The 144,179-nt window shown below is 41.9% G+C and overlaps 1 protein-coding gene across 1 annotated transcript; it reads right to left on the bottom strand.

Annotated features, from left to right (window-relative positions):
- Window positions 1-19,678: 19,678 nt before the first annotated feature.
- On the bottom strand, window positions 19,679-114,305 carry ALDH1A2 (aldehyde dehydrogenase 1 family member A2). The gene is made up of 14 exons (XM_032341452.1): window positions 113,968-114,305; window positions 113,471-113,660; window positions 74,083-74,187; window positions 73,759-73,899; window positions 70,770-70,899; window positions 58,689-58,750; window positions 56,510-56,638; window positions 56,270-56,383; window positions 33,778-33,880; window positions 31,892-32,076; window positions 30,375-30,539; window positions 29,330-29,487; window positions 28,937-29,011; window positions 19,679-21,541 (listed from the first exon to the last, which is right to left on the bottom strand). The coding sequence occupies exons 2-14, from the start codon at window positions 113,585-113,587 to the stop codon at window positions 21,469-21,471; spliced, it is 1,557 nt and encodes a 518-aa protein (XP_032197343.1). The 5' UTR covers window positions 113,588-113,660; window positions 113,968-114,305; the 3' UTR covers window positions 19,679-21,468.
- Window positions 114,306-144,179: the final 29,874 nt, after the last annotated feature.

Genomic DNA, 144,179 nt, shown 5'->3' on the forward strand with positions numbered 1-144,179 from the left:
CTTCCACCTCCTTGGACATGCCTATCCCACTCTGATAAGTCTCTCTCGACTAACGGTGTGGATTAGAGTTAAGCGCTCGCCTCTCTTCACAGAAACTTCCGGATGGACAGTGGGTCTGATCAGATGGACAACCAACACATCTCTGCAGATCCAAGCTCCAAGGTTGAAAGCTGAGCATCTTTGTTCCCAAAGGCTTCTTTCTGGAGGCAATGAGCACTGGCTCCCACAGAGAGGCGTGTTTTTCTTTAATATTTCTATGTCACCTCTGGCTACTTCTGGACCTGTCTACAGATGGCACCCTGGGAAGGGGCGCCCCAGGCATAGTTCATCCGGTGTTTGGATGAGCTTTTGAAACTTTTCCTAAAAGGTTCCTTGGCTCTCTGTAGTGTTACATTTATTGCCACCCCGATCTAGTATAAAGGTGTAATAGTTAGAAACTTGATCACTGTTCCATAATGATACTTTTGGCCTTTACTCTAGCTCAAGTAACTATTTTCTGAAATGAACACCAGAATGCACACTCTGTCAATAAGTCAAGGCATTTGAAGATGGTTCTGCTACAAAATATCTAAGGTGTGTGCAGCAACTACAAAAATATATGTTCTCCTAAGCAATGTTTTACCCTGACTCTCCCAACTCCACAAAAACAAAAAATAATATTCTAAACATTTTTCATTTTTTTTAAGTTAATTTGAAAGTGGCCATTTAATTTTAGTAGCAAGTTAAGTCCTCTCTAAAACTCCTGGGCATTCTGCTTAAGCTCTGAGTCTCAGCTTCCCCCTCTGTAATTCGGGGTTAATGATGACACCTGCCTCACAGAGTCTTGGGGACCAAACAGGATAATATGTGAAAGTGCTCTGAAATGCAAATGTGAGTTGTGAGTGATTTATTTCCTTGGCGCATCGATTGTGAACATGAAAATCACCATAATCACCATTTGCCTCTGTCTGCAAGTGAAATATTCATGCCCTGAGTCAGGCTCTTACTGGAGCTATACCTTTCCTAAGGAAGTCTGGTGACACACGTTTAAGGAAGAGACGTTTACATTCTACAGGCACAGAAATGAAGCTGAGTATGAGTGTTTTCTTGCCTTAGAGAATTTGATTTTGTATTATTAGAGCAGTAAGTCTTAGGAACCAGTGTAAAACTCACTCACTGCATTGCTTGGACAAGCCATTGAATTTGTCTGGCCTTCCTTTCCTTAAGTGTTGAATGACTATAGGCTAAACGTAGACCTTTCCCAACTCCACTATGGGACGAGGTTAGGTGACTTGGTAAATCCACAGAGTGAAAGTGGGGGAGCTGAGGTGTGCACCCAGGCTGTCTGGGTTCAGAGTCTGGGATTTAAACCACATTCGATGCTGAGATAAATTAGGTATACCTGAATTGGTACTCATTGAACTTACTCGTTTAAACTAATCTATGAATGCATTCTTTTTTTTTTTTTTAAAGATTTTATTTATTTATTTGACAGAGAGAAATCACAAGTAGATGGAGAGGCAGGCAGGCAGAGAGAGAGAGGGAAGCAGGCTCCCTGCTGAGCAGAGAGCCCGATGCGGGACTCGATCCCAGGACGCCGAGATCATGACCTGAGCCGAAGGCAGCGGCTTAACCCACTGAGCCACCCAGGCGCCCCTATGAATGCATTCTTAAAAGAAATGGAAACTTTCCTGATAAAGCTAAAGTGCCCTGGGACAACCCCATTGCTATGCCAAGCCCTTGACTAGAGGTAACCACTGATAGATATTTGGAGTAAACTGAATGTGCACCATGGACAAACATGGCATGTTTGTGTGTGTGTCTTAATCTATGTGGCATCAGGTTTCATGTATTGCTCTTCTACAGTTCTCTTCACTTCACATTATGTTTAGAAACATGTTGTTTTCCCTCTTCCTGGTAAATGGAAAGGAGTCAGTATGTGTAGTTTATTCTATGGTAGAGCTACACAAACTTATAACTAGTATTGATGGCATCCTGTCGTTTTGAGTCTGCAGAGTCGTGATTACTAGTGAGAATGAGAATCTTTTCACATATAAGCTGAAATGGCCTCTTATATTTATTCTCCTATGAATTAATTATCCATATCATTTGTCCAGTTTTCGATTGGCTTGTCTTTTTCTTATTGATTTCTAGGAGCTCTTTACATATTCTGGTTATGGATACTTTGTCTGTTACATATATTGCAAATACTTTCTCCTAGTCTGTTTTTAAAAAATTTTTTAATTTTTTAACTAAAAATTAAAAAAAAATCCTATCTATTGAATGCCATGTCCTATGCTTTGACATGCATTGTCACTAATTTTTGTAATACTGCAATTTATGTGTTACTCTCTCCCTCAGTAGAACAACATGAGATGGCAAAAGATAAGCATCATGCCACAAGTCACACATAAATGGCAGCCCTGGAGTTTGAAGCCTGCCTAAGTCCAGACCAGTCTTATTACCACTCTTGACTTTGTCTATTTCAACAGCTCCATGGGGCCAAATGCAAGAATTATTTTTTTAAACACTTGGTCATTCTTATACAACAAATACAAATTTTTGAGTTCAGCTAGTTAAGTTCCCCTATTTTCCATTAATGTTACTTGGTGCAACGATTATGCTAGCAGGCCCCGGAAGTAGAAATCCAACCACAAAGGCTTTGAAGGTAGGAGCCTGCTGCAGTGCCTGGCTTGTGGGGATGCTCAGCTGAGTGAAATGTTCTGACCGTAGCAGGCAGAATCCTACTTGCCTGGTGTTGCTGCCATGGAAGGACCTGTGGGAACATATTTCCACTGGTGCATCCCCACTGTGGACCCTGGGCTGAGATCTGTGTGAGAAGATCCCAATTCCTTTAAAGCTTCTGCCTTCGGCTCAGGTCATGATCTCAGGGTCCTGGGATCAAGATCTGCACCGGGCTCCCTGCTCAGCGGGGAGTCTGCTTCCTCCTCTCTCTCTACCTATGATCTCTGTCCGTCAAATTAATAAAAAAAAAATCTTAAAAAAAATAAAAAAGATCCCACTTCCTTTCTGCTCCCTACTCCTCCTGAATTCCAGCAGAGCAGCTGTTACTCCACTTGCCAGCCTGGCACACTTGGCAAGCCTTTATCAAAATCAGTGTCTTCAGGTCACAGAGCAAAGGGGAAGTAAACTGTGTTTTGAGTTTCTCTTCAAGAGCCTTTCTTCCAGAACATGCCCCCCACCCCACCTCCTTACAAGGTCCGTTCGCATTTCAGAAAGTGGTGCAGCTGTCGTTTTTATTGGCTCTTGTGGATTCCTGGTCACGTTCCCCTACCTCTCCAAATCAGTCTTGAAGGCCCTGCAGGCACCTTCTGCTTTGCTTATATACACTTAGGATCCGTCCTTGCTTGAAGGACAGATGTGCTTCCCTTGAGGCTGAGTCCGGGCACTCTGGATTTTCTCTTCTTGCTTATATCTGCACTTTTTTTCCCCCCTAGAAGCCAACATGCTAGAGAGAGTCTTTATGAGGTTAAGTAAGATTCTGGGCTTTGGACACACCTCTGAATGCCAGATACGTGCTAGGCTACATGATGAATCATGGTGGTCTTTCTCGCCCCTCCCCTATATTCATCCTTCTAAAATCCTCTTTGGAAGCAGGAAAGAATGAAGAAAACTCAGATGTCAACTTCTCTGCAAAATCTCCCTCCCCAACTCGGCCTAGCCCCTGCTCACCTATCAAAACTGCCTTCCTCTACCTTCGCACTGCGGCTTTCCTCCTTCCCAGTACGCATAGCTGTTCTCCTAGGACGTTAGAGGGAGGGGTTCGTTTCTGTCTCCCACCTTAGACGGCAAGCTGCGGAGGACCAGCTCCCCTCACTCACTAGGTATTCCCAGCACCTAGCACACTGGCAGGGAGCAGTCATCCTTTTGCAAAAATGAAGGAAAGGCAGAAGGAAAAGGGAATTCGAGGAAATGGGGTTGGGCTCTGGAGAGAAGCAGCAGGGGCCAGCGGAGCTGATGGGTTAGTTGGGGTTGCTGGTGGAAGCAGCGGGGGGTGGGTAGGGGTGGTGGACGTGTGCAGCTGGCCCGAGGTTGGGGGGGGTGACAGCCTATCAGTCCTACAGATGCTCCGCCCCCAGTGCCTGGCTGAAGACTGGACTCCAAGTTCTGCCACACTTGCGATTTCTTCTCAGATCTCAGTGCCATCAAGGAACCGGCATTGGCCAGGCATCTCACAGCTGGCAGAGCCGCAGCAGGAGGGGAGCTGTGCCGGCCGAGGCAGCGGGCCCGGGGCGAGGAGTCAGCTGCCGGCCCGGAGCGGGGCCCAGGTGCCTGGCCTTCGAGTCAGGGCCCTTGGGCCTCGTGGGGCTGCCCCTCGGGCTCCGACACAGGAACCACGACCCCGGGACTGCAGAAGAATTCTGAATGCTCACACACAAAGCCCTACTCACGGCCAGCTCTGGGGCAGGCCAAACTGAACTGGATGCTGAGAAACAGGAAACAACCACGCCATGAAGTAAACTGATCCGAGTGTTGAAAAGATAATTTGTCCAGAAACAGACCCCTGGTGAAGCTTCACGGTGTTATTTATTAGTTAAGGGCAGAAGTCTGTGCAAATGATGGTTTCTGGGACCATTACTGGGAGATCTGGAAGGCCATGACTGACTCAAATGTCAGGAACGAAGGTGCTTTTCGTCTCTAGGATTTCCAGCTCCTTTTCTGGGATTTCCAGCTCCTTTTCAGATATGAAATCAATCCTGTTTGAGAAACCATCCCCGTGCTTAAATTTGGGGTGCCACAAAAAAAAAAGGGAGAGAAGGGAAAGAGGTAGTACCCACAGCGGTGCTTGCATCTTCCTGGGCACCCAGGAGAAGCGGGTCTTACTGGTCAAGCTTCCCTGTAGGGCAGCACCGGGGTCCCCACAGTCATGTGAGAGAGCCCCTGAAGCTGCAGCTGGATTTTGGGCCCGAGAGAGGGGGAAGCCCTTCCTGGCCTGATTTCATGGCAGGAGAGAACTCAGCTCTCCTGTCCACAGGAGACGCATCAGGGCCCTCCAGTCCCTGGCGGCAATGACCGCGAGCAAGATGAGGATATCAGCAGACACGGGCTGGGGCCTCCAGACATGCCAGGCAAAGAACAAACAGCATGGACTCTCCGAGTCATTGCCCTATTGCTCTATGAGCAGTGATGTTCTGCCAGCTCTAGGCCTCAGTTCCTCAGGGGTAAGGAGAAGCTGGAACAGAAGCCCCTCCCCCCCAACGCCTGTCTTGGGACTATGTGTTAACAGTGTTGGTGGCATCTTTGGAGAGATACCGAGAAACCGATAACGGGTCTGCTTCTGGAAAGAGGGCTGGGGACGGGACAAGACTTTGGAAGGAAATCTTCCAATACATAAATACACTTTTTCTCCTTCTTCTTCTTCAACTTTTGAATTTTAAACGTAACACATGCAAACAGCTGTTCAGTAATAACTAAATTAATTCACATTTAAAATGAGATGAACCCGACATACAGACTTCCAGGCTGAACCTCGGTCCAACTGCATCAGAATAGCCAGAGAGGAAACTATGGGGCAATGCCTTTAATCAATTCTCTGCAGCGACTCTGATGTCAGGTTCAAGGACACCTGTCCCTGATGATGCCTCTTCTCTCCTCACCCACAGCTGCTATGCTACAGACAAGAAAGCTAAGCTCTGAGAGTGGCAGGGAGGGGGCCAAGTGACAACTGCTCTTCAGAGGCAGAAGAGCAAGTAAAACCAGGTCTCCAAACCATAACACCCTTACCCTCACCCGGCTGCAGGACCCCACGTCTTCCCCCCTCATTTCCACTCCACTCCCCAAGAAAGAACTCTTCTTGTCTCAGACCCCTCGCCCACCAAACCCTGCTTCCTTTAAGCTCATCTGGTAAACTGAGTGATGATGTGTTTAGTGGGTACTAATGGGCTAATGTGTTCTATTAAAAGACGCTGCTTGAACCCTTTTGGAAACATTTGCAATTAATGGCCATGTTTTACTTCTGTAAACTAATATGGGGGATTCAGTATAACAAGTTTCCAAAAATTCTATCCCAGGTGGCAGAGGAGAAAAAGCATCGGGCTGAAGTCCTGAAATCTGGGTTGTGAGGTTTACTATGTGGAAGTCATTTCTCTTTTTTGGCTCATTTTCTACATCTGTGAAACGAAAATATCAGACTGAATAATCTCAAAGGTCCCCTTGAACTCTTCAAATCCCATTATATAACCTTGTCTAAATCTTCCTTCTCTGGCAAAATCTGCATTTTCAACAACAGGCACTGGAAAACACTACTGTCCCTTTGGAGAACGGTTCCCAGTGACAAGGAATATTTTGCTGTTCTGAGCACCAGGAGCGTGGCTGTAGCCATTTCAGGAACAGGTGGGGTGGCAAAGAGAACCATTCAGTACAAATTCTGTCTTGGTCATAAGAGAGAAGAAGAGCTTGGGGTTCACGAAAAGAAATGAAAGTGAACACAAATTAAAGACGGAAGACAGTCTGCTGGAGTTGGAGAGGACGCAGCACGGGGAGGTGTTTGTAAACACCAACATGCCTGGTCTCTAGTGATTTCTGCTCCTGCCGAGGGAGGAGAGCCAGGTCTGTGTCGGAGACAGGGATGGTGAAGAAGAGATTTTTCATTTTTCATTCCCTCGCAGGTCCTCCTCTAACAGCTGGGATAAGATGCCTTGATCTAAGGCTTCTGCTAAAATGCAAGCGTCCCGAGAGATAATAGTCTCACCAGCCATCTACCCCTGAGAGCATATGGATTTGTCAAATATTTTCATGAGTAGGATTTTTCTTTATTGTGGTAAAATACGCATGACAACAACGGACCGTGTTAACCATGTCTTAGGGAATTGTCCTGGGGCATTAAGTACATTCCTTATTGTGTTATCGACACCACCATCCATCTTCAGAACATTTCACCCTTTCCAACAGAAACTTTGAACCTGTTAAATAATAATGCACCATTTCCTCCTTCCCCTGCCCCAGCCACCCTCACGCTATGGATCTGACCTTCGAGATGTCTCATAGAAGGGGAAGCAAGCAATATTTGTTTTTTGGGGCTTTGCTTCTGTCACCTAGTGTAAGGTCCTTCAGTTTTATCCACATTGGAACAGGTGTCAGAATATCTTTCCTTTCTGAGGCTGGATAATGTACTATCGGATGGATATATTACACCTGTGAACACGGGCATACAAATAAGTGTTCAAGTCCCTGCCATGAACAGATCGGTAACTAAGGGTGGGAGGAATGTCTCCAGCAGGTTGAGGTTCTGAGGACCAACTCTGTACTTCCGGGCTTTCCCCAGGCTTTCCATGGAATGAGTCCTCTCCAGATCTGTTCACACCTTGGCATCTACCCCAGCAGTTGGAAGTCTATCCACCAGTAAACACTCCCTAGTGGGTGGCTCTGTTCAACATCCCCGAACTCTCCTTCCTGACCACAGAGAGCCTGGCCCAGCCCAGTTTGGTGGCTGTGGGGACCTTCCTGCCTCCTCAGCTGAGAACATAGATGTCTGACTCAAACTCATGTAGAGCACATCTTCCAAAATCTTAATGACCTTCAAAATAGGAAAGAATTTAATTGGAGGGTATGGGAACTTCTCTCCTAGAGTAGGGCTTTAAAGGTTACCAAAACATTTCTGAACAATGTGTTGAATAGACAAGACTAAAACTGTGGTTTAGTTTCCTGAAAAGAATTCCTGACAAGCTAATTTGTTACGAAGTCCTTGATATCGCTGAGGGTAAGTGGAAAAAAAATAAAGGACAAGTGTTTCCAATATGTATGTGGCTTTGCGCATTAGTTTTATTTGTTATCTTTGAGCGAGCTATGAAAAAAAAAAAAAAAAACCCAAATCAGAATCCTGGGTCATCATGGCCCTTGGGGTTGAGTGAGTTTCCAGGGTGGTTTTATTTTCCCTAGGTTTTTTAAGGTTATCGATTCTTCTTGTGGGCGAGCCTTATAACTAGTTTGTAAGAATAACAGTTTCTTGTGGGAAAAAAACAGAACGAACAGGCAGCCGAAGAAAGTGTTCTGGGCATTTTTCAGTTTTGTTCTCTGCAGTCCTTTAGGCTTAGCTGATTTTACAAAGGCCCTTGCTTGGGGGAGGGGTCTTGTTCTCAACCTCTTGGCCAGAGCCGCCCCCCAGTCCTCCAAAAGGGCTCAGGTGCAGAGTCACACTGTGTACCTTTTTGGGGGAAAGGTGATGCCTTCCCACAATGTTACCCTTCTAGAGGTGTTAACATCACTTCCTGAGAACCTTGGCTACAGTTTAAACATTCAAACAGACAGGTGATGATTCCCTCCCCCGCACCTAGGCACCCCCCCCCCCGACAAGTTTCCTTGGGTCCCGTAGCAATGATAACCACAATAATAATATTGTAATAAAAACCTCAACATAACAAACACTTATTCAGCACAAGGTGGCAAAAGCTTCTTCTAAGTTAGTGCTTGCCTCCTTCACCAACTTGTCCCAACTTGCTACTTGTTCTTGCTACAAATGGGAACCTCGACAACATCTTCTGTGTTAGGAAATCTGTAGATCTCAGTGGTAAGGCAGGCAGAGCAGAACTGACTGGGCACAGAACCGTGATTTTCAATGATTATTTTCTGCCAACCCTCTCAGCATTCCCCAAAGCTCCTGATTCTAATTCCACCACTTAAAGCTACTGTAGTACAGGTGCCTCCCTGCCCAGCTTCTACAGAGGAACTCAAAGCCAAGGACGTGCTAGACCAAACCCAAGGGACTGTGAAATTTACCATGTCCACGGGACTATAGCTCTCCTGAATACTGATCTATAGATTCATTTTTATTAATTGCTACCATTATTAACTACCATTGCTACATTATTAAGCATTTTACACATTTTCCTATTCCACTCTCACAGCAACTGTATGAGGTAGGTAATCTTATTACCCCATTTTCCAGGTGAGGAAACTAAGGTTAATTCATTTTCCAAGGGCACACGGCTAGCGAGCAGCAAAATACTTTAGAATTCTCTTCCTTTGTCCATTGGAGAAGCTCTTCATGCTACTAACAGAACTGTTACTAATCGTGACTAACTCCATTCCTGGAATTAGAGTGCATCAGATCTGAATTTAAGAGTAGACATGTGATGGGTGGACACCTGTATCACATACACAACCATGGTTCCCAGCCTCTGTCTGACAAGCTCCTGTCCCCACCTCCCCTTGGCAGGCCCGGCATGGCATTTCTTTAGCACACACCATTGAGGGCTGGGAGGGCTCATGGCTGCAGGCTCTGAGAGTGCTGTGGGCATTCCACCTCCCTCTGGGCCACTAAAGAGCATGAGCCAATGGTACTAACAAGGGGCATCTGGAATTTGTCCAATTTTACTCGCATCCTGTGTTGTTTGTAAATGAACCTAACTGGGGCAATGGAGACTGGAATCTCAGCTGTTCAACAAACAGTCCCTTCCCTTGGGTTTGCCAACCCATGGGGTCTTGGTCATTGTTACTTGGCCACCTTCATGGGAATCTTTGAGAGTTTCTCACTCTAGGTCACCAGCCAAGAGGAACTGGGAAACGTTCTACATCATCATACATCAGATATAGGTGCTTGGAACTGGAAAGAGAGAGGTCTCTTTCCAGAGGTCCTGGAATCACTGCATTTGGCTCCCGATGGGATAGGGACGGGAGCAGTCTCTATTCTTTGCAGCTCAGGAGTGTTTGGGGTTGGAGAATTTCTTTATGCTGCTCAGCATATAAAATATGAAGCCTACTACATATCTCTGAAAACAAACTGGGGAAAACACACTGGAAAAGAGATGAGGCAACTCAAGTCCACTTTGTAAGTATCAACTGCTTCAGGAGAAGGAGAAGGAAAGACAGAGACCTGCTCTTGAGGAACAAACCCAAAAAGCAAGGAGCTACTACCTTGAAACCATTAAGAGGTGCTCCTGCTCCAACGGAAAGGGGACGCAGGCCAGGCTGGTTTCAGGTTCCTCCTTGCTACATAGATAAATGGCCAAAGGAAACATTATCTAAGCAGTTTCACATCAAAGGCTACATGGCAAGCTGGTCTTCCTTTTAATCTGGCCAATAACCAAGTGAGAATGAGACAATGTGCGTGTTTAAAAGAGGGCTCATGCGGTTCTGGAGCGGACTTTCCCATGCTCTCATTCCCAGCCGTCTCTGCCGAGGGGTGGTTGTTGTGCAAGACACTCGGCGCGGCACCGAGCCCGTGGACCTCATCATCACCCCACGCAGTGTCTGAACAATGTGTTGAATACACAGCACCGAAACCGGGAGAACGGTCGGAGTCGCATTCACCCCCTTGGCTCCCAGCCAGCTCGAGGGAGGCACGAGTGGCCTGCCTCCAGGCCAGGAGTCCTATCTGAGAGTCAGGGTCTACCTGATGGCCTCAGAGCCGGGTGAGAGAGGACAGGTTCCGGGGTCCTAGTAACTGATCAGCAAAGCAAGAGTCACTCTATTATGATTTTTTGTAGGTCAGAGCTGCGTGTGTGGCATGATGTCTCGGAGCAGCTGAAGAAACAGATAGTCCATGAGGTTTTGATCTGCTCACCACACTGCGGGGTAGGCGGGCCGGAATGATCATCTCATGGATCCCACAAGGAAGGGGCGGGCCCCTCCCCAAGGGAAGTGACTTACCCAAAGACACACAGCGCACAAAGGCACTCCAAGTGATTAGTGCTGATCCCTTCTCTGGCCCTTGGAGGCGATGTGCTTTCCACTCTTGCCGCACCACAAGTCAGCTGGGTCTGTCACTCCGGATGACCACCAAGAGGACAGGGAAAAGGGTCTCCAGGACCCTTCCACAAGGAGGAAGAGAGAGCAGAGCAGTGGGCCCCCAGTTGGGAGTTACAGCATTGGCCTCTGCCCTGTGCTCCCTTATCCATGCCAGCGCCTAGTGTGAGAAATGTTCTGGGGGAAGGGAAGAGTAGGGGGTGCACTTCTTAGGTCACTGGTCGGCAGCACTGGCTCTTCCCTGACAAGCTCACGGCGACCCCTGTGAACAGTGACAGGGCTTTGCGGAATGTGTATTTTCCAGTGTCGTTCTGGCCGCCTCTGTTTCCCACCTTTATTTTCTTCTTTTCTCCTTCCGTTTTTAATCCATGCCATGTTGTTATTTCTGTTATTCCTGTTACAGTTTAAGCATTGTGATTAACTTAAAATATTTGGGGGATGTTAGCCAACAACAATTAAAAAAGCAACCTAGAAAAACTAAGAAGTGACTTGTATAAATACATGTAACTGGCAACGAGCATTTCCATTCTGCCCCCACAGAGAATGCAGCCAACAGGGCAATCAAAGGCCCTAAAGATTTCCCCAGCAGTCCTGCTGTCCCTCCTCTCTGCACCTTCCCCAATCCTACCCAATCCTACCCATGTTTTGATGCTTATTCCAAGGCCAGTTTCCTCCTCCTGACCTCTGCCAGCTAATGAAACTCTAGTTTCTTCTAACTGAAGGTGTCGTGTATTGATGGGGAGCTCAAGTCCTCTCTCTTTCCATGGGGCTCTGGAAATTCAAAATCCGCTAATGCAGGGCTCCTCCAGCGATCCCTGTCCTCTCAGCCTCTCAGCTGCCTGCCCTTCTTGAGCTCTCTGCCCTGGATTTCTGGGGGGTACCTCTGACAGGCTTTCCTCCCAGTTCTCTGCCCACCACGTCTATTTTTTTCACTCAGTTCCTCCTCCTCAGGACAGGAGGGATTTGCATTCTCTGTACAGACAGCCCTTGCTCTTATGGTCGTGTCCCTGTCCAGGCACCTGAGGCAGGTTTCAATTTCTTAACTCCATCTGCCAGATATCTGTCTGGGTCTGTCCAGATATCCCTCCATCACCCCCAAAATTACATGTCCAAAGCCAGAAGTCAAGATTTCTCCCTAGAACTCTGTTCCCTGTGTTCAGCTTCTCCGTTCCACTTCCTTCTCAGCCAGGCTCGAAGATGTACTCATTTACGTTTCATTTGTTCATATTCAGTCATTGGGTTCTGGTGACATCCCCACTGGTTCCCTCTTCTCCAGCCTATGACCAGGCAGGGTCACACCAAACTCATCCTGTCATCAGTCTGCTTCTCCTGTTGTGACAGAAGCTGGACTGAGTCCTGAAGGAAGAACCAAGCAGCACTTGGAAACTTTGGAGGATCAGAGGTTTATTTAACACTGGTGGGGTCGGAGAAGAGTGATCTCCAAAGGTCTGAGCCCCGAGCACAAGCAGGGAGGGTAATTGACACCCTTTTACTTCTGCATACTTGGTACCTTTGGTGCGTGTGGGAAACAGGTAGGGAAGAAGAACCTGTAAGGGCTTTGAGACAGGGACTGGAAATTCCCTTGCTGGTTTGGTCAACTATCTTAGAGCACAGTTTTTTGCTTATCATCCCCCCCGCCTTTGATGCCCCTTCAAACACCTAGTTCAAAGGGCATCATTGTCATCTACTATGGGCCAACAGCCCTGCAAGGCTAATATCTGGATGGCGGTGTTTTCTATGAACTTTGCAATCCATCCTAAGGTTCCTTCCTAAGGTTGCCCAATAAGCAGTAACAGTAACAAGTTTCTGGGAGAAAGCCCAATCAGAAAGGGCAGTAGCGTAAAGTCTGACTCATTAGGTGAGGAGTATCTCACCGATGATAGCCAGGGACCACGACAAACAGACATTCATCAGTGGGTGGGGTCTCGCCAGAGGTGGAGCCGAAGTGGGTCCATAGGGTCTGGTTGGGCTTTCCACTGGTGTGATTCATACTACTGGTGAGCCATCTTTACTCTACAGTGGTGGGCCCGTGGGTTCACACCTGAGACCTTGAGGGCAGTAGGGGTAGTTAGTACAACTAACTAAGTAACTAACTAGTGTGGTGCCCAGTCCACTGTGGTTTGAGGGGGTCCTTTCTAAAGCTTCTTGGAGATGCACCTTAAGAGTTTTTCCCAAGGATTGGAGGTGTTGGGACTCGTCTAAGTCTCCAATCTGTTCGAGGTCTCCTCTAAGCCTCCTTATTATAGGGGTGGCTGGCCATAGAGCCTTTGAGGTGAATTGTAGTGAGGTAGGTATACAGCCGTGAGAAGACTAATAATTTCCAATTTGCTCCATGAGCATGTTGGGCTAGGGAAGCATATTTAGAGTTGGTATAAATATTAATTCTTAAGACTCTGGCAATTGCCAAGCATGAGTAAACACTATAGCATACCCAGATTTTTATTTCCTTTTTCATAAAACTACTACCATCAGTAAACCAATTGTCATCTGTATTTTTGATTGGGGAATCTTTTAAATTGGTTGACTAGAATAAACAAGATCAATGACCTCCAACAGTTATGCTCTATAGAAGCACAATGTTCAGGTCCTGGTGCATGGGTAGCTGGGTTTAAAGTTTGACAGCTTTTGGGTGTTATTTTAAGCATTGCCTGGTATTTAATAAGTCTGCCTCCCATCTATTGGGGCCTTTGATCTCTTGTCTGGCTTAGGTAAACATTATTCAAAGACAATCAGAACTAAATTTAACATCCACAAAGGTGTATTACTGAAACATATTTTTTTCTCTGTAATAACCCTCATTTCCAGAGATAGCCAAATAAGATCAATTTGTTTGAAAATTTGTTTGAAAAAATTGTTTGAAATTTTTGTTTGAAAAAATTGTTTGAAAATTGAAAAAAATTGTTTGAAAAACAAGTCCAGTTTTAACAGACAGCATCATTATTTATATAAGCTCAGCAAGAATGATTGACCATATAGATCTTTTAAAATCTGCTTTGCTGGAACTTCCATAAGGAATCTCTAGGTCAAACATTTAGTAGCCTCTCCAGGCCAGAAGCCAAGCCAAGTACTTGCCATCAGACATGCCTGCAATGCCTGTAGCTTTAGGTGGCTTCGTCTTCATGATGTCCCCAATATATCTTGAGGTTCCTTCAACTGCCAGGGAGTGACATTCTTTACTCACCTGGTGAGGCTGCTGGGAACTCTGTAAGCAAAGTATCAAGCCAATATTTCCAAGGGACTTTATGGTTCCACATTTCATAAAGTCAAACTTAGTTCATTAAAACTGTTTGGTCGTATCTGAGTCTACATGTTTCTCAAATAAGACATTCCAGTCAAAGCCTTGGTAAAATAACCAATGTTTTCAATGGTGTTCTGTTACAAGGAGAACAAATTCTTTTTTTAAAAAAGATTTTATTTATTTATTTGACAGAGAGAGAGATCACAAGTAGGCTGAGAAGCAGGCAAAGAGAGGGGGGTGGGTGGGAAGCAGGATCCCTGCTGAACAGAGAACCCGATGCTCGATCCCAGGACTCTGAGATCATGACTGAGCCCAAGGCAGAGGCTTAACCCACTGAGCCACCCAGATGCCCCACAAGGAGAACAGATTCTTATTGAACTTACACAAAAAACTATGATTGCCACGGAAGAAAGAATACTTATTACTGAGACCTTTTGAATTTTAGAGGGTTCAGGTAGAGAGAAAAGTTAAATGCTTCAATTTGTTTACAGATGAATACTTCATCACATTTTTTTAAAGTCACAGATATCTTAGGAGAACTTTTCCTTAATTTGGTAGAGTAAACATTAGAGACCAGCAATGTTTCAAACCAGAGTCACAACTCTATAATCATCCTTCCAGCTCATTAAGACCCATGTTGCTGATTCTTTTTGAATGAAACTTTTGGTTAGTTCTGGAAATTTTTACTCATTTCGGTTTTGATCTTAAAGATACTGAATACCTGTTTTTGTCCTAAGTCCTGAACTTCCTTGAAGATGAAACTCATTTTGCAAGACAATAAGAACAATTATAAATGACAGAAACTCAAAAATAGACATTGCCAATGATCCAGCATGAGAGTTCACCATGATACAACTGACGAGGAAGCTTAGTGATTCTGTAACACACAACGCTTCAATAGTCGGAACAACGAGTGATGCTCTTGTATTAGTACATTAAACTTTAGGAACTGCACTCTACCTCCAGCATAGTTCTAGCACCCACCCAAATATAACCCAAGTCTTGTCATTTGTTTAACAGTACTTCCATAGTGACTTAGCATACCAAATAAAAGGCCTCATAAGTTAAGAAGACTTAACTTCTAATTTAAATCTTGGGAAATTTGTTAAAACCTTATAAAGTTTTAAAGCAAATGCCCAAGTAGAATTAGGGATGTTAAAGACCTGATAAAGGCAAAACATAGAAACTGGTATTTGGGACGGCAGAGATAACAACTATTTATATTTTCTTATCAAGAGCAGACCAACATCTGGAGAATACTTTGTCTTTTTGAACAGAGAGAAAGCAAAATGTCAATCTTACAGCAATGTACTTTGAAGCCCATTCATTTAACTCTTAGTCTGTCCAGACCACATCTGAAATTCTGTTCCAAAGTTTTCCCTCCACAAACCTTCTACGTCTTTCCTTTGCATTTAGATTTTGTCCCAAGCCATTTCTTTCCAAAGAACCATCTCATTTAGGACAAAATTACCTTCTTTTACCTTCAACAGAAATACGTTTCCATTCCTTATATCTTTTTTAAGTATCTCCTACTTTTGCGCATACAGAATTGTTTCCCTTATTTCCATCAGCCTCAGTTACAGTCAGCAAAGTTTTGCATTTTTGCACTCTTAGAAACCTTAGTTGCCAGTAAAAACTTAGTAACCACTTGTGAACTGTTACACCAGAATTCTTTAGATGGCAAATTTAGGAATCAGTTAAGCACAAAACATGTTTACCAACAGATTTAAATATCCTTACTTTCCCTGCAATAAGAAGTCAAAAGCACAAACCCATGTCTAGTTGTCAGTGATTTAGCACTTCTTCTTACTTGGAAAAGACCAAGATGCCCAACAAATACCATTTACATCCAAGCAAATCTTTAACTTTTCAGGTCATCAGAGACTTTGAAAGCTATCTTAACAATTACCCATGAACATTTTGATGAGACAATTAACCACCATTTTTGTCATCTTTTTGCTGACAAATTGCAACAGAGATAACATGAGGTTATTTGACCTTCAGTAAACCTTGACAGAATAAAAGTTTTACATTTATTGCTGATAACTTAAAAGACATGACGGCTTAATTAAACCCACAAATTTAACTTGGTTTAAATACTGAATTGTGTTCCACCTGGATCCTCCCCATGGCCAATTTTCACCTGAGACACCTGGGGAAATCTGGAGTGGGCGGTGTTAGGTCCAGGGGGTGCCCTTCCTGCTCCTTGACAGTGAAGGGAGGAGCCACGGTGCCTGAGGCACCCAGGATGGTCTAGAAGCCGGTAATGCAGGCTGTGCCCAAGGTGGTGCAGAAACTGGAGTAGGGGGGATGGGGAGGCAGAAGAGACCAAGTGCTGCCAGAGGGCAGAGAAAGGGTTCCTGGTTCAGGAGCTCATCAGTTCCAACAGAGGAGCAAACTCCGTGTTTTCCCGCCAACAAGGGGTGGGGGGGATAGGCAGTCCCTGTCGGGCCAGAGAGACAGGGAATTTCCCAGAAACAGAGGGAGTTTCAGCAGCTGCTTGGGAATATTCCTTAAAGTTCCTGTCTTGAAGGACACCTGGGACCATGACCTGAGTGGAAGGCGGATGCTGAACTGACTGAGCCCCCCACAGCCCCCCACCCTGTCTCTTAAACATAAGGATGAGAGCTCCTGTTATTTTACATTCTGTTTCTGTCTGGATCAGGTTTCCTTGGGCTGTCAGAGCTGCTAAATCAGCATCTCCCCACAAAGGCCACTTGCTTAGAAGAAGCAGGAGCACTGTCTTCCTGCAGCTCAGCTTTAGGACCCGGGTCCGGAGGACTGCGGTCCCGTGCTTCCTGATGGGCGCATCCTTGTCCAGAGCTCATCCCCGCTGCTGTCCCTGATGCCCCGGGGCGGGGCGTCCCCAATAGGCTTTGGTTCCTTACAGCCCTTGGGCTTTTTTACTTGGGTTACAAACTGGTCCTTCCCATTAGCACAGAATCGGACCCCTGGAGGCAGAGTTTGGGTTATCTGAAGCCAAGAATCAGCATATGGGAATTGGTCAGAGCATCTGGGAGTCCCGACCATAATTTTGTAAATGACCTGGACAGTGGTTGGGTCTTAGGGCCCCTCGGAGGGCCAGTTGGCCCATTCCAGTTCACGTAGTCTGCCAAAACGTTCTAGGAGACGTTTTTGATCCACAGTCTCCTGAGAATCCCTTCTTAAAATTTTTGAGCAAACAGTCTAAGACCCTAGGTTTTCTCTGCCCCAATCCCGTGGTTGTTTCCCATGTGCAGTGGCGCAGAGACAGACAAAGGGTGGGTGCCCCTCCCAAGGAGAGACCAGTCTGATGCCTGCCTGTCCGCCCTCCCGGAGGAGACTTGGGTGCCTTTTAGCCGAAGCGAGTCCCAGACTGGGACCCAGACTAGCGCCCCGAAGGGGCTCACCATAGACCCTATAAGGTCCCCACGGAAGCAGGTTAGGGCCCACTCGGACTCCGTAGTCTCAAGACCGTGGGGCCACAGAATCAATCTGCCTGACAAGCCAGGTCAAACTGCACATTCACTCACGCGTTCACTCCAGAACTTATTACAGTTCCTCCCCCCATTCCCACCCCCGGAGGCCGCACCTGTGAGACTTCTAGGAGGTCTGTGAGAGGTGCTAAGTCTTCCCTTCCACTCTGACAGGTGGGCCTGACTGGCTCCTGGGGCCCCAGGACTTACCAGGATCCAACGCGGGGACCTGGTCCTCACCTGTCAAGTCTCATTTGAGTCTGGAAGGACCAGCAGAGCTGGTGGGTCCCAGCCCACCTGGCAGGAGACTGCGGAAGATTGGGTAGGGCGCACCTTCTCGGTTCTGACCCCTTCCGTCACTGTCCCACCATTGCCCCCAAACCAGTGGCAACAGGCCAGCGCAGTTGGGTTTCCGGGTCAGGGAACCAAATGTTAGGGACTGGGTCCTGACGGAAGAACAAAGCGGTGCTGGATGACTCTGGAGGATGGGAGGTTTGTTTAACACAGGAAGGCTCGGAGGAGAGTGATCTCCAAAGGTCTGACCCCTAGCACAGGCAGGAAGGGTAACTGACACGCTCCTACTTCCGCATACTTGGTACTTCTGGAGCTCACAGGAAGCGGGGTAGGGAAGAACCCGGAAGGGCTTTGAGACAGAGACTGGCGTTCCTTTGCTGGTTTGGTGGACCATCTTAGAGTAGTTTTCCCCTTACCCCTGCCATCCACTTGGCTCCAGAACAGTAGGCTCTAAATGTTGCTTTGTTATTCTCCCATCCCCAAACCACTGGGGACCCACCCCCATTTTCTGTAACAGTACCAGGGAGCTCTGGCTGACCCCCGGGGCCATCGGCACTCTGAACACTTGCCCACACGCGCAGTGCCCACCCAATCTCATGATCACATGACAATGCCGCCCCCCCCCTCCCCCAATCTCTGGGCCTCTGCAGATAATGGTTTCCCCAGAGTGCCGGCTTCCTGCTCCCTTGCCTGTGGGAAATACATTCTGTCCTCAAGCCCAGTTCAAAATTCACCTCCTCTTTTAGCCTCTCTGATTGTCCTCTTTTCTTGGGCATCTTCCTATTTTATTGTGCAGTCCGGTGTATTCACTGTTTCTTTCTGTTCCTTAATCCCTCTAATATTCTTGTCCTTTATTATCTAAAGTGTTGTGATGAAGCATGAGATTACCAATATGAAGGCACTGAGGGTGTTTTGGAGGAAAAGGTACAATGGAAATCTCAGGGGTTAACAGTAAAAAAAAGACCCCAAATATATGGTGCCGATGGCAAATGATGGACTGTCTCTGGGTTAGTTTCATTAGTGACATCTGTAATGCTGCCATTGCCTTTATGTCGGTACCATAAAGGGATGAGGTTTGAGGGACTTTATGCTTTGAAGAACCATCAAATTATGTCTATTTTATGCTGGGTTCCTCTTTTCTATAAGCTCTACAATACCACCTGCCAGAGGACTTTTCAATGGTTACTGTATGCCCATCTCATTCTTGCTTTCTTCCTGGTGGCTCAAGCTAATGGACAGGAGGTAAAATCACAGGGAGCCCACATCTTCTGTTTCAGAGTACATCCCAGAGCCCTGAGGACTATATGCCCCAGGTTCACTTTGTTCCTCCAAGGGATGAAATAGCAGCCAGAGAGCAGTACGTCTCGCCTCAAGTCGGATTCCCTTTGTGGCCAGCTCGTTAGTTTTTGTCTCGTCTCCCTGGACCAGGACTCAGGTGGAGATTCCAAGCATTGGAAGCAGGGCATGTGCAGGTCTAGAGGGGAGAGACCGCTCCCCAGAAGCTCAACTCTGAAAATGTGGAGAGAGCAAACAAGCTCTGCCTGCTACTATAGTCACGACTTACAGCTTCCTTTTTGCAGCTGCAAAAAGAGGGCATCAGGTTGTCAGCTTTTGACTTCATCTCCCCATGGTAAATAAAAGTAAAGCTACTGCCAAGTGCCATCATCAATGCGAGTTCTGTTGTGTAGCCCACAACTCAGATGAGGCCCTAAACGCTTCTTTATGTTTTAGCTTTCATGGAGGCTATTTTGAATTAAAACAGTCGTTTCATCAGTTTCCTACATGATTCTACTTGTTGGTTGCATAAAACCGCATGTGTACTCAAATTTTAAGCAGTGTCAGAAAACAAGGGTGTTGTTTACTGTGTTCTATAAAAATGCTTTCCCAGACTTCTGCTCAGTAACCAGAGAAAACCACACAGCTGAAAAACCCAGCAGCTGAGAGAAGGACCCAAGTGTGCTCAGTATGACGCGAAGATTTATAAACACAGCCACGTAATCCCAAGGAGTACACAATATAAATGCTTTATTGCTAGCACAGAGGTTTCTTTTTAAGTAAATTAAAAGAAATAAATCTTCATTTTCACATTCTATATTGCAGTTGAAAGGTAACTAGCTGGTTAATGGATATGTTCACTTGGACACACGCTAGAGGAGGAGAGCATGACATTCACATGGGAGAACTCAGAAGCGTGGCGTCTCTCGAGGCATCGGGCCACTGAGTGCACGGTCGTTCGTAAATAACAGCGGACGGAGATTTCCCTTAAACATCATGAATAGACGAGACTCATAAATAGAAAACCGGTGTGGTTAGAAAGCAGGAACCCATTACATACAGAAGGCTATATACGCGTTGCCCATATTCCATGTACTCTAGGTTATGGTTGGTACTTTTAAATAAATGATCTTCATCTAGGTTACAGGCTGGGTTGGATTCAGCGACTGGAAAGAGTGAAGGAGGAAAGGAAGCCGACGCTGTCCATCAGCTGCTGGATGCACTGGAAAGCAGAAGGAGAAGTGTTTGGCCGGAGGGGAGGGAGAGGGGCTGTTTTGTGCCTCCCCCCCTCAGGAGGCTTGTCGGGAGGGAAACCCATGTGTGGACGCGCCACTGGGCGTGGCGGTGGGGTGCTGGTGGAGGACGGCAAGCGTGGCACGCTGCAACTCTGCAAATGGCAACGGAACCTCCAGGCTGGGCCGGATTTTCCAAGGTTACTGCCAGTGCATTCAGGGCAATGATAGGCCAAAGTAACACCCAGAGCACTGGCAGGATCGGGTCTGGTGCAGTGTGTGTGTGTGTGGGGGGGGGGGGGGCAGAAGCGGCTGCCGAGTCCAACTGCAGAGATAATTCACTTCCTACGAATTGTCAGCCAGTACTAGAAGTGAACTTATTTCTCCAAGGCCCCCAGCATTACCTGGTACCAAATTCTTGAGCTGACTCAATTCGTTTTGGGGTTGATTATTAAGAGCTTTGGAAAGAGATTTTATCAGTCTATGAAAAACAACCCCCTTCCCGCCCCTGCTGCCTTATTCCAGAATCACCCAGAAGATAGAACACACACGCACACCCACACACCCTAAAACCACACGGCAAGCTCAGAAGCTGTGAACTACATGTGATCTCTGGGTCTGCATCTTTCCTGATCTTTCTCACTCGTGTCTTTTATGGATGTACGAAAGCCAGACTGGGTCAGGAACATCCCGAGCTCTCAGTTCTCGGTACATCTGCAGTGTACCAGCTCCTGGCAGTCTCAGTCTGGTCTGGTTCTAACTAAAACCATTTCATGTTTTGCTTTGAAGAAGTGGATAACATGAAATGGTAATTTGGCTGCAAACCCTTGGAAAATTGTTCCCGGCCCAAACATCTGCCCCAAATGAGCTCAGCTGAGATCTCCTTGGAGGGGTGGGAAGGGGGAGTGGTGGTGAGCAGGGAGAGCCTGGAAGGGGGAAAATGGAGACAATGGAAAGATGACCTTTCCTCAGGAGGAAAGTTCCTTGTGACGAAAGACATCAGCCCATCGCTCCGGAAAGAGAGACTGGATGTTGCCGACAGCGACTCCTCCTGCCTGCTCCCCCCTTCCCCACTATTTGGTATCGTTAAGGTGATCCCTTACGGGGTGCCAGGAGACTGTACGCACATGCTCTGCTTTCCTTATGCAGTGACTGGCCTGGCCTACATGTCATTGTTTACATCTTTAAATAAGGACGGAGTATGGACTTTGGATTCCTGAGAGCCGGGCCCCCCAGGGAGAGCAGAGAGGGAGGGTCCTTCGGGCTGCCTCCACCTTCCTCCTCAGCCTTCTTAGGAGTTCTTCTGAGGGATCTTTACAGTCACGGTCTTCACCTCGGAGTACTCTCGCAAGCCGAACTCCCCCCTGGAAGGCAGAAGTAGGCAGTGTCAGACACCTGAGGCCGAGGCAGCCTGGCCTGAGTGATAGCAAGGGCCCCGAGAAGGAGCCGTTTAGCACCTGCTAACAGCAGGCCATGGGGTTCCCATGAGGAAATGTCTAGTGAGTGGACAGCCCAGCCCTCCTCTGAGAGGCAGAGAGGGCTGCTACCATGTCACGAGCAGTGACCGTTTCTTAAAGTCAAGGGCTGACCTGTCCTCACAACATGGCGCAGGAAGGGGCAGCAGCGTTCCCAACGCTGAGACGCAGGCACGCGCGTTAGCTTGAGCCCGCGGTCACACAGACCCCGGACCATGCCCCTGGGGGTACACTGCGGACAGCAGAGGCCCAGGTCCAGGCCCCCGCTGTTGTGTCTCTACCACTGGCAGTAATGGCTCTAGAGGACAATGGTGTGCTTTCCTCCTCTAAAAACCCACTCCTGCCACGAGACACCCCCTGATGTTTCTTTGTTCTAGTCACTCTTCCTGGCCACCTAGTCCACTTTAGCTGAAAGAAAAACCAGAGATTTCTAAGCTGGGATCCCCTCCCGTTTGTCCTAAATTCCTTTCCACTGGTCCTTAGACTTAACACATGGAAGTGGGGACCCAAAGACCTGGACAGGGAAGAGCATGGATCACCAGCAATGCCTCAAAAACCATCCTGATGCGGGCTGCCCACAGCCCCACAGAGTCAGGGGAAAGAGGGAGGAAATCCAAGTAACTGACCGCAAAGGAAGTGGCCCCCGAGACTCTGGTTAAATGTTTATGGGGTGGAAGCTGGGTCCCCTGTCTCTGCAGGAGCCAGGAGATGCCGCCTTCCTAGCCCTCTGGACAGGCAGCGCTGGTCTCCAACCCTCAGGGGGCCGGGCTGCAGCCAAGCCTGGTGGCTGCCATGCTCCTTTCTTTCTTCTCTCTGTACTCTCTCCTCAGGTCACCTCAATTTCATTGCCCTTGCCCCCTTTTCTTTATTTCATTGTAAAGTCAAGCACATTTTCCCAATTTTCTCTTTTAAAAATTGAACCCCCCCCCCCCAATTCTTTTTAAAGTCACTGGTCCATGAGGCTTTTCCTGGCTATCTCAGTAGGAGGAGCGCCTCCTGCCTCTGTGTTCACAGAGCACCTGGGCACCACTTATCACAACACTGTCTCTCAGGAGGGGAGAAGGGCTGCCTGAGTGGCTGTCTCCACCGGAGGACTCAGAGCTTACTGGTCCTGCCTCATGCCCTCCAGCAAACCTCGTGTAGAGCCCACAGCTTCAGGCTCAGGCGGCCCTTATGGGAGGGAAAGAAGGAGGGAGGGCTTTCACCCGCCCTCCCCCTCCCTGGGTCCACCCAGTAGACACACCACCTCTCTCAGGAAAAAATAAAAGGACACTTGGAGATGTATTTGAGTAAGAAAATATTAATAAAGGCTGTCTTTCAAAACGGGCAAGTATGGGGCACCTGGGTGGCACAGTTGGTTAAGCAGCCAACTCTTGGTTTTGGATAGGTCATGAGCTCAAGCCCAGCGCTGGGGTCTACACTTAGTGTGGAGTCTGCTGGAGAATTTCTCTCCCTCTCCTCTTCCCCGCTGAATCCAAAATTAAATCCATCTTTTAAAAAGACCAAAACAATCATGTGTAAAATCTAACTGGGCTTTACAATCAAGACCTTCTGTGAGCCATTCATTCCGCTACCTTCCAGGAACCCTATGCTCTGCACAAACTTCCAATCACTTGGCCAGCAGCAGCTCTGAGCACCAAGGTCACCTAGGTTGTCATAACCATGCCCTCCCCGCCAAGACATCAGAGGCAGCCAAGGAGAGAGCAGGGTATGTGTGCTCTTCTCTTATCTGCGTTGGCCATCTTGCTTACGGGAATGAGAATCAATCCGGGACGGCCCCACTCAGTAGAAGTTTCCCTCATTAGCTCCCTCCAGTCCCTGAGTCTTTATTACCAGCTTAGCTCTGGCTCTTTCTGGACTTTTTCCTTCCCTTGGGCAATTCTGAAAGTGTCTCTTCATCACGGACATCATCTGCCTCCTGTTTGAAGTGCGGCTCCTCCCTTCTGGTTTCCTGGCTTGCACACGCACATGGCGCAGACCCTGAACCATCTCCTCCCACTCAGATCTCTAAGTCGGGTTGAGGAGTGTTAAGGAAGCCTTTCAGAGTCAGGAGTGTGGTGGTGTGGTTGCTTTTGAGTGTGAGTATTGGGTCCCGCAATCTCTGGGTGCGTGACGTGGAAAATCACCCTGCGCTGGGGGCGCTCCACCCCTGCGTTCTGTGCAGTCACCAGCCACCACGGTCGGCACACTGCCTGCTCCGAGAATGAAGAGTGGCCTCGCATCTGCCGTAAAAGCAATGCTGGAGTTGGGGTCAGCAGGCCGGGCATCCCACTCAGCTCTGCCAGTACCTGGCACGGTGACTCCAGGCGAGCCTACTCCTGGGGCCCGGGCATCTCTCAGACATCAGGAAACCTAAGACCGTCCTTGGAGCTTGCTTACGTTGTGGACTCCTGACCATCCCCACCAAAGACTCTGCCTCAGTAGGTCTGGAGAGGAGCCCCACCAACGACTCTGCCTCAGTAGGTCTGGAGAGGAGCCTGGAGATGGTGATGCAGGTGGTTGTTTGGGTCACCCTTTGAGAAGCGCTGCTGGGATGTCTCTGAGGGCCCCCTGTTTAGATTCTCCTGCTAATTCACCACCTCATTCTGGGGGCTTTCTCTCCAATCTAGCTTAGTCCAGTTAAATCCCACAGTTACAGGAGAACCACACTACGGCGCAAACGCAGACACGCCTCTCCTGCTGCCCCCCAATCTCTCCATATGGTCGCCTGTTGGGCTCCACAGAGTGTCAGGGCGAAGGCACATTCGGATGCCTGTGTTCCTGCTTCTGAGCCAGACTGGGTTATATTCTCTGCCACCAACCAAACCCAGCAGACCCGGGGCAAGTTAAGGTGCCTCCAGCCAGTCCCTGCAGAAAAATCACTCCTAAAACAAAGAGGGATTACTGTGTAGGATGTATATTTATTTCCCTGCTCTTTTCTTTGCCTTACAGCAACATTTCACGGAGCAGGGACTCCAGACCACCTGCACCAGAACCATTCCAGAAACCTGTTAACAATGCAGATCCTCTGCCTTAGCCCAGATTTACTACAGCCAAATCTCCGAGAGTGGGTCCCCAGACAGGCACGCTTGGCAAGCCCTTCTGTCTGACCGCAGGTGACTTTCTGTGCATGTGCATGCTCTGTACGTGCACACGGGCACACACACACGCATGCATGGGCACATGTGTGGGAATGCACACACACACACACAGGCACACATGCATGTCTGTATGTGCACATGGGCACACACACATGCATGCCCGGGCACACAAGCACACACCGATGCTCTGCACGGACACACACACGCTCTGCACATATATATGAGCACACAGGCACGGATGCATGTGCATGCAAACTGGGAAGCCCTTATTTAAAATATTCCAATAATGTTTCTCATCTTCAAAGCCTGTGCCCTCAGTTTTTAAAATGAGGTTTTTTAGAACCTCAGAACATGAGGTTCTTTCTATGTGCTCCCTTTGTGACATTTATGTTATTGCTTGTCTCAGAGAGGCTTAAAAGAGGTAAGGGAGGGGATGGGAGGAGTGAAATGTGGAGAACCGGCTGCAGGGCCAGACTAAAGTGAGCTGCCCCCACCTCTGACCCTGGGAATCAGGCCAGCCCATCGGGCAACCTGTAGAGGGCAGCCCTCCACAGCGCTCTGTGGGGGAGAACTCCAGGGCTCCCAAAGAGCCAGTTTCCAGAAAGTGCTGCTTCTCTTCTCTGTGCCTCTTAGAGGTGGGAAAAGGGACCAGAGCCACATGGAGTTTGTAAGGCCAGGAGATAAACAGTCCTGTCCAGAGGTGGGCAGGGGAGTTTTTGGGATTGCAGTAAGTGCGAACGAAGAGTGGGGGACCAGGATAGGGCAGGTGATTTTATTTGAAGTCTTGTGACCACTCCAGGTCATTTGAGGAAGAAAAAAACATGTTTGGAGAGCAAGTAGGGACAAATTATTCAATGATTTAGACAAAATGAAGTGAGTCTCATCAAAGAGCCCTGTTGCCTAATTATTTTTAAACTGCACTGAGAAGGCCAAGTCAGTACAGCACCAACGTGATAAGTGGAGAAAGACTGCTTTTCGGTCTCTTGGGCCACTGTTCTCCATGTGGTTCTGACACAGCCTAACTGTCTCCTGGACCATCTCTCCAGGCAAGGGGAAGGTTGCTAATGCAGATAGACTGGACCTGGATAATGTCACAAGCCCAAACCCTGTCCATGCTGAGGACCCAGGGCGAACCTGGGACGAGCTCCATCCAGCGGCAATTATTTACTGTATTTTATGCCTATGATTCACCCTCTTAATGATCTGTAACAAAACAGTGGGAGCAACATTCCCAGAGCCAGGGATTGTCCCAACATTTCAGAGACCAGGAAGGCCCAAACACAGAAGCAGGACACAGATTATCAAGTTAAATGCGTCCTGAAAGGTGGGAGCAGGAAGTGAAGGTCATATGTGAGTTAGGAAGAGACAGCTCTAAGTACACGAAACCTTTATAAAAGCTGGAAAGTACTAATAACTGAGCAAAGGGGATCCAGAGTGATTCTGGGTTCTGGCTGTAAAGCAAGTGGGAAGCACTGAAGGCCAGAAGCAAGACCCAAGCAAGAGCAACTTCCCCATGGCGTTCCCAGCGACAGAATGGAAGTTGATGATTCGGGCTGAAATTCAGGCAACATTCTGCCATACTTCCAAAGAAATAAGGAAAAAGAAGGATCACCTATGTAACACTCATCTGCTTGACCTCTACATTTCTGGAGGTTTGCCAGACACTGCTGGGTAGCTGGAACACTGAATCCTACCGTTTTATCCTCAGGGCAACCCTTTGGGGTAGGTACTATAATTATTCCCATTGTGGAGATGAGGCTTAGAGAGATTAATGAGGCTTATTCCCATTTTAGAGAAACAGAGGCTTAGTGGGATTAAGTAATTGGTCCAAGGTTGCATAGGTATTAAGTGGTAGGATCACGATATGTATCTGAAGCCGTGTGACTCTAGAAACTCTGCTCTTAACCTCACTGCTATGCTTAATTTGAAAGGTTAATGGCTAAGAGCTAGAAATTACCCCCTGATGTATCTGAAGCATGTAAATCCTCTATGCTGGTCTTACAGGTTCCCTGTACTTTGTCCCAAACACCATCCTTATTTCTCCCACAATGCCTCTACGCCCTCTTTCTCCACTCCTACCTAGCTTTGCCCACCAACCTGTAAATTATTCCCCTTTCTCCATCTACCCAAATGTTCCTCTCCTTTAAAGACCAGTTCAGATCCCTATATTCGATCCTATCCAAAGGCTTCCCAGGCTTCTACAGCTCACGATGATCTCCCCCACCCCTGCACTCCTCTATGAATCAGTCTTCTCTGGAATTCTTCTACTTCTTTCAATGTTGTATATTTCATGTATCTAGCAAAATCTCAAGTGCTTTGATGAGCCATATATCATCCCCTACGAGCCAAGCACTCAATACTTCCCAGCAGACTGATTATGACCCGGCACTGGCTCACAAATGGACACATTCAATAACGGCAGAGGGAATGGACATAAGAATATTTCCTCTTGGGCATCACAGGATTTAAGAAACATGGAGCCAGCCCCCTTCAAGAGGAAGGAAAGTGGTTTATTTAGTTTGTTTTGTTTTGTTTTAAGAGAGAGTGAGTATGAGCAGGGGCAAGAGGCAGGGGTGGGAGAGGGAAGCAAGAGGAGAGGAAGAGAGAATCTCAAGCAGACTCCACGCTCAGTGAGGACCCCAATGCGGTGCTTGATCTCATGACCCTGAGATTATGACATGAACTGAAATCAAGAGTTGAACACTTAATTGACTGAACCATCCAGAAGCCCCAGGGGGAAAATGTTTTCGTTTTTGTTTGTTTGTTTTTTGTTTATTAGGGGAGTGTGTGTCAGCTCAGGAAGACCCCGGTTACCATCCACACTCTGAATGCTGCTCAATCCCATTTATATATGAAGGCTGTAAATAACATCTCCCTGACTATAGTTTTCCTCTGCTACATTCCCTTTTTCCAGGTCCTTCGCCTCTTAAGAGGACTCTGCCTAGCTCCAATTCTGTCCCTTCTGAGTCTTGCCCCAGGCCCCGCAGTTTCCTTGGCTGGATATCATCGGAAACACTGAAACTGACATTCAAATCTCACATCTGCCACTTACTGGCTCTGTGACCTGGGCAAGCTGCTTAGCTGGTCTAAGCCCCAGTTCCCCACCTGAACCAAGTGGGATGTGAAGGGGAAATGTATCTATCCCACTGAATCATTGTGAAACTCAAATGAGACAATGTTGGGAAAAAAGCTGATGTAAAGTCATATACAGAGTGGGCGTTCAATGAATGATTCCTATCACTGTTATTGTAAAGCCGTCGTGATGGGTTTTCTTCCTCTAGTCTTTGCCAGGACATCCTCTACCTGCCAGAAATCTCAACCTTAAAACCTCAGCTATCTCCGCAGCTCCCATGGAACGTCTAAGCCCTGTGAGGTTGGTTTAAAACAACCTTTTCACCTGCGTCTTCAGCAAGCTCCCTCCAGTCATTCTATGTCCAAACCTTGCCGTCCTAGTCTCAGAGAACCTACAGGGGCCGAGGAGGTGATTTAGGGAGGGGCTTGGACTTGTGTGAAAATGAAGGGCTACCAATATTTAGGCCCCAGAAACAACAGGAACGGGATTAAGGCAAGTTCTAGAGCTCACAGCTGCAGCAATTTTGCTATGGGGGAATGAAAATAAGCAAGAAATCTGTATTTTACAGAAAGCCTCTTCCTTTTTTGAATGTCAGTTAAGGATTTTAAAATGTTGTGAGGCAAAATGAAACATTTCTGCTGGCCAGATTTGCCGTTGGGCTGGCAGTTGGTGACCTCTGCTTCAAACACCCCAAACTCCCTGATGTTCTCTATTTGTTGTGCCTTCATGCCTTTGTTCCTGCTCTTCCCTCCACATGCAAGCACCGCCCCTAACACAGTGGAAAGTTATTTGCTCTGGGAAGTCTTCTCTGATCCCCATCAGGCAAAATTGGTGGACTGTTTCCTCAGTACTTGCAAGATGTTTGGCACACTTCTATCAAGAAAGTAGCCCTGATTTCATGAAATGGAGGGTACATTAATTTTTATCCACCCCCACGTAAGGGAAGGGAGTTGTGTTTTATCCGTCTTTGTGACACGTAGCACAGAGCTTCGTTTGCAGAAGTATGTGCTCAACAACGTGTTTGTGGAATGAATGGGTGAGTCAGAGAGTTAAACAGTCGTGTGCATACTCCTCTAGGCTAGTATCTGCCATCCCAGTTTCTCTGTGGCCCCAGCAACTTTGGACACTTACATTTCTCTTCCATTTCCAGACATCTTGAATCCCCCAAAGGGGCTCTGGGCATTTAAGGCATTGTAACAATTGATCCTAAGAGAAGAAAACACAGTACCGTGAGTATGAATTCTGCTTGCACTGAAGTAGTCCCATCATCATAGTAGTTCTTTAAAAGTTTCATTTTCTAATTCCCTTTCTTGCATATGAAATATTTATCACTTAAAATTAACTTTGATCTCCTGGCCTAGCCAGTAAGAAGTGCATATCCTTTCTCAGGGAAGGCTGCTTGCCTTCTGTCTTCCCATTCCCCCCGGAGGTAAGCTTCTGTCCCCTGTGTTCGAGATTATGAGGCCCCTACACCGCCAGTGGTGTGCGTTATGGCCAGAAGCCCGAGGCTGATTCTTATCTTACCAAACAGTCCCAGCCTGCATTGCCGAAGACACTGTGAGGGCCTTGTTGATGTCATTAGTGAAGACGGCTGCGACGAGTCCAAAGTCTGAGTTATTGGCTCTTTCAATAACTTCATCCATAGTCTTAAACCTCAGAATTTCCTGAACGGGGCCAAAGATCTGCAACAAAATGGTTTGAGCCATCATGGGGTGGGTGCTCTGCCACCCTTGACCTGCTCTGCATATTTCAAAGTTTACTCCACCTTCATTATTTAAATGACACTGACGTTTAGCAGCACAGAACTGTAAAATCGCCCAGACTCTGCCTGAGTTGTTTAACTTTAGAGTTCATGTAGCGCCCCCTACCCTCCACCCTCCTATGGGACCTCCAATTCCGCTGTTGGCACCAGGGCTGCTTTCTCTGTGATTTCCTCAGCCATTGCTGCCGAACTCAGAGCCACCCCTCTGGAGACACTGGCTGATGTGCTCTGGTCCCTCGCCCACACAAATGTGAGGTGGCTTGGATGCTTTCTCCTTCCCGGTGAACAGCTTAGGAACCCATGTTTAAAGGAACTAGCCCATGGGCAGTGTATTACTAAGGCCAATGTTCGGCTCTTATGATTGTCCTCTTGGCTAATATAATTGCAGTCGAGAATCATGTCACCTGCCTCCATCTAGCTTACTTGCTTTCTGATTTAACATTTTTTTGAAAACGGGATTTGCACATCACTGTCACAGAATGTCTATCAAATATAAAGAGACCAAACCAGAATATCATCTACAAGAAATGTTCTGGGGGCGCCTGGGTGGCTCAGTGGGTTAAGCCTCTGCCTTCAGCTCAGGTCATGATCTCAGGGTCCTGTGATCAAGCACCACATCGGGCTCTCTGCTCAGCGGGGAGCCTGCTTCCCCCTTCTCTCTCTGCCTGCCTCTCTGCTACTTGTGATCTCTCTTTCTCCCTGTCAAGTAAATAAATATAAATCTTAAAAAAAAAGAAAAAAGAAAAAAAGAAATGCTCTGGAAGCCATCCCAAGAAAGGCAAGGCTTCCATTAGAACTCCATGTTACCTCCTCCTTGGCAATGCGCATGTCGTCGGTGACGTTCGAAAACACCGTGGGCTCGATGAAAAACCCCTTCCGGCCCAGCCCTTTGCCTCCACATTCCAGCTTGGCACCCTCGGCCACGCCACTCTGGATGAGTTCCAGGATCTTGTTGTATTGTTTCTTATCAATCTACAAAAGAAATTTCCCATGACTCTGTGTAAAGTCCTCTATGAAAAGAGAAAGAAGTGTGTACTCAAGAATCTTTTGTGATTTTTTTCAAACCATTATATCTAGTCATGTCATAGGGAACTGCTGCCATTTAGCCTTTGTCCTCTGAAGAAATGGTGACTTTGCATGCTTTAACCCAATATATTGAAAATTCCATTAAAGGCCCTACACTGAGGATAGGGCCAAAAAAATCAGCAGTATTAGGCAATGTTCCTAAATGATGGAGGAACTGGCTAACTGATTATTTGCAGTTTCTACATGGGGGGAAAGCTGACTGCTCTAACCAAATGAACAGTTCCCCAAGTTGTACTGATACTAAAAAGATGAAAACAATGGGTAAGCTCTATGTTGCTTCAAATCCTACTGGAGTGTATTTTTAACGGAGCTCCTATTACACCTTTAGAGGAAGGGGTTAAGTATAAAGAGCAAGGACTAGCTTCCTACTCCATAAAATACGGTTAGTCTGGCCTCCCCCAAGTTGTAGTCATCGCTCCATTATGATGGCAAATACAAAAATCTAAATTCCACTTGAGTTTGAATTACTCGGCTGGAACATCAGTCATCTTTCAAATGGTCCCCAAACCTCAGAGATGCTGTTTCTTACCGGGAAGACCCATACACTAGAGATTCAGATGCAACCTGATCCCAATATCCTTTAAAAATTCCCAGACTCTGTCTAGTTTGGGATTCAACCAGAATTCTATCCAGAAACAAACCTTGATGATTGTGAAGAGCCTGCAGAGCCAAACAGTGTGGACTGCAAGGCCTTCTGTGGCCCTCTCCAGCACACCGCACGAAGCATGCAGAGTAAGAACTAACCACACAGCAGAGGGCCAAGTAGCTCTCTAACTCCTATGCATATGCGGGTCCTAAGTAGGTCAGGCTGGTGGAGATTCCTTAGCCACAGATGAATTGATAAAGGGTTTCTGAGAAAGAGAGATACCCTTTTTCCTTGCCCGTGGCATTTGTAGGGATGCCTTGAAGGCCAGTGGTTAGGACTGGGACTGGGTTCTTAGGTCAACCTCCTTCTGGTCACATGCAAGTCTTTCTTCAGAGCTAAAAGACTCCCAATTATCCTCAAAGTCCAAAGTATCCTTGAGGCAACTTTAATCCCTTAATGTTTCAGAGTTGACATTTAGAAAAGGAAAGGGAAGCATGAGGAATAAGCAATGTCTCACCAGCTACAATTCCAGCCACGAAGATGAGGCGGAAGGGAAAGGAGGGGGCGGGAGAAGGAAGTTGTCTCTGGGGCCCCAATAGAGAGTCTGGGGCTCGCCAGGGATTAAGAAAGGGAATGTTTATGATTTCCCTACCTGCGGTCCCTGCTCCGTGGTGGGATCGAAGGGACTCCCCACGATGCGCCTCTTGGCCCGCTCCACACTCCTTCTCACGAACTCCTCATAGATGGACTCCTCCACAAAGATGCGAGACCCTGCGGTGCAGCACTGACCTTGGTTGAAGAACACGCCCTGGTGGGCCTGCTCCACAGCGTAGTCCACTGCAAGAGAGAGAGTGGTGTCCTCAGTTTGGTTCACCCACGGAGGGCCCGTCCATGCAGCCCCCTCCCCTCCCTCTGCCAGAACCCCAGGAGTAATGCCCCTCTCAGCCCACAACGTAATGGTGAGGAGGCAGCACGGGGGAAAGCACTGGATTGAGGAGACACCTTAGTTCAAGTTCTAACTAGATCCTGATGTGACTGGCTACGTGACCTTGAACTTGGATGACTTCACTTCTTTGAGTCTGTTTCTTCTTCTGTAGGAAGAGGGACTGGACCACACCATCTAGAACAGGAGTGTCAAGCTCCAAGGGCAAGGGCCTGGGCGAATAATGTAGTGGCATGAATCCGCCAGCTAGCAAAACGGTCTGATGGAGACTCAGAAGGAAAGCCACTGCATTTGGCTGTTGCTATGCATGAATGTAAGCCACTGGTTGCCAGATTCCCAATTTTAAGAAAAAACAGAAATCAGGATTTTTCATGTACAGTGTTCATATTTTAAAGTGCTATGTGACATTTCGACAGGTAAACATATGTATGCCCTGCACTGGGTCTAGGGACTGCTAACTTGCAACCACTGATCTATAGAGAACCTTGTAGCTGTATGTTTAATTAGCATTATGGGGAATGAAATTGTAAAAGAAACGGATCTTCCTGAAAGACACCCAAATATCCTCTGCATTTACTGTAACTGTATAGCAGCACATAACTTTCATCTCAGAGCTTACACTTCAAGATACACTAGCGAATCTGGTGTGTGCTAATTGCTAAATGACAGAGTGAATCAATAGTCACTTATCAGTCCATCAGTCCTGTCAATGGAGGAACTACTCCTCACGAGAAACTTAGGTTTGACAGTTCTGATCCCTCTTGACAACCAGCATGAAGCTGATGCTGAACTCTTCATGGATTCCAAAGCTGGGGCTGGATGGCAAGCAATCTGCTTTCTGCTTTCTGACCTCCCAGTGGTGAAAGGGACAGCAGCTCAGTCTGGTGGGATGAGAGGGAGAAAAAGAGGGACCAGAAGAGATTTTGAATTTTGATTTCCTGGCAAGCTTTTCAAACCATAAAGACCATCCCTGTGCAGAATGGCTGAGAGGGCATCCTGCCTGAAGATTTGGGGTTTCCTAAATTACTGCTCTACACCGCCAGAAGGTCCTACCTCCAAGGCGTAAGCACCTGACTGAATGTGTGTCGTCATTCTGGCTGAAAGTCACGGACACCGCAGGGGATGGGGGCACTAATCAGACAAGGGGTTGTGGGTTTTGGAAAATGTGGCAAGACTAGTGAACTGGAAAATTTTTTTTCATGGACTACAAAGCCACCAGACACAGTTGAGGAGTTTCAGATTTCTAGAATCTAGGCAGAAGATATTTGTGGTGTTGGGAGGCTTAGACCATTGCCCTTCCCACCATGCAGCACGAAGCAGGCCTTCTCCTCTGCTACCCTGCCCTGTGGTACCACAGAGTCAAAGGGGCTCAGGAGTGTCTAGAAAACAAACTCTGCTCAGCTGTCAACCGGCAAGCCCTCTTCCCCAGTACTAAACCAGCTGCCCCTTGGGAGGAAGGGTCCAGGTTCTTCTACTTGAAGCTTCTTCTTAGCCTCACAGATCTTTTCCTTAGTGTCCTGTCAAAAGTGGAGATACAACAGAGAGCACCAAGAGGCAGTGTACAGGGACAGGGAAAAGATCTGTTGTTGACTTACAATCAGCATCAGCAAAAATAATATTGGGACTTTTCCCTCCAAGTTCCAGAGTTACTCGCTTCAAGTTACTTCTTCCAGCTGCTTCTTGGATAAGCTTTCCAACCTGAAAGAAAGGAAATGGAAGGAGGTTTTGCACACCTAGCAGCTAAGATGGCCCGTGGTCAAAGCCAACTGTAGGCAACGGTGAGAGGCAGCAAGGATGGATCTTGCAAGGCAAACCAGCCCCATGGATGATGCAGGAGTGGCTCCTGTGGTCAGCTTGGGTGGACAAGATACAAGTCAGCTGGGACACAATTTAATGTCTATGCCGAAGTGAGCTGGAAGACTGCTTTAGTTTTGCAAAGGGAAGAGCACTGAAAAGGGGGGTTAATCTGGAATCTTAACCATTGAAAAGTTTCTCTAAAGGCAACTGGCAAGCAAAATGTGACTAGAGGTTTTCCACCACTGTTATGTGGCTTTTAGCTTTGGACTTTGCTCTTCCCCTTACACCCACACCCCCCCCCTCCCCACACACACACAACACAAGCCAACTGGCTCCACATGAAAGACGTGATGAATGTAAAACAAACTTCATGGATTTACAAAACTGCCAGGTATGACTTTAATCACTTGGTTCAAAGAAAATATGGATGTTACACCTTTGCCTCTACTTAGTTCTATAAGCAAGAGGAGTCCAGACAGCTGAGATCTGTCTGTATGTGTACAATGCCTATTGACTTAGAATCCAAGCACACAAGAGGCTGGGCTGGAGATGGCATTTACCAATGTGTAAACTCGCATTTGTAAGGAAATTGGAAGTGTCAAAATGGAAACAGGGATGTACCACCTATAACCTCCCTTCGAGGAAGAACACATTGATTGCCTTGGTGAGTAGAAATGCTGCCAACTCCTTCAGAGTCGGCCTCAGATGAAGAGTGTTTCCTTGTTTAATAGATTCCCTACCCTGGGTGGCCTATCCACTGGTGGCAGGTATATAAAGACCCTCACTTTCAGCTCACACAGCACAGCTCCAAAGGACCATCTGTGGTCCGCCATGCTGCCTGTTGTTGGCGGAAGCTACCAGGCCTGCATTGCAGTTCAGTTTCCTCTTGTGCCCCCTCCCCTTCAGCAGGGATCCCCCATACATAATCTGCATGGCAAACTCCATCTCAGCAACTGCTTCTGAAGAACTGAGCTGTCGCAGGTGCTACTCTGCTATAGGGTAGAGGTCCCCTTACAGAAAAGGCCAAGTCCCCTTAGAGCCCACATCGGCAGTTTGCTCTCATTGAGATGAAAAATGCAACCTTTGCCTGGAATCCTACTGAAAATAAAACATTTGAAAAGCTTGGAGAAGAGACGTGCTACATTTCAGCCCCTCCTGAACCTTGCTGAGATCCTCAAGTTGGGCTAGTAACTCCTCAAGGCTTCGTAGTCATGGTTGAAAGAAAAGGCTCCGGAGCCTGAAGTTCTACTGATTTTATCACTTACCAACTGTTTGACCTGGGGAAATTTATTTAACTTCTCTGAGCCTCAGTTCCCTCCTCTGTAAATGGGGCTAAAAATAGTATCTACCTCAGAATGCAGTTGTCCTGAAGATTAAGTGAGGGTACTTGGCACTTACAACCCAGCCTGGTACACAGTAAGTACCCACACATGGTAACTATACGTGGGTGGCAGAAGCTGGGGCCCTTCTTCTTCCTCGTTCAATGCAGAGAAATAAAGCTGACTGTAAAAGGAGTTACTGCTGGGGCGCCTGGGTGGCTCAGTGGGTTAAAGCCTCGGCCTTCAGCTCAGGTCATGATCCCAGGGTCCTGGGATAGAGCCCTGCATCGGGCTCTCTGCTCAACAGGGAGCCTGTTTCCCCAGCTCTCTCTCTGCCTGCCTTTCTGCCTACTTGCATTCTCTGTCAAATAAATAAATAAAATCTTAAAAAAAAAAAAAAAAAAAAGAAAAGAAAAAGGAGTTACTGCTGCTAGACTTTCCACACAGGTCTCCCCCACGTCCCCCAAACTGCCTGTGCATATCAACTGCTTCAGGAAAATACTGGGGAAATGTTCTGACTTCCCTCAGTCTCCAATATTACTCATTCACTGCATTCACTGGATTAAATGCTTTTAAGTTTTTATTATTATTCTCCCTCATGGCAAAAAAAAAAAAAAAAAAAGTAGAAGATATACTTTCATTCTGAGGAAACCTGTGGCAGAAAGACAGTGATGTTTCTGAAAGAGCTAGAATTTCTAGAAACTAGAGAGTTTCTTAGTTTGCAGGACCATGCTAGTTTCCAAGGGGTAGAAAAATACTAACACGTAGCCCTAAAGATTACTGGGCAGGCATTAGTCCCCCAACCAGATGGCCCCTCTCCTGCCTTGCCAGCTTCTCTCGTCTGTCTTCTACCTCAAGGTACACTCCTTGGGAAGACAAGCTAATAAAGATCTTGTTCCCAGGCAGACATCCTCCCTTCTCTCTCTTCTTTAGGGAGAAAATACACATATATGACGGAAAGGAGAATCTGGCTCCCTGTTCTGGCAAGAGAACAGCAGTCAGGTGAAAATTATGACTGAAGCCTGAGATCTTGAGTGAGAGTTTCGGGAAAACTGCACGCAAGGGCAGTTGGGAGAGCAGCACTGTGGGGAGTCCCTGACCAGGTGGTCCCCCGAGACCACCGATTCTAAGGAATTCTAGGGTTCTTGGCTCTCTCTGCCCTGATGGAATCCGTATGAACTGAGGGTGACTCATCTTAAAGTCCAGGAAGATAAACAGGCAACTGCTTTCTCAAAAAAAGGCAATCACTGGAATTCACGAACTTATTGTTAGTTATAATTTTTAAAAAACTAACATTTACTGAGTCATTCTGTGCCAGACATGTGCATATTTGAGCTCATCTAGATCTCTTAAAAACCCTTCACAGCAGGTACTATCTCATTTTAAACGTGACCAAACTTAAGAGCTGGAGGTCAACTGGTCACTGGCAGGTGGGGGGCAGAGGCTGTCACATCCCAGGGAGATGAACGCCAGGGCACAAGCGGGGGGGAGTCACTCCCTCAATGCCCCTCCCTTCCTCTCCTCCTGCTCCACTTCCTGCCTGTCTTTCTGTATATACTGAGCACCTACAGTGTGCCACATGCCATTAAAACCTTGTCCCTGAACTCCAAATTGATTTCAAAGTGACTGGGAATGTCACCTTTTGTAGATACAAATGATGGTCACATACCATCAGTGGCAAAACTAGCATTCCGATTTCTGATCAACATTGAGAAACAAACATAAAGCACAGAGAAACTGCAGGTTTCACACACAGTAAGATGCTGAATAAATGTTTGGGGTTCATAACGACAATGATGGCCCAGCTGGCATCAGGTTTTTGTTAGCCCTACTCCCTGCCATTAATCAAAAAAGTTCTAGGGGTTGGTGTGTTTTGCCACTGGGAAAGTTGTCCAGTGATTATTTTCATGGCTATGGTAACTATACAAAAACCTCACTCAGTCTATGGTCATCAGAGAATACCTAAGAATAATTTTTCCTGTGTCAGTGGTTTGCCAGCCTTTCCTTAGAAACCAAATTCATGCTAAACACTGCAAGGCAAATCTCAGATGAATAATGCCTTTCCTCTTCATCTTTGGAAGAAGGTCAAGTTGCAGCTCAGCCTCAAGAAACAACTGGATGTGTGAGGCCACGGGAGAGCCATCCATCTGGAGGGACCTCAGCACCCGACACTGAGAAGAACCCAGTTTTCACTGATCCCCTTCGTTCAACACACATTCCTGGTTCTCCTACTTAGTGCCAGGTGCAATGCGGGGCATAGGCCTGTACCAGGAGAAGACTGGCAGCTAAGAGGACTGCATTATAAACCGAGCAGGCACTCAGGAAGTGAAGCTTTGAGAAGCTTAGAGAAAAAGCTGGGTCAGATTCAACATTAGATCCGAGCCGATGGAATTAGGGTTCTGCAATACTTTGTTACAAGCTAGAGTCTGAGGGTTCTGGTCCTTATGCACAGACCTGGGCTTTGGAGAATGTACTACTGCTCATGAATTCTCTCTGTGAGAGGACTGAGGTTAAATGACCCCAGATGGGAGGCCCTCCTCATGATCACTCCCAAGAAGGGAAAGGAGATGGTGGAGAGAAGAGATACAACTCCGAGGCAGGAGATCCTTAATAGGGCAAAGTAATGCTTAAAAACAAAGAGTTCAAGTGAGAACTGACTCCATGTCGGCTTACAGAATATGATAGGTCCTGTGCGAATGAGACTAAAATACAGAGGCTTCCAGAATTCAAGTCTAAGGGGTTAGACAATTTCAGAAAGAATGAAATACAGGCACCACGCCAAGGCCTGGGATTGACTGGCCCTCCCCAGACGGGAAAGCAGTGAGTGGTGTTCTCTGGGGACTCGGGCCCCTGGTCAGAAGGCGGGAGAGCCTGGAGACACAAACGGAGCTTCAAGACACACAAGCTCTGGGAGAGGTTAAGAGTCAAGTCAATAGGATGCATGAAACGAAGTCCCATTCCCATAAAATAGGCAGCGTCTCCTGTCCTGTGGCCGACAACCTGGCGAATCAGGAGCATACTGTGGGCTTGGGACTGCAGTGGGGCCTGCAGGAGTCCGGAGACCGAGGACTCCCAACTGCGGCTTGGCTCCTAGCTCCTACTGCAATGTGGGAAAGCCGCTCTGGGGCCTTGAACCTCCGGTTCTTCACAGACACAATGAAGGCACAGGCCAAGCAGTTAATGTCCGTGGTACTCGAGCTGGCTGGAAGAGTTTAAAAAGACACATAGACGTCCTGGAGCCCCTGCTCGTTCTGAGAGTCTGTTCACAGTTCTGCATTCTTCTTGCTTATGGAGCAGAAGTAGCTTTCACACAAGTACCCAGCTGCACTGAACGATGGGACAACCTGAATTTTTTTTTCCAGTTTCCTGCACAGAGCACAAGTGACACCGTTCCTGCCCTGTGGTTTCTTAACGTTGCAACCCCTGTAGTCCGCTGGATCTGTGTATCCCAAAGAGGCGCAAGGGGCGAAGTAGGGGGTCCCCCACACGTAATGGGACTGGCCTAGCTCTCGGCAGGAGTGCTGGCACACATCAACTCTGATACCCACCCTTGTTTTGAATAGGCTTCCAGACTGATATTAGGGGTATTCCTGGAAGAGCCACAATGGACAGGAGCATGTTCACGGCAGCACAGCCAGCGAAGGAAAGGCAGTTTGGTGCTTTGCAAGGGAAAGGGTTTGTTATATGGGACAAAGTAACACATGAAAGGCCTTCTGTGCACTCTTTGCGCTTTCCCATGTTGCTTCCTGAACAGAGTTTCTGAAGTTAGGTAAACTTTTCTTTTTATTAATTACTGAATTGTCCATATTAGATAAGTGCTTTCTCAGAAATATTACTTGTTATTAATAATCACATGTATTAATAAGGGTGGATTCTTTCTCAGAGATATGCCGTGTTTAAAAAAAAACAAAACAGAAACAGCTCAGTAAACTGGTTGGAGATGCCTGATTTTTGGAATACATTTTCATTTCTTAAACCCCAAACAGATTGACCCTATGCTTTTTACCTCCTCTCCTTTCTTATTTTTCATTGTGCTTACTGGCTAACCATGATGGAAATAAAAATGCTGAAAATATGCATAATTGGCTATTTCTTGTCTTTCTGAAATATCTAGAAATAATAGCTCAAATCAGTCTGTTCAGATTTCCACCAGAAAGTAAAAGGACCAAGATATTTAAGCAGCTCCTTTAATTTCAGTGTAACAGCAATTTCCAAACTTTGTCCAACTCAGCTTATGAAAGCCAATATGGTCGCTAACCACCAGTTCCCCCATCTCACGCCGGCCTTTCCAGCCACATGAAACTACTTCCCTTTCTTTGTACAAGCTGTTTCATCTGCCTAAAATGCCCTTCTTCCCCTTGCTTGCTGATAAACTCATTTTTCCAGACCTGCTTCTGCTACTTCTGCTGTAAAGCTAGCTTTCCAGACCCACCTTCCCCAAAAGTCTGATCCTCTGATCCAAAACAACTCTCACCCTGTTCTTGTCTAAGAGTTGTCTTCTAGACCAAATTTGTGAGCAGAGAGATGCTCTATCTGACACTCATATGGAAGATTGGTTGGGTATCTGCACCAGAACATGACACCTGTTCTCAGGGTCTCTAGAAATCAGAGACTAGGAGGGCTTTAGGGACACAAGTGAGCAACTGGAATATAGGATGCCTATGTCCAAGGTAGCTCTATTCTGCTACAACTCACAGAATAATCTTGGGTTTCCCTGTACTTATCTTTGGCTTAATTTTCATCTTTTTAATGAAGGGGGGATGACTTCATCTACTACTGGCTGAACAGTTTCTGGGACTTAAAAATTTTTTCTATGTCTAGGCTCTCCCTCCAGAGATTCTGATTATTTCACTCCAATTATTTTTAAAAGTTCCCCAGAGCATGCTTTTTTAAAAATGGATTTATTTATTTGAGAGAAAGAGAGAGAGCGCACATGAGCAAAAGTGGGGAGAGGGAGAGAGAATCTCTATCAGACTCTTCCCTGGGCACAGAGCCCAATATGGGGCTCGATCTCATGACACTGAGATCAGGACCTGAGCCCAAACCAAAAGTCATATGGTTAACTGACTGTGCCACCTAGGTGCCCCTGTCCCAGAACATTCTAATGTGCTGTTAGGGTTGAGAACCAAGAGATTCAAGAATCTTTAAGGGCATTTCTCCCACACTTGTCTCTTACCTTGCATCATTCATTTCTTCTCCTTTCTAGTTGTGCAACCTTCCTTTTTGCTAAGCACATACTGTGCGCTGTTTGTTGTCACAAGCATTGTTTAATCTCCATGTTTCAGTGAGGCGAAACTGCCCCCATTTCACAGTTGGAAAAAAAAAAAAAGTGACTCTGGGAGGTCCAGAAATGATTTGCTGATGGGCACCTGTGAAGAGGCGGAGCCAGCCCTGGACTCTGAACGCCCATTCCACGCCTCCAGTCCTTCCTGCCCATTACAGTTTCTCTCTGTGGCTCCTGCTTCTCTTATCCAGCTGCCCTCTTGGGGGTTAGGTCCCCTCTGCTAGGATGAGAATCCCAACCCCGCTAACAGACAGGCCAGATCAGCTGTCTGGTACACTTAGCCATCTATTAACTATACGGGACTCTCCCTTTCTATTTCAGATAAATAAAAAAGGCAAGATTTTGTTTCTTGGTTTGTTGTGATAGGAAGACACCTGGAGTACTCAAGTCAATGGTAAGACATTTCCCACTCACCAGGTGAGCTGAATAAAGGCCTGGGCATCTTGGGACCTGCTCATTATCATCCCCAGCTCCCAGGAGGGGGACCCACTGCAGAATAAATAAACAATCTTGGCTAGCAGGCAGAGGCCACAGTAGACTTTTTCTTAATTCTCCAGTACTTGAGTTTTGACTTAAGTATTAAGAAAAGGAAAAAAAAAAGAGAATTTAAAACCTGTATATCCAGAGGCACTGACCCATCGAACTGGTATTTTTGGTTCAAGTTTTTAGATGGTTTGTTTGCTCGTGGACTCATACACCCTTAGGAAGAGGCCCATTAACTTTTTTAAAAAAGAGTGAAAACTCCAGCAGGCTGCTTCCCCCACCAACAGAGAGGTGGTGAGGCTATGAGAGAGTGAGAGTGAGAGAGAGAGCGAGCGAGCGAGCGCTGCCCCAATTTCTGCCTCCAGCAGCAGCAAGGGCGACAGCACCGTGCGACATGACATTCCTCCCACTTAGGAAGTGCGAGGAGAGCCCCGGCTGCGTGAATGAGACGCAGAGCTAATACAGCTGTTAGCTACAAACATTTGCTTGGCACGAATCCGTCTGGACTCTCCTGTAGTTTGCTTTGATGGTCTCTCTACTATCTTGTTGACTAATGATGAAATCATGGTTTGTTCATCTAATTGAATAAAGAAAACACCACACCAAGCAAAGTGCAAACTGCCTTCCTGTCCTTGCTTGAGGTTGTTTATTGACTCTGTGTTTATAAGAGCCCTTTTATATTCACTTATTAAATATTTACATGCATCGCTTATGTACTTAGCTGTATAAGGAGAAATTAATCCGGTCTTTAATCTGAGGAACTGTTTGTTTTTCAAAGCCCTTTTGCTAAAGTAAAATGGAAAGCAGCCACCTCAAATAAGCTTCTTGTTACTGCTGCAGACATTCTGTGATGTCCCAGTGAGTCCCCTCTCCCTAGGGCAAGCAGATCAGGAGCCATGTTCTAATCTGTATTGAAGTGACATGTTTCCTCTGGAAGAATCTATACAGTTTCCCAAGGAGCTACAAAGTTAAACAACAATAGATGAATAAAGAAGTTAAAAAAAAAAAAACTGATGAAAACAAGCTGAAAGGGAGTTTGAGAATTACGCGATCATTTGATTTGCCCGTGAACATTCTCTACCCACCACCATTAATATGTGTAATTGTAAATTGGCCTTCATATTCTAGACAGGTGCTTCTCCCTCAGGTCTTCTATGGTCTATCAGTGATATCATTCTGAAGAAACTAGGAGATATTCCAGAGGCCCGAGGACTGGTTCTCCTGCAAGTGAATGCCAGTCTCTCTAGGGAGAGAAAGAGCAAATAGAGACTGAGTTGGAAGAATTCAGGGAAATTTGCTCCATGCCCACTGCAATGGGCTGGCTGACTGCTCTGAGTACTCCTAAGGGCAAAACTCCTCACAGGGCCACCTTCCACCTCATTCTTGTTCTCAAATTCTCATCTCATCTCATATCTCTCTCTCTCTCTCTCTCTCTGTTCCCTCCATTGAAGATCTGCATCTATGAAAATTTCATATTTAGTTTTCAGTGATCTCCTGTTAAGATAAAGAATTTCCTATGTTATATAAAGTTACAGTAATGAAAGAAAATAGTGTGGTACTGGTGAAGGGACAGACACATGAGCAGTGGAACAAAACAGAACTAGAAAAAGACCCATACAAATAAGGACAGCTGCTTCCTGGGAAAGGCACAAAGCCAATTCAGCAGGAAAAAACTGTCTTTTCAAGAAATGGTGCTGGAACTCTTATTATTGACTTAAAAAAAAAAGAAAAGGAAAGAAGACTGGAGCACTTGGTTGGCTCAGTGGGTTGAGCCTCTCTGCCTTTGGCTCAGGTCATGATCTCAGGGTCCTGGGATTGAGCCCCGCATTGGCCTCTGCTCAGCAGGGAGCCTGCGTCCCCCTCCTCCTCTGCCTGCCTCTCTGCTAACTTGTGATCTCTCTCTTTCTCTGTTAAATAAATAAATAAGTAAAATCTTTAAAAATAAATAATTTTTTAAAAAAAGAATTTAGTTCTTCGCCTTACAACATGCACAAAAATTAACTAAAAACAGATCGAAGACCTAAATGTTAAACATGAAACTATAAAATTTCTACAAGGGAGCATAAGAGAATATATTTGTGGTGTTAAGTTAGGTGAAAATTCCTTAGGCATGAAACTAAAAGCCTGATCCATAAAATTAAAAAATTAATGAATCAAATTGGATGTCATGAAAATTAAGAACTTCTGTTCTGCAAAAGACACCGTTAAGAGAACTAAAAGATAAGTCAAAGACTAAGAGAAAATATTTGCAAAGCACAATGGACTTGTATCCAGAATACACAAAGAACTTTAAAAATTCATCAATAAAACAACAAAACAGTAAAAAATGGATAAAGATTAAAACACACTTCATCAAAGAAGACATACAGATGACCAACACACACATGAAAAGATGCTCACTATCACTCATTAAGAGGGAAACACAAATCAAATCCAAAATGGGATATCACTTCACACCTGTCAGAATGGCTAGCATCAAAAATACTAGACACAGCAAGTGTTGGCAAGGACATGGAGAAATGGGAACCCTTAGGCACTCTTGGTGGGAATATAAATTGGTGCAATCATTATGAAAAACAGTTTGGAGGTTCCTAAAAAAATTAAAGATAGAACTACCATATGATCCAACAATCCCACTTCTGGGTGCTTATCTGAAGAAAACAAAAACACTAACTGGAAAACATGTACCTGCACCCTCACTGCAGCCTTCTTTACTATAGCTAAGATATGGAAAAATCCTATGTGTCTATCAGTGGATGATTAGATAAAGAAATTGTGCATATATGTGAATAATGGAATATTATTCAGCCATAAAAATACCAAACTCTTGCTCTCTCTGACAACATGGATGAACTTCAAGGGCATTATGTTAAGTGAAATAAATCAGAGAGAGACAAATACTATATGAGTTCTCTTATATGTAGAATCTAAAATAATTATATTTTATATGTATGTGTATATATATATATATATATACATACAAACATATAATGCTTGCCATCAAAAGAAATATCAGATATGTGGGAATGTACATATATATACACATAACATATGAGTGTGGTGTGTATGTATATGTATACATATATGTAGATGTAGATGTAGATGTTTGTATATATACCAAGTTCATAGATACAGAGACCAGATGGGTGACTGCCAGAAGCAGGGGGTGGGGAGTGGGAGAAAAGTGTGAATTGCTTTTGTTTTAGTTTAAATAAACTGAATTCTTAAAATGGGGGCTAACATATAATGAGTAAGTACTGGAAACAGCCTGTCTTTCAGGTTTTCCATCCGCAAAGCAGGTGCTTTACTCTATGGCAGGACCACAGCTGTCAATATGTCTGCACTCAGCGTTTCAGCTCCTCTGCTTCAGAAATTAACAATATAGGGAGGAGTGCCAGAATCCCAAAGTAAAACATGTGCAATGGAAACACCACATAAAATCAACTACCTATATATAATGCACACACATACACAGGTGATAGGATCCTAAGAATAAAGGGAAAGACCCTCAACTGATACACTGAGATCTATAAAATATTTAAATAAAATTTAAAAAAAAATTGAAGGAACCCACTTCCAATTATGTCACATGGTATGCTACATTGATCTATCTCATGACAAGGTTTGAACTGATTATTACCTAATTTCAAACACCGTTAAGGATAACATGTACAATGTCTGATTTCAACCCACAGTCCAGAAGACTCACTTGTAAGCTAGTAATGGGGCTACCATATTAACAGGATCTTCTGCAGGTGCTGTCTAGTTTAATGTTCACAACCACTTCGTAAAGTAGTTGTCACTCTCCCCATTTCATAGAAAACAGACTCAGAAAGCTAATGAACAGGTGGAATTTGGTACTAATTATATATTTATGGAATAAATTTGTAGCAAAATGTTTTTAAATGGGCTTCTATAATTTTAAAAAACTTAAAATGTGGTGCATAGTCAAAAGTTCCCAAGCTATATATATATATATTACCCTGAAGATACAAATGTAGTGAAAAGAAGGGCCATCTGTACCCCAATGTTCATAGCAGCAATGGCCACAATCACCAAATGGTGGAAAGAGCCAAGATGCCCTTCAACAGATGAACGGATAAAGAAGATACAGTCCATATATACAATGGAATATTATGCCTCCATCAGAAAGGATGAACTTTTGTAGCAACATGGACGGGACTGAGGAGATTATGCTAAGTGAAATAAATCAAGCAGAGAAAGTCAATTATCATATGGTTTCACTTACTGGTGAAGCATAAGGAATAACATGGAGGACGTTAGGAGAAGGAAAGAATTAAGTGAATTGGGGGAAATCAGAAGGGGAGATGAACCGTGAGAGACTGTGGACTCTGAGAAACAAACTGAGGTTTTGGAGTGGTGGGCGGTGGGGGGATGGGTGAAACTGGTGGTGGGTATTAAGGAGGCCATGTATTGCATGGAGCACTGGGTATGGTGCATAAACAACGGATCTTGGAACACTGAAAAAATAAAATTAAATTAAAAAAATTTTTTTAATCCCCACTATATTGAGATAATACTACACATTTATTAGAATGGCTAAAATTAAAAAGACCAATCATACCAAATGCTGGAGAAGATGTAGGGGAGCTGGAAATGTTATACATTGCTGGAAGGAATGTAAGATGGTACTGCCACTTTGGAAAACTGTTTGGCAGTTTCTTAATCTACCATATGATCCAGCCATTCCATTTCTAGGTAATACACACACACACACACACACACACAGAGATGTACAAAAACTTGCACATGAAGTGTTCATGGGAAATTTTATTGATAATAGTTCCAAACTAGAAACCACCTAAATGTCCACGAGCAGCTGAATGTATGAACAAATTGTGATATATCCATAAAATTGAATATGGCTCAGCAATAAGGAGGAATGATTACCAAGATACACAACAAGGATGGATTTCAAAATTAATGTGTGAGTAAGAACAACCAGACAGAACAGTACATACAGCGTGTTTCTATTTACATGAAATTCAAAAAAATGCAAATTATCTACAATGGGAAAAAGCAGATCAGTGCCTGGGAATGGGAAGGGTGTGGAGGGAGAGAGGAGAGAGATAGCAAAGGGCTAGCAGGAAACTTCCAAGGGTGATGGATGTATTTGCTATCTGAACGTAGTAAGGGTTTCATGGGTAGATACATACATCAAGACATATCAAATTGCAAAATTTACTATATATCAATTACACCACAATAAAGCTGTCAATAAAGACATACTAAACAATGAAAGGGTTACTTTATCAGAGTAATTATGCCATTTATCTTTTTGTTTTCCTTTCTGGACTGTTATTGGGGAAATTATATTGAATTTACTTGGCTATTTAAAATACGATTTGATGGTTTTAATTAAAGTAAAATGCATTAGGAATAAATCAATTAAATTTTAAGACAATTTGAGCTTGACAGGGAGAGAGAAGTAGTGATGAGATAAAAAAGAAACTTAAGGGAGAGCCAAGGTAGTGAAAATACAGAACAGATCAGAGGCCAAAGAACTAGAAAGAGGCAACATTTGAGATAATCAGACTCAGTAAGAACGAAGCACCACACTCACTAGAGAAGTAGACCAGTTCTCATTAACCTGCACGGATGGTAGAACAGAACCACTGTGCCAAGGGCTCGCAGGGCAGATAACAGAAAGGAGGGTGCTCCGACAGCAGAAGCAGCATGCGCAAGGGGCAAGGTCACAGAACAGGAAGGCATGGCACATGCAGGGCTTTGCAGGTGGTCTGGGAAGGCTGGAGATAGGGGAAGGTGCGGGGCCAGGTCATGAACTGACCTGTCCATGAACTGGAGGAATCTGGACATCCAGGTGGAGGTGTCCACTCTGCAGTTAGAAAGCAGAAGTCTAAGCTCAAAAAAGAGGTCAGTAATTAGAGTGAACTATTCCAAGGAAATATTCTAAATGACATACTATCTTGATTCCCTCATTGGATTATTTCATATTGATAAATGAAACATTAAAGGGACTGATTATGTTACTCCAGGTGAAAAATCTTTTGTACTGAAGGTCTGATAGGAAAGAAGAGTTGGAGCTTGTCAGTCATAACTATTGGTTTCTGAACTTGCCATTAACTACCTTTAATTAGTTAATGCTAAGTTCAGAAACCAATAGTTATCAGTGAATGACTGAAATGAACCTATACCCTCCCTGAGGAATAGAGCTTTTATGCAGAAAAGGGCAAAAGAAATGGCTTATAAGAAGAAAATCTGATCAGCTAAGCCTGGAGTGTAAAGTCTTTAATGAATCCATGAGTTGATTCTCTGGGCTTCATTGAACCACCTCTGCAGGGGTTACATAGGATAATTCCATGACCTTGGAGCTGTGCTAAGCCCGGAGAACCCTCTGCAGAACAGGTCTGAAGCACAGAAGAACTAGTGAAGATAGGGAGGAGGAAACTCATGAAGAACTTGGGGGATCTTCAACTCTCGGTGCTAGGGGAACCCCAAGGTCATTTGTCAAACAAGAAATGACATAAGGGCATCTTAACTGGGGCCCAGCACATAGTAGAGAGTCCCAATGTTAACCGAATGAAAGGGGGCTCTGAGTTCTAAGATTATCAAAGTCCTTTCTCTTGGGGAGCTGGCAAGCCCATGCAGGCCTTTCGGGGCTCCAGGGCTGCTCCAGGATCTAGGGAGGGGAGGAAGAAGAGTGTCATTAGCTACACACAGACGAAGTGGCAGAGGACTTGTTGTGGCAGAGGACTTGCTATGGCGCTTGTTCCTGAGGTGTAGCATGTGGAAATAAGAGAAGGCTTAGCTCTTTACAGGGGCACTATGTGAGTGTCAGCTTCTTCGGAGAAATATAATCACAGCAGAACTGGCAATGAGTACCCCTGTGTTCCGCCAGGGTTTTCCTGATAACCAATGTTGCATAGTTCTGTAGTATGTGTGAGCTTTTGGAAAGGTTTGTAGACTTCTAAATAAAATATGGGCCCTTTGTACAAATCAAAACCACAGTAGATACCACCTCACACCAGTCAGAATGGCTAAAATTAACAAGACAGGAAACAACAGGTGTTGGCGAGGATGCGGAGAAAAGGGAATCCTACTACACTGTTGGTGGGAATGCAAGCTGGTGCAGCCACTCTGGAAAACAGCATAGAGGTTCCTCAAAAAGTTGAAACAGAGCTACCTTAAGACCCAGCAACTGCACTACTGGGTATTTATTTACCCCAAAGATACAAATGTAGTGATCTGAAAGGGCACCTGCACCCTAGTGTCTATAGCAGCAATGTCCACAATAGCCAAACTATGGAAAGAACATAGATGTCCATCAACAGATGAATGGATAAAGAAGATGTATATACAATGGAATACTATGCAGCCATCAAAAAACAAAAAATCTTGACATTTGCATGACATGGATGGAACTAGAGGGTATTGTGCTAAGTGAAATAAGTCAATCAGAAAAAGACAATGATCATATGATCTCACTGATATGAGAAATTTAAGAGACAGGATGGGGGGCCATGGGGGAAAAAAAGGAAAAAAATGAAACAAGATGGGACTAGGGAGAGACAAACCATAAGAGACTCTTAATCTCAGGAAACAGAGGGTTGCTGGAGGGAAGAGGAAGAGAGGGAAGGGATAGGGTGGCTGGGATAGGCTACACACTGGGGAGGGTATGTGCTATGTTGAGTGCTGTGACCTATGTAAGTCTGATGATTCACAGATCTGTATCCCTGAAGCAAATAATACATTATATGTTAGTAAAAAAAAATTATTTTATTTATAAAATAAAATATGGGCCCTTTTTGTTGTTTCTCTTTGAGAAATTATGAAGTCTGTTTGGATATGATGGCTGTGCTAAACTGATTCTGAATTCACCTTTTCCCCTTCTGGTGCTTAGAAGAGATACAATCCCTGGAATGAACTTACAGACAGAGTGACACTGTGACATCTATCAGTTCACACAAATGTTCTCTCTGGCACAGGTTAACAAACTCAGAGTTGTAGCTGTTTTCTTAACCAGGCCTCGGAACACGTTCTGAAGTATGACCCAACTAGTCCAACTATGTATAAACCAGTGATTCCTACAAGTTAGTGAATGTAAGATTCCCTAGAAAAACTTACTAAAATGAGAATTCCTGGGCCTTGTCTCCAGTGGTTCTGACTTAGAGGCTCTTGGGTGGTACCCAGGAATCTGTATTACACAAGCCCTTCCATCATCAGCTGCGACCCCCTCCCCAATTCCCACAGGAGAGGGAGTCCTTGAAGAACTACTGGAGAACATGGCAACCACGTTACACTTTGCTGCAAAGAAATTCTCCCTGAGCTGGGATTTGGTTCCAGCAAACACAGGTTGTGGGAACGGCCCTCGCTCTCGGCTACAACGGAATCATACACAAGTTCCTTAATAGGTACCAAGTGTCCTCTTCAAGCACGCTCTCTAAATCGAGTACACTATGCCACTTAAAAAAAGAGGGGAAGATTTACAATCAGTTTATCCAAGCAAGTACCTGGGCAATCTTTCAAAAAAGTAAAACAGAACAACAAAAATACCCCCACATTTATTAGAAGACAAAAATATTTGTAAATTATTTATAAAACCCCTAAAACAAATGGAAAGTAAAACCACCAGAGGACAGCAGGAGTTAGGAGTTACTCATAGCCCCTCTTACTAAAGGAAGAAACGAGGGGTCAGAAAGACTAAATAATTTGCCAAAGGAAACAGAGCAGGAAATTTGGAACTTGACCCCAGGTTGGTTAAATCCAGCTCCTTCTATTCTACCCACTTTCCCAAGGATAAATTCTTCTATAAATTTTATTTAAAAACAAATAGGGGAGGTGAATCATGAGAGGCTATGGACTCTGAAAAACAATCTGAGGGGTTTGAAGGGGCGGGGGGTGGGAGATTGGGGTACCAGGTAGTGGGTATTATAGAGGGCACGGATTGCGTGGAGCACTGGGTGTGGTGAAAAAATAGTGATACGGTTTTTCTGAAAAATAAATAAATTGATAGCTGTAATAAAAAAAAAACAAATAGAAAACAATGACAGCTAATATTTACTGGTACTTTACTAAGAATCAGGCCCCGTCCTAAAAACGTTAATTATGTTAGATTATGTCTTCACAATCCATGAATTAGATACTTTCATCCCTTATTTTCAGGTAGGCATTCGAGGGCTAGAAGGATAAAATAATCACATGTACTGTGAACAAATCCACACCACTATTAAAGAGGCTGAAATTATGCCTAGTTTTCTGATATGGATCTAACATATCTTATTTAATCTTGATTACTTTTAGTGTGACTTGAAGACTGTGCTTGGAATTTCTTACCGAAAAAATGATCTCGTTCTTTTGTTTTGTTTTACCCCCTTTGGTTTTTTTAAAGAGGCAAAGTATGGAGTTATGATGCAGTGTTCTTTCAAGCTTTCATTTAGCAAAAAAGGAGGACTTTAATTCCCTTTAAGAGGCTCTCAATAAAGGACTGAAAGAAATTAACTCAAGCTGAACGACATTAAAGCTCTAAAATTCTTAAGGTAAAGAGTCTATGAGGAGGTCTTTGTGATAATGAGACTGATTGGACTGATTACTGATGGTTTGGCTCACTGATTAACTTTGGGTTATGAGAAGCCACTGGATAGAGATAGAGATTAATCCGGCCTGAAGAAAGGGGAGAATAACATACTCTAAGGAGTAGAAAGATGATTTATGAGGAATAGGTACAGGATTAAACCTAATATTTTACCTAACTCTGGCACATCTTTGCGTCCTTTGAATGTGAACTACTCCCACTAGAATGCTGGGATTCCATGTTTCGCAGTCACTGAACATCTGCTATCCAGTGTCGGTTCCCTCTACCAAGTGTTCAGGGCACTAGGAAATCAAACACATACCAACTTCTTGATACGTCCTATCTGGCATGATTTAGGTTCTTAGGGCTATTCCCCTCACCCCATCTCTATAAGGCTTTTCACTTCCAAAGAGACTGTTAAGGATACACACTGATTTAGCATAAAATCTACTGTTCTGGAACTTCAATGCCTGTGAAACGTAGAGCTGTCTGAAATGACAGAAAAATGAAAACTGCCTTTGCTTTTGAGGGGCAAACACTGAAACCCAATGTCATATTTTACAACCCAGAAAAACACGGATCGAGCTTTTTGAAAGTCCTGGTCCTTAATATCAGGCTTGGGAAACGATTCTGAGAATGGAATGGATTCCCATATTTGTTGCTTATCTGCCAGTATCAAGCAACACATTACTCACAAGGGTCCTCGCATCTGGGGTTACTGTCCTCCAAGGCCTTTGTGTCCACTGGTCCCCATATCGCCACAATTTCATTCTCCCCCAAGACAAAAAAGGGAGACAGGCCTACGTTTCCACCAGTTGTGAATATGAACCATGGAATTAAGATGTAGAATTATCTTTTTCTTAAATATTGTTGTCTCTGAGTGAAGTAGCTTTTCATTTAAACTTAAAATATCTTGAACTAATGACATCGTGATAGTGTTGTATGGTGGCCGATGGTAGGTACACTTGTGCTGAGCCTAGCATAATCATCGCCTCTAGCTCTGAGATCTAGCCCCCCCCGCACCCGCCCAATGCAGTCCTTCCTCCTTCATGGGGCTAACAAATATTTATAATGCATGTTGACTACACATCAGATACTACTTGAGGTAGTGAGAAGAATGCCCAAGATAGACTCCAAAGAGAATGCCTCCCTAAAACCTCCGTATATGGTCAGAAATTAAATAAATTTATAAGCTTACTGATAACGATCTATCCAATCTGAGGCAATGAGGACAAGGACAAACTATGGGAATTAGAGATCTGCCTAATCAGAAGATGCCACAAAGACTTCTGCTTCTGGTCATGATGGAATAATGGCCCTGAAATTGGCCCTGAATTGGCCCCAATGTAAACAACTAGAAAAGTAGGTGAAACAGCTTTCTTCAAACTGGTCAGCAGGCAGTACGGGACTGGGATCCTAGAAGACAGAAATGAATAAGGGAAGCCTTTTTTGGCAAAAGACTTTCTCGATTGCAGCATGGGATGGGAAGATCAAAGTAGAACAGGGTGGTCTCACTAAACTGAGGAAAAAGACTGGAGTTCACAGAGGCTGTGTTGGCTTAAAGGTGAGGGGCTTAGTACCAGACGGAGAGAAGGAGGTCTGGAAATTGGCAAGGGGTTCCCCTTGAGTCTCTGGCTGAATGCTAAGCTGGGAATACACAGGATGAGAGTTCACGAGACTGGACAAAGAACAACGACCAGCCTGAACGACTGGGTCACCCGTCAATATAACTTGCCAATACGCGACTTTGTGACTTCAAAAAACCTATGGGACTGACACGTAAACGAAGAGATTTCCATGGCGCTCCTACACAAGAAATCAGTCTTGTGCAGAAGCATTCACCCTGATTTAGTACAGACAGATAATGTAACACCAAAGTTCCCAGAGTTTTTAGGAGGAAAGCAAAGTATTTAGAAAATCAATTTGAAACTTTAGCTGAAAGGATAGACAAGAATAGCTGAAAGGTTTTGAAAACCAAATAAAAGGGTACCTTGCCTGCCATCTTGAAACATCTTTTTTAAAAGACTGATTTATTCATTGTAGAGCAAAAGAGAGAGACAGAGAGCACGAGAGCAGAACGAGGGGCAGGGGAAAGAGAGAGGGGAAACAGACTCCCCACTGAGTGGGGAGCCCAAAGTGGGGCTGGATCCCAGGACACTGAGAGCATGACCTGAGCAGAACCCAAGAGTTGGACACTTAACCAACTGAGCCACTTGAGAGCCCCTACTGCAACATTTTTTAAAACCTAGTAATTGAAGCAATCTGGCATTAGTGAAAGAAGAGATAAATAAAATTTTGAGTCCTAAAACAAAAACATGTTTATATGGAAATTTATCATATAATGTTAATGTTGTATTCAAATTAGCTGCAAAAGGATAGATTAGATTATTTAATAGTGTTGTACTAACTGAACACTCATTTATAAAAAAATAAACTTAGTCAATATCATTGATCATCAGGGAACTATAAATCAAAACCACAGTGAGATACCACCTCACACCAGTCAGAATGGCTAAAATTAACAACAGGGGAAGCAACAGGTGTTGGCGAGAATGAAGAGGAAGGGGAGTCCTCTTATACTGTTGGTGGGAATGCAAGTTGGTACAGCCACTCTGGAAAATAGTATGAAGATTCCTCAAAAGGTTAAAAATAGAGCTACCCTTGGGGCGCCTGGGTGGTTCAGTGGGTTAAAGCCTCTGCCTTTGGCTCAGGTCATGATCCCAGGGTCTTGGGATCGAGCCCCGCACTGGGCTCTCTGCTGGACAGGGAGCTAGCTTCCTCCTCTCCCTGTTTGCTTCTTGGCCTACTTGTGATCTCTGTCCGTCAAATAAATAAATAAGCCTTTAAAATAAAAAATAGAGCTACCCTTGACCCAGCAATTTCACTACTAGGTATTTACCCACAGAGTACAAAAATACTGATTTGAAGGGATATGCGCATCCCTACATGATTATCTACATTGGCATTATCTACAATAGCCAAACTATGGAAACAGCCCAGGTGTTTTAATTGAACTATGATTCAGAGATCCAAGAATATGCTATTCAACTATGAAATAAATGAAGAAGATCTGTAAGTACTGACATATAAGGTGCTATATCTCGTTTTATATATTATGATCTCGTTTTTATTAAAAAAGATGTTGTATGGCAGGAAGCCCTTAACTGGCTCAATCTGAACCACTGACTGGTTAATTTAATTAACTGATTTATTTTTGAGGAGGGAGCATGTATACAAATGTGGGAGAAGCAGAGAGAGGGGAGAGAGAGGAGAGAGAGGGAGGGAGAGAGAAAATCTTAAGCAGGCTCCATACCTAGCACGGAGCCGGATGCAGGACTTGATCTCACGACCCTAAGATCATGACCTGAGCCAAAGTCAAGAGTTGAAGGCTTAGGGGTGCCTGAGTGGCTCAGTGGGCTAAAGCCTCTGCCTTCAGCTCAGGTCATGATCTCAGGGTCCTGGGATCCAGCCCCGAGTCAGGCTCTCTGCTCAGCCTGGAGCCTGCTTCCCCCTCTCTGTCTGCCTGCTTCTCTGCCTACTTACGAATTCTCTCTCTGTCAAATAAATAAATAAAATCTTTAAAAAAAAAACAAAAGAGTCAAAGGCTTAGAAATCAAGAGTCAAATGTTTAACCAACTGAACCACGCAGGTGCCCCATGACTGGTTAATTTTGGAAAAAAAGGTTAAAGCAAGGAAAGATCCTTAAATATTTCATTTTAATTTAAAAAATATGTACATTCATTCTCTAGTCTTCGGATGTAGAACCAAGGACTTTTCCTTAATTATGGGTTTACCTTTCCTTTCTGATGAAACTATTCCCCTAAAATACTGTTTAAGATTTCTGGTTTCAGTTTCTTTAAAGCGGAGTGAAGACTTAAAAATATTTGCAAAGCCAGCCAGGTGCACATTCTATCTAGCTTTATGCTTTCCCCCAAGTTCTTATAATTGTCTTGCCCACTCCTCGTTGATTGCAGTTTTTTTAGGCATCTAGCCCTTAGCAAATCTTTTCAAAGCACCGGACTCAGTTTAAATAGGAGCTATAATTTCCTTTCAGACCCATGTTTTGGTTTATATATTTCATTAAAACTGCAAATTACTGTAACAAGTACAACTAGAATAAGAGGTTTGGAAACAAGATTAACTCTTTACAAACATAAAACTCAAGAATCTCTAACTATAAATTAACACTCAGGTTTATTAACCAATCTCTTATGAAACTTTTTAACATGAGTCAATTTAAGTATTGTTAATTGTATCCACTGATATAGTCAAGCCCTTCTAGCCCAAGTGGTCGGGTGTGGGAGTCCCCAGCCTCTGGGTGGCTACAGAGACTTACAAAGGGGCTGAACTGCATGGACACGTACTGCAGATGCAAACTACATGCCAGATTTCAAAGACTTTGTATTGAAAAGAGAATGTAAAATTCTGGGACAATGACTTGTTCCATTGATCCTGAGTTGAAATATTATTTTGGAAATACTAGACTAAATAACAGACATTGTTAAAATTACTTCCACTTGTTTTGAAACTTTTTAAATGGGGCTAATAGCGAATTTTAAGTTACAAGTGTTGCTCATTGTATTTCTGGGATGCAGCTCTGTTCTAGATGTGCAAACATCCTTTGTTCAACAGGGAGGTCATCTGTGAAGTTCTACTTGAAACAATAAATCAGACCTTCTTTTTATCATCTCTGTTACTTGAATCCAAGACATTTAGAGTAGCCTTTCAGAATACATCTTTTTAAGCGGACTTACAATTTTTTATCAAGGGTCAATAAACAATGGCCCATGAGCCAAACTTGGCCTACTGTCTATCTTACTATGTCCTGCAAACTAAAAACTGTTATTGTGTTTTTAAATGATGGTGGGGGGGCAGGAGAATCAAAAGATGATGAATATTTGGGGATGTGAAAAAATTATGTGAAATTCAAATTTCAGTATCTATAAACAAAGTCCGATGGGCCTGTGGCCAGGCTCTGCTAACACCTTCCCCCAGGCGGCAGCCTCCTAGCTCACGAGGGTAGAGCGGAGTAGTCGCAGCAGAAATGAGAGTACTGCAAGGTCTCCAGCATTAACTCTCCGGCCTTTCCCGGAGAAGTCTGCTGACCCCCGCTCTTTCTCATCCCTTAAAGCTCAAGGGCATAGTTAGATGCCAGCTGCATCTACAGGATCTGGTGAAAGAGTGAGGAGAGAGAGCTGTGTTTCCATTTTCATCCCCACTACAGATGAGTCTGGATTTCCAGCTTCTTAATCTGCTTCTGCCATTAATGTCCTTGACTCAGAAAAGTGTTTTGAACCCCAGCTTCTGGGATTGATTTTGTTTGTTTGTTTTTTTGCCTCTGGGAAGTGTTCCTTTTATTTCAAAACATAATAGGGTGGGGTTTTTTGGTCTTTTTCCCCCCCCAGGATAGGTTTTCCACAGATGGTATCACGATAAACACTCCGAGACCCACACCACTAAAGGACAACGCACAACTTGACTTCCACTGTCACAAGGGTTCTAGCTATGGCACCCATGCCGCCCCCTCTGAGGGCCTGGCCCTCATTTCTCTTTCAGTGTCCCGCCTCTAGCGATAACACATCCTGCTTTCTTTCCAACCCTCTACTCACTCGCAGGACCGTTCCTCCCCCCACGGCTTCTTGGGTACCTACCTCCGTTGACCCTGTGAACGCAATCTTGTCTATGCCAACGTGAGACGCTATTGCTGCCCCAGCCGTTGGCCCGTATCCTGGCAAAATATTGATGACTCCCGGCGGAAAGCCAGCCTAACAAAACAGAATTGGAGGAAATGTGGCTTGTGAAAGCTGATGAAGCACATTAAATCGGATATGCCCCAGTAGGCCCCAGCCACAAGGGGAGTGGGAGTCACTCCTAAAGGCGGTTTCCCTTACCTCCTTGATGAGGGCTCCCATGTAGAGCGCGCTGAGCGGCGTTTGTTCTGCAGGCTTAATAACTACTGTATTGCCACAGCAAAGAGCCGGAGCAATTTTCCAAGCAAACATCAGCAGGGGGAAGTTCCACTGAAAGGAAAAAACTCAAGGTTGATAAATGAAAAAATATTCCTCTACCACTTTGTTTTCAAGCTGGGACTGCTCGGATTCCTCAGATGACTCCTCAACATAAATCTTGTCCCACCACAGAGCATAGATGTTTGGAGATTTTAATTCCTTCATGAAGAAGAGAATGGGACTGGCCTTGAAAATCTCGCCTTTTTTCTCGGTTCAGCAAATTACTGTATCCCAGTGACCCACCAAAAGAAATCTCCGGGTGAAAGGGAGTCTCTGTTTTTTGCTTTGTTTTGGTTGGGTTTTTCATTGTTGTCATTTTCTTTGTTTTTAAAACTAGACTTTTGTTCCAGGAAGTTCTTGGGCACGAAAACTTGTTCTTGCATTTGTGTTTTTACACCAGGAACTGCAGACAGGCTGGAGAGAACTCTTCAGTGTGGACAAGCTGGAGAAAACTCTGGATGTTAAATCCATGTGTACTGGGAGGAAATCCCTTTCCTTCATATGCACAGACGGTCACAAAGCACAAGAGGACGACAAAGAAACCGCTTCGACTGATGATATGCAAAACTGTTCACTTGTCTCCTTTCCATTGCAAAATAAACACATGGGATGCTAAGAAATATTGGGGAGTATCTGAATTCAAGGCCTAAGATGGTTTCAACTGATTCTGAAAAGGATGTTGGGCTCGTATTGTCACATAAGCACAGGGATGAACCTGAGTACCATCAGGTGTCATTGATAATTTCATTAAGAAAGAAAGCAGAAATCCGGGTCCCCTGGCTCCAGCCCTTGACCCAATGTGTTTCTGCCTGAAGCATCTCAGCGGCCACCCGTGAAAGATTCTTACTGGCCCTGGCAAGCTTGCAAAAATATACAAGTGTCTTGCCTTCACCAAACACCCAATTTCTTTTCCCCTTAGTTGTTTATAAACTTGGGAGTCCACAGTGATGTTTTAATTCCATCTACAGTATATAAATCTTGGAGTGCGGTAATTGAGCCGGAGCTGGCTGACAAGTGGCTCTTGTCCTGTCGGTGAAAGCTGGAGCTCCAAGCTTGCCTCCGGGGAAGGGCAAGAAGAGGAGGGTTGAGTTCCCGCAGTGAAGGGGACAGACCTCACCCGGGGCCTGATCCATGGCAGATTTTCCTAGGTGGGTTAGGAGCAGCAGAACTTAACCCAACCTCTCATTTTCTGTCTCATTCTCTAGTAAGTTTCACAGAAACCTGCAGCTTGTTGATCACTTAAAAAAATACTAATACCTCTCAAAAATCTTTGTATCCACCCTCCCGCCCCCAAAGCCAAAGATGACTTCCTCCTATATTTTGGAAAGAGAACACTTCTTGTCTCTACTGTTTAAGAGTTGAATTTGAGCCTCCCCCGAAATCCCTGCCAGAATGATTAGCTAGTACTGTTGGAAGATTCGATGATGTTTTATACAGTGCCAAGGCTGTGTATGAGAGAGAGAGGGGAAAAAAAAGACAATGTTTAATGTTCCAATCCAAACACTAAGCACTACATCTATTTCCCTTTACAAGACATACAACAGCCCGGCATGGTTTCAATTATGACCGTGACGTTAATTGTACTGCTGTGTCTTCTGTAGAGTCTTCTATCTAGATTCTTGTGAAAAGAAACAGTGGGAAAGAATGGGATTAAAAAACCATATAAAACAATATGCCTGGAAAGATGGTGAGTCACAGTTCTAAAAAATAAACAAGCAAATATAACAAAGCATTAATTTTCCATAAGCAGAACGGACATCCATAACCAAGGGCAGGTTATTAATACACTGGGCTTTGCTTTGCTTATTTTAATCATGAGAATTCCATGGCTTGAGAACTCAACTCCTGGTAACGGAGACGAAACCCTATTAACCTGTTCAAATAAGCATTTGCGGGGAGGCTGTTAAAGATACGTCAACAACATGATCTCAGTTTGTCCCCCACTCTCCACCCCCACCCCCCCTTAATGGAAAGCATACCTCACCGAGGTCCAGGTTTTATGTATCTTTAAGAGAACTGGTTCAAATGAAAACAAATAGGAGGCGTGAGGAGATTCACTCACCGGGATGATCTGTCCACACACGCCAATGGGTTCGTGTCTGGTAAAGGTAAAATAATCTCCATCTGAAAGAAATGCCCACGGTCACTACCAGAGAATTTGGATGAGAACAAAAAAATGTAGAGGGAGAATTTGGGGGTGATGGAAAAACCAGAAGTAAAGTTAAGAAAACATCCTACTGAACCGCGTAGGAAAGCTGGTAGAAGAGCTTATCACTTGGCACAGGGTGTCTCCAGATAGGGCTCCTGAACACCCAGAGTACTGATGAGGGGCCCTCAAAGGTGAAATGAAGGACAAGTTTATGACACGAGAAGCAGTCTTGCAGGGAGGTGGGGGCAGGGGACAGGTGATGGGAGGAGGGGAGATGGGAACTGGAAAAACATAAATACTAAGTTTTACATTAAGGACTAAAATGATACTTCAATGTATCTCAACATTTTAAATAACTTTCTGAAGTATTAAAAAAATATGAAGTAAATGCTGCTGGGTAAATTTTACATGGTAGGGAACTAGAAAAGGTGAGTCGTACAGTAAGATCTTTTTTATAGCTGAATCCAGGTGACAAAACATGCTTTCTGGCCACTGGGGGAACAGAGACATATCTGGGACTCTTTCAAGAAGGCAAAAGTCCTCTTTAAAAAAGATTCCATCAAAAACCCCAAAGTTTCCACTCAAATTAGCCATGAAAATAAGGACTACTTAATAATCTTATCTTCTCTATAAGAGGAATAGGCAATTGGAATAATTACCCAGGAAATTCAAACCAAAATTTTCTTTCGGAAAATACCATTATGTTTACCTGATTTTATTTTTTAATTTTTTTATACATGCATTATTTATTGAAACAGCCTATCATTAATGAATAGGTTGTTTCCAGTCTTTTGCTAATACAATGTTGCAATGAAATATTTCATTTTTAGATACCTGTGCATATATATATTTTATCTATTCCTTGAGGTGGAATTGCTGAATGAAAGCATACGTTCATACTGAATAGTAATAAATATTTTTGACCTGACGTCCCTAGGTATTGTATCAACTTGTACAGCCATCAACAATGTGTGATAGATTGTGTCAATAGCACTATTATTTTTTTATTTATTTAGACTTTGTTAGTTAACATATAGCGCAATATTGGTTTCTCGAGTAGAATTCAGTGATCCATCACTTATTCACAACACCTGGTGCTGATCACAAGTTCCTCTTTAATCCCCACCACCCAGCTAGCCCATCCCCCCACCACCCCGTCCATCAGCCCTGAGTTTGTTCTCCGTCATTAAGAGTCACTTATAGCTTATTTCCCTGTCTTGTTTTTTTCTTTTCCCCCTTCCCATATGTTCATGTTTTCTTTCTTAAATTCCACATATGAGTGAGATCATATGGTATCTTTCTCTGACTGATGTATTTTGCTTAGCATAATACTTCCTAGCTCCATCTGCATTGCTGCAAATGGCAAGATTTCATTCTTTTTGATGGCCGAATAATATTCCTATATATGATATGGTAATATTTATATCATGTTTTATTTGAATTATTTTAAATGGCTAATTGACATAACCAAAGAATGGTTTGTTCTTAGCATATGGCCCTACAATGCCAGTACTGGACAAAGTCTTTGCTTTTCCCTCAACTGCCAACTGGCCACTTCACACATATCTGTTTTCTATCTCAAAAGCTATCCCCCAGGAAAAGTGAAGACCCTAGCTAATTCTCCTGAAGAACATTATTCTTAAGGATGAGGATGAAGTAGGGGCAGGAGGACTGTGTGGGTTGGGGGAAGAGAAAGGATTTGATTGTTTATCACTGTCTCTCAACACAATGAAGTCAGTCCTCTTTATCACACAGAACTGTTTTAATTAAATTCAAATCTAGGCATTATAAAATAACTAAAGGTCTCTCTCTCTCCTGGACCTCTTCCCAGAATTCACAGCTATCTGTTACTGTGCATCTTTTCAAAGAACTTTCTTTTTCCACACACAAGGGTATGCTGCATTCTTTTATTTCTCCCCAGCTATTAAAAAAAATGTAAATGTAGTCATATTATTCAGTCTTCTGTATTTTTTCTTGCTTTTTTTTTCATATATACCTTACTTATTTTTTAAGCTGCTGGATGCTAGTTCACTGGCTTAACAAATATTTGTAACTACTATGAACTATCCTGAGGGACAGAGAGCTTGTCTTCCATTTAGGCAATTATAAATAGCGCTTTAGACATGATCATTTCACATTATTTTTGCGTATCTGTGGAATTTCATAATCAAAGTGTAAGTGCATTTCACATTTTGATAAATACTGCCAAATCATCCTTCAAAAAATTTACACAATTTATAATTCTAACGACAACATAGTATTCTTTCTCCCATCTTTTAACCCTGGGACTTTTCAAACGTTTTAAGTTCAGTCAACCTGACAGGTGGAAAATGACTTGTTTTGATTTATGTTTCATGTTATATGGCATGAATATCTTCTCATGTTTACTGGCTATTTTCAATTGTTTTATTCAGATTCATATCTTTTTCTCTTTTTCTACTGGGTTATTCAACTTTTTAGTCATTTGAAGAACTCTATGCATATAAGTAAGGATAGGTCTTTGTCACGTGTATATGCAAAGTTTTTTCCTAATTTGGCTGCTCATCTCCAAATTTTGTTTTATGACAATGCTTTAAATGAAAGAAATTAGAAAACAGGTAGCATTCAACAACTGTAGGAAGGAAATTATTTTAGCATATATCCCTATTAAAACAAAAGTAGCCCAGATGTGGAAACTGTCCATAGGACGACAAGGAGAAGTCTGAGTAATACTTCAAAAATGAAATTAACTCTCTTAGCTTTGTATGCAGACAACTAAAGACTTTTCATAGATACCATTCTTTACAAAAGTACAGATTCCTCTCTTTTTTCAACTTACAATCTCAGAAAAGGTTGTTGCTGTTGTTGTTGTTTTAACTATCAGTACCTTTTACTCCTTCACTTTGTGTGTATGTGCGGAAGATATAAATGGGATGTCAGGCTCTTCTTTCTGGAAGGTTTTTCATAAGGAGCAGTAACCCTGATCACAAGGCTAGATGGTTTCATTTGCACAGAAATCCTTCCCAACTCAACTGTAACTGGGCTAAGGTGTCGGCTGCGGGTGCATCATCACAGACGACAGAATCAGAGTATCGTGTCAAGAAGGGGTGCAAATGGGCTGAGAAAAGGATGGGGATCTGAACTGAAGAAGACCGCGGGAGTTTACTGTGGCAGCACACGTGGGAAGCTGGAGCAGGTCCAGTGAAGCGTGTCCCCCTCTGTTCTAATGGCTCAAGAACTTAGTTATATTACATACATAATTTTATAGGTTCCTGAAGAAATGAAAGAGAAAAAAAATGTAGGCAACATCTTATGAGGCTGACCTCATAAGGAACAGAACTGACTCTATAATTGTGTCTCAAGAGAAACAGTTATGGGGAATGAGCACTTCCTTGGATGAACTGTCCACAGATCTGACACTTAGCTAAAGCCTGGCAAAAAGAACAGACTGAAGAACCTTCTATCTCTACAGCTCCTCTAAGTGGGAAATAAAGAAATAAAGGATACTTTGGTGCTTGAACACTTCCCCCAAAGAATGTTGTGAGAAAGAGATAAAGGGGCTTGAGCTCAGTCTGTATTCTCATCTGGTTAGTGGAACATGATCCTGGACACCCCGAGTCTGACCAAGAGTGCCCGGCAAAGATGAGAGCTATGCCTTCTACGCATAGCCGTGGCTAGGGCTAATGGCACCACAGAGGTCCTTCAAGCTATGCTGACCCTACCCTGAATCCCATCCAGCTGCCCCACTAACGTTACCCAAATGTCAGTCACTCAAGAGACAACTTCATCATGTTCACCACGTCCAAGTACATCACTTTCTCTGTTACTTAATAATTTGTTAAATCATCTTTTAGAAATACATAAAGAGCTACTTGTTAGCATCACCTTAAAAAAACTCTATGGAACAAGCAGTTTCATAAGCTAACAATATTTTCTTCAAGCCTAATAATCAAAATGAAGAATGTTCACTATTTACAGTGTAGAATAATCTAGCATGCTCCAGTGTCAAGTGAAGAGTGTACTGTGCTTCTCAAATTGAAATATGAATATGAAGCACCAGGAAGGCTTGTTAAAATGAAGGTTTTGGAACCAGCGAGTCTGAAGCAGGATCTGAGAGTCTGCATTTCTTCATGCTCCCAGGTGATATGTTGCTTCTGATCTAGGGACCACACTCCAAGTAGTGAGATGCAGAGGAACCGAAAGAACAAAGAGGGTCCCTGGGTATCATGAGAACCTAAAGCAGCTTTACAGCTGCTGACTTCCTGTCTGTTTATTTTACTGTCTGCCTCTCTGATGACTCTACTGATGTGTCCCAAAAGAGTGTAAGTGTAGGAGAATCTGATGAACCTTTTAAATATTTTACAAATACTAAAAAAGAACAAAAATGTGTCTTTCCATAGAGCTTAACAAAGGATTTTTACATTCTTATTTCATGCTCAAAACAATTCTATTTAAAAAATCGGGCAACAGTTATTATCAGTATTTTGTAAGTAGAGAAAAAAATGGCACAGAAAGGTTAAGTCTAGAGTGATCTAACCCGGTTAAATTGTGGCTTCTGGACTTGAATCTGGGTCATCAGACTTCAAGTTCACTGCTCTTCGAAATATTACCGAAGACTCTTCTGGGAATAGAGGGTTGGATCTGGGTGGATATCACAAACCACAGAATCAGAGTATGATGTCTAAGAGTGCCAAGGAAGGAAAAAGTGTTAACTGTTTTGTGAAGAGTGAAGATAATTGTTTGAGGATCTGTTGTGTGGACACAGAGAACTCACATAAACTTCAGTATCTAAGAAATGAAGGAAACACTGCAGAGCAACACCTCCTCCCCTCAGACGGGACACCCGGAACTGAGGGCTTCTCTCCTCTTCATGGAAGCAGAGTCAACCCCAAGGGGTAACAGAGAGTTCCTTCTCTCTCTCTTATATACCTAGATGCTACATAATGAGCACTCTTCTCTGCCTAAGTGAAACAGCCAATTTTCACACCTTTTATGTTAATAATTCTATGTATATATGGCAAGATGACTTAAAAGGTATTCCCTTCATTGCTCTAGCATTGTGCTATAGAGGGCTTCAGACAGATATAGAAAAAAAATCTTGGGGACCCTGGGTGTCTCAGTCAGCTCAGCATCTGACTCCTGATTTCGGCTCAGGTCATGATCTCAAGGTTGTGAGACTGAGCCCTGTGTTGGGCTCCATGCCCAGCATGGAGCCCGCTTAATGTCCTCTTTCTCCCTCTGCACCACCAACCCCCAAGAAGAAAAAAAAGAAAGAAAAAGGAAAAAATCTCCACCCAAAGTCAGATACTCTGTTTTAAGGTTATGCTGATCTTAGTGCTTCTTAGGAAATAAGAGATATTACAGGGAAAGTTCAGACTCAGCAAGAAAGGACTGTATTTGAGGAGAATATCAGAAAAATGTTCTGGATTCCAAATTCTGAGCCAACAAGTTAGATCATAACTATGGTGGAGAAAACTAAAGAAAAGGTAAGATACCAAAGCAGAAATACAAAATCACACCTGTGGGAATTTTATCTCTCAGCCTCTTTTCTTTTTCACTCAAAAAACAAAAAACAAAAAACAAAAAAATACAGGGCAAAAGATACTGCTCTTGAAAGGAATTTTAGATCTACCCAGATCCAACTGCTCTGATGTCTTTTACATTTGAATTTTTACAACTCATGAAGAATATAAAAAATCTTACAATTAAATACATGATTATACCATGAATCTGGTTGACCTCTGGAGTAATTTTATTGAGCCATTTCTAGAATTATATTAAGAAAAGTCTTATCCCCTAGAAATGAGTAACAGAGTAACCCTTTTCTGTATCTGGGATGTATCAAGCCACTGTTCTATGTTCTTGATGGGAACCTGTCAAACTACACAGGAGAGACAGCAGTTACTTAATAGAACAACTTCATTATTTGAATTATTCCTTCAGTGTTATCCTTGCTTCTTAAGGCAGATTTTATCATTGCTTGGAATACTTCTTTTTTTTTTTTTTAACAGAATTTTTATTCTCATAGGAATACCAGCCAATACCAAGTTCAAGTCTCTACATGAACTTGAGTATGTTTAGACAATATGTCAATAAAATCAGAAAAATCTGTAATGTGCCAGAAATTGAGGGGAAATAATTCTAACATGGACCTACAGAAATAGCTTCCAATTATAATACTAAGCGTATTTCAAGAACTACAGCAAGTTTTATATACTCACTAAAAATGAGTTTATTAAGTAGCATAAAAATCTGTAACACAATTCAGTGAAGGGAATCTCTAGGCTGTGTTTTGAGGAGTTAGTAACCCTTGTGATGACCCCAGTGTTCAACAATTAGACCAGCTATACTGAGCTATTCCATTATGTCCCCTAGCAAATACCTATGTATTCCGACACTGAGCAGACCTCACTGAACACTGACAGCTGTAATGATAAACTCTTACATGCCTATGCAAACACTGAGACTTGATGTGTGCTAACGCTGTTCCTCCCCGGACTCTGCTAGGAGCTTCCCAGAGGTGAGGTACATGTTCCGGAGTCAAGAAGACCTCCTAGCTCCACCACTACTCTTATCACATGCGCTTGGAAAAAAAGTGACTTCTCCACCTCAGATTCCTTGTCTGAAAAATGAGTAGACTGGCCTTGGGACCCCTCAGGTCTTCCTTCATCCTAACTTCTCAAAGAGGTGTGAAGCAGGCTTCACAACCTCCTGTCACCAGCAATTCAGGTCCTACGAAGGATCCAGGTCAAGTAAACAGCTCCTCATTCTCGGTATGAGTGAACAGAAGACCTCACCATGCCCACTCTCTGTCAACAACACTAAGCTAGACTGAGCTCTCGAAGACAATGCCTTGTGATTTGAGCCAATGTCTGCATGTTTTTAGCTTATTCTTTAGTTCAAAAGGTAAATCTGAAAGGGGGTATAGTGGAAAAATAATTACATATGACCTGGGTAGATTGTTTAGCCTTTGCTATATGCTAATGTATCATAAAGCCATTTTCATGTCAGAATTCGGCTTAAAGCATGGATATTTTCCCTGCTTATATATCACACAATCAATAGAATCACTTGTTACATAGAAAAATCTTAAGTCAAGGAAATCGATTAACCTCCATTTCTCCCTCAGTAAACTGAAAACAAGCTTGGATCCTTCCTCCATCACAAGGAGTCTGTGGACGTGAAAAGTGGCAGAAGATTTTGATATAGATTAAAAACAATCAAAATGGGGAAAATAATATTCCCCCTGCAGGGCTGCTATGAGGTTAGAGATAATTTAATGGGCACAAAGTGATCAATAAATCACAGTAATGGTTATTATTTATCAGCATAATTAGGAGGTGCCGTAGTAAAAGGGTCAAAGCTTAGGATTTATGCTCAGGAAGAACAGCTCCACTGAATAGCATGGCAGGAAATAAAAACCCGTGTTGTCAAGAGAACAACACTGAAAGCCTTGTGAATCACACCAATACTGCATAACTCCATGACAGTGTCCCACTGTGGGCCTTGCAGGAGAGGGAATGGGGAGGGCTGGGAGAAGTTCTCAATTCAGAGGGAGAAGCAGCTCTCTAGTAGAAGGCTCAAAGTGCTCATGCTGTAACCTGTTTCTCTTCTTCTCAAATATAAATATAAAGGGAGGCTACGGTTCAACCAGAAGGGAAAGAAGCACGTCCTTGCTCTAACAACTGATTATAGAATCAAAGTGCTTTCTTTTTTTTTTTTTTAAAGATTTTATTTATTTGTCAGAGAGAGACAGAGTGCACAAACAGGCAGAGTAGCAGGCAGAGGCAGAAGCAGGCTCCCCGCTGAGCAAGGAGTTCGATGTGGGACTCGATCCCAGGACTCTGGGATCATGACCCGAGCAGAAGGCAGCAGCTTAACCAGCTGAGCCACCCAGGCATCCTGTGAATCAAAGTGCTTTCTGTAAAATGCAGCTTTGACCAATCAAGGCATTTGTTTATTTAAAAGACTTCAGTGACTCACTACCTACCACTTTGGAATACAGCTTGTAGCATGCTTTACCCTGAGCCCCACCACCTTTTCCACCTGGCTATCTGGTCAGACCCACTGTCACACAGTACTGTCCTCCCTCCACGCTCTGCATAGGCTACTGTCACCACTCGTGATGGTCCAACCTCCCTTCTTCACTGAGCTGCCCTTCAGGGCTCATGCTGTACATAGCCCTGCCTGTTCCAGGAAGCCTTAAGACCCAGTGATACCTCTCCTGCGGCATCCCATCAGACTTCATGCTTCTACAGCTGAATAAGCCACACTGTATTGCAACTGCAATTGCAAAAATTGTCTACCTTGTTTTCTTTACTGTTCTTTGACCATCTTACTTACTCACCTTTGTATATCCAGCACTTTACATCATGGCCAGGACACATAGTAGGTGCTCAAAAACAAACAAAACACAACAAAACAAAAAACCCGTCGAGTGAATGAATGCATGAAGGAAAGAGTGAATGACTGAGAAGCTTAAGTTGGTGCCTGGGAGAAGAGATGAAGAAAGAGTTCTTCCATTACAGGGCAGATCACCCTGCCTCCCTAAATGGGAAGGAGTGAAAGTGACAACAGCATAATTCTTCCTACTGTCTTTGGGTCTTGTCCTTCAGTGTCAGAGATACTAGGCTGGATGAACCATAGGATGTCCTTCAATGAAAACAAAGTAATCTTATATTTTGCAAAACAAACAACAACAACAACAACAAACAACAACAACAACAAAAAACTTTCTGGTTTACTTTTTATGGGTCACCAAATAGAACTGTGCTTTCCATCCCCCTATTTCCTCTGAAGCAACAGTTTGGTATTTGCTGATTCAGCGTCCAAGCCAACTTTACAGAACATAACTACCCTGAATAATAAGAATCAAAAGTCTATTAATCTAAAAATCTGCAGAGGATTAAAGATTTCACCAGGGTAACTGGCCTCTTCATCTTCCTGTCCTGCTGGACCAAGTCTCCGTAAGAAGAGGGTCTACAATGGCTTAGGCAGAAAGAGACTTGGGCTTGAATCTCAGGCCTGCCACTTACTGGCCATGTAACCTTGTTCAAGACACTAAACTCTTGCTCTCTCATTTTCCTATCTGTAAAATGGGTATAATACCTTTTAAAACTCAACCTGCTCCACAGGATCACACTCAGAATCACACAGGTCCTGTGTGTAAAAGAACATTTTACACAATCAAGTACTGTGCAGATATAAACTACATTATTCCTTTGTATTATAATTCCAAATGTAAAAGCAGGGTATTTCACAAAGAAATGTATGTAACACAATAAAGACAGCAAGGTTAAAGACTAATAACCTTCCTATATTCCTGATTTCGGTGGGAAAAGCAAAGAATGCAGGGACAAAATGAAGCTCATGTTAAGTTACGGAGTTACAAAGGACGAACACGAATGGACTGATTAAACACATTTGAGAATAAGTAAGTGACTAATAACTGCTCCCCTTCCCTGGTTTTCCCGTATCTTCCCTTCCCCCGGTTCAGTCCAGCTAGATTCCCTAAGCCCTGAGCTAGCTGGAGGGGCAGAGGAGCTGAATTCTTAGCAGCCTACAGTCGAGAGCCGCTGTACCTACACCTGGAACAGAGAGCAGAGCGGCCAAGTTCACGTCTGCCTCCAGCCTTCCCTCACCTCCCGGAGGCACCACAGCGAGATCTCTTCCATCTCAAATCCCCACTAGCCTCCCGACTCTCTGGAGCCTCCCTCACCTGGTATCCCTCTAAATGCACTTTAAGAAAAATTAGGGAAACTAAACATGAGTTAGGGTTTAAGAGAATGCCTCCCTTTTCTCCTTCGTGGGCTGAACACCATTTTGTGTGTAAACGTACTATGACAGCCTTTTCGAAGTCCTGTATTTCTAACTCCTACATCAATGTCCTTACGATCTCCAAAGAGCATCAGATTAAAGCAGTGATGCCTATGCACCAAACACCTCTTTCCACATCAAGTAAAATAAAGCATCAAGCATCAGAGACTCCAGGAAATCTTTACCTAACAAGAGTGTTCTCTAAGAAAGCAAAAAACACCAAGACATTGTTAGGCCAAATAGAGATGTATGTGTTCAGCCTTCTGTCTCACCTTACTTCTTAAGATGTTTGTAAATCATAAAAGATATTTAAATGCCCAAAACGTATTTTGTTTTAGTAGTGAATTGGTGGGGGGAGGTAGGGAGAACAAAAAACCAAGGGCCTTTGGTCTCGGTCTTGTTTATTTACCTTTCTGCATTGACCCAGGAGAGAACAACCTAAAAAGGCTGACATGTGTTCTGTTTTTAACAAAGCTTTTCGTTCTCAGGACCCCCAACAGGCTTGCTCAGTAACCCTGCTCCACTCGGGCCATTCCCAAATCCAGCCCTTGGGGTTAGAGAGCAGGGGTTCTGTAAAATACTCAGAGCCAGGACTGCATGGAGAGCCTGACATTCCTGAGGAGCAACCTTCTCCAACCCGAGTGTGCCGAACAAGGAAAACCTCGGCATGGCAAGGAAGAGCGCCTAGGACAGCAAACCCATTTTCTAACGACTACCATTCCCTGGGCTGCCACCATTCATGGAGGTAATTTTAAAATAGACCTTTGCAGTCTCACCTTTGTCCCCTCTCCATGCTCACGGCGACTTCCCATCTCAACCCATGCCTGAGTGAAGGGTCATAGTAGACCTTTGCCTGGTGCTGGTGTCTGGATCCTCTCCTCGCTGCTCAAGGCCGAAAAGCCCCACCAGGCAGCCACGGGCTACTGGTGAGCAGCGGAATCTCAGGTCCCAGCCCAGATCTCTTCCAGCAGAAACTGTGCTTGGGGAAGGTCCCAAGCAATACATACATACGCCAAAGTTTGAGAAGCACCGCTCTAAGCCCTCCATCCACACGGCCAGCCAACCTCCCCTTTTTCTGGCCAAGCAACACTTTGCCTAGGAAGGCCCAGCCCTCCTTTGCATGCCTCCGACTGTACACGTGGAAATCGGGCTGTTTTCCAGAGCACAAAGGTAGAGTGCCTGGCTAAGCACTTAGCTGTCCCCAGGAGCCATGCCAGGAACACTTGTTTCCTTTCCTTACATGTGTTTGCTGCTACCGGCATCTTCCTATCTACTTCAGCTGCTCCCTTTCCTCTCATGGTATCTTCTTCCCAGAATCTAACATGACCATAAAGCGAAGTGATTCGCCAGACCCTAATGTCAGAATTTCAGCTCTACAACTTAACTTGCCGGCGAGTCAGGAAAATTGCTTATCTTCACTAGGCCTCGGTTTCTTCCTCTGTCAGTGAGGATGCTAATAAGACTACCTTCCCCTTGGCGTTGCTAAGATCTCAGCCTGGTATTAGCTGTCACTGGCACCCGCTGCATGGGCTGGACCCTGTCCACTGATGAACTCAGTCTGGACACCTCCCTTCCCCTTTAGAGGACTACAGCACTGCAGACCAAGCCACACGACCCGGCAGCTCAGTCACTCTCCCATAGACGTCTTTGTTTCTTCTGTGGGTTTTAGCTCCTAACCTGGATCTTAAAAGAAAGAATGGTTACAGATTGTGAAAGGAATTCATGCTCATTATAGAAAATACAGGCAAGTATAAAAAAGAGAAATAAATTATCCACCATCTCACCCCTAAGAGACTGTTGTTAACATTTTAGAGTACTTTCTTCCAAACCCATAGATTCCACATTTCAGGAGGGAAAGAACCAAGTCTTAATGTTCGTAGAACTGTCCCTGACTTCCCCATGTCCAACACCCCTCTCCCTGCACCCCCAGCGCTCAAAATTGTGACTGCCATGTCCACCTGCACCTTAGCTGAGTGCCGGGTGGGTGGGAGCGGCTTGCCACTGCACTTATGTGTAGACTGTCCACACACAGGAACAGGGATGCTGGCAGAGTTAGTGATGTGGTCTGTTCGGTTCTTCAGTTCAAGCTGCTGTGAGTGTGCCCTACCTCCTATGGGACAGCTGTTCGTGTTTGATGGTGAAAGTGTATTTCTGGTGAAGCCTCATGTTTCCTTTTCAATGTACTCAGATTTCACATACCTACAGGAATGGTCATCCCGTGAATTTTATCAGCCCAGCCTGCGTAATACCGAAGGGTTTTGATGACCCCCTGCAAATCCACATAAAAAGCTTGCAGGAACGGTTTGCCACCATTTAGGGATTCCATGGTCTGTAGGAAAAGAAATGGAGACAGTTTTCTAGTGATACACTAAATAATTTTTGGAGCAGAAGAAAAAAAGGAAGAGAGAAGATATGAATATGAATAATGTTGTATACGTGGCCAACCCCGACTTCCCAAATAAACAGATTTTTAGCACAGCTAATATAATTTAGCTTCTAGTAAAAACCACAATGAATATGCATGCACACGTTCTCGTGCCTGGTCGCTCCAGGAACCACTATCCCAATAATACATAAACACAACATTTCTTCAACTGTTGATAGAGAATATTCTGCCTGTCAAACCAGCGTCTGTTATTTAATGATTGGAGCTGCGTGGGGACTTTTTAGAGTCTACACCAGTAATCTGAATCCATAAAGACAAGTGGGGACGTGGGCTTTTACACGACTGATGAGAATATAAAACGTTTTCCACCGCTGCCAAGATCCCTGCTGAGAAATGAAATATCCACAGTGCACAGCGAGTTTATTTATTACCATCAAATAAACAAGATCTCCTCCAGGGAAGCTCACACTTTAACAACTTCAGGGCTGGTTTTTTGTAAATATTTATGTTAACAACCATTACCTATTAATAGGGAAGTATCTGGTCCATTTAATAAAAATAGACATGGTGAGCAGTTGTAGATTATAAATGTTACTGTTTGAATGACATATTCCTAAACTGCTTAAATCTGTAGAAACAACTAAAAAATCCAAATGGACACACTGAAATGAGAAAAGAGTATTTCAACTTGAGAAATATCAAAGGCGTTACAAGTCTAACAAATTAAATAAGCAAATACATATGTTTATAATCTGCCGTCCTTCTCTGTAACCCCTTTTTACAACACACTGGAGTGAGAATGACTCGAGTGCTGACAAAAATAAAATGGAAATATTTTCCATTTGATGACATAAAAATACAATTACTTACAATGAAATTTACCCAGTTACTATGTGTAGAAGATGGGAATCATTTTAAGAGATCACATTACTTATCACTGTATATTGGTTCCTTTTTATTAAGGGGAATCAAATTATCTCCGTGTACTTTTTAGGACATGTATACACTCGTGAGATGGGCACTACATTCTCCATGCAGCCAGCACATGGCCAAGGTCTACACAGCACTAAGTGAAACAGTCAATAACCAGAATCTGGGCCACCTATATCGTCCCAGTGAGCTTCTGACACCAGCCAAATTCACTTGTTTATTTTCAATTAACTATGGGTACTCGGATGAAGTATTAACTTTGCTCTCTGGTCAGGGACTTCCCTATATTTCTGAGGCTATTTCTTATTAAAACTTACTCCTCCCATGGTTCTGGAGTGTTTAAAAAGAGAAATCTCATTTAGGTATAAGGGCAAAAAGGAACTGATCTGTGAGACAGAACGTCAGAAAAAGAGCTGCACTTGAATTTCATGACATGAAAATGTAACTGCAGAAATGAACTATATCATTACCTGGTACACACTATTAGTGGAATTTGTAAATATTGGGTAGATTTCACTCAATTAAAAAGATACTTATAAACCATCAATGTGCTGCCCTCCCCTCAATCATTTACATGCGAGGAACTGTGCTGAGCTTATAAAAAAAGAAGTAAAATACAGTTTTTACTCGCACGAAGAAATTATAACCCAGTAAAAAGATAAGCATCTTTACCAGCATTCCTTCCCAAGTGTTCTGAAGAATTCAGTTTTGCACAATATTGACAGATTATCCAGAAAAAATAGTGCTGAGTCTTAAGTGTACGTGTGAAGAACAGTGAGCAGGGCTTTCCAGGGTCTCTCATATACTCAGTGTCTTGGGAATATCTAAGAAGCAGTTACTTTACCATGGAACGCCTTTTTCACAAAATGCAGAAACACCTCATTGAAAGAGTTTTCCTTGAAGTACCATATTAGAAAATGTTTTTATAGAAAAGTAAATGTTATATACAGTCAGAGTTCCAGGATTCATTTGTGTTCCCATCCTATAGACAGATCCCTGATGGGACCCAAGGGGGATGGTTGGAGGAAAGAGCCAAGATGGAAGGGACATGAGGGAAGGAACGTTGTGCTCCCCTCCCCCAGAGCAAGCCCAGTTGTACCCTGCTTCCCTGGGCAGAGTGGAGGATGCAGCGTTTGTGGTTTGAATGTCTGACTGAACAAGGATGTCCTCATGTTAATGGATCACCTGCGGGTGATCGAGTTGGAGATCCCTGACATACGACACGGACTTTTCCCAAATGGTTCTGGTTTCCCAGAACTTTATATTCTCTAAGAAATCGACTTTTATTTTAAAAAGAGCAAAAACAAACACAGTAACCACTAGGTGAGAGAAACTTCTTTAGGTGAGAAATTGCATTAGTGAAAGAATGTTACTGTCCCTGGCTATCTCTCCTTTTTTTCTCTCCAGTTCTAGAACGCGGCAGAACAAAGGAAGCAGACATGTTTAAAAGGCCCTGTGCTTCTGAAGGACTCTCTTTAGTCAGAAGAGATTAACTCTGGGAAGGTTTAAAAAAAAAAAACAAAAAACAGTCCTATTTGGCTTTTCCACAGGCTTCCTGGTGACTCTCCTGTTGCTGAACCATTTTTGTTTTGTGTTGTTTGTCGAGGGTGGGATACAGTTGGAAAAGAAGGCAGAGAGGTCCTTAACAGTCATGGGAAGCTATGGTTTTGTTCTTCAAAATTCAATAAGAAGAGACACTCACTGGTCCTGCATTTGTCCATCTGATGCCAAAGCCTACCCCTCTCATTTTTTCTGTATTATGGACTCCTCAGCTTTTTTCCACAGGTGGGCTTCAGAAAGACTGAGGAATCTGCATTTCAGTGGAATGGTAAATTCGGAGTAAAGACTTAATGTTTTGTGGGGGCTACTTACTGCAAGAACTGCCCTGTCTCGTTCCACCAAGTCTGCAAGCTTATCCAACAGACGGCCTCTCTCAGAAGCATCCATCCTTCTCCACACAGAACCAAGAGAGAAAGCCAGGCGGGCTGCCTGCACCGCTTTGTCTATGTCTGCCTGTTAGAGAGAGACAGAGAGAGAGAGGCACAACTCAGGAGAGATCACGTTCCAAATAAAGAACCACCTGCTTTCAGGAAAAAGGTGATGAACAAATGTCAGTGCTGGTGTCTGGAGAGCATAAGCTTAGTGCTCCATTGTCTGAAGGCAATTATTTCAATATTTTGCTAAAAAAGGACATACCTTGTCTGCTTCTTGAACTTCACACACCTGCTCTCCTGTGGCTGGATTATAGACAGGGAACGCTCTCCCGCTCTCTGAGTTCTGCCACTCGTTGTTAATAAAAATCTAAGGGGGCAGACAAAAGAAGGGGATCGGTGAGATGGGTGGTAGGAAGCCAACCAACAGCCAAGTATTATGGAAGTACCATGATAGTAATATTTGTTCACGGTGTTTAATGGCCTGTAAGTGAAGTACAGAATTTGAAGCATTACCAGAGCCCCTTGAACAGCACTCAGCCCAGCATCTCTCGGAATTCAGGAATTTATTCTATGCTCAAGGTTTATTCTACCTCAAGGTTATCCAAAGATGAAAAGTAGTTCTTACCTTTAGTGAACCTCCAACCAGGGTGAGAGTCAAACAAAGATGGAAGGACAGAGTGTCCCATACATATACACAATACACTGAGGATAGTAAAATCACAGAACAAGCTAATAGTCATCAAGATTTAGATCCTAGTTTCTCTGTCAGAGGCGTAAGTAACTTCACAGGGGAACTTGAAGGCTGCTGGATTAAGTAAGCATTCACTTAATTTATAGTCAGATCCTGAACTGAGCAATGACTGAGCAAACTCATCAGTGAGCTAAACAAGTTACATGTGCAGATCCAAGTTAGACTGCTTTCCCTTTGCTGGGCAGGCTACACAGCTCAGCAAAGGGAAAAGGTCTTTCAAACTGATCTCTCACGGATTTCTTTCTTTCTTCCTTTTTTCAGAGAAACATTCTATTACTGGATTATTATTATTATAGAAGGATACGATAAAGGATACAGACAGACATGCAGATAACCATACATCATAAATTTCATTTATATACAAGCACACATAAGTGTGTGTGTCTCATGGATTTCTTTAGACCATTGGTTTCCTTATTAAGGAAATGGAAACAATTAATTCTGGAACACTGAAAAGAAATTTTAAAAAATGAAAAATTTTAAAAAAGGAAAGAGATTCTATCAAAATGGCAAGGAGACTAAAAGTTTAAAATACTATTCAAGTTAATATCTCAGAAGATTTCTAAGAAATGAGGTGAACAAAAAGAGAAAGTACAGGCAAAAAAAATGTAAAAATTTTTATTGATACTAAAGAGAGAAACCCAAACAAATATTTTTGGACTATGAAAGCTCAAAGAACACAAAGATATTTTACCCTATAAAATTTGTCACCTGACAATGAAAGTTTCCAAACTTATAAGATATCAGTCGATTTAAAATAAACACAATGGGGGCACCTGAGTGGCTCAATGGGTTAAGCCTCTGCCTTCAGCTCACGTTGTGATCCCAGGATCCTGGGATCAAGCCCCACATTGGGCTCTCTGCTCAGCAGGGAGCCTGCTTCCGGCTTCTCTCTCTGCCTGCCTCTCTGCCTACTTGTGATCTCTCTCTCTCTACCAAATAAATCAAAAATAAAAAAATAAAATAAAATAAGCACAATGAAAAATTTATCTGGTACTGCCTACCATTTCGATAGTCACAGATGATGCTAATGATATTATCTACAATTTTAAATACCAAGTTCTAGATTATTCTGAAACTTGATTTTCCATTGATTTGATTAAAAAAAAAAAAAAAAGAGCCTGCGTTGAAGGAACCTTCTTTTCCTGAAGGTTTTCTTAAAGATTTTATTTATTTATTTATTTATTTATTTATTTATTTATCTATCTACTGAAAGCAGGAGTTGGGGGAGGGGCAGAGAGAGAAATCTTAAGCAGACTTTGCACAGTTCAAGGAGCCTAATGCAGGGCTCAGATCCAGGACCGTGATATGATGACCTGAGCTGAAATCAGAGTCGGATGGTCAACAAACTGAGCCACCCGAGAGTCCCCTGAAGGCTTTTTAAGATACACGGGGAAAAAACTTGTCTGCCTAAGTACTTAATTCATATGTAACAAGTACAAACACAATGACCTAGTAATTTCATAACATTTTAAGTGTGCAATTTATAGACATGCTTAATGTAATATATTCATTTATTCAATAAACCCTTAGTTACTTCTAAACACAAGACAATCAAAGATGACTAGCAGTTCCAGCCCCCCAGGGTCTTCCAGTCTCTCGTAGTTCATTAAATATTCCAACAACCCTAATGACAGGATTTTATTATCTCTACTGAAGATGGGAAAGTTGAGAGAAAGGGAGGTTAAGAGTCTGAGGAAGCAGGTTCTCACTGTGGCTCTGAGTCAGTCCTCTGCTCTCTCTACTACATCAAAGTTTGCAGGATTGCCCAGCCCAAAGAAATGCAACTAGTTAGTGGCCAAGCCTGAATCAGATCCATAGTTTTTGGACTCCTGGTCTGGCTCTCTTTCCACTCCGCTTATCAAACTTCTTAATAGTTCCCAGCTCATCAGATCTGTGTACTCCTTTGAAACACAATATGATCTCCGAGGAAACAAAGGGAAAAAAATTAAGAGATCAGTTTCGTTTCTAGAGCATTGTCAGGTTTAAGGAAGAGGGGTCTTGTCACTATTTCTTGTTCCCTTTCTTCACAATTTGAATGAAACTTCTTAAACTTTTTAATCCACTTTATTTAACTTTGGTACCGAGCAGTTCTACCTAGATGTAAGAATTGATATTTCATGACTTTTTCGATTCTTAGAGGTCTTCCAAAGATCAAAAAGAAAAATTACTTTTTTTTTTTTTTTTTTAACAGGATGAAACTGATTCATTCTCTTACTGTTTTCATTCAGGTACATGGATCATCTTATCCATTTAGATACATGATATGACCTTAGTGATCTTTCCCTGTATCTTGAAATATTTTGCTGTTTCATCATCCTAGGAATCATCCCATTATCACTCATCATTTATTTCCAACCATGCTAAAAAAGAACAAAACAAAAAATTATGGCACTGTCAAGAAATGAATAAACACATCACAACTACCTCATCATCCTTCAGTTTTCTTATTGCGCTGTCCAAATGAATGGAGCACCTTTCAAAACCACATACAAAAAGTCTGGAGATACCATCTTTGTCATTCTTTTTTTAAAACATTTTATTTATTTATATGACAGACAGAGATCACAAGTAGGCAGAGAAGCAGGCAGAGAGAGAGGAAGGGAAGCAGGCTCTCTGCTGAGCAGAGAGCCCGATGTGAGGCTTCATCCCAGGACCCTGGGATCATGACCTGAGCTAAAGGCAGAGGCTTTAACCCACTGAGCCACCCAGATGCCCCTCTTTGTCATATTCTTTACACTTTTTATTGGAAAGCTAGGAATTCAGGAATTTTCATCCCAGCCCATGGTAAGAAAGAGAAGACTAACAGAGAGAGGTATTTCACAATTGTAGATGAGTCAGAAGACAAAGGCAAAGAGACAGACACATGGGAGACTCTATGGATGAGGGTAAAGTCGACAAAGCAAAATCTTGGACTATGAGTCTTTAAGATAAATCAGTAAATTTTCTTAAATTCAAGAATCAAAAAACAAACATAAATACACAGAGAAAATATGATATTCTAACTCATTCAATAATTATTTACTATTTTACAACAAGAACCTAGATGAACCTCATTTGCCAAAAGCATGTGTGACAATTGCTTTAGCTTTTATGATATTTGTAGGTAAAATTTACTTGTATGATTCATATATAAACAAATGCTGAAGATAGGTGTATATATAAAAATGACTGAAAAACAGATATTATGTAGAAAAGAAAAATTTCATTGGATTGCTCAATCTGTTTATAAAACTAAAAAAGGGAACATTCTGTAATTATGGAACAAAAAGATAGCCATCCTCTTTTATACAGAATTATGAGCACTCAAAATTTCAATACTATTACATTGTGAAATTGCACATGCAAGAAGAACCAGAAGTAACAATAAACTACAACCTATTAGAGGTGGGCTTAAAATCTGGAATCAGTATTTATGACATGAATATTTCCTATTTCATACATAGCTGGTGAGCAGATAGTTACATTCGAAGGCCCTCGCCCATTTTAGGGCAATACCTCTAAACACCCAGGAAAATATGGAAGAAAAATTTGGTTTGCTATGTTTAAATTCTTATTTTATTGGTTTCACTATTTATTCTTACTTATGTAAATTTTTCATAAAATAATTTAAATTTAAAAAGCATAAAGAGTCCACTGGACCCAGAAGGTAAATGTGAGGATTATTCTCCCTGGTACACTGAAGGTGAAAATATTTGGTATTTTTATTTTATTTATTTTTTTTAAAAGATTTTATTTATTTATTTGACAGAGACCACAAGTAGGCAGAGAGGCAGACAGAGAGGAGGAAGCAGGCTCCATGCTGAGCAGAGAGCCTGATGTGAGGCTCAATCCCAGGACCCTGGGATCATGACCTGAGCTGAAGGCAGAGGCTTTAACCCACTGAGCCACCCAGGCGCCCATATTTGGTATTTTTACTAGGTTATTCTTTTTTGAGACTGAGCCTTATGACATTTAAAAACAGGTACTGATAACTTTGTTGGTACATAGGCTAACAAATACCTCCAATACTTGGAAGGTTTTCAGCTTCTTTTCAGCTTTTCAGCTTCAAAATTTCAAAAGTTTTGAGTACTGTCTAAAGTGTTCTTTTCCAACCAGGGATCATTGGAGAAATCGTTTATTTCAGGGCTGTAGTTGGAAAAACAGAGGATGATCCTGGAATACTGCAGTGCTGGAAATCAAGTACATACTCAAAAACTGATGGCAACATACCAAAAAGATACAGGAGCTGATGTGAAGGGGCTCCCAATGACCAATACTGGGATAATTTAAGCAACAAAATAAATGATAGCAGGGGATTATCACTCACAGAATGAAAAACAGGCATCCCAGAGCCCATAATTATAGAAATTTTTTAATGACTATGTAAGTGGGGGATAAGGAAAGCTCTAGTTCACAAAAGAATTCCCACAAATAGCTGTGAAGGAATGATGGAATTAGATAATCACCATTTGTCAAATACCACAGTAGTAATTGCTGGAGGCAAAAATCATCAATGGGTGGTAAAATCAGTGGATAAAAATATAATGAAAGACTGGATGTTTTTGTAGTCTCAAAGGATCTTCCCTCAAGATACTTAGTAATTACAAAGGGAATATAGGTATTTTATGTTGAAGAAACTTAGCAAGACAGCACCTTAAGCAAGCGACCCATGTTAATATCACTAGTAATGGGACAAATTAATTGTTATTGACATTTTATCTGCTGTGTTGAAGCTGTGTTGAAATCTCTTGCTTTGGTAGTGGATTTGTCAATATATCCTTTAGGGTCGTCATTTTTATCTTTATAGATTTTAGGTTATTTTTATTAGTGAATATAAGAGCATAACTGTTATGTCCTCTGGTTAAACAGAACCATTTATCAATATGAAGTGGTCCTCTTCAATACTAGAAAAAGCTTTGTGTCTTACAGCCTATTTTGTTTAGTATTAGTAAAGCTACCTAAGCTTTTGTATATTTCTGTAATATTTCTCTGATAGATCTTTCCCCATCATTTTACTCTCAACTATGTCTTTACAATTTTGCTATCTCTCTTTAACTGGTATATGGCCAGATTTTATTTTAGTCAATATAAAAATATCTGTCTTTTAACTGGCAAGTTTAATACATTTGTATTTATTGTAATTGCATTTTGTGTTATATACTGTGTGATACTTGGACTTGATGCTTTCGGTTTGTCTTGCTTATTTTATGTCCTGTTTTCTCGTGCCTCTCTCTCTCTCTCTCTCTCTCTTTTTTTTTGAACTATTAATGTTGGCTTTACAATTCAATTTCTTCACTTTATTGGTATGGAAGGTGTACATTTTTTTTTCAGTGGTCACCCATGATATTTTATCATGCATATTAACAACTTGAAGTTTAAAGTTAATATATATCTTAACATTCTTCCCAAACAATTAAAGTAGCCTTAAAACTTAGAATACTAAATCTAATTGCTCTCTTCCAGGGGTTTATTTGTTATAAAGTTATTATTCTGTACAGCAAACAATTTCTTATATTTACGTTTTTTGTTTAAAGTTTTCATTCTCATGATTCCTTAGAATTTCATTTGATTGAGATTTATTGGGAATAAAGTCTCAATTCTGAACATGTATTTATCACACCCTCATTTTCAAAAGACATCCCAGGAAGGTTATACAATTCTAAATATAAAAATATTTTCTCATAATACTTTGAGTACATTTATTATTCCAATATTTTGTGTCTTGCAATGGTGTTTATAATAAGTCTGCTATAAGTCTCTGATTAAAACTTCCTGTTTATGAGCTGCCTTTTTGGTCTGGTTGCTTTTCAGATCTTGTCTTTGGCTTGGTGTTCTCAAGTTTCATCACAATATGTCTAAGTATCAATTTCTATACCTCAATAGTTAAGCATTATGCTCATAGTGTCTGTGAAATTCTGCCTCATAAGTTCTGGAATATTCTTACTCATTATCATCATTTCCTTGACTATCATTCTCTTTAATCTCTCTTTCTGAAACTCCAAGTATTACATCTTTTTAGTCCACCCTCAATGTCCATTAACCACTCATATTTTCCATCCCCCCTTTTAAAATCTTTTAATGTAAAAATAGCTTTTTTTTTTTTGTCAATGTGGGATATATTCTTCTAAACAATTTAAACTATACAAAAAAACAGAGAAAGTAAAAAAATCACCTCAAATTTCATTATCCACAGACAACCAAAGTTCACACATTCATATCTCTAGGCCCAATACATATACATATATTAATAATATGTATATAATTTTATAAAACAAGATCATATCTGCATGAGTTTTACAACTTGCTATTAAAAACTTAATATGCTTACAGACATTTTTAATGGTTTCTTTATATTCCAATATGTATGTTTACATGTATATTAGATAGGGGACTGTGCAGGTTGCACGTATGTGTGTAGCTTAATTTACTTACTCACTTGATCTTCTACTGAAAAATGCTTCTTCATTTCCATTCATCTGCTTTTTTCTTTGTGTTGCATTTGGACTGTTTCTTCAGTTCTGTTATCCAGTTCTCTTTACCTGGGTCTAATCTGGTAATTTCAATGTCTATTTTTATTTCTAAAAGTTATGCTTTGTTCTTTTTCAAATCTACCTGGACATGTTGTTTTGGTTTTAAAAATTAATACTTTGGAGTGCCTGGATGGCTCAGTGGGCTAAGCCTCTGCCTTCGGCTCAGGTCATGATCCCAGAGTCCTGGGATCAAGTCCTGCATCGGGCTCTCTGCTCAGTGGGGAGCCTGCTTCCTCCTCTCTCTCTCTGCCTATCTCTCTGTCAAATAAATAAATAAAAACTCTTTTAAAAAATTAATACTTTAATATTTAGAACCATTATGAATCTGTAGAATACTGAGCATATAGTACAGAGATGTCTCATATATCCTTATGTTCCCCTCCTCAGTTTCTTCTCTTTTTAATATCTAAAAGATTTCTTTGATATCATTTATAATATCTTAGAGTGGTGCATTTGTCACAGTTTATGGACTGGTATTGATATTTTATTAACTGAAGTCTATAGTTTAAATTAGGCTTTACTCTTTGTGTTTTATACTTCTGTGGATTTTGAAAAATGTGTATCACATATCCACCACTGCAGTATAATACACAATAGTTTCTTCACTGCCCTAAAATCCTGTACTCCCATCAATTCATCTCATCTTCTTCCAATAAACCCTTGATAAACACTTCTTTTTGTTGTTGTTGTTTTACTGTCTCCATCAATTTACCTTTCCCAGAATGTCACATAATTAGAATCTCATAACAGGTAGCCTCTTCAAACTAGCTTTTTTTCACTTAGTAATCTGCATTTAAGTTTCCTTCATATTTTTGTCATGGCTTGTTAGATTTTTTTTAAGGCCGATCATATTCAGTTGTATGGATATTCCAAAATTTATCTACTTACCTTTTAAAGGATATTTTGATTTCTTCCACTGTAGGGAAGTTATGGATAAAATTATTGTGTGCAGGTTTTTGTATGAACATGAAGTTTCAACTGATTGGAATAAATGCCTAGGAGTGTGATTGCTGGATTATGTAGTAAGATTGTTCTTAGATCTGTAAGAAACTGTCAAACTGTCTTCCAAAAGCGGAGTGTGTCATTTTGCATTCCCACCTGCAATGAATGAGAGCTTTTGTTGCTTCACATCCTCATCAACACTTGGTCTTGTCAGTTTTTTGGATTTTAACCACTCTGATGTGTGTGTGGTGGTTATCTTGTTGTTCTAGTTTGAAATTCCCTAATGACATATGATGTTGAAAATTGTTTCATATGCTCATTTGCTGTCTGTGTATCTTCTCTGCTGAGGTGTCTTAGATCTTTTGCCCATTGTTTGAGGTGTTTTCTTGCTGTTGAATTTTGAGAGTTGTTTGTATATTTTGGATACAAGTCCTTCATCAGGTATGTGTTTTGTAAATATTTTCTCCCAGTTTATGGCTTGTCTTTTCATTCCCTTTCATAGTGTCTTAGCAGATAAAAAAAAGTTCTTCATTTTCATGGATCATGCTTTTGTTGTATCTAAAAACTCATTGCCAAACTCAAGGCCATCAATATTTTTTCCTATGTTATCTTTTAGGAGTTCTATTACATTTAGGTCTATGGTCAGTTTTGAGTTAATTTTTGTGAAGGTGTAAAGTCAGTGTCCAGATTCATTTTTTGCATGTGAATATCTAGTCTTTCCAGTATCAGTTGTCAAAAAGACTATTCTTTGTCCATCATTGCCTTTGCTCCTTTGTCAAAGATCAGTTGACTATATTTATGTGCATTTATTTTTGGTCTCTCTACTCTATTCCATTAATCTATTTGTCTATTCTTTTGCCAGCACACTGTCTTGCTTACTATAGCCTCACAGAATTCCCTGAAGTTGGGTACCATAGATCCTACAACTTTCTTCTTCTCCTTCAATACCATTGGGTCTTTCGCTTCTCTCTATAAACCTTAGAATTAGTTTGTCGATATTGACAAAATACCTTATCATGATTTTGATTGGTACTGCATGAATCTACAAATCAAATTGGAAAGAAGTGACATCTTAATAATATTGAGTATTACAATCCATGGAATATCTTTCCATTTACTTAGATCTCCTTTGATTAATTTCATCAAGAGTTTTCCTTATAAAAATCTTACACATATTTTGTTAGACTTATGCCTATGTAGTTCTCTTTTTTGTGGTAATATAAAGGTATTGTGTTTTGTATTTCAAATTCCAACTGTCCATTGCTGGGATATAGAAAAGCAAATGACTTTTTTACATTAACCTTATATCTTGCATCATTTATTAGTTCCAGAGGGTTTTTTATGGGTTTTGTTTTTGGTAAATTTTACGTGCCAATATTCTCTGGGTTTTGTTTTTAGTAAATTCTTAGGGATTTTCTACCTAGACAATCATGTCATCTCTGAACAAAGACAGTTTTATTTCTTCCTTCCCACTTTCTTTCCTTTTCTGGGCTAACTGTATTAGCCAGGACTTCCAGCACAATGTTGAAAAGGAGTGGCAAAAGGGAGGTTATTGTTCCCAATCACAGACAGAGAGCATCTAATTTCTCATTAGGCATGATGTTAGCTATAGGTTTTATGTAGATGTTTATCCCTGAGTTGAGGAAATTCCTCTTATTTTTAGTTTGTTGAGAGTTTTCACCATGAATGGGTGTTAGGTTTTGTCAAATGCTAATTCTAAATGTATAGATACTATCATAAGATTTTTTTCATTAACCTGTTGATGTGACAAATTGTATTAAATGATTTTTGAATTTTGAACCAGTCTTGTGTACCTGGAATAAATCTACATTGTTGTGTATATATTATTGGATTTTATGTGCCAATATTCTTTAGGGTTTTTGCATTTAGGATAATAAGAGGTACTGGTCCGTAATTTTTCTTTCCTGTAAATGTCTTTGTCTGGTTTTGGTACTAGAGTAATGCTGGTCATTATAAAATGAGTTGGGAATTGTTTTGCTTCCATTTTCTGTTAAGAAGATTGCAGAGAATTGGTATGTTAGTTATCAATGAAACCATCTGGACCAGTGCTTTTTTTTTTTAAGTTATTAATTACCAATTCAACTTCTTAAATTTATATGGGCCCATCTAGGGTTAGCCAATAGGTGTTTCCATCCTCAGCTTCCACCATCAACTATTCCTTTGTGGTGTCATTTAGGTCAACCTCCCAAGAAGAGCTTCTGATTAGTTCCAGCACCTTTCTTTCAAGTGCCCCCAGATGTAAATTAAATGACTGTCCCTGGGTCCAAATACAGGAAACCAGGAAGAAGAAGGCCATGTAGTATAGTCTGAGACCATTAAAGGGCCAAGTCCTTGATCGGGATAATTTCTTTTTAAAAGGACTGTGGAGCAGCAGGTGACAAGTGATGAGTATCTCAGAGGAGTGGGTGCCAATTTAACAGGTGTTGAGATTTTAAGAATCTCTGTATTTTTTAAATGTCTTTGGTATTGCTATCAGAGTAATGATGGTTTCAAAGAGTAAAATGCAAAGTATTCTCTTGCCTTTAATTTTTTGGGAGAGTCTCTGTAGAAGTAGCACTATATTGTCCTTAAATATTTGGAAGAATTCAGCTGTAAATGTATCTGGGCTTGGAGTTTTCTTTGTGAGAAGGGTTTTGTTTTGGTTTTTTTTAACCTATAAATTCAATTTCTTTAATAAATATAGCTATTGAAGTTATCTATTTCTCCTTGTGTGAGTTTTGGTAGAATGCCCCTCTCAAGAAATTGACTCATTAGTTATCATATTTGTGGGCATACAGTTGCTCACAATATTCCTTTATTATCCTTTTAATGTCCATGATGGTTCCTCTTTCATTTCTGATATTAGTAATTTATGTCTTCTCTCTTTCTCTTTGTTAGACAGGCTAGATATTCATCAATTTTATTGACCTTTTCAAAGAACCAGCCCATGGTTTCATTGATTTTCCCTAATGTTTTCCTGTTTTCAGTTCCACTGATCTTTGGTATAATTTTTTATTATTTTTCTTCTGCTTGCTTTAGATTTACATTACTTTTCTTTTTCTAGTTTCCTAAGGTAGAAGCTTAGACTAATTCTTATTTTCTATATATACATAACACAATGCTATAAATTTTCCACTATATAGTGCTTTCATTGCATCCCACAAATTTGATTAGTTTTATTTTCATTTCATTTCTCTTGGGACTTATTCTTTGATGCATGTGTTATTTAGAAATGTGTTATTTAACCTTCAAATATTTTGGGATTTTCCAGTGATCTTCTGTTATTAATTTATGGTTTAATTCTATTGTGGGCTGAGAGTATTTTTTATATGATTTCCACTCTTTTAAATTTGTTAAAGTATGTCTTATGGCCTAGACATGGTCTATCTTTGTGAATGCACCATTTGCACTTGAGAAGAATGCTTATTTTGCTGCTGTTTGATGGAGGTTTAGTTTGCTGTTCTAAGAGCTGATATTATCATTCACTTTTATAGAAAAGCCAGCTTTTGCATTTTCCTTTTGCCCCCAATTCATTTTAAGATCAGTGTTCTTTCAATTAATCAATGCATTAAAATTAATGTATGCACTAATAGTTTTGATTTCATGTTGTAATAATATTTCATGTTATACCATGTAATAAAGCAAGAAAAAGAAATGAAAGGCAAAAAAGGTTGAAAAGGTAATATTGTCTTGTTTTTCAGACATGACTGACTGTATAGGAATTCCTAAGAAATCTACCAAAAAAAAAAAATACTGAAGGTATAATTTAGCAAAGTGTCAGGATACAAGATCAATATATTATCAATAGATCATTGGAAAATGAAATTTAAATGCATATATTTATACACATACCTTAGTTTGTGCAAGATCTTGTTGCTTTGTGACAGAAGATCCCTCTAGAGTATATAGTTTACTTTAATGCCAGAAGTGGAAACACTGGGCAGCAACTATTAATGTTTTAAATTATGTGAATTAAAAAAAAATAATCTAAGAAAGAGTCTAAAGAAGAGTTATGGTTCTTGGGTGCAATGTAACCATGTCACAAAATTGAAGGACCTGCAAAACTCTCTCCCTTCCAACCCTCCTCTGTAGAAACAGGTTTGACAGAAAAAAAAAAAAAGCAAGTTGGAACTAAGAAAGGAACAGCTCAGCAGAAATTTTTACAGAAAAAACTGCTAAATGTTTACTAAAAGCCTATTCTAGAGGCACCTGACAGGCCCAGTCAATGGAGCATGCAACTCTTGATCTCAGGATTGTGGGTTCAAACCCCACACTGGGTGTGGTGAGTGCCTAAAATTAAATGTTAAAAAAAAAAAAGAAAGAAAGAAAGAAAGAAAGCCTGTTCTAAACACAGAGTTGTTTGTAGGTACTACTGAAAACCCACAGAAGACATGTACTTTGCTCTCTCCTGTCCTGGAACTTATAATCACGTTTCAAAGACAAGATTACTTTCTGAAAAGTTAAATTATGTAAGGTACTCTACAATTTATTGCCAAGATGAATGGTAGAGATAACCATGGCAGGAGCTGGCCTGAGACAGGGAGATATCAGTGTGGGCTGACATGTTAGAAGAACACTTCAGGAAAACAAGAAATAATGAGGGAGTATGACCCAGGGTAGGGAACGGATAAAGTAGAAGAAAGAAACTCTATCCCTAATAAACGATTCAGCTGGCCTGATCAGCCCCTCCTCCTTGACTTCAGTTCCTCTTTGAAGATGATCTGATACCCTGGTTTAAGGAGGGTGACAGAGAAGGAAGAAATCAAAGTCCAGCTGCTCTCCTTCCCTCCAGGAGTCCCTGTACCCGGCCAGCAGATCCAGGGCTTGAGGGCCCTGGGATCCCAGTCCCACGCTCTGCTGCAGGAAGGACTGTCTTCAGAGGAAGCAGGGTGCCTCCCAGCAAGCAGGCCCCCCAAACCACGAAGACCCACAGGGTACATAGGTCAGAAACTCATCAAGCTAGTCATAATCACAAACAGAAGGGAGACATGAGAGAAGATTCTTTCAAATGTTGTAAGTTGAAATGTTTAGAAAGAGTTGTGATTAAAAGGCATGAAAACTATGGCAGATTCTAGGAAGAAGAGGCTCTGAAAGGATAAGGAAACTAAATACTGAAAAAATAGTGTTAGAAAGCAATTATTTTTTAAAAATACAGTTGTATTTAACAACTATGAAAAATAAGCCTTAGGGATTTCCTACTAAGAAACGATGAACTGAGAAGGGAACCAAAGAAAAAGAGAAATGGAAGTAGAGTGAAAAGGAGAGGGCCCAAGAGGGAAAATAGAAAGAGCTAGAGCTCATCTCCTAGGAACGTTCTGGTAGTCAATATTTTGAACTAGTAAGTACTGGATAACTAGCTTTCTTTCCTTTTTCCTTTTCCTTTTTTGCCATGAAAATGCAGTTAGAAAAAAAGCAGTAAAGCCAGACCAGCCAGAAAACATACGCAGCCCGCGGTGGTAGAACAACGTGAGAGCCACAGACTCGTGTCATTAGAATCCTGCTCTTTGCAGACACAAATCATGTTCGTGGTTTTGGTCAACATTGCATTTTGCTAGTAGCCCACACAATGGGATTACCCTGTAGGGGAAGTGCGGTATTCTTGGGTAGCATAATCCTGCTATCCTAAGTATGTGTACTTGGGCCAAAGGGTTCTCAGAAGCCATGCAAACAAATGCAGAAATAAAGACAAGGAGTCCCAGGCAATCAGTAGGGACAACTTTGTTGTAAAAAGTCTAGTCTAAACACAGATGAACTCTTGAGGGTAAGTCTCTTAAAAAACGGGTTTTCAGGCTCTCTTCCTATTAACACCCCCCCATCCCTGCAACCCTTCCTTTATCTCCCTCAATAATATTCACGAAGCACCTATTCACTTCTAGGCATTGTGCCTACTAGTGTCTCCTTAGATTTCTAGATTTTCTTTCTTTTCCAGTCTGAGCAAATTATGTCTTTCAGGCTAAATATGTCTGCCCGTCTCCAGTCCAGGATGCCAAGAGTGCAAGAGGGCCAAAGGGGTTCTGGTGCCAGTCATTCCAAAAGACAAAGACCATCGCTTCCATGGAGTGCATCAAAACACACCCGAATAATTTTTTAAAGGGAAAAAAATAAATCACTCCCATGATAGATTCACTCGGAGAGAACAGACTTGGCTAAAACAAACTCAATTATATATAATCAGTCCTACCTATTCTACTGCCCCATGATTCCCATATCTGAGAAGGCTCTTAACATCTGTTTTAGGAAAAAAATAGTACGAAACAGCCAACTGGTCTGAGCGGCCTTATCAGAGCCACATTGAATTAGAGCATTTGTTACTCTGTTGAAGCAACATGGCATGAAGGCCAAGTACACACCAATGTCAGTTGTGACATATTCCCGAATTACAAGAAACTTTTCTTGCCGTCAGCATGGTGGTAGAAGGCAGTGGGAATCGCTACTGGTAATGGTTAATGTTCATTTCTTCCTGTTCCACTTTCTATAAACAAGGTAATGCCTATACAAGCTCATTACTGTAAACTGAGCACATTTAAATTGGCAGTAAAACCAGAGTATTTACTCTAGTGCACATATAAAGTGCCTCATCCAATGTTTTGGAAATGTTTCAAGTTTTGAAACCAAGCAGCTGGCAGCTTTACAAGCCAAACCTTACACTTAAATCACTCACTCTGGAAGGGTTTTCGGTGTCCCGTGTCAGGTAGTACCATTCAGCAGACGTTCATTCCCCCACCCCTTGGATTCTTTTGCAATAAATTTGCATTCACAGGGCTCTTATAACTCTTCCAGCACCGCAGACTCCGATGGCTGTTGATTAAATGTATATATCCTGTGCATTTAATCTGACTTTCATTATGGCCACTTCGTAAAAACGCCACAGACGGGACAAGCGATGACACATAGCGAGAACCTGGAATCCCTGCAAAGCCTCAGATTAGGTTTTTTCTCCTTCTTTATTAATAGTGACCATTTTGTGGCCTAGCTCTAAATCAGCCAAAGTATTTGACAGCAAATGTTCCTATCTATGGATTATATATAACCTGTCCCACGCACCAGATGAAAAAGGGATAACCCTGGGAAAGGAAGGGCTTGCTTCCATGTAAATCATGTTACAAATTGGACAACACCCAGAGAGTTCATTGTTCAGCCTCAATTGTGAAGGCCATTCCCATTTACTATTCCCCTCGAATCGATGTTAATTAAGGCGGACTGAGACCATAAATCAGCCTGGGAGTTTTACAGTGTAATTCAGCATTAAGCATATATATTTAAATTAAAAGTAACTGATTAACCACTAGAGTTTTTCCAGAAGTGGCTGGGGCCATTTCTTTATAATGAAGACGTGTCACCTTTCATTTTTGTGAAGAGAGGACATGAAAGAAATCCGTACTATCTTCTAAAAGGGGGAATTAAGGCTAGGAAGTGAGTCACAACACTGGTTATGGGGAGAGGGGAGCTGGAGAGAGAGGGAAAAGGAGGACAGCAGAGAAGAGCTGCATGTCAAGGAGAAGCAGGTGGCATCTTCTCTCCGTCTCCCTTCAAGTCCTTAACTCTTCCTCTAGCCCCGATCATTGGCTCCACACCTACCACATGTTAGGCTCTGTGCTGGGAATGGGGGTAGACAGAAAGAAGTAAGAATCAGCACATGCCCTTGGAATAAGGGTTTAGTCCTGTAGAGGGGAAGACTGTCACAGTAACCAGCTGTCACAACAACATTCACAAATATTTGTGGAAGACCCACTATGAATATGCTTCCAAAACAATACACTTCATATTCCAACTCTAGGAAACACTAGACCAGTCATGTGTGTGCTTCAGAGAAACCCCACCAAAGAACCACACCTGCCTGACAGAAGCCAGGAGAACACCCTTGTGGAGGACAGGACCCAGGCTTCATCAGAAAAAGCACCGGCTCTGTGAACCCACAGCTGAAAAGGCAGGGTTGTCTGATGAGGGGGTCCTTCTTCAAGAGCCATGCTAACAGAGTCCATCTGTACATGCCTTACTACACGGTGAACAGGAAAACAACCCGCAGAGAGAGAACCTGGAACAGGAATTTGTTTTAACCCAAAGTGCGTGCGTAACGCACAGGCAGTGAGTAATTCAGATATCAACATCACTAGATGCCCACAGTATCCAGAGCATTTTCACTTAATCTATGTCACAAACCTGGGATGTAGGTATTTTCCTTTCAGATGTGTAAATGAGGGCTCAGGTTACAAGTGCACGTTTATACTGCAAATAATTTACAGGGCAGAAAGTTGAACGTAGGTCTCTAAATGCTAACTACAAAGCTTTTCCACTCCTCTCAACATTATTGGTTCCCCACCCCCAACCCCACCCCTTGTCTCTGCTAAACTATAACTTTAAGTTAAAGATCTGTGTTCCTTAGGCCAAAAGCAAGAACACTGCCCATCAAGTCAGAATCGAAAACGCAACCAATCAAAAGAATAAAAGTTAACATGTGGTAAAAGTTAACATGTGAGTGCTTACTATGTTCCAGGCACTGTTCTAGACACTGTCCATGTATTAATTTATTTAATCCTCAAAATGATCCCATGCGATAGGTATTATCATTATCCCTGTTTTATAGAGGAGGAAGTTGAAGCTCAGAGATATGAGGAGCTCGCCCAGGGCTAGGCCTGTGGTGGAACTGGGACTTAAAACCCACAGTCTGACATGCTGTGGGTCAAACTCAGCCTCAGCCCTGGACCCTGACGAGTGCCTGGGTGCAGTTTCCTTTGCTGAGTGACCTTCCAGGGGACATTTGTGCTGTTCCAAAGTTAATAAACATGTTTCTTCCCAAGGGGTCGGTTCCTTCATAATCTGGTCCCAACCAGCCTTTCTGGTCTCATCTCTGGCCATCTCTCACCCAAGTATCTAAGCTGGAGTAACATCCACAGCAGGATACCATTCCTGTAAGTGCAAAACAGCTCATGACAAAACAACACCGTGCTTCCCATCAAGGATGTGTCTATGTCTAGATACACAGTCGAGTGGTGTCTGTGGAGGAAACAAGACCGACCTTGCGTGTAGTGTGCCCTAAACCGAGGAGCACAAGGATATAAGGATATAAAACTGTAGATCAAAGTTCCCATGCCCCCTCTACTGAAATCACATCAAGCATGCTAGAAATTGTTATGAATAAGGACCTTGGACCCTGCTGTTCTTCCCTCCCTCCTTTACCTGACACATTAGGATTGTGGCCATCCTTCAAAATTCAGTTCAAATACTTAAGAAAGCCTTCCCAAATCCCTTCAGAGCTAACTGCTGGCTCTCTGACTTCCGCCTGTGTATCGTAGTGTCTTATCACACTTTACCCATGCCCCTTCCCCCAGACTGTTGGCTCCTTAAGGACAAACACCATGTCACTAGGTCATCTTTGTTTTTGTATCTCCAGGACCTAGAAAGGGAACAGTGAAATGGTAGTTGCTCAATAAATGTTTAGACGTATTTGTATTTCCCAAGAAGCAAATGCTTTCTTTCACAAAAACCAAAACCGTGTGTATTTTAATTCCAGGAGCCAGATCCCTGGACTCCTAGAACCACTTTCATCCATCCAGAGAATCAGGCCCCCACTTGGCACTGCATACTATCCCACTAATACTACATGCTTCCTTCTTGTCTGGACTGAGGCTATGGATTGTGTCTAACCAGCACATGGTTCTGGGTAGACACTGCTACACTGAGATAATGGAGTTATTTACTCCCCTAAAAAGACCGCAGAGCCACAGGACCTTGTGAAACCTCTTTAGGAGAAAGGTGGTTCAGAAGGAACCCCTTTCTCTGGCATCCTGGATAAGGACACCTGAGCTGTCATGAGTGATCTCAACTGCAAAGTGTCCTCATCTGACCATTACCGATTATATAATGTGGTTGGTTATTCAAACTAACTAAGCCAAGGGGCTTCTTTGTAAGGGACATCACTTTAACAGCCTTATTTTCTCCTGCTGCCCTCAGTTTCACACTAACTGTTCAGCAAGTCTCCCAGGTCTCTAAGCCCTCAGCATCCGTGTCTATGACGGTCTCATTCTTGGTCACTGAAGACAGGCTAACCTAGGGCACTTATAATAAAGTCTTCTATCCAGCCTCTTGACAGATGTTGATAATCGATCACAGTATCTTCCAGTTGAACTTCTAAATACTTTCAACATGGCATGTTAGAAAGCTAGTGCCACCTGAATGGAAGATGTCTGCCCTAATGGCTTACAAGTTCTAGTGACTGGGTTCATCTGAGATACTGGGAATCCGACAAGCATGGCCACCAGTGGGCGCTCAAGAGGAGTTTATTGGAAGTTCTGTGATACTACAGCCTTGTCTCTCTCCTCCTCCAAGCATATGCTGATGTTTCTAGAACCATTTCAACAACGTATCTCTGTGCCCATGGCACAGTCCATCCTCTGGGTTCAGAAATGGCGGTCTCCTTTTCCAGTTATGTCTAGTACTTGACCAAGCAACTGATGTACTAGAAAGACACCATTCTGAAAAAGGGAAATTCAGGTGGAAAAGAGTTCTACAACAGACATTTTACAACTTATGCAAGGTCAACACCGAGCACTGCTGGAAACTACCCACCTCCCCCAAAGCACTGGTTTTAGTGTCTTATGAAACTATGCGGTATGCCACCATCATTACTTTAGCAGCCAAATCTCATTAAAAACACAATTTTTTAAATGCAATAATGAATGAATATCTTTTTCTTGGTCTAAACATAGTGAGTGGAGGTTGCTTGGGTTAGGAAGAGACAGATCCACAGAGCTGGAAGGGGTCTTGGATATAATCCACACAAATGAGAAATGTTACTAAGTAAACTTCTCAAAAGGAGTCCAATTGACCTGCCCAAGGTTACACACCAGGCCAGTAGCAGAATAGAGACTTAGAAACCCCATATCCTGATTCCATCCTAGTACGTTCTCTAAATTCAGTCTTTGCTGATGCTCCTACGCAAAGCAGATGTGATGGCTGCCCAGGTCACAGGAGTGATCCTCACTGCATTTCATTCACAATGTCTCTTGAACAATTATTCAGCACAAGGAATGTTGCTTGAGTCCCTTTTTCCTTCAACACAATCAAGGCAAGTGACAGCAAAATAATTTTTCATTTCCTTTCTTGAAAGCTAAATGTGTTCGGGGAGCAGTGATGATTTCTTGTCCTAATGTGATTCTGCTTAGAGATGAGGTCCTGGGATATTTTCTGCAGTACCCACCCCCCTACCCCAGGAACAGAACAATGAATTTCTGCCAGAGGACAGGCAGCAGCCAGACTACTGTGATCTGCAGGTAGGAAATTATTTCTTGGGCTTATTAAAGAACAGTTTTGTGCTCTTACCACCACAGGGCTATGTTTGAGGTCCAGGATGGGTCCTTCAGAACCATCCTAATAACCTCCCACAGGACAGTTGGTCTTGGATGAGCAGAGGAGAAAGGGAATGACCAACCTTGACTGATTCAGGAGCTGGTAACAATTTCACTGCATCAAAGTGACTCTTTTTTCATGTGTTCCTTTCTCTGTAGAATCTAGGTATCCAAGGCTGAATAAGAAAAGGGCACCAAATGCCAAAGTCTTTATAAAATTGTCACAGCTGTTTGGCTCATGGTTCCTTCGCCCAGCTAAGGGAATTAAAGTAAAATTCATAATGGCACTTTGTTAGGGACACTCTACACAGGCATTTGGGGGAAAATATCTGTAAGTATAATTTCCTCCTGTAAACAATTCATGGTATCCTAGATTCTGGGCAAGAAACGTTGTACAGTTCCCTATCTCAGAAATGTTATCCCCTTCCTGATGGAATGTGTTTCAGAACTCTAACAAGTACAATACTCCACCGCAACAAAGGCTTCTGCCCAACAGAAGAGTCCTATCCCAAATCTGAAAGAAACAGGTATCTCAGGGTCCAAGTGGGGAGGTTTGAAATGTGAACGGGGTATGCACTGTGACTCTGGATTGAAACAATAAGGACCATAAAGACAGGCTGCTTGAAAGCCAACTCAAGGTGACTAGGCTGGTTTACACATTTTTTTTTTTTTTTCCAAATGAGACCATCAGGATAACAAAGCTTTTCTCCCCAAGACAAGTGTAGAGACTGACGTTGCTTAACATATGCAATCACTGTGGCAGAGTGTTATGAGGGCTGTGTTCGTATGTCAAACAGAGCAGAAAAGTAAGGAAATCCACTGATGACTGAGGTGATTAATCTTGCATGTATTCTGTTATCTTCCTTGTAGAATCAACCAGAATAGAGTTACGGGAGCTGGAAGATCCCCATGTAAATAAAGACCAGTCTGCCTTTTACCACTTACACAATCCTGAGCCCTCTTAAATAGACTTTCAAACTCTTGGAGCTTTGTTTCCTTCTCTGTAAGAACAGAAATAAGGCCCATCTACCTTGCAGGGCTGTTGTACATTTAAGTGAGATAAAATGTGAGTGTGCCTAAAGCTTAGCTGACTAAGATGGAAGTTTCTTCCTTCTCTAAGTTCCTTGGAAAAAAAGCTCTCTTGGCTGCGTTTGGTTTCCCCTGTACTCTAACATAGCACTTAATAAGCAGCCAGTGTTCAAGAGATATAATAAATCCTATTACCAGGAAAAGAAATGAAGATGGAGCAAGGAATTCAGATGGGCTGTCCACAGGGATCCGAGTCACCTAAAAGTGGCTTTATGTTGTTTTATAAATCTCAGCAGTTACCTGGATAGAGATTCAAAACGGTGAATTCAGCCACGCAAGCCAAGCCATATCACTTGGCCACTTTTGCAGCAGGAAGATAATCAAGGACAAATCAGGCTTGCCATACTTTTCAGCCCACAGCAAAGTGGCTGTGACAATACAGAGAGGCTGCCGTGAATTTTCTAATTGGGGAATGGAAACCCCCATGGAATTCCAAAGCAGCAGGCATTAATAGGAGTTAGGTGTAAATAATTTCCTATCCTCAATGAATCTTTGACATAAAGCTGCCATGTTTTATTTCCGTAATAAAATGTTTTGTTTTTTTAATAGTAAATGCTTCAAATGATTTGTATTAAACCCTGCAGTGGATTGTGCCTTGGAGAGTTGAATTTTGCTCAGCTTGCCACATATACTGCTTTGGGCTCATCAAACGAGAGTACCAGATAGCAAATCAATAACCAGACAGATCTGTCTACAGAAAAAAGTTCCATTACTTTTAATTAAGCACTACAAAGAAGTAATTTAAGGACCTGTCATATGTTCGTTATCTCCTTTTACATGACTACTCTATTGTTTCTACTGATGTACTCTAATTGAAAGGGAGCTGCGGACAACACGGATCACACAGCACTACCATTTAACTGTACAGAATTAAATTTCTCTTGTAATCCAGAATTGTACTGATGCTCACCTCAGAGCACTACTCTGCGAAGCTGGTAGCCTTTACATACTATAATCAAAGGCGAAAAGGTTATTTTTAACTCTGATTAAAAAATATCCCCATCTTATTTTACTTCTAATTAAGAGGCTACCTATGAAAGTAAAAGAATGAAGCCAATGTTCAGATCGTTTATGGGCGAGAACCTTCTGTTGAACTAGGTAGTTAGGGCAAAAGTGATTCTGTTGACTTCTGTTCTTTGCTTTGCTTCACGCCAAAACATCTGGCTAAAAAGTGGAAAAACACCCAAATGGCATTGGAGAGGAAAACACCTAGATGATTGATTGTGTTTTTCACTTTAAAGTCGGGGTTTTGATATTATAGAGACACGGCCTTGGTTCAATAGGTGTAATCTCTTACTGGCAAAAGCATGGTTTTACAAAGCTTGCTTTGACAAGGATTAACTTATCAATTCTAACTTTAAGTCAATTAACTATATCAAATAATGGTCCCAATATTGTATGCTTCGAACCCCACTTACCCTGAGTCTTAGCCTGAAAGGCAGGAATAGGGAAAAGTTTTCACTAGAAAAGACGGCAAACTAGACTCTCCAAGTATGCAGACAGCACAAGGTCAAAAGAACGGAGAAATGAGAGACAACATTTAAAAACAGCTTTAAACTATTAATCCAAAGTGATTGTGTCAGAGTGTTTAAAAATGAAGGTTGTATGCGCAGCCCATTACACTAATGTGCAATGATTACATGACTTGTGTTAGTGTTGTAAACAGAAGGAAGTTAGGACCTCAGCAACTCTAGGTAGCGAAGATCCACCCGGCTTTTCCTGTATCCATCTAACCTCAAGGTCTGTTTCTGAAAGTGAAAGGACACTGATGAGAGTCCAGAGACAAAAGGTCATTCATTAGTCATGTTCCCAGAGGACAGTTCAGTTTGGGCAGCCTTCAGGGGACAAGGTTAGATCTGAACAAACTGGGAGGTATGGTAAGCGGTGGGGGAGGCTGGCCTCTTTTCCTAAGAAGGCTGCCTGGACGGTTCAGATTAAAGGGCTCCGGGGTAATTCCAGGGACCTGTGATTCAGATCAGGGAAGACCTAGATAGAGTTCCATTTGACTCTGGATTCCAAAGGGCATAGCAAGATATTTCTACCACAGAACAAAATGGTCTAGTTTTCCCAGTCCTTTATCAAATGACCATTTGGCTAGTACATAGTCAAACTAGGAAGTCCTTCCTTTAGGTCTTATTTAACCACAAAAATGGACAAAAGTATCCTAAAATCAAGTTCTGCCTCCGCACTATTCCCATACCATCTACATATTCCTATGTGTAGAAAGATTACTAGATGGTATGACTTGGTATGCCCTTAAAACTTTCTGTGGCTCAATTTTCTCATTTGTAAAATAAGATAATAAAACCACCTCATCCAGTGGATGTAAGAATTTTTTGGACTACTGAAAAGTCTGCAATAGTGTGTACTCAAACTTTTAACTGATTCAGATTCTGAATGTAAGCAACCAATTCAAGGCACTTGATTAGTGCTCTTAAAAAGCTAGTCACTGCTTGTTCTGTGTTTGCTTGTTTACACATTCATTTACTCTTCTCATTGCGAGTAACTGAGTCCCCTCTGACAAGCCATCGAGCAGGGCAAAAAGATGAGGGAAGAAGGTAAAGATGTTGTGAAGGCCAACCAGCATAGGAGCCGGTCTCTGCGGGTTTTTGATCGCTCCTCTCTTCTGACTCTCCCACGAGGACAGGGCAATGCAGGCTGGTTCAGACACACCCGGGTTGCCCGGCCCTGACAGGGTCTGAGCAGTGGGCTGGGAAACATGCTCTGAGAAGAGGAGATTCAGCAGAGGGCTTTAAGGCCCTCCTGTCAGTCTTGAGAAAGCGGAATGTAACATGATTTCTTTTGTCTTCTGCTTAGAAACAAATGTTCCTTTGCCTATCTTCCCTAGGTTTAATTAGTCTTCTGTCTTTCTCAGAATTCAGCCTGTTCATTTGCAAATGGAAGACATCAGAAAGGCTAGTGACTGTGGGTGTAGGTGTTGGGGGGGAAGGAGGCTGAAGTGTTTATTTTCAAAGCCACAGGGGTCCCCATTTGAAAAAGCACCCAGCTTATCTCAATGTTTTTGTTTGTATGATTTTGAATTAAAAGGTTGGAGCAATTCATTTAGGAGATTAAGCTGTCTTTACAATGGGCCTAGTTGCCCTATTTACTCACTAGTGTTGCTAGGGTTTTAGAAAAAAGTCTTTCTACTATACTCTTCATTATTCCAGTGCAAGAATTTTTAAAGATTCCTTGAGTCTTTGATTTTTATTGCCAATTAATTTTACATTAAAGTGATATTTATTTGCTGGTCACAGATAAAAATCATAAGTCATCTGTATAACGGTTTAGGTTTGCCAGCTTTAGCAAATGAAAAAATACACGATGCCCAATAAAATATGAATCTCAGAAAAACAATTAAATTTCAGTGTAAGTATGTCCCAAATCACTGGCAAATCATGGGGCATTCTTATATTTAAAAAGTATTCGCTATTTACCTAAAATTCAAATTTAACTAGACGCTGTATATTTTATCTGGCAATCCTACCAGGTTTTCATGGATGTTGTGCACGCTCCAAGAATGCCAAGTGGAAACTGGGAGAAATTTCATTTCATTATTTCATTATTACACTTAAACTTGCTCCTTGCAGAGTTGAAGTACTTCATCAATCGTAATAATACTACCAAGTTTATGAGCAGATAAACAGATACCTCAGGAAATCAACTGAACTTTGACTACAGTATGAGACCTACTTCTAACCACCAAAGCCCATTCATTTAGGGTAGTTTTTCTCATTACAAAAAAGTAAAACACAAAAGGGACAACTGGTATGTTTGGTTGAATTAGATCTTCATGTCATGAACTACTACATTTAAATGCCACTATCATCTTTCATTTATGTTACAACGCAAACATCCTGTGTAAAGAGAGGCTGAAATACCCCAGCGTATATCCTAATGTTGAAGAGGCCTTTGAAACAATAAATGTGTGATTTCTCCACAGGAGACTAAACATTTGCTTGTGACAGTAAACAAAAAGCAAGCTGAATTTTATATAGCACGATCATTTTCATGTATCTGTTGATATAGTTAGATGAAGAGAGGGATTATTGGACTTTTTCTTTTAATTAAAATTAAAATTATTGCCCTTGACTCAAACATTAGCAAATGCTTTCAAACATAATTCTGTGTTGTAAATGATTAAATTCTTCCTCCCTCTCCACCATTACAAATATGCAAAAAGGTCTGTGTGATACCTTCTTCTACCCCAGGAACTGGATTGCAGTATTTACAACAGTTCATTCCTAAAATCCCTGAATTAATAAAATGTGATGATGAACTAATAAGTCTAATTGTGCATACCCAACACAGTCAATTTCATTACCCTAAAGTCACATCTAATATCTAGAAAGAAAAGTTTTTTGGCAGACCTCAAATCACCTTAATTTTTCATTTTTTTTTCTTTCTTTCTAAAATAGACACCTTCTCCACAAAGGGGAAAGGAAAAGAGACATCAGATGAAAAGCTCAAATGAACCTGCAACTGACTGAGCAAGAAATCCCTATTTGTCATTTAAACAAAATATTAGAAAAATCTTGCGAGGACTTGATTCTGAAATAATCTCATGCTCAAGGGAAGTCTGGCTAAGAAACACCACCGAAAGCTGCCACTTGACCCGGAATTCCTCTACAAGAAAAACTAGCCATAAGTACATGTGAGACCTTATATGAGAAACTGCCGGAATGTCAACTTCATTTGCAGCGGCCCCATATGGCCTGATCGCTCTCCCTGGCATGATAAATCACTGGCAGAATCCTTACCTTCCTACGTTTGATCTCTGCTCAGCAAGATGTGGTTTTGATGTGAAGAACTCCAGATCTCTTAGGTCAGAGACAAATAGCAGTGGCACTGACCTGCAAAGCGCTAAGTCTCTATTAGACTCAAGCGAAAAGCCGAAGGCCCCAGACAAGCATCCTCGCCACAGAGTTTGCCCGACCCAGCGTGGTTTTCATGAGCTTACGCTGACAGAAAACCTGCCGGGGTGGGTTGGATGAAAAATGTCAACAAATCTTTTCTTTCTACCATCATGACCAGGGTGCTAACACGTTCCTTACAATTTAAAGAAGGAATTCTCTTGGGAGTCACTGCTCCAAAATTTCTTGTACTGTAAGTCTTTAACAAACACATTTTCTATTTCTGGTGGATCTTTATGACATGGTTAAATCACTCATTCACGGAAAGAGAATCATTAACAGATTTCTGTGGACGGCTTTCTGGCAATTATAAGGACATCCTTGGGAAAATACTTGAAACACAGTTTTGACCAAAAACTGGGGTCCCAGAAAGACTGCAAGGAAGACGTACAAACAAGTTCAGTATTTTCCTTCTGATCCTCATAATCCCAGGTTTGAGCCCAGGAAATGAAAGAATTCTGAAGAGTCAGGCTGGGGATCAAAAAACCTTACAGCTCTTCCAATCCAATCTTTTTATAAGTAGATAGGTTCATAAATAAGCATCTTATTCTGCCTTTTCACCTTATAAGTAATAAAACTGATGTCCAGGGAATTTAAGTAACTAACTCAGTATCACCATAGCATTTTCATATCTCCAGAGCCAATATAGAAGAAAGTACTCAATAAGTTATCAAATAATCTATTCACTCAATTCCACAAATCTATATTGCGTGCCTCCACATACAAGGTACGCATATGCTGGGACCCGTCCGCCACCTCATTCACTTCTCTATGATACACCCTATAGATTTTCTAGTTCAAAAGAAAGGGTAGGTAAGTGGGACTGAAGGAGGGGAGTTTTTCATCCTAACGTGTGTGTGTGTGTGTGTGTGTGTGTGTGTGTGTGTGTGTGTGTTGCTCTCACTCTAAGAGAATTATTCATTTCAAAACACTCTACCTGGAATTCACTTTCTGGTCCTGGCATTTCGTCTATCACTAAGTATGCAAATGAAATCAGACAATTTTCTTTTCTAGGACTCATATTCCTTAACTCATTCATTCAAACACAAAGATGTATGGAACATACTTTGTGTCAAAACCATCATGATAATTAGCTTTTATGAAAATACAAATCTAGGAAGAAAACTAGTCTAGGCATAAAGCAGTGATTGGATCCCTTGCTTTGGCATTATCAAACACACAAGTTATTCAGCAGTAGTAATAAAGATCTGAAACCAACCTAAAACACACACACACACACACACACACACACACACACACATTTGAAAGGCTTCTTGCAACAAGTTCAGAAGCTATTTATTATAAAGATAACAACCAAATCGTTCCAAGAATTGTAAGACTCAAATGAGTATGAAACTTTAGTTGGCTGAAAGGATGAAGAGTAAGCAAAGAGAGGGCTGAGAAAGCAACGAGAGAGGGCTATCCTTTTAACAGCTGCATTATTTCAACAGCCGCCTCCTTGATACCACTCACAATTAGAAGCACTCATAAATAAGCCCCTCGTTAGCTCTCTGTACAACTAAGTTGGTGACTTTGCAAATGTTCATTAAAAGCAAAAGTTTCAGTTTTTTTTTCTTTTTTACCTAAATGTAGTTTATGTACCTGCCTTTGTACGTACATGTCTATACTCAATGTTGAACAATACTCTCTCTCCTTAATTCAGATCATCAAGAATTCCAGAAACCACTGATTTGTGTACTTCTTTTCCAAGCCTTCTTTTTTTCTCTGTTGGAATCCCTGGTAATGATACCAGAATGTGGGCAAACCTCATTAGTCTCCCTGCTGTTTACAAGACAGGATTTATGCTCAATGTGCTGAACACAATGACACACATCACTGAATGGCTAGAACTACCACCCAGGCTCTAATCTGAGAAATTTTTCACTCAGTACAAATACCTATCAGCATGGAGAAACATGGAAGAACAATTACAGCCAACACATGTAGTCTTTTAAGAGTACACCAATAAATACCCATTTGTGAAGGTTAATTTAATGCAACCCAGGCTGTTATCTGGAATAGCGTATGTCACCAATTCAATCCATTAAGTAATTACTAAATTCTCAGGAGGGCTCACAGAAGTCAAATGTGGTTATTCCAGGTTCATTGCTTCTGGTGTCCCAAAGGACCGTGCAGGCCAACAGCTGGGAGAGCTGACTACAAAGGTTCCCAAGCAGAACTAGGCATTTTATGAAAACAGGTAAATGAATCTGACCAAGGAACGAGGGTCATCAAAGGCCAGCCTGACAGAAATACTTAGGGAGGGGGAAGAGAAGCAGAAGAAATACTCTGGGAAGAGAAGAGAGAAAGATGGAAAAGGTGAGAAGAAGGAATACCTCTGACTGAGAAGGAGAGGAGTAAGAGCAATGTGTTCTCTCTAACGGTGAAGACAGAGAAAGCTGAGGACTCTCCGATCTGGCTTCAAGGAGACAACTTGTCAGCAGATTCCTGAGGTAGGATTTTTGAGCCATTCACAATAAAACATTAATTGTGCATCCTAACTACCCCTCTCCTGGCACCTCCTGGCACCAACTCTGTTAAAGTAGAGAGAGTGTATGAATTTCTGGCGCCCATTCTCTATTTCTCTATTCTGCATCCCCAGTGAGGCCGCATACAACAGATGAATCTAATGTGGTAAGCCTTCGTGAGAAATGAGGGCTCCTAAAAGGTAACGTGGAGCATAGCCCCTGACTCTTCTGGCATGCATCTCTCCCACACAGGTTATAGTCAAGTTACCCTAAATGATGGCTAATGGAGGGAGAGGAAGCACTAGAAAGAATGTGAAATATATTCACTTTCAACGGTCCCAAACATACTCACTCCCAAGTAGATCTAAAGAACCATAACAAAGGAAAGCACTTGATGAATGGGGGGGGGGAATAAATAAATAAATGTGTATATATATATACACATTTACTTATTTATATATATAAATATATATAAATATAAATATATATATATATATATATATATAGATAGATAGATAGATAGATAGCAGGACTTACTAAAGGCAGTGTGTGGCTACCAAGCCAGTGGGAAATCCAAGAACAGTTCTTTACCATAGCCTAAAGCAGAGCTTTAGGCCAACAGTTCAAATTGTGCTTGTTCCTGTTGTATGAGCAGAGAAGGAAGAAGACTGAGTCTTGGAACTGCCATCTACTAGCTACCAAGCCCAGAGAATTTATTTAACTATATGCTTGATTTTCTCACTTATAAAGTGAGAAGATTAATGTAACATTCACATCATAGAACTGCTGTAATTATTAAATGTAATCACATGTGAAAAGCACTTTGAAAATTTTCATATAAATATTAAAAAGAACTATTAGTGGCCAATAATGACAATAAAGTGTAACAAGTATTCATTTCACTGTAAGTCACTGAGGTAAATGCTTCAGAAATACTAAAATGAGTAAGAGCTTATAATCTAGTACCATTTAGGAGGAGGAAATTACACAGAAAAATATAATCATACAAGGCAAAAATTGTACCATCTAGGAGTAATGCAAACAAGTTATATAGGCATTCAGAGAATACAGAGGTTCATCCAAAAAAAAAAAAAAAGTGTGAGGCCAACTCTGTCAGATATTACATAAGCAATATGTGCAAAAGGGCCAGATTCAGTTTTAAGGTTGGAGAATTTCATTCTTCCTCTGTAGCCTCTTCAGAGCTAGGGGTACACATGCACAGATCAGTGACTTATGAAATCCAAACACAAAAGTGAATGTGCAACACCCACTCTGAGTTTAAAACACAGTAAGTTAAATCATTAATGAAATACAAAATAATGTCATTTTCAAGCTTGGTGCTAAGGAATAATTTAAATAATTTAAATTCTAATAGGATGAAGTACCATATTGAACTAGTTATTCAAGAAAAAGGTGTATTGGAAATTCTTTTTCACATTGTATTAGTCGTCATCCCTCTAGTTGTTCTCCAGTCCTATATAAACAAATAGCACACAGTGAAGAATTTACCTATCTACCTGGTAATGCTCCTTCAAAAAATGAGTGGGGTGTGTGTGTGAGAGAGACAGAAAAGAGAGAGAGGGGACAGTAGCTAACATTCAAGCACTTACTCTGTTCTAGGTAATACAAGAAAGGTAAGGAAATAAGTCTCGACATGGAAAACTTATAATGATCATATTATCCTAAAGTTTTACACAAGGACTCCTTAAAGATAGGTTTATAGAATGCACTATTGTTCTTAGTTTAGGAAAACCAACACGTACCAAAGTCATCATCCACCAAGTAGGACGGGCTTCTGATATTTTCCCATTACGGAGAAGACCAGGCTTAGAGAAAAACCACATATTCTGAATCTCATAATCTCATTCCAAAATTGCATGGAATACAATTTTGAATAATTCTTTACATATTAATATCATTTTATTTTTCCTATGCATTTGTTTTTCCTATACAGCATTTGTCCTTAAGATTTACGTGTATTCTTACACATATACAAATACCAATTATAGGTGGATTAAAACACAATGAGAAAGATAGGATTTTTTAATAATGAAAGTAAACCTTCAGAAGACTATATAAAAGTACTTGAGAAACTCGGAATAAAGATGGAATTCTTTATTTATAAAAGAATATTTATAAAGATGGAATTCTATATTTATAAAAAGACACCAAAAGCACTAAACATGAAGAAAAGATAGGGACACCTGGGTGGCTCAGTTGCTTAAGTGTCTGCTTTCAGCTCAGGTCAGGATTGAGCCCCACATCAGGCTCCCTGCTCAGGGATGGGGGGTGGGGAGCCCGTTTCTCCTTCTTCTGCCATTCCCCCTGCTTGTGCTCTCTGGCTCTCTTTTTAAATAAAAAAAGAGAATTATTCCTATTTGCATTTAAAACCATATGGCATTACGCTTAAAAAGGAAGAGGAAGAAAAGACACAAGGGGCAGAAATTTTTCACATGGTACCTAACTGTCAAAAAACTATAATCCCAAGTACATAAAAATTGCTATAAATCAGTAAAAATACACCCATATGCAAACAGAAATGAACAAATGATACACTAGCCGGTTCACAAAGGAGGACAGCCAAATGGCCAATAAACATATGGAAAGATACTAAATCTCGCAAGAAATCAACACAATGCAAATTAAAATGGCAATGAGATACCATTTCACACAGATTGACCGAATTTAAGAAGTCTGAGAACTCCTAGCATGGGTGAAGATGGAGAGTAGCAGGAGCTGTGATAGACGGCTGGTGGCAGCGGAAACTAGCATAACAGTGTCGGACAGAAATTTGCAATCCCTAATGAAGATGTAGATCCACATACCCTGTGAGCTGGCAAAACCACCTTTCAGTATACACCTTAGAAAAGCCTCTCACCCAGGCGCCTAAGGAAATATGCTTAGGAATCTTTAATGCAGCATTACTGTAACAGCAAAATGCTGGAAGTACTTTAAATGTCACTAGCAGAATGGATGAAAAATTGTGATACATTCAAAGAATGGGATCTGACAATGAATGAGTGAATGACGATGAATGAATTGCAAATACATCCAATAACATGGAGGAATCTTGAAAACATGCTATGCAAACAAAGCAAATTGTAGCACGGTGCCATCTATACAAAAAAATCAGCGTGCAAAACTAGAGTATATATTGTTTGTGAATACATATAGATATATAGGCACGTAAACCTATGGCAAAGATAAATGTCTCTGAGGAAGGAAAAGGGAAGAAATGAGAGGAAGGTCACAGGTGGTGCTTCGGTATATTTCTTTCAAAAAAAATAGCAACAAATACTGCCAAATGTTAAGAACTAACAAAACTGGGTACAGGGACAAAACATGTTGGTTGTGTTATTCTCTATAATCTTCCGTGTGATTGAAACGTTTCATTTCCTGTCACATAGGTCTAACAATACAGTGTGCTCCTGGTTTGCGGAGCCTGAAGCCTCTCTTTCCCTTCTGAATGCTCACACAGCTTGTAGGATGATCGTCTCAAGCACCTGCTCATCTCCTGTTACACACCACAGTTAGAGTGGCGCAGGTCCTCACCCCACATCCAAGTGGGAACCCTCCCCAGCCTCTTCAGGGCAGGGCCCACATCTCTAGATCTTTTCATGCCCCAACAGTGACTAACAGTGCTTTGTACACAAGTGGCTCAAATAAATGTCAGAGGAGTAAACAAATAAATAAATTCAAGTAAGCAAAAGGGTAGCTCTGGCTGTACAAATAAAAATGACCTCAAGATACTAAACTGAGATACCCTTCCCTGTGAAAATCAAATTATATTGATATGAAGGGTATCAGACTCTAAAATAGAGTTCACTGCTTTCGGGTGTGCTCAGGAATTTAACCAGTCATACTGATTCCGGGTCTCCTCCCCCAAAAGGATTCTGGGCAAAAGTCCAATTTTCACACCTAGGGAAATAAGACTTTATGTTATCTTCTGTAGACTTCTATTGACACTTCATAATTTTGTCTTATCAGGCAAGGTCTTCTTGTGTCCCCCTTTTCCTTCCCACCATAAACACTCCATCATTACACACGTATCAGCCCATAGATTAGGTGAATGTATTGGTTATGGGAACTGGGGAAAGAATGAGCTTTTTTCTGTCTGTTACTTGGTTTACTTAAATCCACAATATTTAGTAAGATCCACTTACTTGAAGGTAGGTTTCATCATATCTGTGAGAAGAGCCCGTAATTTATACCATTTTTTGGACTAAGTTTAATCTTTAAGAAATCCCTAGAAATGACCTGAGACAAAAAAACTCTAAGAGTCACTGGACTTAAGATCAGAAGATGTAGGCTAGAGAAATGAAAAGAATGCATGAGAAAATTATAAAAATATAATCTTTAATTATTTTGAAATTTTCTCCCTATATTTTTATTTATTTATTTATTTTTAAACATTTTATTTATTTGACAGAGAGGGATCACAAGTAGGCAGAAAGGCAGGCAGAGAGAGAGGAGGAAGCAGGCTTTCCACAGAGCAGAGAGCCTGATGTGAGGCTCAATCCCAGGACCCTGGGATCATGACCTGAGCCGAAGGCAGAGGCTTTAACCCACTGTGCCACCCAGATGCCCCTCTCCCTATATTTTAAAATCAAAACTGAAAAATGTTTGGAAACCCCTGATATCCTAAATTCTTCGCAAATAAGAGACAGGTGTGTCCAGTTTTAGCTGGACAATAGGTTTTATCTTTCCAGAGATCTAGGGCTAAATCAACTGTTACTCTGGCTCTCCAAAGGTCAGCATATGATGAGGAAAGGAAACAGAGCAGCTAACTACTTCTAGAGGTAACAGAGCTGAACTGAAGTAAGAAGCAAGCTTCCTTCTATAATAAAAATTAGAATGTTCACTCACAGACATTCTAATTTTTAACCACATTCTACAGAGGTCAATAAAGCCCTGTGTTTAGCCCCAGGGAAATTTTGTTGAGAGCCCAGCAAAGTCTAGGTGGTGAAAGCACCCAATTATTATTCCAACTAGAATTTTCAAAGGTTGGAAGTATTTCCAAATCATGTGACCCAACAGAGACATGCTGTAAATAAACTCATTAAGGGTTCAGATTTTGAAGGGAAACATTTTAAACATTATTTCATCTTAAAGGCCAACAAACGAACAATGTAGAAATGCCAGAGGTAAGAAATTCTCAATTTGGATACTCTCATGTATCTGAAAGGTAAAATGGAATGGAGCTCAAAGATCTATCTGGAAAGGCAATTAAAAATTATCCAAAGTGGGGTGCCTGGGGGTGGCTCAGTCGGTTAAGAGCCTGAACTCTTGATTTTGGCTCAGGTCAGGATCTCAGGGTCGTGAGATGGAGCCCTGTGTCCAGCTCCATGCTCAGCATGAAATCCGCTTGAGATTCTCTCTTTCCTTCTCTCTCTCTCAAAATAAATAAGTTCTTTTAAAAAACTATCCAAAGTGACATTATGGCAATCGCTTTTATAATACATCAGATGTGGTGTCTGAGGGGAAATGACTGGCTTTGGGATGATCCGTCACAGCAAATAAAAAAGTTAGTGAAATGCTAGAAGGGCTTTCAAAATAATCATTGCATGGTGGTTTTACTTTCTGGAAGGTGAAGTGCCCCAACACTGAGCAGTGAACACCAATTAAAATCTGTTTCATTTTAAATTATATGAACTAGGATCCTTTCCCCCTTCTAAAAGGCATATATATCTTCCGAGAATGTCCTCAAATGCTGCTATACCTCCCAGATTTATGTGCCGAAGACTTGGCAACATCTTTGCCCAAACTGCTTAACATGCCAGAAATGGCTGCTGGCCATTTGACACTTAGGGCTGGCCACTTGGGTGTGCTGAGGCACATTAATGCCAAATTTTGGCACAAGTGTCAGGTATCTAGTTTGATTATCAAAATACTGGCGGGGCGCCTGGGTGGCTCAGTGGGTTAAAGCCTCTGCCTTCGGCTCAGGTCATGATCTCAGGGTCCTGGGATCGAGTCCTGCATCGGGCTCTCTGCTCAGCGGGAACCTGCTTCTACCTCTCTCTCTGCCTGCCTCTCTCCCTACTTGTGATCTCTATCTGTCAAATGAATAAATAAAATCTTTAAAAAAAAAAAGAATAAAATACTGGCTAAGAAATTGTTTGATTCAGTGACTTCTTAATAAAGAGAAGATCTAAGTAGGGAAACCTCCAAGGGATCTCATTTGATGAAAATCCAGTGTAAACATACAAAGGATCCATAGCTTCCCAGAATATTAAACTCTTACAACTAATTAAGATAATACACAATGGCCTGTTTTATAAGATTTTATTGACTGTACAATTCTGAACTTTCTTAAAATGGGCCTTGGTTCATCCATGGCTCCAAATGTAAAAATGAAATGGAGTTAGCCCTTGGCTGAATGTCAACCTATGGACTTTCGCCCAGTTGTTCATGTAGTCCCGACAACAACCCGATAAGGTAGCTACTATTATCTCCCATCTGGGAAATGGAGCAATTGACACTCAGTGAAGAAAGTCCTCAGCAGGAGACCACATCCATAGCTTGCTTACCATTGCGTCTCCGGGGCTGGGGGCACAGCCAGCACTGTGTGCTGAGTGGGCGCTGACAGCCCGCACAGCTAATAAGTACATGTTTGACCAAGATTTGAACAAAGTCCGAGCCTTTCTTTTTAAAATCAAGGGCTTAGGAACTTTTTATAAAATGTAGGCCATATGATCTCTGTTGCGACTACGTGACTCTACCATTGTAGTCCAAGAGCAGTTCCACGCTAATATGCAGCTGAATGGGTGCGGCCTTGTGCCAATAAATCTTTATTTACAACATGAGGCAGATCATCTGCAGTTTGCTAACCGCAGCAAGCTGTGACTAAGATAATTAAAAAAGACAAAAATATACATCACTATTTCTATTTCATTATCAGCTAAGAAAGACTTGAGACAGAACTGCATATGTTGGTATGTGAGATGATTTTGGTCCGGTCCATGGTCTGACCACCGAGTGTGGGTAATGAAACAGAGAATGTACTATGCATGACTGGCTTCTCTTCAGTCTGGCTACAAGAAAATCAGACCTCATCGAACAGGCTCCTTGGACGATCTTCTACCATCAAATAGAAAAACTATCATTCCTTATTTTATAGAGGTGGAAGACCGGATTATCTTAGCAAATGATGATTCCCAGTGGTAGCATAAGACTGTACAGTAGAAGGCATCAGGACCCTAGGAGAATTATCTAATTCAAGCCCTATAATTAAGATGGTTAGCTTCTCTAGTTTAAATGGCAATGACACAAACATCAAAAAGCTATACAATTATGAAAAAGTATTCTTTGAAAATCTGAGGTTCCTATAAACATGGAAGTGTGATTTACAATTTATGATCAAGACAATCTTGATTAGAGGTTTGGAAACAACTAGACCCACACCATCTTTTAAGAAATAATCCCTGGGATAGGCAAGAGTCTTGCCCTAGACCTAACAGCAACAACAATAACAAAAATTCAAAGGCACATCAAAAATAGTAATTTAAAGTCAGGGAATCAAAAGCCATAGATGTAGCTACTTCTTAAGAAGAGTGGACCAGCACATGTTTTCCCCATCTTTGCAATAGAAGCAACACAAAGAATAATGATTTAAACTCCTTCTCTCAAAAAACCATGCCAAAACAAAACAAAAATCCAAAAACAAAACAAAAAACAACTATGTGACTATTAGGAAAAACAAAACATACGGTGAAGCAAGTTCCAGCAGTTTTTTAAAAGTCAAGGCCAAGGTCTTCCTTATCAATTATTTCTACCTTTTCCTATTCTCTCTCTTTCAAAAGGTTTTGCAAGGATCAAATAAGATACACATCAAAGTGCTAAGTAAACCATTAGGCCCCATAAACAATGTAAGTGGCATTATACATTTTATTACCATTATTGTTATTACACTGAACCACTGCCATGCTGACAATTAATTTTTGGTACTCAATCTTTCTAATAAGACCCTAACCTCCTAGAAGGCAAATGCCCAACTAGTATAACAGAGAGCACTGTTGTTAGGAATACTAACAAAACTCGCATGCCACTTAAACAGCTTTTGGACTGAATTGAAATTGACCCCAGAAAACAGCAGATGTTCAATACAAAGTTTTTAAATGAACAAACAAATAAATAAATAGTAGTTACTCAACACACATGAGCTCTGATTTTCAGTTGATTTCCTTTATTTTTTTCTCTTCTAGTTACTAGGTCAGCACTCCATAAATGTTCGCTTCCTCCCTCTGTTCTCGCTCCCCACAGCATCAGATGCTGGAAGAAAACACAACCTCTTATGTTACTGTTAGTTAAAGGCATAAATGGCCACCAAGAAAACACTCAACACCAAGACAGCACAGTGTGTGTGTGTGTGTGTGTGTGTGTGTGTGTGTAACAGGGAGGAACCACTGGAGCCAGAGAAATGATAGAGACAATAGAGAAAGTACGGGGGGGGGGGGGGGTCGTGGATAAAGACCGAAAGATTCCAAAGACCTTCTGGGAATCTGGAAGAAATCTCCCCTGCAGTTAGGGGCAGTCAGTAAAGTGCTAGCCTTGATTTTACAATGTGTGAACTCCTATAATATATTCAGCCATACGAAGTTTTAAAAACCAGACTGATGAAAGAGAAACAATTCTGAAAAGCTTTAATTCATAAAAACACAGCTAAAAGCAATCAGATTCCTGCAATAGCTGATAAGCAGTCTTCTCAGAATACATGCAGGAGAGCACATATTCTCTTGGCTTCAAAGTGGTCCCCTTGCTACTTCTTGCTGGTGGACTTAGCACTCTTTCTTGAATAACACAGACTTTGAAAACAACCACCACCACCACCATATTCCTTAGTAAGGAATCATTTTTAAAACTTGGGATCTAGTTCACTGCATTAAGGAAACCAAATTAGACATACACCAAAGTTGGTACTGCCATTGATCCTTAGTTAGTCTAAAATGAACTTCAGAGGGGGAGGCTTATTTTTAAAAAGAAACATAACTGCATGAAAGCCAATATAGGAGCACAGCTTTACCCCTTTCAGCATCCATGGAGACCAAACTGTAATTGTGGAGTATTTTCACTGGACCTTTGACAATGGTGTAACTTTTATTTCTGATGCTCCCCCCCATCCCCCCATTTATAAAAAATGCAAAAATACTTTTAGAAGAATGGTGAAAAATACAGGAAAATACAAGATCAAACTTTTCTGAATGTACGCTACTTGAAATTCTCATAATCTGACCACTTACACGTAGGTAAGTGGTCAGTGACTTTATGTTGATGCCCAAAACACATTTAAAAAGCCTGTTAATAATATCCTTCCCTAAAGATGCATTTGTTTAAGACAAAAATGATGAAGGACCCATCTTGTTTACCTTGTACTACTTTGTGAGACAAACACCGAATTTGTTTATGTGTTACTCAACAAGCCCTCCAGCATAGTAATTTCTAAGTCATTACTCTTTTTAAAAATTCCTGATGAATAAAGGTACTACTGCTCTAAAGGACGAAGTGTCCATTCTTTTTCATTCTTCTGTTTCAAATTACCAATACTCCTCACGTCTGATCATAAGTGAATTTTTAGAAACCTTTCCACTAATCTTATTTTCCTCTTAAGCAACAATCATTACCCGTTACCCTCAGCTACCAAGAGAGCAGCTTCTGCTCTTCACGTTAAAAAAGCTGCTCGCCCATGATGCTTGTCTCAGAAAATTTAGAAGTCTCGCTAAAAAGCTAAGGAGGAAAGCTGCTGGAAATGTTCACAGATACCTGATTTAACAAGGTTCTGTGAAAAGAGCTTGCCTTTAGATTAGCATTACTCAATGTTTACGAGGGTTGTTTGTCAAGCCAAAAATAAGGTGCCTCCTCCCCACAAATTAAAGAGTCAAGTTACAATCCATTATTTCATTTCTGATTGTTTTTCTTTGTATTAAGTGGGAAAGTGGATACTGGATAAAAGTCTCTCCGGAGCTAAAAGACTCCACATTAAAGGCTTCAATTAGCTATAAATCAGTTGTCTTTCCTACTGGGGGAGAACAAGAGAAAAAGAGAGCAAGGGTAGTTGGAGAAAAAGAAAACTGGAAGAGCTTCCAAATTAAATTCCAAGATACCTACTGCATACCTAAAACTCCTTTCTCCGGCTGGGAGGAAAAGCCAAACAAAAGTTAAGACTTAACTGGAACCCTCCTAAATATGAGAGTTCGGTCCTGTCTCACGGGTAGATCTTGGATCTTAAGACCTTTAAAGAGAGGCTGATGAGGTTAGGGACCCTCATAAAACAAAACGTTTATGCTGTACACTTTCCCTGCTTGTTCCCAAACCCAGATATGTGCCCCGCGTTGGCACTATTGTTATGCAAACAGTGTCTAAATGGCTGTAACCATTAACGACCTCCCATTAAAATGGCTTTCAAAAATTTGTCACACCATCTAAAAAAGCTAACAGGTACATCAAACCCATCATAAATCGGGCGTTCAGAACACGAATCATTTTGAATTGTATTCTAAAACTAACACAAGGAAAATTTCAATATTCGGATTTTTTAAAAAAACTTCTCTTTCAATCATTAAGCCAGAACCAATTTACTTCTCGACAAATTTAGTTTATCTTGTACTAAGCATGATAAAGTTGTAATAAACAACGTTAACCCTATTGTGTGCGCGCAGTGTGTGTTTAATCGTGAGAAATTTGGGGTAGAAATCAACTGAAAGGATAGAAAAATCAAACAAGAGAACTGTAAAATGAACTCCAGGGAACATGACTTTAAGTCCCATCTATCTCCATGCTTTAACGTTATAATCACCCCCGTGTGTCTAATTAATATACTTTTTCTATGTGGAATTCGTAGTAAGTAAATTCACTTTCCATTAAGATAGGGAATGCATATGCTTTTCTATGTGGTGCTAACAGCAACAGATATTCCTGCTTGGCAGACCCAAGATGTCAGAGTTCGTTATAAGAAATGCTTTCTTTTCAGTCCGAAGGCGAGCCCGTTCATTTGCACACTTTTAGAGAGTTCCTGAGTTTTCCGGGACAACTGCCACTGCCTACAACATTCGAACGAAACGCCGGTACCGGAGCCGCCCGTCGCCGGCAGCCAGGTTTCCGCGCAATCTGCAAAGGCGGCCGGAGCGCCGCGCGCCGGGTCAGTTCCTCCGGGAAAGCCGCTCCGCACGCGCGGGCTCCTGAGGACCGAGCGGGACGCGCAGCCCAGCGGCCCCTGAAGGCGCGGAACCGCCGGGAGGAGCGGCCGGGCTGCGTGGCCCACCTGGCGGGAACCCTTCCTCCCCACTTGAGGAGTCGAAGCCGGGCCGACGCCTTGCCCGAGGCAGTCCGGACCCCGAGAATCGGCTCCGAAGGCAGCGGCAGGCGCGGAATAGGCAAGGAGCCGTTGACCGCGACCCCCGGCGCCGAGCTTCAGGATGGGGCGAGTCCCCGAGGCGTCCCCAGACCCCGGCAGGCCTTGGGATGCCCCCAACCCCGAGGACGGGGGGCGTCCCTCCGCTGCGCGGGGATGACAGGCAGGCCGCGGCTACCCCGGCCCCTTGACCCCGTCACGCCGCCCTCGCCCCCTCACAGATCATGGACAGGAAGGAAGGTTCTAGAAAGCCTCGGCGGACGGCAGGTCTTCGCCGGCCGCTTACCTTGGTGTACTTGATTTCGAGGTTGGGCGTGGGCGATGGCAAGAGGTGCAGGGACGCCATGAGGGCGGCGGGGTCAGCCTTCACCTCGCCGGGCATCTCTATCTTACTGGAAGTCATGGTGGCGGGCCGAGGTCTCGCTCGCCCGCGGCGTGGGCTGTGCGCGCGGTCCGCGGGCCGGGGGCGCGCTCGCCTGTATATAGGCAGGTGTCAAGCTGGGGCTTTTCTTATTGGACGTGAGGGCCGAGGCGCGGGGGGCTGGTCCATCCTACCTAGGACGCCGGGGCACAGCCCCGATTTACATAAAGCCCGCCGCCCGCGCCGCGCGGCCCGTTCGCTCGGCACCCAGGGTCAAGTGTGGCCGGCGACACCCGGGCCCACGCCCACCCCGCTGCCGGCCTCGACGGCCAGAGCCGGAACCCGCGACGCGACCGCGCAGGGCTCGGAGAGCGGGACCGGCCTCGCCCCGGCACGGGCGGCAGCGGCGGCGGGGGGCGCACCTTAGAGGATGGCGGGCGCGGGTCGTGGCCCCAGAAGCGGAGCGGGCGGGGGGCTGATGCGGTGTTAGCGAAGGAAGCTTCCGGGGCGCGGAGGGCGGCTCTTGGGACGCCGAGCGGGCTCGGCTACGGATGGGGCGGGTCTGGGGCCCCTCCCACCCGCGTCTCCGGCCCAGCCGAACACGCGTTCCTCTTCTCTCCCCGAGACCCGGGGGGCGCCCTCAGCTCTCCTTCCAGGGCCCGGCGGCCCGGCACACGCCCACTCCCCAACGCGGAGTCCGAGGCGCGCCACGGCCGCAGGGTCCGGGACGGCTAGTGATGAGTGCGAGTCCTTCGACCCACGCTCAAAATTAAGTATCTCCGCAAGGCGGCCCTCGCCCGGCTTCTCCCGCCCAGCTGCTGCCCTCTGCCGGCTGGGACCGCCCCGGGCGGTCTGAGCTGCGCCCCAGGATGCGGGCCCTGGGTCCTTACAGGCTCTTAGGAGTTGCATGTTTCATCGGCCCGTCTCTCTTCTTGGATCCCCCTTCCGGCCCTTAACTCCTCGCCCCCAAATAACACAATGATATATTTGCTTTGCTTTTCTGTTGTTTTTCACGTCCAGAGCTTTCATTCCACCAGACATAGGGCTCCTCATATGGCTGCCCCTTAGGGATTGAGCTTCCCTCTCTATACCCCCTAATTTAGTTGTTCATGTAGCTCCAACCGGCTTTCTTCTAGTTTGTGGGACCCTAAAGGTCAGCATGTAGGTGTACGTTCAGAACCCAGAGATCCCCTCCCAGGATGGGCTTTGGGCTGGGTGGTCCAAATCTGGGCTTCAGACAAAAAGACCTTTATAGGTCACTTCTCTTCACTCCCAGTGTAAAATTGACAGGGCCCTTCTAATTCATATATTTAATGCCATATTCAGAGCCCTTACAACCTCATTTCTCCAGATGTTAAGGGTCAGCCAGAAGAGATCTTGCCTTAGATACTTTCCCTTACCAAAAATACCTAATACTCAGTGCCTGGGAAATAACCAAACAGACAAAAATATTCCATTTTAGTATTAGGTCTGTAGAAATAAATTCTAGCCTCTCAGAACCAAAGTGACTACCCGAGGTTACCTAAGTGAATTACCTCAGCTTTAGGCAATAGAAAGATCTCAATTCACAAGGGGATCGCTGTGACCAAAAATTGTGTTCTAGTAAGAGGCTATGTCCATGAGATACAGGTGTTTTTGTTGTTGTTATTGTTTGTTTGTTTTAAGCCTTGGAGAGTTGGAGATATAATTGAGGAATAAAAAAATAAATAAATAAAGTCCCAGAGTTAGTTCGGGAGAAAGGGAGAAGATAGTAGCAAGAGGGAATCAATGGCGCTAGGGGAAAAATTCTGCCAACATGTTTTGTAAGGCACAGTACTGGAGACTGGGTTACAAGTAAGGTGGGCAGCCCTTATCATCAGCAAGCTGTAATCCCCGCCCCACAGGGAGGTAGATCACTGACTATGAGATGCTGTGGGGAAAAGTTGCAACAGATCATCAACCACATGATCTGGGGCTCCACTAAGGAAGAGTCAGTTCTCTGGGAACGCTGGCCTTTGAGTTGGGCCTTAAAAGGAGAGGCGAGGCATTCACGGGGGAGGAAAGGACCGAGTAGATAGTAGAGCCGTAGATCAAAGGCATATAAATTTGAGGGGGACATCAGTGTGACTGGAGGAGCAGCAGATAAGCCTGGCAAAGCAGTTGACTCAGTTTGTAAGGACCTTAATTCTGGAGACACTGAGAAGCCATCCAAAAATTCTGATCATGAGAAAAGGGAAATCTGTATAAATTAGACTGAAAAACGAATATTGTCAGGAAAGACTCTCCACAAACTGTAAATCATTGAGCTATATTCTTCTCCAAACATAAGACAGGGTTGTCCTCCCTTGACCCACCTCTTGCTTGCTAACTCCGGCTCTAGCACCATGCCTGGAAAAATCTCTCCCAGGGAAGGAGCAGTATGATGGAACCATTAACATTCGTTATACAGTGACGTAGAGCAAATAAAGAGATTCCCTCTTTTCCAGGCAGGAAAAGGAGAATCTCTTAGCTTGTCCTCATAAACGGCTCCAAAGGTCTAGTGCATTTTTGGGGGGGGGGGGAGATGTCCTATTCAAGATGGGGGACAAGATTGAACAGAAAAGAACAGTGAATTATAATGACTTCTTTAGTCTATATTTTCTTCATTTCTGTTCACAGGACTTACTCTGCTGCTACTTCCTTGTAAGGCTGCAGGACCCCTCTTCTCACATTTTTAGTCTTTCCTTCGCTTCTCTTTCTTTACTTCTCTTGTCTTCTCTTTGTTCTACTATTTTCTCATTTCCTGTATGGATTTCACCATGGTTAAAGTGGCCATCTTCCCCACAACTACCTTCAGATGTCTAGCATTTTGAAATTCACCCTTTTCCGTGATTTGGTGAAGAAACATTTTTTCCCACCCTTATAATGTTTCCTTCTCCCACCCTCTCCCATCTGTAATTATTTATTGTTTAGGATACATCTTGTTTATAAAACCCCTTGCACAAGGGAACACAAGCTACAGCGTGCTCTATTTCCTTGTGAAAACAATTTATTAGGCCTGGTGGAGCCAATATCCTGCAGTTGTAGAGGAGAAAAATAAATTCTTGCCTCATATTTCCTCACCTAAATAACAGAATGCAAAGTTGTAATTTTAAGGCATCTGCTTTATGTGGAGTTAGATTTTTTTTTTTTTTTTAAGGTATGAAACTATAGCAGCCTGGGCTTATGTTTAGTTTGCACTTATGGGGGAACGAATTGAGAAACATGCTTTAGAAAATCAAACTGTTCAAAGAAACTGTTCCTCCCAACCAAGGAACACTTGGTTTTGACAAGGACTATGTCCAGCTTGAACTGTAGGCTTCCGTGTTCAAGTGCTGTTTCAGCCTCAGGTGGCCCTGTTAATTGCCTTCCTGTTCCCATTACTAACCATGCTGACAGCCCACCTTTTCTAACAGATATACTTGCATTTTAATTTATCTGCAAAAATAAATCACACATTATAGCGTTTCTCTCTTCCGGGTTAATTGAATCAGTTCCTTAAATGTCCCTAAGTCTAATGATTTAAAAGGAGCACATTGTTTGAAATATTTAAAAAATTAGGGCCCTTGGGTTGTATGCGGAATGATCTCAGTGCTTATTTCAGATATAAGTGTTTCCTAATGATCTCATTCATCTCAAACGGGATATGTTCAGCTACTTCATTTAAAATGTTTCCTGAAAACTCTAACAGGAAAATATACTTTGCACAAAGTATATTTATAGAGAGATGGTATTTAATTTAGTAACAAAAGCTTATAAAGAGTATTACATGTTTTTTTATCCAGAAATGCTTAATGAAGTATTTTGGACTCACTCTGAAAACTTCTATAAAACAAATTCACTTACATTTTTATTTAACGTGAATATTAACTTTTTATTTAGGATCTAAACACTCATTTAATTATCCTGTTCCTTCCAACATCTAGAAGAAAAGAGGCAGAGATTGTGGCATTTATTAACCATAAAAATTCTCTACATATTAAGTCCCTCATACCTTAGTGTGGCCTCTGGTCACTGTATTCTATGAAAAGGGGGGTATTTATGGTTGCAGGGATTAGATTCCTAATTGGTTATGACTCCAAAAATAATGTTTTCATACAAAACACAGTTCTTTCCTTTTAAAATATATCGTCTACCTTTTGGGAGCACCGAGAGCCTGTTTTGAAAGTGGAAATGAGATTTCTCTTTGTTGGAAAGCCCAGTTCCACCTCATATATGTTTTAGAGGTTTCAATCTAGGGGCAGAGATGAGCTCCAGCCTTCATCAATAGTCACACTTAACAGGCACAGGGAAGAATTAAAATCCCAGCTATGCAGCCTTGTCTGCCAGGCCTGAGAAAAAAGGCATTAGCTCCCCCTGCAGTTGATGGCATGTATGTGCAAACGAACATGAAATTGACTACTGTCAAAAAGCAATAGGTTGTAGGTAGCGTATTTTATCTGCTACTGTTTGGAGATATTACAGTTTTAAATTGAATTTAAAGACTGAAGAGGAGAAAAATAACCAAATGCAGATAAATTTCAAACTACAGTTAATTTAGGAGAGGGACTTTCATTAAAAATTTTTTTTTGACTTTTAGGAAAAGAATGATCATGCTTATTAGCCAAGTTTAGCACAGAAAGTCAAGTGCTTAGACCCCTACAGTCCTGCTTACATAGGAGTCCAGAGCATGTGCTACCCCTGAGCCAGTCACATGGGTGTGTCTCAGATTGGGAGCAACTATTTTTATCATGGTGGGTAAGGAAGGGTTACTTAAAAAAGAAAAAAAAAAAGAACTCCTTTGGCATGTAACTAAGTTTGCCTTTCTGTTTTCCTTTCATGTTCCTTAATTTGCAGTTTCCCTTTCACTTGTAAAATTCTTCACGTCTACATGTGACTCTTAACTACTGCTACTTACTTTAGGGCCCTCCCATTCTTAAACCCAAGCTCCTTCCCCACGTCCTCTTCTGCTCTTAGGCTGTCAGTCATCCAAAGGGTCTTTCTTCAGATGGAACGGTTGCATGAACTTTGAGGATATTTGGGACAGGGATCCATATCCATGTTCCCCAGAAGACGAGGCTCATTGGACAGTTACCATCTCCCTCTTACATGCTAGAACGAGCCACTGAAAATCTTCTCTCTTTAGATGTCTTGACAACAGAAGGGGAGTGCCACTTCTTTCTTCTCAATCACAGAGTTCTAGCTGTGAAAGACACAGGGCAAAACTGGGAGGTGTTCAGAGCCGGGATACTGAAATCCAGTGTGGACAGCCTGCCCCAGACTGCAGAGGACAGGTCTCCTGCTTCAGGCACACATACTCCCCCTTTCAGGGTGTCTGTGACTCCCTGACTACTGGCACTAACACAGACTTTGTCCTCTCTCTACCGGTGAGACTAGCTACCGGTGAATCAGCTATTCCCCGACACTCTATTAGGAGCCAAGCATTGAGGTAGAGTCTCTGAAGAACAAAAAAAGAAGTGTATGGATTGACGTGAAGCTAGTCAAGGGCAGAATGAGACAGGTAAGAAGTCAGAAGATGCAAAACACAATGAAAGCGAAGGGCTGCGGCGGACCAAGCACAACCTGTTGGCAAATCCCTTTGTCAGCATTTCCATGGGCCTCACGCTCTTCTAGGAGCTATGGCACATCTCCCAAAACATGGCCCCCAAAAGAGCTCCTTTGACATCTTTTAGTGTAAAGCCCGCTAATGTGATTGGAGAGGTTAGCTATTTCTAAGATTGCAACACCCAAAAGCAAATACTCAAGAGCTGAGGTTCCTCCCACTTCCCAAATCCAAGTTAAATGTTCTCAAGTATAAGACCGTCTGGTACAGACCTAGCCAGAACAGAATGTAGAGGGACCAAGGGCAGATGAATTTTTTCCTTCACTTAGGAAGAAAGAAAGCATTAAGGATGACATTAGGTCTTATTTCTAATGCTTACATACCTACCATGGATTGATATTGCCACCTTACTCCTGCTTACTTGGGGAGACCAGACACGCATGGAATGATCCAGCTTCCAATTATAATTGGAAGCTGGATCGTTCCATGCGTTTCTGGAGCCTTAAAAAATATGGAGGCCTGGTTCTACTTCTGAAGACTTCAATTAGTCTCACGTAGCGCCCAAGGCACTGCTATATATTTTTAAAGATTTTTTTAATTTATTTGACAGAGAGAGAGAGAGATCACAAGTAGGCAGAGAGGCAGGCAGAGAGAGAGGTAGAAGCAGGCTCCCCGCTGAGCAGAGAGCCCAATGCGGGGCTCAATCCCAGGACCCTGAGATCATGACCGGAGCGAAAGGCAAAGGCTTAACCCACTGAGCCACCTAGGCACCCCAGCACTCTTATTTTTAACAAAGCTTCCTCGTGTCTATAAGACACATCCTCTTTTGAGAACCACTGGTTAATCCCCAGAAAGTTAACTCTGGAGTTCCTTGAGTCCACTCTGGCTTGGAAGAGTGGATTCCCTGCTTCCTACTCTGTAGTGCTCTTGGATTCGCAATTTTTAATTTACTATTTGAAAAACACATCAAGCCTCAAATGGATTGACCTTTCTGCTAATGTATTTCACCTAAATTAGCAGAGGCAATTAACTAATTTATATCGGAATTGTGCACTTTCCAGTTCACATTTATCAACTCTTAAATGCTTGATCTGGTGTTGCAGTTTAAATTTTTTATTATTACCCTTTAAATCTGAAGAAATGTCTTACATCTAATTAGCCAAACTTACATATTCAATTAATAGATTCATTATGGGCTAATGAATATGGAGGCAGCACGAGGGCAACATCTGCTTGCCAGTTGAAAGGACTCAAACTTTTCTGCCATGAAAAAAGAAAAATCTGTCATATAACTAAAACAGCTTGAACCTTCAGTTTTCGGATTTCTGCATACTGTAATGCCTGTGAGGAGTTTCAGGGGCCTGCTAACACAGGAAAGACAACATGTTGTCCAGAGATAACTGCCTTTCCAGAGAAATACAAGAATCAGATTTGCAAAAGAAATACACTTCAGCAGACCCTTTTCAACATAAAATCCATATAGGTCTAGATTTTCACCTCAAATTATTGAGGTTTTACTAACTTGCATTTTTTCATGAAAAATGCTTAAGAAAATAAACTCAATGGAAAAATTAATATCACAAATGAAACAAAATCTTCACCTTGCTGTCATAAACTTTAGGATCTTTCCAAACTCATGTGACTTTATAGATTTAAAGATATGACCAGACATTACCTTGGGAACTGGATATTTCAGTAATCAGTTATATTTGGAATCTAGGTAATTCAGAGACCTAAAATGAGTTTCCACAATATTTTCAACTATTGAAATCCTGGGTTTTTATTTCTCTGGCTATGAAAAAAGCAGACATTTTTGGTAATCACGAAAAAACCATGAGTTTCCGGAAAGGTGGCTGAGAGCTAGAATTCATGTGAAAGACTCTTTTTAGAGGTGGTAAGATCATGAGGGAAATAATCAGAAATCCCTGGTCCCCAGTCAGAAAAAGAATTAAACAAGCGACTTTGGACTCAGGTCTGTGATGTGACAGAAAGAGTATTTCAGGACACATGCACGCTAGGATACTGGGTCATTTTAAGTCTTTTTTCTTTTTTTCATTTTAGATGCCTTACATTCAAGCCGACACAGGAATTATGAAAAGACCACATCTCTTACTTTCAATGATACAAGTGCGCAGTCCCAAAATCCTTGCTACATCATCAACTGCACATTTGTCAAATATTTTTAAAATGAATTACTGTGATATTCCTTATATCTATTACTGATGGCCTCTTAGGTGCCTTGCACTGGGCAGACTCCCTGGGGGTATGACAAAGAAAACTATAAGGTCTGGTCACACCTCAAGGAATTAATAATTTGATCCTTATAAGAAAAATCTCTATAATTGACAACACATAGACCCAGATCCACAAGATTTACTGCATTTTAAGGGTAGTTTATCCTCTTTGGTATCTGAAAAACAGCCCCTGCGCAAGTAAATTTTCCCCCATGCTGCTCCCAGTAGAAGCAGAGGGAAAAGAGAAAAAAATCAAAGGCCCCTGGTCTGCTCAGGGGGCCTGGAGGGAGAAAACGTAAGCAATATTTGAGTCAGAGGGATGTCTGCCCTAATAGCCTAGCTATTGAGGGCCCTGAAGTTACAAATACCAAAAGAGCCAATTCAATAAAAATACCCAGGCACCCAGGTCCTTCGAGATCTGGCTTTCAGGGTTAGTCAGCCCTCAACAGAGAACTCCTGTCACCATTAACACAGTTCAGACCCCAACCTCATCTCTTGTCCTGTGTCCTGAAAACAAAAGAGTATTCGAGTGCTCAAAGATTAGCGCATGAAGCATTGTCCTCACAAGCAAGCACACAGGGAGGGTCTGAGCAGTGCTATAATGGAGGTGAGGAAAAGGGCAAATGAGGGACGCCTGGGTGGCTCAGTGGGTTAAAGCCTCTGCCTTCAGCTCAGGTCATGATCCCAGGGTCCTGGGATCAAGCCCCGCATCCAGCTCTCTCTGCTCCGCAGGTAGCCTGGAAAAAAAAAAAAAAAAGGAAGAAAGAAAAGGGCAAATGAGCTAACTTACCAAGTCCTCTCTCTCAGCATGAATGTGACAGGCTTCCAATGTGGGAGCATTGTTGCCTGAGAGTGCCAAGTGGCCATTTTCTTGCTTCTCTTCATATTCCAATAGATGGTTTCTGCGTGTAGTCACAAATGAACATGGGGTTCTTATCAGTTGTATGCATTAACTGGGGGAACATTTTACAATATCAAACAACTTGTAATACTCCAAAACATGTATGCATGTGGGTCACGACATAACATACATTAAGTGTAATACTGATCCTTTAACTTGGCAACTAGCTGGATATTAAGCTCTAGAATTTCTAACAGTTTTATTTTTTTTTTTTAATTTTTAATTCCAGTATAGTTAACACACAGGGTCATATTAGTTGCAGGTGCACTAATAGTATAGTGATTCAACACTCCCATACATCACCCAGTGCTCATCACAACAAGTGCACCCCTTCATTCCCGCCACCTGTTTCACCCATCCTGTCCCGCCTCCCCTCTGGTAACCATCGGTTTGTTCTCTAGAGTTAAGAGTCTGTTTCTTGGTTTGTTTCTCTATCTCTCTCTCTCTTTTCCCCCCTTTGTTCATTTGTTTCATTTATTAAATTCCACATAGAAGTGAAGTCCTATGGTATTTGTCTTTGACTGACTTATTTCACTTAGCACATAATATTTCCTAGCTCCATCCGTGTCATTGCCAATGGCAAGAGTTCATTCTTTTTTATGGCTGAATAATATCCCATGGTGTATATACCACATCTTATTTATCCATTCATGTATCGACGGACACTTGAACTGCTTCCATAATTTGGTTATTGTAAATAATGCTGTTACAAAAAAATAAAAAAATAATGCTGTTATAAACATAGAGGTACATGTATCCTTTTAAATTGGTTTTTGTATTTTTTGGGTAAATATCCAGTAGTGTGATTACTGGATCATAGGGTTGTTCTATTTTTAACTTTTAAGGAAGCGCCATTCTGTTTTCCACATTGGCTGCACCAGTTTGCAATCCCACCAGTAGTGCAAGAGGGTTCCACAACCTCACCAACACTTGTTTCTTATGTTTTTGATAGGTGTGAGATGATAACTCATTGTAGTTTTAATTTGCACTTCCCTGATGATGAATGATGTTAGCATTTTTTCATGTGTCTGTTGGCCATCTCTGTGTCTCTGGAGAAATGTCTGTTAATTTCTTCTGCCCATTTTTAAATTGGATTATTTGGTTTTTTAGGGTGTTGAGTTTTATAAGTTCTATATAGATTTTGGCTACTAACCCTTTATTGAATATGTCATGTGCAAACATCTCCCATTTTATAGGTTGCCTTTTAGTTTTGTTGATTATTTCCTTAGTTGTGCAGAAGCTTTTTAATTTGGGTGCCTGGGTGGCTCTGTCATTTAAGCTCCTGCCTTCTGCTTGGGTCATGATTCCAGAGTCCTGGGATAGAGCCCCACATCAGTCTACCTGCTCTGCTGGGAGTCTGCTTTTTCCCCAACCTCTCCCCTTGCTTTCTCTCTCTTGCTCATTTTCTCTCTCAAATAAATAAATGATATCTTTTTAAAATCTTATTTTGATGTAGTCCCTATAGTTTATTTTTGCTTTTATTTCCCTTACTTAAGGAGACACCTCTAGAAAAATGTTGCCACAGATGATGTCAGAGATGTTACTGCCTGTGCTCTCTTCTGAGATTTTTATGGTTTCAGGTTTCACATTTAGGTCTTTAATTTATTTTGAATTTATTTTTGTGTATGGTGTAAGAAAGGGGTCCCATTTCATTATTTTCCATGTAGCATTATTTTCCAGTTTCATTCCTTCGCATGTTACTGTCCAGTTTTCCCAACACCATTTGGTAAAGAGACTGTCTTTTTCCCATTGGATGTGCTTTCTGCTTTGTCAAAGATTAATTGACCATATAATTGTGGGTTTATTTATGGGTGTTGTATTCTGTTCCATTGATCTAGAGTCTATTTTTGTGCCAGTACATACTCTTTTGGTTACTATAGCTTTATAATACAATTTGAAGTCTGGAATTGTGATACCTCTAGATTTGCTTTTCTTTTTCAAAATTGTTTTGGCAATTCAAGGTCTTTTGTGGATCTATACAAATTTCAGGATTTTTTTGTTCTAGTACTGTTAAAAATGGTGTTGGTATTTTTTTAGGGATTGAATTAAATATGTAGATTGCTTTGGGTAGTTTAAACATTTTAACAATATTTGTTCTTCCAAACCACAAGCATGGAATGCCTTTTCATTTCTTTGTGTCATCTTCAATTTCTTTCATCAATGTACACATCTTTCACCATTTTGGTTAGGTTTATTTTTAGGTATCTTATTATTTTTTGGTGCAATTGTAAATGGAATTGTTTGCTTAATTTCTCTTTCTACTGCTTCCTCATTAGTGTATAGAAATGCAACACACTTCTGCATATTGATATTTGTTTTCTGTGACACTGAATTCATTATCAGTTCTAGGAGTTTTTGGTGGAGTCTTTAGGGTTTTGCACATATAGTATCAGAAAGTATTTCTTCCTTACAAAGTTGGTTATTTATTTTTGTTGTCTGATTGCTGTGGCTAGGACTTTCAGTACTAGGTTGAATAAAAGTGCTGAGGGTAGACATCCTTGTCTTGTTCCTGACCTTAGAGGAAAAGCTCTCAGTTTTTCCCCTTTGAGTATGATGTTAGCTGTGGGTTTTTCATATCTGACCATTATTAAGTTGAGTCTAACAGTTTTATTTTTATAAAAGTATTTTATGACATGTAATTATATTTTTAAAAACTGGGTAATTTTATTTAAATTTGATACTCATTAATTAAATTTTAATTTCTATTTTGATTTTTCAGTAGAAAATTTTAATTAGTTTAGAAAAATAACTTTGAAAGTATCTATGAGAAATATTTTAATACTTTCCATTTTTATTTAACTCACATTTCTGATGAAATACAGTCAAATTTTTACACTTCAAATATAATTCCTTCTTAAAAGAAACTTTAAATCATTGCTATCAATATTATCAAATTATGTGAAAATCTTTATTAAAACAATACAGTGATTTTGACGAAACAAAGGGCAAAAGTTGCATTTTGTGTTCTGTGGAATATATATATAATTACAAACCACGCTGGTCTCTATTTCATTAGTTACCCACACGTTGCTGGCATGTCAACAGAACACTAATACAGATACAATATGTCTATGTTTACTGCAGAATTAATTATAATAGTCAAGAGATGGAAACAACACAACTGACTATTAATAGATGAAGGGATGAATAATATGTGGTGTGTATATAATGGAATATTACTCAGCCATAAAAAGAATGAGATCTTGCCATTTGTAATAACACATGGATGGATCTAGAGAGTTTCTGATAATGAAATTCAGGAGCCTTGATATTTTGCTTTCAGTCAAATAAAATTTATAGCTTTACATATTTAAAAATTTTGCTGTCATTAAGTTCTACTTGTTAAAGCAGAAAAGAATCATATATTTAACAATTTCTAAGCTTAGTTAAAAATTATAAAATATTTAAATGTATGGTATTTGGGTCTCCACTTGTCCCCTTTTCTGGACCCCACACAAGTTAGGGGTTGGCCCACATTATAAAGAGCTGCTTTTCTCCAGGGGCTTAAGAGATTGATGTTTCTTTGTGTTCTGATTCCTTATGACTGCTCAGAGATCTTCCGCTAATTGGCAACTGTTTTCTTTTGTTGACTATCCTGTGATACTTCCCTTGCATATTTTTAAACTTTTCTCTGAAAAGGCATGTAAAGTATTTCCAGAAGCATTGTCTGAATTTGAACTGAATATGTTAATTGCCTTTTTAGTTATAAGTGGTTTTCATGCAACAGGTTGAATCACCTTTACTGAGGTTTTCTCTATCTCATGATAATTTTTTTTTCTATATTCCCCATGCTGTACTTCTCATCTCCATTACTTATTTATTGTATAACTGGAAGTTTTTACCTCTTGATCACCATCACCTATTTCACCTCTCCCCGCCCCCAAATTCCCCTCCAGCAACCACCGGTTTGTTCTTTTTATTTGAGTCTGCTGGTTTGTTGCTGTTGTTGTTTGGTTATTCTTGTTTTTTAGATTCCACATGTAAGTGAAATTATATGATATTTGTCTTTCTCTGTCTGATTTATTTCGCTTAGCTTTATATGCTTTCTAGATCCATCCATGTTATCACAAATGGCAAGAGCTGATTCTTTTTTATGGCTGAGTAATATTGCATTGCATATACATACTACGTATTCTTTACCTATTTTATTTTATTTACCTATTTATCTATTGATAGGCATTTGGGTTGTTTCCATATCTTGGCTATTATAATTACTGCAATAAACAGAGGAATGCATATATCTTTTAGAATTTTCTCTACATAAATACCCAGTAGTGGAATTACTGGATCATATGGTATTTCTATTTTTAATTTTTTGAGGAACCTCTATCCTGCTTTCCATAGTAGCTGCACCAATTTACATTCCCACCAACAGTGCCCAAGGGTTCTCTATTCTCCATGTCCTTGTCAACATTTGTTATTTCTTGTCTTTTTGATATTAATCATTCTGGCAGGTATGCAGGGATATTTCACTGTGGTTTTTGTTACATTTCCTTGATGATTGGTGATATTGAGCATCTTTACATTTGTCTGTTGGCCATCTGAATGTCTTCTTTGGAAAATTGACTATTCAAGTCCTCTGCCCATTTCAAAATCAGATTATTTGGGGGGGGGTTGGTGTTGAGTTTTATAAATTTTTCATGTATTCTGGATAGTAACCCCTCTGGGATATATCATTTGCAAATATCTTCTCCCATTTGTTAGGCTGCATTGCTGTTTCATTGATGGTTTCCTTTGCTGTGCAAAAGTTTTGATTTTGGTATTTATTTTCATGATAATTTTTGTTTGTTTACCTTATTTCAGTATGGAAAGGGCACTGGATCAGGATTCAGGAAACCTAAATTCTGTTCCTGAATATTCCCTTACTCACTATGCTTTAGCCATTGAAAGGTCTCCTGCTTCCCCCAGTAGAAATGTTTATACTAGTGTGAACATATCCTCATGAGAAAGTGTCAAAGTTTGTATTAGCAGATCAGCCTTTTTTTTTTAAACTGCAAAGGAAAACAATGTCAATTTTCTAAGTTACAAAACAATTCCCAAAACTGTGGAATAGGGAATTAGGATATGGTTGGGCTAAACAAGTTATGGTATCTGTGAAATATGATTATTACATTACATCTTCATATTCCAACAAAAATAACTACAGCACTCAGGGCTATAAAGATACATAACCGTTGCCTCAGGTGAAAGCTCTGTGTTCAAGCCAGCAGGGAGCGTAGTGGTGCTCTAACAGGTGTGCAGTGCTACAGAGATCAGAAGAGAAAGTTGTTATGTCTCCACGGGAACCAGAAGATGGCATCTGAGCTGTACCTACATGGTAAGGCACAGAGGCAAGATGGTGCAGATAGGGTGGCGGGAAGACTGGAGCAAATTTTGGAAAAGTGTAACATACCTCTAGACCAATGGTAAGGATAGAGCCTAGACAATAAACTAAGCAATCAATTTAGTAGAACAGGGAGCTAAAGTATTTCTTTCTTTCTTTCTTTCTTTCTATCTCTCTCTCTCTCTCTCTCTCTCACACACACACACACACACACACACACACACACACACACACAAACCTCTTTACATGAGGATATTACCTGGGTTAGATAGATGGTAGCAAATTCTAGAGAAGTATGATGTGTAAGTTATTGCCATTCAACACTGTAAATAGCCAGGTGAAAGCAGAAAAAGTTTCAGAAGGTCTATGCATGAATCAAAGGATTCCCAGATATGAAGGAAATTCCTAGGGTCCCAGGAGGGGGAGGCAAGGTGATGAAAAGGAAAGGGTTGTGAGATGCCTGGAAGTGTTGTTAAGAGGGTGGTAAGAGTCACTCCCACCTCACTGGCTGCAGTACCTTGTAAGGTATAGGCTGGTGTCTGTGTTAACCCTCCCCTCACCAACTTCTGTACCTTCTAGCTCACTACCATTCTCTTTGTCCTGTCCTTTCTCTCCACCTCTATGCTACTGCATTGGTCCGGCTCCTCCCCATCTCTTGAATAGCAGGGGTAGCTCTGCAAAAGTCTACACTGACAAGAATGAATTTCAGTTAAAGTTAAGTGATACCAGGTCAGTTCCTGTGGGATGTGGGAAGCAGGAATGCTCTGAGCCCCTGATAGGAGAAGAGAATGCCTGGGCTATTATAATAATTTGTCCTTACTTCTTCTGGTTTTGTACCACCCTTCACGCAGTTGATGGAGGGGACTTTCAACATCTCAATGACAGTCATGCTACTCTTCTCCATAGTGTTTCCCAGTGCCTACAGGATGAAGTCCAAACTCCTTGATGTGGCCTAAGCTGTCAAAGCTATGACTTTGGAGGTTTAATTGTATAACCAGGTGTGAGAGAAGTAGACCATTCATTCAAACCCAACAAGAGAACTTAAGGTCATCTAGTCTGAGCCTTCCTTCACTCCCCTCATCACTCATGAATATAATAGACTCCCAGGGTCCTTCCAGACCCACTGGATCAAGGAAGGGCCCAGAAGTGTGTGTGTTTAACAACTGGAGCTCTCCCAGAACATTCTTATCTTCAAGTGGTTTGGGGAAACAGTGAGAGAGCCCACCACCTTTTACAACAGATGAGGATAGGCCATATTCAAGAATGGAGGGACCCAAAAGTAGGAAGTTGTGAATGAGACTGCAGACCTTATGATCATGTCACCAATGTGTCTATGCCAGAACCTTATCTAAGGTTCATCTTGGGATTCCTGGGGGTGTGTGATCCTGGCAGGTAGGGGCCTTTCTCCCACTCCCATCAGCCTTGTGGAGCCACAACAACAGGAACTTTTGGGCAGCAGTGGCTGGAGATGGTAGTAGAAGAGCAAGAGACAGAGGAAACTTCTAGGCTGCTTTCCCACGGAGGTGCTGGGATTAGGCCAAACACAAGACACTTTTGCCCCCAGCTTCTAGTTATTCAGAAGCAGCTGAAAGTGAACAAGATCTGACTGAAGGCAAAATTGTGACTGCAGCAGAATTTGTTGCCGGTGTGTATAGCCTTCCCTTCTTGCTCTCTTTCCCGACTTGTTAGTGTCCTCACCTCTTCACTGCCTCAGTGAGTCCTTGCTCTCAACCTTCTCTTCTCAAGATACCTAGAAATGGTTTTGTTGTCGCTCGCCCTACTTTAACTGAGGTGGTGTTTTGCTTTCACCAGGCTCTTGTACTATCCAGCTTTTTCTCTCTTTATCTCTCTAAGGCTTAAAAGAGTAAATTATTTCAGGCAGCAGTAGAAATAGAAAAAAAAAATAATTGCACTAGAAGGTCAAGGAAGCCACCTTGCCCTTGAAATGATAATTTTTCAAAGGTTGCCTTAAAAATTTTCTTCAGCCATGAAACTCACATTTAATTAGTGGGGGACCTTGTTTTAAGTAAGCACTGCGTTGAATATTTGGCAACCAGAAGAGAACAGGGAAATATGCAAATAATAATAATAATAGTAATAGTAATAATAAATAACAGGGCTTGGTCTTTTTCTTTGACTTGCTCACAGTCTGGTGAGAATGAAAAGTCAACCAGAAAATACTGTAAGACAGAGATATGTTTAACATACATAGGTAAGTTTAACATACATAGGATCCTAGGGAACAGAATATTTAACCTTCTCTGGGCTAAGACAAGGAGGCTTTACAGAGATGCTACTGTTGGATTTGGACTTGAACTGTGGGAAGGTTTCTCCTAGGGGGTTAACATGGAGAAGAAAGGACATTTCAAATATAAGAAATAGCATAAACAAGGGTACAGAGGCATGGAAAAGTTTGCCATGTTCAAAGAAAAAAAAAACTAAGCAAAACAGAAGGTCAGTATGAAAAGGGTAGAGTGAGTGGCAAGGAGTAGAAGGAAGGGTTGCTGAAGGGGTAGGTGGGAGGTGAGGGTCTACCATGTGGCACAGTGTATTTTTCAAGTGATACCGTTTCTCAAAATGACTTCATCAGTATGTGTACCATCCCACAGGATCTACAATCCTCCATCCAGAGGCGAGGTCTTAGTTCCGTCTCCTCGTACCTGAGCTACCTTTATAACCTCCCTGACCAATAGGATGTGGCAGGAGTGAAGCTGCCTGGCTTCCAAGACTGCTTGTAAGGCTAGTTCATAGAAGACCCTATGGCTTTCCCCATCCGCCTTCCTTCCCTCCTTCCTTCCTCTCCTCCTGCCTCTCTCCTTCTCTTTCTAGACCCTTGTCTTTGGAAGTCAGCAAGTTTTTGAGGAAGGTCAGGTCTAATGGAGGAGCCAAGTGTGGGTATTCTGGCCCCTGGCCCTAGCCGGTCCCCAGATGTGAGATGAACAGGACTTTCCAGTTGACTCTGGGCACTGAGTCTTCTGGCAGGGCCCCCCCCCCAGACATCGCAAGCAGTAACAAACCATCCATACTATATTCTGCCTGAATTTCTACCCATAGTGACCCAAGAGACAATAAGATGATTATTATCATTTTAATCCACTTGGTTTTTAAGCCAGGGAAGGTGTTTTCATCAAGGAGGTGACATAAGAACTGCAAATTTTAGAAAGATAGCCCTGGTGCGATATGGAAATAGGATGGTGGGGAAGGGGTGGTTTAGAGGCTGGAAAAACAGTTAGGAGGCTATTACAGTTATCCAGACCAGAAAGAATGGTAGGGCAGGAAAGCATTTTTGATTTTTTAGGCAAATGTTTCTAATTTTAGTTTGGTTTAGGAACCGTCTTACTTTTCTGTACCCAAATGGCCACAGTCAGTAAGGACAGCAAAATGCTTGAGCTCTCTCCTTGATCCCGGTCTTTTTCTCTCCTTTCTTATATCCAGATCCTAGAAATTTAGAGTCTATTTTCCTGGTGTCCCCATTCCTTCCTAATGATGTCTAGTGGCCAACAGCCCACTCCTCCTAGCTGATGTCTTCTTGCCTTCTCTCCGGGTATGAAGATCATGCTGCCAGTCTTATAATCTTGGGTTTCTGCTGCCTCTAGCTCAAGGGCATCTGGGTTCAGAGGAAAGCTTAGTCCTAGAGGTCTGTAGGGGGCATGGGAGGACATGTTTAGGGGAAAGAGGATCTCAACTGTTGGGGAAGTAGTGCCTGGCTTTTTCAATTTAGATGAGTGAAATAAAGATAATCCTGAGACTTGCATGATTTATGACTTATGATAAATGATTTATACTACTGAGTACTATTTTGACACCAAAGATGACTGTAAATACCGAAGGAGTAATGATGTGTTTTTAAATATATACGGTGTTGGCCATACAGTGTTCACTGTATAATATCATTCGCCACTCAAAGAAATACTCTTTAACCATTGTCAGTTGTCAAATATATATTGTAGAATGTGAAATCTAAGAGATATTTAGAAAAACAATACAGGCCAAAAATAAAAGGAACTAAAATTTTTCTTGCACTTAATTTATGCCTCATTCTTCCTGCTAAATTTTAGACTCATCTCTAAATTTACCTAGAGGTAGTTGGCAATAATATCTTAAGTGAGCTGTCATGCAATTTTATTCATTTTGTTAACATTTTTGTTTCAAATTTTTCAGAATTCCCCTATTGAGAAATTTCTTTCTGCTGGGATCATTCATATTCACAACCTTACTCAATCCTTGCATTAAGCTAATGCAAAGTATTATTTTCTATCTATTTTATAGTTAGGGAAACTTTCCTGATTCTTTTTTTTTTTTTAAGATTTTATTTATTCTTCTCCTGCCCCCATGTTGCATCACCACTTCCTCATATCAGGGAGATCATGTGATAGTTGTCTTTCTCTGCTTGACTTATTTCGCTAAGCATGATACGCTCTAGTTCTATTTATTTATTTGCGAGAGAGAGAGCACAGCAGTGGGAAAGGGAGAGGGAGAAGCAGGCAGGGCTCGATCCCAGGACCCTGGGATCATGACCTGAGCCAAAGGCAGAGGCTTTAACCCACTGAGCCACCTGGGCACCCCAGCTTTCCTGATTCTAAGTTAAGCTACATGCTCAAGGTTAAATGGCTCTCAGTAATAAAGCAGAGCCCTGATGCTAGGTATTTTAGCTTCCAAATTCAGAATTCTTTTCTTTTCTCTCTTTAAAAGATTTTTATTTATTTGACAGAGACACAGTGAGAGAGGGAACACAAGCAGGAGGAGTGTAAGAGGGAGAAGCAGGCTTTCTGTGGAGCAGGGAGTCCAATGTGGGGCTCGAGCCCAAGACCCTGGGATCATGACCTGAGCCAGAGGCAGACGCTTAACTACTGAACTACCCAGGCGCCCCTCAGATTGCTTTTCACTGTGTACCAGAAAGTATGATGAACTGAGGCCATATCTTTACAATGGCTGTCATCAAAGGCAACTGCTTGTGTTAGTTATGATCACTTAATTTGTTTTTATCCACACAGCAACAAATCGACAGTTCATACCCAAATGGTTGGTTGGATGTACAGCTCCGGGCTGCAATGCCCTCTAATATGTGGTCATTTTCACCAGCCCTAGATAGGAGCTGTGGTCTCTCACTAGTATTATGTAAATCCCCAGAATTTCCCAGGGATGTTGTTCCTGGCCGTTGGAGACCTGCATAGACTGCTGGTTGAAGTATGATAGCTTGTAAAATCCTCTTGGGCATTCAGCTGGATTTCTGGGAAGGTATGTGAGAAATAAAGCCACCCCAAGAGCCCCCTCTGTGACTTGTCATTGACCTGCCAGGTGCTGCTATACTGACGGTGGAACCCAGAAAGTGGATCTGTTGGAAAATGCCAAGATTGATCAGAGTATTTTCCCTGGGTTTACTCTGAAAATTTTTGACCGTTGAACTTGAAAATAGCTGTAACGGCTTTTTCAAGGAAGCAGTCAGTAGAAGACCGGAGCAGAGAGGAGAGAGGGAGGGTGGAGGGAGCAAGCTAAGCTAAGCTAAGCTGGCAGGGCAAGAAAACTAGGTTCACATCTCTTAGATCAGTCAGCCCTGGAGGCACCGGAGGTTGACGTGAAGGGACCTGCTCCCGTGGGGATGGGTGTAATCAAATAGCTCTAATCATCCTGTTGCTCATTTGCAAGTGGTTTTTCTCAAAAAAAAAAAAAAAAAAAAAAAAAAGTCATTGACATAAGGAGAGGGAGGTGCAACCAGGGCAACGGGGAGTGGAGTCAGTGCAGTTCAGTATCAGCGATCTTCAAAACTATCTTGTCTGATTTCCTGTTTTCCCAGAATGCATTGCTGTCACTCCTTCTTTTTCTCCTCCCAAAGTAGCCTGCCAGTTTGATCAGGAATACTTAACACTTCCTCACCTTCTTTTTAAGATTTTATACCCTTAGGGATGCTTGGGTGGCTCAGTCAGCTAAATGTCTGCCTTGGGCTCCAGGGATGATCCCAGCGTCCTGGATCAAGCTCTGTTCGAGGTCAGGCTCCCTGCTCAGTAGGGAGTCTGGTTCTCCCTCTGCCTCTGGATGGGCATTCTTTTTTTTTTTTTTTTTTTTTAAGATTTTATTTATTTATTTGACAGACAGAGATCACAAGTAGGCAGGGAGGCAAGGAAGAGAGAGAGAGGGAGAAGCAGGCTCCCTGCCGAGCAGAGAGCCCAATGCAGGATTCGATCCCAGACGCTAGTATCATGACCTGAGCCGAAGGCAGAGGCCCTTACCCACTGAGCCACCCAGGCGCCCCTCATATTAGGAATTTTTTAAAAAATCTTTTTATTATGGAAATTTTCGAATCTACACAGAAGGTAAAGGAGAATGCTAACAAACCCCAATGTACCCATTACCCACTATTGGTGTTATTTAACTGGTTCCCCTCTCTCCTGCATTTCCTGTAAACTGGTGGTTGGCTCTAGAGGCTTGATTATGTTCATGTCCAAATTTTATAGACAAGAATGCTTCATAAAGGGTGCAGAGTTAGCAGTCTTTTGAGAATGGCTAATGATGTCTTTTCACTATTTTACTATCAATCTCAAAGGTCTTCCTCTGCCACAAACCCAGGCATATAGTGATCATCATGGTAGTTCCATTCACTGGACCACAGAACTCCTTTAGCTTACATTGCCATTGAATATGGCTGTATTGTTTTGTTGTTGTTTATTTTTTTTAAGATTTTATTTATTTATTTGACAGAGAGATCACAAGTAGGCAGAGAGGCTGGCAGAGAGAGAGAGGGGGAAGCAGGTTCCCTGTTGAGCAGAGAGCCTGACACAGGGCTCGATCCCAGGACCCTGAAATCATGACCTGAGCTGAAGGCAGAGGCTTAACCCATTGTTTTTGTTTTTTATAAAAGGCTATGATCTAGTACAGTTTTGGGAACTATGATGCCCCTAACTCTAGTGAACCAATTACTTTTGTTAGTCACTCTCTATTTACCACCTATACATAGGTATTTAGTTAGAGGTAGTATTGAGTCACAATATATTTAAAAAGAAGAGTCATTGTCTCAAATTAAATATGATAGAAAGGGGTGGCTGCATGGCTCCATCTTTTGAGCATCCAACTCTTGATTTCCGCTTAGGTCATAATTTCATGATCCTGGGATCAAACCTTGTAATGGGTTCCACACTCAGTGTAGAGTCTGCTTGTCGCTCTCCCTCTGCTCCTTCCCTGACTCATGCTTTCTCTATTTCTCCCAAGTAAATAAATAAAACCTTTAAAAATATATGATCGGAATTAGTCAGAAGACAATAATTATCTTCTTTATGGTCATACCCCAAATTAAAAATAACTGAAGTTTTGGATTCTCAATAATTTAGAATCCCAAAATAGCTCTACCGCAATTGTCTAGATATTCTTTTGAAACATTGAGTCATTCACATGATTTCCCTCGAGTAGGTTCACAGATATATATTTATACAGCCCTACTTTGAGTAAGTCAAGTTACTCAAAGGTGTAGTAAAGTGTAGCAAGGTGCTACAAGATAAGAGATAGTTTCTGCCCTCAAAGACTAAGTTTGGTAGGGAAGACAGTGAGTACATACATATTTATAATGTAAAGTATATGTTGTAAGAGTGACAAAAACAAAGCATGTATAAATTTAGAAAGGTTATGCGAAAGTTTTTGGTGGCATTTGAGATGAGCTGTGAAGATTTGGAAGGTTTTGTTTGGTCTTTGAAAGATGGAAAATGGTAGCTTTGGTAGGAATGGAACATATGAAAAAAGATCTAATAATCCAGGCTTGGGGATGCCTGGTTGGCTCAGTTGGTTCAGCATCTGCCTTTGTCTCAGGTCATGATCTGAGTGTCCTGGGATCGAGTCCTGCATGGGGCTCCTTGCTCAGCAGGGAGCCTGCTTCTCTCTCTGCCCACTGCTCCCTTACTTGTGCTGTCTCTCTCCCTGACAAATAAATAAATAAAATCTTTTTAAAAAGTAAAAATAAGGGGCGCCTGGGTGGCTCAGTGGGTTAAGCCGCTGCCTTCGGCTCAGGTCATGATCTCAGGGTCCTGGGATCGAGTCCCGCATCGGGCTCTCTGCTCAGCAGGGAGCCTGCTTCCCCCTCTCTCTCTCTGCCTGCCTCTCTGACTACTTGTGATTTCTCTCTGTCAAATAAATAAATAAAATCTTTAAAAAAAAAAAAAGTAAAAATAAAATAAAGATCCAGGCTTGAAATCACTGAATATGGTTTGCCTCCAATTAAAAAGATAAGCAGAGGGGCACCTGGGTGGCTCAGTCTGTTAAGTGTCCAGGTCTTGATTTTGGCTCAGATCATGATCTCATGGGTCATGAGATAGAACCCCTCATCAGGCTCAGTGTGCTTAGTGGGAAGTCTGCTCCTCTCTTCCTTCCTCTCCCTCTCCCTCTGCCCTGCCCCCTACTCATGCTCTCTCTCTCTCTCTAAAAATAAATAAATCTTTAAAAAAAGAGAGAGAGATAGAGAGACAAGCAGAGATTGAGACAGAAAAACAAATCCATACCTTTCTTTATTTCTCTCTCCCTCTCCCTTCTTTCCTTCCTTCCTTCTTCAGAAGGTAACAGAAAAACCATTAAAGTACTATGACATACAGTGATGTCAAAGCCAAAAGAAGGAAAAGTTTTCAGATGAAGAGAAGCCCCATTAGTCACAATAGCCAAAAATGAAAACAACTTAAATGTTCATCAACTAATGAATGAATAAACATACGTGGTATATCTGTACGATGGCATATTGCTCAACCGTAAAAAGGAATGAAGGGCTATTACCCATTAGAATATGAATGAAACTTGAAAACATGCTAAGTGAAAGAAGCCAGTCACAAAGGACTACATATGAGGTTTTATTTACATAAACTGTCTGAAATAGACAAATCCATAGAGGCAGAAAGCAGATAATGGTTGCCTAGGCCTTGGAGGCAGGTGGAGGGACTGGAGGTTGACAACTAGAGAGTGGCGTTTCTTTTGGGGTAATGAAGTGTTCTAAATGGATTCTGACGATCCATGCACAACTCTGTGAACACACTAAGAGTCATTGGATTGTATACTTTATTTGAATGAATTATATGGTATGTGAGTTAGAGCTCAGTCTAGCTGTTTAAGAAAAAAAAAAGAATGAAGGGAGTGGTCCATTGTGCCACTTTCTACAGGAAGGTCAAGGAGAATGAATACTGAGTAAGGCTATAGAATTTGATGATTAAATGTTCATTGGTGACCTTAGAATTTGATGATTCAAAGTTCACTGGTGACCTTTAAAGGGGAATTACTTCTTGAAATGTGGGAGTTGAAGTGGGTGGGTGAAGAGGAAGTGGAAGTAGACTTGCCTTTTAAGATATTTGACCATACAGGGTGAGCCATAGGACATGACTGCTTCAACTTCCCCCTACTCACCGTCATCATTTAATTTTTAAAAATCATCTCATTAATATTAGTTATTTCTAAAGAAAACCATTCTTTTGGGCTGGGGCTTAGCTTTTACTTTAATTCTTGAGCTTATTTTCTACTCTCGGTCTCAAAATCTTGCCTCGTTTATTGTGTTCTTGCTCAGTTTAATCCTAAGGAAGAATCATACAAATCCAAGTTATGGGACATTCTATAAGGTAAATCGGTCTGTCATGATTAAAAGTGTCAAGATCAAGACAGTCCAGAAAAACTGAGGAACCCTTCCTAATTAGAGGAGACTGAAGAATTAGTGTGATAACTAGATGTGACACATGATTCTAGACTGGCTTTTTCTGTTATAAATATTGGGACAATTGCTGAGACATGAATGGGGTCTGATGATTAGGTAATAGTAATCTATCAATGTTAACCTCCTGATTTTGATAGTTGTATCATGTCTACGTGGAACAATGTCCTTGTGTGTAGGCAACACTAGGGTAAATGGAAGTGATGGAGCATCACTTGGCAACTTACTACAAAGAGTTCAGGGATGCAGTTTTTTGTATAATTCTTGCAACTTTCTGTATATTGGAGATTGTTTCAAAAATATAAATATAAATATCACTGTGAAGTAAAAAATAAGCTGAGCCTGTAAAGATCATCCTCCCAGCAATCTGCATAAGTAAGCACAAATCCTTCCTGAAGAAACAAAAGTTTAGCATCGGTCTCAAAGAATTCCCACTTGCGAAGTCATAGTTAAAATCATAGGACACAAGAGAATAAGTTATCAGAAAAAGCCAGCAGAAATGATACATAACATAATTAAAACCATAAAGACTTCAGATATTGAGTTAGCAACAAATACAAAATTCATTTTTAATATGTATTGAAAACATGTTTAACACACTTTAGGAGGTAGAAAGAAGATTTGAAAATATACAGGAGACTATAAAAACAACCAAGAAGACTTGAGGGGAAAAAAAAAGAGCCAAATAGGAATGCTAGAAAATAAAAATATGATCAAAAGTAAACATTTTAAATTTGATATTACAGAAAAGATTAGAGTTCAAGAGAGAGCTAATGAACTTGAATATAGTGACAAAGAACATTTCCTGAGTATAGTTCAAGGAGATAAAAGGATGGAAAATATGAAGGAGGTAAAGATCCACAGAGGCTAGATTGTGAAGGAATAATTAATGTATGATTGGAGTTTCAGAGAGGAATATGAGAATTGGGAAGAGTCAGTATTTGAAGAGCCATGAGATTGAGAATTTTCCCAGAATTGTTGAAAGATAATCAACAGTTGCCCGCCCCTCCCCCCCAAAATCAAAAATCATCTGGCAAATACCAAAGAGAAACTGTTTTTTATCTAATATGGCATCACCCTTATATAAACGAGAGATATTTAATATTCATGGTTTAGAAGACTGAATATTGTAAATACGACAATTTAGCCCACATGATTAACATACTCAATGCAATACCAATGAAAATCCCAATAGCAATTTTTATGGAACTTAATAGACTGGGTCTAAAAGGTATGAGGAAATACAAAATACCCAGGAGATCAAAGATACTCTTAAAAATGAACTACTTGGGAGAACTTGCTCTACCATGCATCAAGATTTATAATAAAGCTAAAATAATTAAGTTAGTGTGACAGTTGTTCAGGGATAAAGAAATAGAACACTGGAATGAATATAGAGCCCAGAAACAGATCTTTGTGAGTACTGACAGAGGGCACACAGGGCAGTGGGGAAAAAGAAAGACTTTTTAAACAAATGGGACTGAAACAGTTATCTATCCAGATGAGGAAAATGAAGTTAGATTTCTACCTGACACCATACAGAAAAATCATTACTAGATGATTAAAAATCTAATATAAAAGGCAAAATTAGAATTCTCTAAGAAGATTAAATAGAAGAGTATCTTCATGACCTTAGGATATGGGAAAGATTTCTTTTTAAAAAACAGGGTATAAAAAAAACCACAAAAGAAAAGACTGATAAGTTAGATTCCATTTAAAGTTAAGAACTTTGAGTTATTAATTTTGCGTTTAAAATGTTATAGTCTCTTTCTTAAAGAAGGCACCCAAATTATGTATCTTCACACCCCCATAAAACCTGCATTAACATCTAGTCCTTTCAAGCGATACCTTCTTCATTGACTAAGCATAGTTTATTCCCAAGACAATATTCTAGATATAGACCTTTTCTATTTTCTCCTTCATTTTTATGTTTGTAATAATTTCATTAAGAAATTTCTCTTCTGGAACCCAAGAAGGATACCATAGTCTCTTTATAATAAAAACTGCTATTCTTTTTGATTTGTTCATGAATATAATTTAATGATAGACAATTTTATAGAAGAAACCAGATCTCAGACCATGGTCACAGCTGACAAATCAAACAAAACCAGGGCCAACTTGAGAGAACTTGAACCTCTGAACAAACTACGTAATTCTAAAAGCCTTATTCATTCACCACTACTTCTCTTATGCCTAGCAACAGTTCAAACACAAAGGGGCTTATCTGGTTCTTCCTAAATGGGCATGCAAGAAACTCACACGTTAGTGCTTTGTAGCCCAAGTAGAACTATCTTTACAGTCTAAAGTCATGGTTGCTAGCTTTGCTGATAAACCAAATAAAAGCAATGAACATTGTTCTATAAACCAATGCCTAAAACACCTGTACGGTGAAGCTCTGCCTATTTTGAGGTGAAATTTTCCTGAAGCTCTATGACATAGTTCCCAATAACCTAATCCTTGTTCCAGCCGGGCTGAAGCTGAAATGAATCTGTGTAGGCCAAAGTCATACCTACCTAGGTCATAGGAAGATTCATATACTACATGCACTCAATAAGGCCATGCTGTCTCCCTCCAGGTATAAATAACTACATAGTTACAAAAACTTGCCAACCTACAAATTCCCTCAAACTGTCAAAGGTAAAAACCATGTGACTTCAACCCCTGAAGTCTCCTTTCCCCACATGGATGTCCCCAGAAGCCTCAACAACTATGTGATATTTTAGACTTCACAGTATCAGTTCTTAAGCCTTATATAAACAACTAACTGGATAAGTGTGTTGGGTATATAAATATAGGTCTCCTTTTCTGCCTGTTTGCTTGAATCAACTAGAATCAACTAGAAATGCCCTTATTTGTCATTCTGCATTATTTTTATTTGTGTGTACGGTTTGCCTTTTCAATCTAAAGATTCAATTTTTCATTTATTTTAGAGACATTTAAAATGTTCTCAGAACTCTTTTATCTCCATCTTATTTTGGGGGTTTTCTAATCGAGATAGCAATTATCTTTATATTGATTATCTCCTTTGTTTCCTTCTAATTGCTTCCCCCCACCCCCTTTTTTTTTTGGCTTGTTTGTTTCTTTTGTTCACTCCGAATAGTTCAAAACTCCTGAGCTCCATAACTGTAATATAATAAATTTGTTTCAAGCCATGAAGTTTGTGGTAATTTGCTATAGTAGTTAGGGGAAGTGAGCACACACACCATCCACCAGGGCCCATCCTCCTGGTGGGGGGGGGGTTTGGGGAGGAGCACCACTTCTGTGGATGCCAGCTGACTCCCCCAAACCCTGCTCAATGCCCTGGATGATGGCAAATCCTGCAGTGCCCACAACATTCGCTAGGGCTCTATGGTGACTGGGTAGAACACCAGCCGTCGTGGCTTTTGGTTCACTTTTAGGAAGGCTCCTGACTTTTTGCTACAGTACCCTCCTTACAAATTGTGGAGACTATTTGTGAAGATCCTTAGGATTGAATTTACTCACTTTCTCCCTTCACTAGGCCTCCAAGAGGTAGGGGCCGGGCTAGAGCCACACTGGACTGCCTCTTTATGTTTTCTTCAGTAATATTTGCTGAGTGTTGTACTCCTTCCCTGATTGGTTGCTTTCATGAACCTTTGACCCTTCATTTTTAGTTAATTTCCTAAGGAATTGCGGGAGGAAAAATGAGTGATCTTATTTTAGTCCACCGGATTCACCTGGAAGTCTTCACTGTGGTTTTTAAGTTTTCATCTCCATGCATTTATTTCTTGATCTCAGAAATTCCTTCTTTTACTCTTATGTCATCTTGAAATCGTGAATTAGAAATTATCCAAAGTTATCTTCTTATTTTAGATAAGAAGCTAATTTTTTAAATTTTTTAAAATTAGCTAATTTTTTAAAAAATTATGTTATTTTTTTAAAAAATAAATAAATTTTTTTTTAAAAAGTCTCATAAAAAATTAGCTAATTTTTTTTATGAGACATTTGCTCCTATTACATAAAGCATTTTTTTAAAAAGAGCACAATCTTTTCATATGCCTGGTGATTTTATTTTGTTTTCTATTAACATATCCTTAAAGATGGCTATATTTGTCCAAACTTATCCTTGGACAGATATAAAGGAAAAATAAAGAATTTTAAATTTTCATCTTTTCTCTTTATCATTCTAAATATATAGCACCCTAGGGAAGGTTTAGGAAGAGAGCTGGTGCCCAGTGCATTTCAGAAGAAAGCTTTGCTATGGCAGCCAAGAATTAAGCATGCCAGGGCCTCTGTTTGGAAGGTTAATGAATAAATGTGCTGCCACCTACTCCCTCCAGGTGCTTCCTCTAAACAAAAGCTAGACTGTATGTTCTTTGAGCATATGAACTATGGCATATGCATTCACCACCTGTCCTCACCACTGAGTATTTTATGGATTTCCATCAAAGTGTCCTTTTCAGTCTAGTCACTTACTTGTTTGAAAAAAAAAATTAGAAGTTCCCTCTCATTAAAAACAAACGAACAAAAAAAAAACCCTGCATCTCTTAAGGGTGAGTGGAATTTTTACAAAAACAGGACCATGAAACAATAAGAAACAGTGGAAAGTGAGTACCCACATTACCTTTCATTTCTTCTTTTCCCATTAGCACCTCAGATTGGCCTGTAGACTCCATTCATTCACTCAGTATTTATAGGCCTAAGAGCCTGGTTATGTATTGGGCACAAAGAACTCAAAGACAAGTAACATGAACTCCTGGTAAGATAGTGGTTGGATCCTTGATGGTCAACGAGATGTAAATATTATAAAAATAAATCTGCACTAGACATTTAAAGAGGGTGGCCTTCAAATATTAGATACTGTAGAGGATTTTTGCTAATTAGAGTTGATAATAGGACTAGATTAAGCAAAGGCCAACCTTTGACTTTCCTTTTGTAGAAATCAGCAGTCAGCCCTCAGGTCATTCAAAGGCTTAGCAGACTGAATTTGTTCAAAAGAGCTGAAATCACTTGGGAGGAGAATTCTGCTTTAGCTTGTGAGAAGCAGAGTCCCCAAGGAAGTAGTGGCAATGAAGTGCTTCCATTGACAGCAGTGGCAGCAGAAGGAGACAGGGCTTTGGGGCACATGTAGTCCTAGTGGGGGAAGTTGTGATGAAGGTAACAAGAGCAAGCTGCCTCCAAACGCACCAGGAAGAAGGGTCACAGACCATTCTGTGACTCCTAAGTGGGTCAAGTCATATATCTTTGCCATTGAGCCCAAGACAGGCATGGTATGAACAAATCAATGTTCCATTCCTAAGGGAACTCAAATACGCCTCCTTATTAATCCCACCCCTTGATCCTAGTCCTGCCTCTGGAGCCATCTGCTTTGTCTTCCACATCAAAGCCCCTTATACATTCAAAGACAGTTGTCATGTCCCACTCTATTCTTTTCTCCAGAATACACCTGGGCAGTTCTTCAGACTCTAATCAATAATTTTCAGGTCACCTTCCTCTGCAGATACTTTAATTTTGTCAGTTCCTAAGTCAGTTCCTCTTCTCTTTCAGTTCATGTTGGAGAGAGGTAGTCAGCCTTTGGTTTAGTCTCCAAACATGGTTCCATTTTAGGGTTTATCTATTTGTTTCATTATTTGTGCTATGAATCTAAGTGTTTCAGGACCTTGACATGGGTTCTACTCAATTTGATTAGTTGTCTCTCTTTCTGTTGATGATATTTGGGTGGTTACTCAAGGGAGACCAATATAAACAGTTTAGAAACTTAAGCTTCTTGGGTCAGAGGTGCAATTTCCTGCCAGGTGTATGAACATGGGTGTTGGCCAAAAATAAGAATTTGGATGTACATACATTAAATTGGCATGGGCTTGCTCTTCTTGATTTGGAATTTGAAATGGGTATTGTTGTCATTTTGTTTTTTTTATCAGGACCATTGTGTTTCTTCTAATCCTCTTAACTCTCTGTGCCCCCGCAAACTCACTCATTCAATTTCAGGAATTAAAGAAGGAACCAGAAATCAAAGTGATGGCTAGAAATCTGAACGGTTTACATTCTTTAAGATAATTTAGAAGTATGATATGAGATACGTAAAACATGTGCTGGCAAGTTCTTTTTGTAACAGTGGGCATTTTTCAAAGTTGTAAATGACAGTAATATGTTGTAAGAAGGTTCCCCTTTCTCCACATCCTTGCCAACATTTGTTGCTTCCTGTCTTATTAATTTTAGCCATTCTGACTGGTGTGACGTGGTATCTCACTGTGGTTTTGATTTGTGTGGAAATGAAGTGTTTTTTTTAAAGCCTTCTTTTTATGAAGCTCATTAGAACGCTAATCGAAAATCTCAACTCATCAACCTAAAAGGTTGAGTCCAATAACAAGTTTAGACACTTCTTTTGTTGTTAAAAAAAAAGTCTAGTATGACTCCCCCTTCAGAAGTAGTCAAGAGAGCTCATGTTTTGCAGCTATTGGTGGTTTATTTTGTATTTTGCATCTTTGTATTTTGGAAGTTGTGGAGAGGCTTTGTCTCTCTCTCTTTTTTTTTTTTTTTTTTTTTTTTTGCAATAATTGTTGATCATGGAGTTTGGGTTTTTCTGTCTTGTCATTCTCTCTGTTTTTATGTGGTAAATTGGAAGGATAAAAGTTATGTTGCTATAGCTACTTTAAATGTGCTAAATTTTGGGCCAGGATCCTAAGAAAAAGTTGGCTATCAGGAGAAATAAATTGTAGCTTCTACTATCCAAGAGCTTACAGTTTAATAAAGGAGACAGAGGGGTGCCTGAGTGGCTCAGTCCTTAAGCATCTGCCTTTGGCTCGGGTCATGATCCCCAGAGTCTTGGGATCGAGGCCCTTTGGGCTCCCTGCTCAGCAGGAAGCCTGCTTCTCCTTCTCCCACTTGTCCTGCTTGTGTTCCCTCTCTTGCCGTATCTCTCTCTGTCAAATAAATAAGTAAAATCTTAAAAAAAAAAAAAAAAAAAGAGAGAGACAGAGAAGCCCAAGGCAATTAGGATGGGTGGTGCCGATGG

Source organism: Mustela erminea, chromosome 5 (assembly GCF_009829155.1).
Source record: "Mustela erminea isolate mMusErm1 chromosome 5, mMusErm1.Pri, whole genome shotgun sequence".
Lineage (NCBI taxonomy): Eukaryota > Metazoa > Chordata > Mammalia > Carnivora > Mustelidae > Mustela > Mustela erminea.

Bases quoted from the DNA above. Each gene is read 5' to 3' on its own strand.
- ALDH1A2 (XM_032341452.1), bottom strand. From the start codon at position 113,587: ATGACTTCCAGTAAGATAGAGATGCCCGGCGAGGTGAAGGCTGACCCC. The intron at 56,639-58,688 runs GTGAGTGAATCT...TTTTCCTTTCAG, and splicing joins TGTGTGGACAGATCATCCCG to TGGAACTTCCCCCTGCTGAT. The intron at 56,384-56,509 runs GTAAGGGAAACC...CTGTTTTGTTAG, and splicing joins TGGGAGCCCTCATCAAGGAG to GCTGGCTTTCCGCCGGGAGT.